Below are 123,161 nucleotides of genomic sequence, written 5' to 3'. Positions count from 1 at the left end.
TAAACTTACTCACAACCTAAGGGTATATCTACTCTTAAAACATTACAGCAGCACAGTTGCTCCGCTGTAGGCTTCAGTGTAGACACTGCCTATACTGATGGGAGAGGTTCTATCATCGGCGTAGGTAATCTCTGGCAGGTGGTAGCAAGGTTGATGAAAGAATTCTTCTCTTGACCTAGCACTGCCTACTGTGACAGTTTAACTATGCCACTCCAGGGGGTGGATTTTTCAGACCCCTGAGTGACATAGTTAAAATGACTTAATTTTCTAGTGTAGACCAAGTAGGCTGATTGGTGTCAATATATGGCAATATATGGTATAGATTGGTGTCAGTATATCACCACGAGCCCAAAAGGTGGGTTAGATTGTTTTATTCAGTACTCAATTAGTAATTTACTCTTTGTTAACTTTGTAGTGATACTGCAGGTAAAGAATATGGTCCTGATCCTTCAAAGACTTAACATGCATGGTTAATTTTACACACAGAGTAGATCCTTAACTGACAAGTAGCTGTGCACTATTGGCATTATCCCTGTTGTGCTGAGTTTTTCTTGCCTTATTATTTCCTTTTGGATGTTATGGCTCCTGATCTGTGATCTTCATTTGTTTTTCTGAATTTATTCTCTACAGGTGCAGAATATAAACAGAAGAAAATGAAATGGTGGTATCTTTTGATATAGTCTTACCATGCACAGATCTTGCAATAAAGGAAGCCTTAAAAGTAATACAGAACTACTATAAAGAATTTAGGAAACAAAGTATGTCATCATGAGAAAAGTATCCTAGTTCTGCCAAAAAGACCATTTTTATCCCCTAGTTATAAAGTGCTGAAGTAGTGGTTTAGAGAGTTAATGCTGATGGATCCTAAAATTTCAAAGTGCAACTGATCTGAAATTATGAAACTTTTTCAGTGATCCGTTAAATACAGTTTGACATCAACATAATGGCAATATAGATTGAAAAAGCTTTTTTTTTTAAAAAAATACTTTTTTTGTTCAGTATAAGTGACCCTTTTGACTCTTAGTTTTCCCACATTACAGAATAAATACAGGTAAAAGCAGGAAGTGCTTTTGTAGAATGCATACTTATTTACTTTTCCATACCCAGACTCTCCTGGAAGCCAGTGGCAAAACTTCCATTCACCTTAGTGAGAGAAAGTTTGGGTCCTTAGTTCACTGTTGCAATTATAATTATACAATTAATTTATAATTAAGGTGAATATTCCTTCAGTTTTAGGTTCTTTCATTCTGTGTTGTCAAATGGCAGAAATGTAAACTTAAGTGATTCCATTAGTTTGCCATGTTTCATGAACGCTGCATCCTTGTTCAAAAGTACATTGTACAAAAGGGATTAAAACATGAAAACAACAAATAAACATTTTAAGTAAAAAGCTAGTAATAAGTACCTCTTGTAACAGTGTAGGAACCATGTAAATAGCCAGCAAATTTGCATATATTCTATTCTCTCCAGATGGAATTGTTCCTTTAAAAGAAAATTCCCATCCTTCTGAACTGGAAAATGATTTGCAAACCTGTGTAATGCTTTATTATAAACTCTCATTGATTCAACTTTTGTCTTCCTCACATACACCTCTGCCACATGTACTTCACCTATTTATATATAATGAATAAAAGTTGAGAGTATAGCGCTGTCTGTTGTAACCAGTATGCATTATACCCTATAGAGACATTATTAATCACACTGTGAAAACCATGCATGATCATTTTACAAGGAATTTAGGAAACTGCTGAAGATACAAACTAATGAAAGGTTTACTGTCAATAATATGATTTCTGTTTAAATGAAATCTTTGAATCTATAATTGGAACCCTAGTATTGGAGTAAAGTGTTGCTGTACTTTTTATTTTGAATATTGTGGCATTATTTGAACTAGATAATTTACACATTTATGTGTGCATTGCTTATGTTAAAATAATAAAAAAATCTAAAAAAAATTGTTGAATCCAACTGTTCTTTGCAGTTATCTTTTTTTTTTTTTATTAAATATAATTTCAAGTGGAGAACCATTCGTACCTTTATCAATAAAACTTTAAAACCACATCAAATTGTGCCTGATTCCAGCAAACATACATTAAGTAGTGTTGGGTTGTCTCAGTACACGAAAAGAAAATATTCTTAGCTGATGGAGTAAGTGGTATTGGTAATTCATTAAGAAACACTGACAGGGACATTTGTACTGCTCTAGGTGCTTTCTTTTGGATACGATGTAAAACAGAGTTGTTCACCATTTGTGATTATTAAAGATTTCATAGCCGTTTTTTGTAAGAGCAGGGCTGTTACAATCTGGTTAGGACACCAGTGCTAAGTCAGGAAATTGCATTCTGCCAACAAATTTCTCCCTGCAGTTTCAATGGCTTATGGTATTCTTTGCTTTTTCCTGACTAATTTATTGTTTTCTGTTGCTGTCCGTTGTTAACATTGCCTCACCTCCAACGTGGCTGCATTTTAGCAGCTGATGAAGTCATCCCTACATAGGCCCTAGTTCTGCAACCCTTATTCATGTTAATAGGGAGGATTAACTAATAAACTCAGTACATTTATGTATTTATAGTTCATTGACTGCTTGATTGAGTACATACAAAATATAAAGAGTAGCAGAATCAAGCCTATAGTTTGCAAAGCACTTTTTGGGTTCTTTGGAATGAAATGTGCTATATACTAATAACATGCATTTACACTTTCATTTACTCTTATGTTTTCAAATTAGTCCCATAAGAGATTTTTCCCCCTGTGAATGTGTACTGATTTACAGAGCAAGCAGTGTTGTAACACACAGTTGGATATTTACTGGGGTATTTGAAGTTTTTCTTTTGAAAGTTGAATAAATGTAACCTACTGTGTAATCCTTCTTCTTTTCTTAGATTTCTTGTGGATGAACCACAAAGCAGATAACCAACCATGGAGGAATTAACTAAACACCTTGTCTCTACTTCTGAAAAGCTGCTACTTGAATATGGACAAATGACTAATCAAAGCCACGTAAAGAAGCTGAAAGATCTTGTTATAGTTCAGTTAAATGGGCTATATTTAAAGAACGTGAGACATTTGCAGTACTGTGTTTTGCTTAAAATATGCATCCTGTCTAATAATTATATTACAAATATTGATGCCCTTGAGTGCTGTACACATTTAGTTAAGCTGGATCTCCATGGAAATCAGGTAAAGAGTTGTTTTGGAGATGTGCAAAACAGGATAGTTCAATGAAGTAAATTTATTTATAAACTTGGATGTTTTCACAATATTTCTTAAAAGCAATTTAGATTTTAAATGCAGACTTTGACAGTATTGTACATAGCAATTGCTCTTCTGATTTAATATTTTAGATTTTACTATAAATTTGTCTGTTCAGGAACAGTTGGTAAAATGTTGGCTGCACTGAAAACAATAGGAGTTTTGCCATTGACTTGAATAGGGCCAGGATTTCACTCTATGTCTACCTTTTTTCTAAAACAACACCTAACAGAGGAGGGTCCCAATTCTTATTGGGGCCTCTGTATTACTGTAACATAAGTTTTAAGTGATAATAGCTCAATGCATTTACATATGAATTTATAAAGATCTGTCAATATTTATACATATAGAATTTCATTGGCTGAAGAATAATAGCATGAAATGGAATTTTTCCCAGTCAGAATTTTCTATAGCTCCTCTAATGCATAGATGTTAGCAGTGGAAAAGACCTGCTAAGATAGGTCGTTTAGCGTATATCTACACTGCAAGTAGACACTTGCGGCTGGCCCATGCCAGCTGACTCTTGATGCGGGGCTGTTTAATTGTGGTGTAGATATTCTGACACGACTGCAGCCTGAATTCTGGGTCACTCTCACCTTCCAGAGTCCTAGAGTCCGAGCTCCAACATAAGCCCAGATTTCTACCCTGAAATTAAACAGCCTCACAGCCTGAGCCCTGTGAGCCCGAGTCAGATGGCATGGGCCAGCTGTGGGTTTTTAATTGCAATGTAGATGTAACCTTAGTTTTCTCCCAGCACTGAACACTGTTGTATGTTAAAAAGTGCTTTGTCCAGTCTGATTTTAAGTGATTAAAACAGTAGGACTTCCACTATTTTCTTTGAGAGGCTGTTTCACATTATTATAGAACTTACAGTTAAGATTTTTTTCTTTATTTTTCCTTTGCCTTGTCTTCGTTTGCCTGATTCTATTCCATTACAACTCTTAAAAATATAATAGATTAGAACTGGGTTTTTGGGGAGTGTAATAGGAAAATCTGTTCTTCTTGGTTTGAAAAAGTGCCATTTACTAGGAATAAAGCCTTCCAGTGGCATTTATAATGCCACATGCCAAAATGTCTTTTCAATTCGTGGGCAAAAGTTTTCAGCTGGATTTGGCCTTCTGATCTTTGCATGCTGGAGATCTGTTGAGACAAGCCACAAAGAGAGAGATGCTGAAAAACAAAGATCAGAAGAAGCAAAGCCAAAATTTGCTGCCCAATGTGGTTTGTGGGGATTTGTGATTTGATAAATATGTGAAATTATGGCACTGTAAATAATAATTAGCTGCAAAATGTTTAACCTTTTTACATTGTTATAGCTCATAGATATGATGCCCTTGCAGGGTTATATATTTGGTAATATCCTGGTCACATCATGCAGTATCTCTAAGTCGTAATTAGGATCCAGATAGAGCCCTGGTATAGTCAATGGAGTTGCATCTACTTACACAGAGACTGAATTGGGCCACTGTGGCATTTTATAATGTAGGGTCTAATAAATTACACAATTCAAAATTTCATTTTCATCATTATTTCAGGTACAGCATCTTCCTGGCCCAGTGTTCTGGGAAGGCATGAAGGAATTAAATCTACTCTATCTTCATGACAATGGAATTGGAAAACTGGATAATGTGCATTCGTTATCTTTCTGTCCTAATCTGATAGGCCTGACCTTGTTTGATACTCCACTGAGCCTAAGAATAGCATATAGGCATATTGTTGTCAACAGCATTCTCTCACTTAAAGCACTGGATTACTATGTAATTTCTGATGAGGAAATTGTTGAGGACTGGAAACTTCCTGAAAAATATAAAGCATTTAGCCCTAGCTTTTTCCTTGATTTTTGCCCTGCTCCTAGAAAGGTAAGCAATTATGTTACATTGCATTTTATTAGATATTCATAAAAATGTTAATGTTGTTTTATTTGACTGTGTTGCACTGATTTTTATACATTTTATGATAGCTGTGTTAAAATTGTGTTCCACATTTTTAGTTAGAATAAAGCATTTATAAATATGGCTGTATTAATAAAAATGCTTAGTTTATCTATATAATACACACTCATTGGTTTGCAATTGTATTCCTATCCTTTGATCAAAAGGAAAATTCAGTAATCTGTCAGATATGAACATTTCATTATTTCAGGCTGTTTCACTCCCCACGAGTACTCAGGGTTGTGAGGCATCTCACCACTACCTGTCCTTAATGTAAAACAGTCTTGTCTGTGCCAGCGATAGATCAGCTCCCTGAAATCACCAGTCTCTGGCAGCACTAGTAATACATACCAGGCCTCTCTCTCTCTGTACAGGTAGCAACTGGTACACACCAACCCCGGAATATTCGGCGCATTCTCTGTAGTGTCCAGCCCCTTACCCACTGAACACTCACAGAATTACTAGGTCTTCCCAAAGGAACAGTACATACCAGCTTGTAAAATTCAACTCTACACCAGCACTTTATTTAATGCTACAGCACTTAGATATATTTATAGTGAAAACAAGAATAAAGAATAGAGATTTAAGTCATTTAAGTAAGCAAGAATATTGAAAAAGATATATAAATCAAAATCATAACGTGCTTTCTAGAAACTAAACTAACAAGTTACTTGTCTGTCGAAAGAAGCTTAACTTCTCTTCAGCATTTTCAGACAAGCCTGGTTGAGGCCCCTTTTGCATGATGCAAAAGCACTGTCCTTCTTCTTCCTCAGTAAAGGGTGCCAGGATGTCTTCTTCTTTCTCAAATATAATCAAGCAAACCTCTAATATACACTTTAAGATAATAAGGTTCTCTTCTCTTCCTATTAGAGCCTTTCTGAAGTTTTTCCTTACCCTCTAAATTGCATTCAGTCAAGACTGGTGATAGGGGACCCATTGCGAATGAGACAATACTTAATTTTCAAATAAACAGATATGTTCTGTCTGACAGAAAACAACTTGTTTTTCACCTTTGCTGATGACTAATACCTTGATACAAACTTTAAGAATATATTTTCAGTGTATGTGCATAACTCCCTACAATAGTACCTGTACATACATTTCACAATGACATTGATGACCAGTATGGCTCCAGCTTTGATTTGAGACCTCACATGACATTCTTTGGCAAACAAGAATGTACGTACTAGAATCAGGAGATTTTGGCAACGCTTCTGCACGCCCTTGGCAGTTGACATTAAGAGGTTCTTAGGTCACACAGGTTAAAACTTGACACATATATTTAAGAAAACCTATCGATTAGTACCAGCACATAAGACAATAAGCATTTATTTGCCATACAATACTTTTAAATATACAGTGAACTTCAATGACTATGGTTAACAACTGTACCATGTCAGAAAATCATTCATCCAAGTTAACATCTTCTAAAGTTGATGACTAATGTTTTGTAAATGATTATGTTTTACTTAATTTTATTATACCATATACTCTGGAAATATATCTGCTGCTTATGCAGATAATTTCCAGAGTCTATTTATAATCGAACACTCATTTTTCTCTCTTCAGTGTGCATCATACAGGTAGTTAGAAAAGATAATTCTTTGAAATTTTTACTTGAAAAGTCACTGAAAAATTGTGTTTATAAGAAATGCCACACTTTTATACTAGGATATCACAACATTGCTTCACAATATAAATCTGTGATGCAGAAATGCAATAATCCTATATTATATGATGCAAAAACTTCTATATCCTTTACTATTTCAATAAGACAACTGCTGTTCACAACAAAATTTGAAGATATAGTAATATAGCAGTGGCGCTCAGCCAAAACACTTAGATCTGAACAATCTTGAACTGAGGTAGACTTAAGATTCTTATCTGAATCCAAATATTATAGTTTGTCTCTTGCATTGTCTCTATGGAGCATGCACACACTTTTCCTTTTTGTGAAAATAGGTATTGAGATAGAGGATCAGACCATTAGTCAATGTAGTTCAGTATTCTCTGTCTCTGACAGCAGCCATTACTATATGGTGCATATATGTTTCTTCCTAGCCTCCATTAATCTGATGTGGATTTTTGCAGTGGAAGACAAACACGTTTAACCCAACTAAAAATATGACTATTTTCATTACAATGCACTAAAAATGAGGTGCAACTTCAAGCTGTGCTGATAAGAGATGTGTGTATAACTCATATGTACTAAAATAAAAATGGATTCTGTCTTTCTACAATATTTTTTGCCTAAAATAAAATTTATACCTTTAAATAAATTGATATATGCTATTAGTGAAAGTGGTTTTTGAAAACACAATCTTTGCTCTAAGAGGAATAACCTTCAGAGGCGATTTTTTTGGTGCTCATGAATCCTGTATTTCTGAAGTTTCAAAGGCATAAAAAGAATCCCAAGGTGACAAAATATATTTGGGTGAAAGCAATCTGGGGAACTTAAAGTATTAACTTATCTTGAGAAAAAGCATGCAATAAATGATTATAGTTTTATAATCAAACTATATTCTCATTTTTATAATTTCTTATAACCCATTCGGTTATTCAAATATTTTACTGAAGAAAGAAAATAGCATTTTTTTCATTGTCTTACAGTAACAATAATATTGTAATAACCTAGGGTTATCTTTATATTCAGAGCACTAAATGACTTTTCTGTAATTTAAAATGAATGACATTTCTACAATAAGCAGAATAGTTTCAGACAGGTGTTTATTTTACATGGGAAGGTGGGTACTGATTCTATCTTAGAAGATGGGGTTACTGATTCAGCTTTTGTTAGAAATGAGTTCTCAGCTCTGTTTCAATACAATTGACAGTTTTATTCTGCTTGTTTTAAGTTTTCTTCATTTAAAACCTTGCTCTTCCCCTTCAGTCATTAGATATGGACTGAAAATTAAAATAATAATCCTTTTAAAACACATTGCTTCAACATTATTTATTAGAACAGTACAATTTTAAGGCACAATTGTTCAACATATTTCATTTGAATTCATACAGGAAGCAACCTTTGAGGAGGATATAAATGTGGTAAAAGATATCATTTCAAAAATCAATCACACTCTAGCTCATCACTCACCGGTCGTGATTGTTCAAAGATGGATAAGGGGATATATAACTAGAAAAAGATTTGGGTATGTACGTATTTTTCATTTAATATTGTTCAGGATGCAAAGGGAGATTTTTTTTTATGCAGAAGAATACATATAAATTTAGAAAATTCTTCACCATAGTTGTAATCACTTTTTACAGCAGGTAAATATTTAAGGACAACTAAGGTATATTCAGGAATGATACGCCTATCGGTATTCCAGAAATAAAAAAGGTTCTATGTACTTACAATATACAGTATTTGAAGAATTAATTCAACAAATTCCACTTTGTTCACAAATTCCACTTTGTTGCTTGATGGCTAAAGTGCAGACTCGCTGATTGTGTATTTAGTGACAGAAAGTAGAACTGCCAAAATAGTGTTTTCACACTGCAAATAAAATTTCTAGTGAATTATTTATTTCTGTTCTATTTTCATTTTATTTTAATCTCTATATATCTTACAAGTTGATTGCATTTTCCTGTAAAAATGTAAAAGAAGTTAATTTTCATATAGAGTTGCCTATACATCACAGCTGTACAACTCAGCCAATCAATAATAATGGTAATACGAACAAGATGTTTGGTGCTTTATATTGTAGAATGTTCGCTTGGATGATTGCACCAACAATAAGTATATCAGGGGGTTTGTCATTATGCAAGTGAGCCAGGCTAATGCTGAAAGTATTCACAGCATTTATTCACAATTGTTCATTTTTGCTATCTGCAGAAATAATCTGCTTTCAAATCATACTCTCATAGTCTGATTCTACACCTGCTCTGCATCTATAATGATTGGGAATTGCAACCTAACATGGAATGTGTTTGTTTATAGAGCAAATAATACCAACCATGCACGTCTTTTTGGAAAATGGTCAAAGACAGAAACCGTATAACATGAAGCACTAAGGTGGCAGAAGTCTTTTTATTTTAAATTTGATTGTGAAATGTAGGTATTATCTGTGAAGTGAATCATATCAATATTTGCATAATGAGAGAACAAACTATTTTGATTTAAGAACTTGGTTTTTAAACATTTAGTGAATCCAGTATCTCACATCTTGGAGGACATAACTCCTTGATATGGGTCTGCTAGAGAGCCAACGCCTCCTCAGTCTTCCACAGGTATGGAAGGTTTTGACCATAAAAGAAAGAACAGGATTTGGGAATCCAACAATGCTGAATACCTGTGGACTACCACAAAGTAGAGCCCTGTGGAGGATTATTTTTTTAATTCCTTTCCCACCCGCTCCCGCATTGTTTCTTGCATTTTTTTCCACTCCCACCGGCAAAAACCTTTAGATCCCAGAAATCCCGCAAGACAGAGAGAGAGATTCCCTTATGTGTCAAAAAAACCCAAAAAGCCCCACAATGGTCGGTTAATATATATTATATATAAATGGAATTCAGACACAATTTTTACCACTAAAAGAATAAAACAATTTTTGCTTAAACCATGTAAAAAATACATTAACTCCTGTTATAATAGACATCAGATCTCTTTCTATCCCTTGCTTAAATTTAAGTATTAAAACTTTTATTTAAAAAAAAAGAAAAACTTGTTTTACATTGCTGAAATTCTATTTATGACAAACTGGTGAGAGATTTAGTGTTTTCGCGCACATTGCTGTATTCTCTTTTTACCTACTCCTACTATTATGGCTTTGGGTCATATGGGATCCTCGGGATCCCAGTTGTGCTAGAGGGTTGTATCACAGAGCTCTTTTCCATGAATTTTCCTGGGTGCAAGCATGTAGGGATTTGATAGGTGGTATGGAGTGAACTAGTTAACACTTGATAATGTGGCTCCACTGTATCCTCCACTGAAGACCAGGATCATATCAGTTTAGGAAATACTGCAGACCAGAAACTTGCATAGAAATCAAGGAGCAGCTGGGAGGGGAGGATTCTTCCTTTTGCCCTCACTCATACAGAAATCCTTAGTGCACAGTCCAGCCACTGACCTTGATTTGTAATTAGGTGTTTGGTCTATAAAGAGAACTCTCCTCCACTCCTACCTCCCTCATACCATTTTGTAATTAAATATTTATGGAAATCTGTTAAAAGTCAAATTCATAATAAAGGAAAAGTACACAGATCAAATGCAATCAGCATGACTAATCCATTACACATACTGTGCATAAGCAGAGAGGAAGAAGTATTTGAGAGAGACGAAAGATGAAGTTATGATATAAGGGAAAGAATCTACCATATAATATTTTAATTTTTTTTAAAATCAAGTGTTTTTTCAAAAGTGCTTTAATGCGTACGTGTTATGCAGACAAAGGAAACAAAATATGCACAGCTTAAAGGACTAATGGGTCCTCCTTCCCACCTTCAAACCGGATCCTAGTTCAATAATATAAAGGAACATGCCATTTTTTTTAAAAAATGAAAAGGTTCCTCACCAAACCACTGAAAAATCCTGAGCAGTTAGATGAATCTTGCAATGTTCCCTAAAGGATGACAACTTGTGTTCTGTTAGGCCATGTGAAGGAGTGACATTAAGAATCAAGAATTATTCACAGAAAATGCCCTGTTATCTGTCTGTCTCTTTTAAATCACAGTAGAGCTATTAGAGCATCCCACTGATCACAGCTTTAGTTGTATCACAGAGGGAAAGAGGCCCTCGGGCTGCTACGATCCAAACCAATTATGACTTCACATGTAAAAGCCAACACCTGAAATTCTACCAAGAAATTAATTAGAAGCCAGTACAGCTCACTTGTGTAATATATTCTCTATGTGAGGCACCTTTTAATAAATGGGCATCAATATTCTTCATGAACTTAAGTTTCCAAGCAGTGAAAAAGTTCAAGTAATTGAGATGTCGAAAACTTTTCCCCCAGTAATTTCAATTTCAGAAGAAATTGACAATGTTGTTTTTAGGCAAATGTCAATATGTATTGAGAACTTTGGGTGAGTAGTTAAAGGTTGTTAAAGACTCCCAAATTAAAACATTTTCATTAGAATTACTAGGAGCATGCAAAGTTTATAGGATGACCAGGGAGTCTTTAGTCCTGAATCAGTGAATTTACAATATCCATCGCCGTTTGCAATGGTATTTTTAAGTTCTTGAGCTAAAAATCTGCAGATGTTGTCTTTTTTTATTGTTTCCTTAAAAAAAATTGAAATAAAATGCAAAAACTATTGATAATGTATTGTTGAAGTTGGATATATCAGGTTAGGAATTTCCAAAAACTAAGCTTGCTTTTATAACGTTTACTCAGCTGCATTGCACATATGCAGTGTTCTCTAGTCCCATTTCATTTGTTAAATGTAATTTAACATTTTAGTTTGTTAATGTATACTATAATTACAGCATGTGCAACATGGCAGAGTTAATATTTTTGGAGCACTGTATATGTCGTAATTTCTAAATTTTGATATGTTCTTCAAGTTTCATGTCTTGTGGCAAAAGAAAGAAAAACAAGTTGCTAACAGAAATGTTTTAAGTCCCATTGCTTTTATTCTAACTCCACAATAATTAATAAAGGAGCTGTCTCTGGGATGCAGTATATACACAGAAGATAACAAAATATTAATGCAAAAATGTGACAAGTTTAATTTAAATACCAATAGCCCAATCTTTCGTCTGTGGATAGGGAAGGAATTTAGGAGAGCTATATCAATAGAAGTATGTGCTGTGGGAGTGGGAGGTTCTGTCTGTAAACAAAAGAAAAATAAGTTAATTTTAAAACAAAACGATTGGTACACTAAATAACCCCTTTCCCCGAACCCTTCCAATTCAAAGTGTATATACCTTACTTTAAAATGATATTCAAAGATGCCTGTTTTCTAATGGGAAAAATATTCTGTCTCACTAAAGCTTTCTGACACAAGGACATATCACCCATGATGAAGTAAACAACAGCCATCTTTGACATAGAAACGTTGATGTTTCCACAAGTATTTGTTTAACACTATTTGTTATTTTTGAATGTTACTTTTTTAGGCAGAGTCAAGTTTATTAATTTAGAATCTTAGCCTTAGGTCATAGAGCACAATAAAATACAAATGTTAAAATCAACACAACTCAATAAAATAAATAAAATCATGAGATCAACGCTTTTCTTGGAATCAGTTACATGTTTTAAGACCCCCCCATCAACATATGAAAATAAGATAACAAAAGTTAGAAATTCATTGGTTCATTTAGATTGTAAGGAAACTTTCCTTCACATATTTTGTTTTTGCCGATGATGAGGCAAATAGGATGACAGCCCATATAACCAAAACATTTTCACTATATAGTGAGTATTCTAGTTTTTGAGCTGGTGCAGTAAAAGGCTTCTAAGTCAAGTTACGGAGGCTGCAACAAAGTAGATAGTCTGGTAAATCTTCAGCTTGGCCAGACCTACATGGGCAAATACGATTTTCTCTTAGTTTCAGCATATCTCCTTTCCAAATAGGCCAACTGCATAGTTAGAAAATGGAGAATGTAAAGACCCTCCTTAACATACTGTTGTTCAAAATAGCCAAATATTTCTCATAATTATGAATATTCTTTAGATGAGGAAGCCAAAGGGACATATTTTTTATATGGAGAATTGATATACCCAGATGTTTGTATGTATCTTCTATTCAAAGCTTAATTACATATTTCATACTCTTGCACACAGTCCTAGGCCTGGTCTACACTGGCAACGGAGGTCAATGTAACGTCACTTACATTGATCTCCAAAAGCCTGCGTCTACACTGGTACGGCAGTTCTGTCGATTTAAACCGTGGCAAAAGTCGACGTAATAAAACCACCTCCACAAGTGGCGTAGAGCCTAATTCAATTTTATTGGGTCAAATTTTGCATCAGTGTAGACATAGCATAACGTAATTCGAAGTTAATGGCCTCCAGGAGGTATCCCACAATGACCCGTTGTGACCGCTCTGGACATTCGTGCTCTGCTGTTACATGGTCATGCTACCCGGAAATGACCCCTTCCCTCATGCCCTGGGAAAATTTGAATTTTCATTTTCTGATAGAGCTTTGTCACTGGACTCATCATAGCTACTGCAAGGCCCAAACGCGCTCCAGCGTGGAGTTGACCAGAGGTCTTAGATCTCATCAGTCTGTGGGGCGAGGAGTCCATTCTGGCTCAGCTCAGAGCCAGCAAAAGGAATTTGGACATTTACAGGAAGATATCCCAGGGCATGCTGGAGAAGGAACACAACAGGGACATGCAGCAGTGCCACATGAAGATTAAGTTGCTGTGGCAGTCATATCAGAAAGCCAGGGAAGTTAACTGCTGTTCTGGCTCCTCGCCAAAAACATGCCGCTTCTATGAGGAGCTGCATGCAATTCTCAGTGGCGACCCCACTATGGTGATGCCCCGCAGCATCGATACCTCCGCTAGATCACAGTCCATGGACAATGATGAGGACTCTGTGGAGGAGAAGGAGGAGGAGGCTGAGGAGAGCAGGGTGCAGAAGAGTGGAGTGTCCGTTCTCCCAGACAGTCAGGACCTATTCCTGACCCCAGAGCAGTCCAGCAGCACACAGGACAGCAATAACGATCCCGGGGAAGGCTCATCTGGTGAATTTTTTTTTCTTCTTACAAGTTCGGTCCTTTTAAAGGGGGGAGGGGGGCTGGGAAGAGGATTTCAGGCGTTTAGCTGACTTTACTGGGGGATTACCCCCGGAACAGATTATTTATGTGCAGAGATATGCTCCGAGAATCATCAATTGATATCTCAAGGAAACTTTCATGTAGGATTATCTGTTATCCTTTGCACAAGGTTTTGGGGAAGGGCAGTCTTGTTCCTTCCTCCCCAGTAGGATACTTTGCCGTGCCACGCTGCAATCAAGGGAGCCGGCATCATGGCGGAACACAGCATAGTGGCATAAGGGCCAGGCCGGTACCCTGTTGCATGCAGCAAATCTTTCCTTTCCTCATGTGTTATCCTCAGGAGACTGATGTCGCTCATGGTCACCTAGGGAAGACGGCGCATGTTTAAAATACCCGAGATGCACAGCAAATACCCTGTACCTCCGTATTCCCCATTGTAGTGTCCTAACAAGTCACTTTAATTATTTTGATTTGGTTTCAGAAGAGACTGTTAATCCCCCCTTGCTGTCTTCAGATCCCCTGTGGCCGCCTCGTGACAAAACGGTCATCCAAATTAAACCATGTTGCCCAGGCACCCCTCTAATACAGGGCATTTGAAATGAGCTTTTTAAAGATCATTAATCCTCTCTATAGCACAGTACAGTGCCTCTGGTTTACCATCTCTGTAATGGCACAGCGAGCCTACCCTTCTGGGATGTTAGGAATGGAATGAAGGTCTGGGTTTGCCTTGTGCATTGCAAGGGGAGTATTTTATACATAGTTGCAGTTGCAGTATTTTCATTTTCTGCATCTGTGCATTTCTTTTCGTTCTGTAGACACTTCGGCCTTGGCCCAACCCTCTAGAAATGCTGCAGAAAGACTATCACAGAGTAGACAGAAGGAAAAAAATCAACAGATGACATGTTTGGCAAGCTCATGAACGCCTCCGCAGCCGCAGACACAGAGCTCTGAGCGTGGCGGCTGACCTTGTCCCAGCATGTGGACATGGACAGGGAGAGTCGCAGAGCAATGCAGATGCATGATCGCAGGACCACACAGGAGATGCTGCAAATCATGCGTGACCAGGCAGACATGCTCCGGCAGCTTGTGGAGCTTCATAACGCTCCTCCGCCTATGGCTTTGCTTCCTTGCCCCACCCCCCCCCCCAAGAGGTCTTGGAGGAGAATGGCCAGGTTGCAGTGATGCACTCCACCCCGGTGGAGGCGAGCAGAAAGCAACGGCAGCCCCGCTGACAGCTGGCTTGCAAGAAACCATGCTACCCCTTGAGACTGTGAGTGAACACCACACCCTACCTCCTGCCCCCATGACTTGAATGTTCATAAATAAAAGTTTGCATCATTTCAACATGTTTCTTTATTAATTCATATCTTGTTTGGGAGGGATTTGGAGGTACTGATATCGATAGTAAGGGGGGATGTTGAGCAAAGGCAAATAACATACAGGAACAGAAATCAGTCCTGCATCTCATTGCAGAACCTGGTTTTCAATGCTTCCCTAATGCAAAGCGCTCTGCAGTTAGCTCTCAGCTTATTGCTGGCATCTGGCTGCTCAAAATTGGTGGCCAGTCTTTCTGCCTCCACAGCCCAACCCTGGGGTAACGTCTCCCCCTTCGCTTCACACACATTATGAAGAACACAACATGCAAATATCACTGACAGGAGGTTCTTTTCACTCATGTCCAGCCTAGTGAGCAGACTCCTCCATCTGGCCTTTAGACGTCCAAACACACATTCAATGACTTTTCTGCAAGTGCTTAACCTGTTATTAAAACACTCCTTGTTGCTGTCAAGGTGCCCGGTGTACAGCTTCATTAGCCAAGGCAGCAAGGGGTAAGCAGGATCCCCCAGGATCACTATTGGCATTTCCACACCCCCAATGTGAATTTTTTGGTCAGGGAAGAAAGTGCCCACCTGCATGTTAGAGAACAGCCCCGAATTTCGAAATATACATGCGTCATGCACCTTCCCAGACCGCCTCACATAGATGTTGGTGAAACGACCCCTGTGATCCACAAAGCCCTGCAGGACCATGGAAAAGTACCTCTTGCGGTTTATGTACTCGGTTGCTAGGTGGGCAGGCGCTAAGATAGGAATGTGCGTCCCATCAATGGCCCCCCCACAATTTGGAAACCCTATCGCGGCAAACCCGTCCACTATGTCCTGCACGTTTCCCGAAGCCACTAGCCTTTGTAGCAGAAGTCTGTTGATGGCCCTGCACACTTGAATCATGGCAGCACCCACTGTAGATTTACTGACTCTGAATTGATTCCCAACCGAGCAGTAACAGTCGGGGGTTGCTAGCTTCCACAGAGCAATGGCAACTCTTTTCTCCACTGTCAGAACTTGTCTCAAGCGAGTATTCACGCGCTTCAGGGATGGGGCCAGCTCCGAGCAAAGTTCAAGGAAAGTGGCCTTTCACATATGAAAGTTTTGCAGCCACTGGTCATCATCCCACAGCTGCATAACAATGCGGTCCCACCAGTCTGTGCTTGTTTCCTGGGATCAGAACCGGCGCTCCATGGACTGCAGATGATGCGTTACGGCCTGCAGCAATCGGAATTGTTCCGCTCAATGGCTGGTAGCAGGGCAGCCTCGGTGGTATCGCAGTTGCCTGTGCTTTGGCTTCTTGCTGGTCTTCGAAAATACTCAATGATAAGCCGTGATGTATTTGTGACGCTCACAATAATAGTGCAGAATTGAGCTGGCTCCATGTCTCCGCAGCAATGGTGAGTGCGCAGCATAAACAAACGGCAGGAAAATCGATTTCCTGTTTGTTTGGGGGAAGAAGGGAGGGGGAAGGAGCATTCCATCATTGGACAATGAAATTCGTCCCAACAGCCACCGCGGCTACTTGCACTGTGGGGTAGCAACCCATAGTGCACTGCTTTGAATGTCAACACAAGTGTGGTGAGTGTGGATGCACGAGCCCGGCGCAAAGAACGTGGTGTTTACACGCTCCAGCGACTTTTAAAAATCGGTGGGTGAAAGTTGACTTTAAGTAAGTTGACTTCACTCTTCAGTGTAGACATACCCCTCGTCAGGTCAAGTTCTGAGAATCCCAAGGAAAGACAGAGGAAGTCTAAGGTTTGTGTCTTGTTAAGTTGTTTCTCCAGACTATACCTTGTAAGGTGCTCTAAATTCATATGCAGAATACACAGCCTGTAAGTGCTATAAAGATGTTGAGCTCTGGTCAAAATAGCAAATTCCCTTACCTGTGCCCTAAGTAAAGCAGCTGGACTATAAGATGGGAAGCCAAGCATTTTTCTTAAAAATGGGTTTTGCCTAACTTTTAGCAATTAAGATCTCTTCAGCTCCAGATTTCCTCACCATATACTTGGGCACTGACTTCTGCCTTGAAAACTCCTAAGAGTTGTTGCAATTAAATTGCCCCCATGGACATGGATGAAACGAAGCCCTGCTTGCACAGAACTTAAGGCTCTCCTCTATATGTTTATCTCATTGATCATTCTAAGTAAAACTAATATCCAGTATTGAACTGACTTGTTCAATATAATGGCCATGAATCTTCCATTTATGCTACCAAAGAAAATTATTTTCCTTTTCTTATAATTTATGGTCAGGTGCTCTTGCTGACAAAAAGCTAAAATCCCTTAAAATATGTTTCAAGTCCAAAGGACATTGGATAGCAAAATCTTGTCATATGCATAAAGAAGTATTGGACACAAATCAGTCCAAGATTTTGAGGGGAAAATACTGCACCCCTTCTAAAATTACCACAGCCTTCTTAACATATAAATTAAAAAGGAAAGGGACCAGTAAATTTACCTGTCAGGCACCCTTTGTGTTGGAAATAGGATAAATTAGGTCACCTTTACACTGTATTTTAACTCTGGCCACTGGCTATGAAAGATTCTCAAAAGATACAGGAAGCATTCTTGTACTATTTGTATTAGTAAATAATTTTGCTATGATATGGTTTCGCCAATCAGTATTGTCCTTGCAAATTACTGCTAAGATAAAATCCTTCCCAGGAGCTTTGTTATGGCGTTTTTGGTTGATCAATATCCTAGCTTCCCTGGTGGAGACTGGGGGCCATTCCAGAAAGGAGCAACCGGTGAGGTCCAGTGAGATAGACCATAATAAAAGATTGATAGATGGAATGCCATTACAGAAGGCAGAAAAATGTGTCTCTCCCAACCATGTTTGTAGCCCATTGCCACCAGTTCCAAAATAGAGATTAGTTTTTCTCTGTTACAGCAAATTCAAATACCTTCCAAAAGGCCCTCTCATCCAACTTCTTCTTATCAAGCAATTTTTTATATTCCTCTAAGTATAACTAATTTCTTAATAGAATTGGGGGAACCATTGCTAGTAACTGCCCTTATATTCTGAACCGATGTCTCAGAACAAGCAATCAAAATCATACCATATTCTTTTATCTTTTAAAGGATGAAAATATCCCATTTTTACTGGTCAAGTCATACTGTAATGTTTTAACAGTCTTAGTAAATACTGTGTGGGCTTGTGCTAGGTCATTAAGATCCAAAAGCTGGTTCTCCAAAACTAACAAATAATTGGATTCCTCTCTGATTTTACACTTGGATTCCACTTAATTTGCCTTGAGTTTACAACTTCAGAATCAGGAGTGATACAATTTATCTGAGGAAAAAGTGGTAAAAGGGCAGAAATGCACCCACACAGCAGTTGATGATCACTGTCTGGTTTAAAAGCCAATATAAAGTTTGAGAAAAAAGACCCTTTTAAAATTGAACTGCAATATAATCAATCACACTGCTCACTCTAGAAGAGGTGTAGGTGGAACAACCTCCAGATCATTGACTTTTCTATTATTCAAAACCTCCAGGAAACATCTATTTAAAATTAAAAGAAAAATATAGTGCGGGATATTTCTCACCCTGTCCTTAGAATGTCTAGGGAAAAATAAATATAACATCCCATTTACTGAGCTGGAAAAAATTCCTTATCTCTAGAGCTTAGTTCGGCATTAAAATCTCCCCAAAGTACAAAGATTGCTGACAGAAACTTTTCCATAAGCAAGTTAATGAGAGATTCAAGCTCTGCTAGCAGACTCATTATAAAAAAGGGAGAACAAATAAATATTCAGACCTAATAGAATAGATTTATCTGGGAAAATAATACTGTAAGCCTGAAAATATGGGTTGCCAGGTGTTAACTTGCTAATTCTGACATTTAATTTACTAAAAATCAGAAGGGCTAGACTACTTACAGATCTACCACTCTTTGCATGTTTCACACCTCCTCTAAAAAGATTCAAAACCCAGTAAGTAAAATGACTTATTCTTTGAAAGCCAAGTTTCTTGCAGAAAACTGTATCAAATTGAGACAAATAATTCCTAAATTCCAAATACTGGGATTTACTTTTAAGGCCAGTAGTATTCCCTGAGACATTTTTTATAGGAGTTTTATTGGAATCCCAATTGGGCCCATCTAATCAATCCGCCTCTCTTTCTAAGGCCTCATTACAAACTTCTATATAAGGTTTGATAGAAAAATACTTGTATCTTCATGTATAGGTAATATTGATAAATGTTATGCACAACTGTTCTTATGGTTCCTGACAATGTGAGGCAATATCTAGTAACTTTTTCCCTACATAGAGCAGTTGATAATTGTGGATGCTCTCTGAAATATAACAAGCAGCTCATCTTGATTTATCGGAACTATTCAGTGACCATTGCAGTGAAGAAGCATGAATTGATTGTTGTAAGCTCTGCTTGTAGAGGAAAAGATTTCCCTGTTCTTACCAAATTTGGATTATTGTTGAAGGGTTGGGGCAGCTGTGGTGAGGCTGAGGTTCAGGAGACTTGGATTCTATTCTGAACTTTGCCACGGATTTGCTGTGTGACTTTGGGCAAGTTACTTAACCATACTATGCCCCAATTTTTTTCTCCACTTGTCAGATGGGGATAATACTTGCCTTTTTAAAGCACTATCAAATCTATTTATGAAAGCGCAGAGTATTATTATTAAAGGAAAATTCTGCCCTCAGTTACATCCATGAGACACAATGGACTTTGGTGATGAGTCTCATGGATAATTGAGGGCAGAATTTGGTTCTAAGCCATTTGACCTCTCTTCCCTGGAAAAAGAATTGTTGTTTTAAATAGTAGATTTTTTTTTGGCTTAACCACTTCTTCGTTTAAGTCTGTTATGAAAATACAGTATAATGCATCTTGGTTCTCTAAGTAATACTATATATTTTGGTTTCACTTCTTCATTGTTTGTATGTTTTATTTGTGTTTTTACAAGGCTTGTGACAATTTGTATTCTCTTGCTGTTGTTTGTATTCTTGGAACAGTCATTTTATTGAGCCTTGAACTTTTGCATAGTTGGCATTTTAACATACAGTTGTTCTTCTATCGTTGTCATGATGTAGGTTATATTCTCATCGCCTTCTAGAACAGGATTATACCTTTAAAGTTTTTATTTATCATCCGTGATGTCTGGTATAAGAATGTATTCATAGATCATCAAAGCAATATTGTACATCAAAAGGGAGCAAAACTCTTTTCCCTTGAATGTTTAGATTATATTACTGAAGAAAATACATTTATCCTGCAAGAAACATAAGGTGCTTTCAAGGGACTAGGTGCATCACATAGAATTTACTACTTGTAATTCTCACAAACTATGGGTTGCTCTTATATATTTATGCACTTTCCCCTGCCTGCTTATCTCTAGGATGAAAAAGTGTTCTCATGAGATGTTTGAATGAATGCAATGTCAAGTACAATAAACCATACGTAAGCAGTTCTTATCCAGGTCATGATTCAACAGAGAAAGACCAAAGGCAGGCCTCTATACAGTAGATACAATATTAAAATAGTGAAACACAGACAAATATGGGTTAGTTTTGAGAGTAGACAGAAAAAGTAAAACAAAACAAAACAAACAAATCCTATACACCACCTTAAATGGCTTCATTCACTAATCCTCAGCTTTGAATATCAAGACTCTGTAGAATTCCAGTTTCAAATTACAGAGGGTTCAACTTTGTTCTTCATTTTTCTGTAGTAGACAAGGTGAGTAGTGTACTCTGTGTGCAATTTTGAAATGAAACATTAAAAACTATGATTCTATTTGCTATGTATGGCCATAAAAGAGCCCATGGCATGTTTTATAAAAGTAGGGGTTTCCCACAGTAATTGTTGTTTGTTAATTATTTGTGTTACCATAGCACCTAGGAGCCATAGTCATGACAAACATGACGTAGCTAGTTTACAAACACAGAACAAATTCCTGGCCCAATTCCTTGCAATCAGTTGTACATCTGTTGGTTACTGCTGTCCACCACACAACTGTCTAGAGAAAAATGTGTAGTAATAACATTGCACTTTCTAAGACCTTGTTTAGGAATTCTGGTCTCTTTATTGCACTCTGGATGACTAAGATGATGGTATCACACATGCTATGACATAATGGAAACTAAATATATCTGTAAGATACTGCAGAGGCAGAAGGAAGTAGGATGGAGACATGAAGATATACAGGTTAAATCCAGGTCTCATGAAAGTCATTGGGAGTTTTGCTATTGACTTCCTTGGGGCCAGGATTTCACCAGTGAAGTTTATGGATTCTCTGAGTAAGACACTGAATTTGTCCTAGGCTCAGATGCTAATAAAACCCTGCATTAAAATTCAGGGTAACTTCTGCTGATATCTGGATCCAGTTAGTTCCAGCCAGAAAATAGAAGGCTTGGGAATGTCTCTTTTGGCTAAAGGATCTTAAGAGCTGGGTCAGAGAAGGTCTTGGAGGAAACCTAAGAGCAGCCAGCCTTGGGTTAGAAGTTTAGACTGTGGTATTATATGTTCTTTTACTAAGTTACCAATATAGTCATTCTCAAGGAAAAAGATGACTATGAACATGGACTCTGGTTGAGGATATGGGGGATGGACTCAGCCCATTCTAAAGGGCTTCACAGATAGTTCATTTTAAAATTTCCTTTTGTAAAACATATAATCTAGGAGATACTCATGCTTATTGTATCTGTTAAGAAATATTTTTAGGGTTTTTTTGCACATTTATTTCTTGAGAATAAATTATTTCTTTGTATCCATCAGAGTAATAACCAGGATTGATATAGGATTATGACATTATTTCTCTGGATATTGATCTTCATTCACTTATTTCAGTTTTTTTCAGTGGTATTCTAATCCAGTTTACTTGGAGATTGGAAAAACGTATTTTTGTGTTCCAAGGATAATTTTGTTGATCATCTAGCCTTATGAAGAGTGACAGGTTCTGCATTATTTGGGACATAGATCAAGTTTTTCTCTGGGAATGTGACAATTTCCCACTTTTCAACTAAGAAAAAGTCTGTGGACTAAGTATTCCCAAAACATTAACATGATGGAATTGGAGGGGTATCTATGTAAGGAGGGGGCAGGTGTGGCTAGGAGTACACTTCAGTGTCAACCATCAGGGTGATAACGAGGACTGATATAGGATTATGACATTATTTCTTTGGATATTGATCTGTATTGAGAATCTCTGAGGTGTCTTTTAGTAGGTGACTTGTATGTACGCTTAACAAATGTAATTTGTTTGACCCAACATATATCTTTAAAAATGGCCTTTTGAAAGTTTGGGGAAAAATTGTTTTAATGTGGAGAAATTTTCTCCTGTGCTGTAACAGGCCTTATTAATTTGCTTCCTGTTTTATATCATCCTATAGTTATTGGTAATCATTATATCTAGAGTAATCCAAAGTAACAATATGCATTAGCTCATTATTAGTAATATGGATGATAAAGCATATCACTATTATAAGGCCAAAAAATAACTACTACACAAGATTAGTAGTGACTTTTAATGACATTTTTATTATACTACGGCTATTAGAGCATTGTTTTAAAACAAGTTTGGGATAAATTGCACCCCATTACAATATTCTAGAAAGTAAGTTTACCAAGAAGAACCTGATACATCACCAAGGTGTTTTTATGACAGAAGAATGAATGCACATCACTGAGGACCTTATGATTAGCGAAGCATGAACAACAGAAGGCATGAGAGCTGATTTACTGGTGCTTACAGTGTGTTTGTCTAATGGGACATGTTCATCGACCCAGAACTTTTTCAGGTCCTTGGCCATCCTCTGATTCATTCTCACTTCTGTCAAATTCTATGTTAAGTCCATTTAGATTTGGGTAGTCCTGTAATAATCTTTCCCTCTTCTACCATTTAATAGATTCAAACATAACATATTGTTCTTCCTAATGTTGTCAGCTAGCATGCTGTCCTCTCAGACTTGCTTCTGCAATTATTCTTTTGTGCCCTAAACAACTCACTGATCCTTGTCTGAGTTTCTTCCTTCACTATAATTTTGGGCTCATTTATACGATGTAAGCCATTTTTAACCTTTCCTTTCTCCCCTTGGTGCCACCTGGAACTGAACCAAAAATTAGTAATATGCAAAAGCCTGTTTTCACTGATTCTGGGGTCAGGTTGTGATACCTTTGCTCAGATAAAATAATAAAATGCTCCTCAAGTAGTCCTACTGAAACCAGTGGGGCTGTTGAGATGTAAGGTACTATTCTTTTTGAGTAAAGCTGTCACAATCTCGCCTTCTGTGATGAAAAAGTTCATTACCTTAAAATAGTAACTTTTCCCCCCTCTTATATGGTCTCATTTTTAATCTAAGGCTCATTAACAACCAAGGATTCAGGGGTTATATCAGGGTCATCCAATACTTTTGACCTATCATTGGAGTCAAAGAAACTCACACAAGGCCCAGTGGCCCCCTCCCCTCTTATATTGGAGGCAACTAGTGTATCTCATGTGGACCCAGTGGACAGTGTAGACCAGGCCTCAAAAAAAAACCAAACAAACAAAAACACAGGCTCAGATCCTTAGGTGTTCCAAGCCCCACTTAACCCAACTGTGTTGGGGGGGAAGGTAGCTTAAAGCTACCTTTGTGTTCCCCCCATGACCAGGATACTTGAGGGCACCCTTATGCAAGTTGGAGCAGCCTTAAGGCTGATATTATTTGTTCTGGCTTCTGATGGCCCCTGATCAAGTGGAATTCCCAACCGCCCGTAAGACACTAATCCACAAAAAGAAAAGTGAATGATTAAGCAAATGCCCCTGTAGCCATTATGGTGTTGGAGGAATAAAGACTTTTGGCAGTCCATTAGGATCTACCAGTAAGGGAAATTCAGGGAAACTGCAATCCCAGGTACAGTACTTCAGAAAGGCTGTACCACAATCATTTCAGGAATCTCTAAGGATATTATTATTAATTATTCTGATAGCTCCTAAGAGCCCCAGTGAGGATCAGGTGCTATGCACTATATAAACATATATAATTTACTGTCACCATCCTGAAAATTCTGATGCTTCTCCTTCCTGCTGCAATGAGCTGTTGACTGTTCACTCCCTGCTGAATAACAGAGCAGCACTATGTAACCAAGGTGTCTGAACTAGCCAGCAGCATGGGGAATAGCACAGTTCAGTACCTCTTCAGACCATCAGGGGCTTGCCCTGGAATGGGGAGAAAGCAGTGGAGATACTGGAACAACAAAAGAAAAGTCAGAGGACATAATAAGAAAATTAGAGGAAAATGGGGGCAGGGAGAGACCGGAGACTTAGGGAAACTAGAAGAGAGAGAGTGATGGAGCCAAAAGTTGTGAAATAAAACTAGGGGGATCAAGGCTAGGAGACAAGAGTTCAGAAGCCAGACCTGGAACCAGCCAGAAACAGAGTGGGTTAGGATAGAAGCAGCCCACAATAGGATAATATGATAGAGATCTTGGGTTTGATTAATAGATTCTATGGCAAGAAGAGACCATTGTGATAATCTACTTTGACCTTCTGTATAATACAGGCCATAGATCTTCCCTCCCAAAATTCCTGGAGCATATCTTTTAGAAAAAGGTCTGATCTTGAGTTAAAAATTGCCAGTGATGTAGAAGCCTCTACAACCCTTAGTACAGTTTTCCAATTGTTAATTATCCTCACTGTTAAAAATGTACACCTTATTTTCAGTCTGAATTGTGTAGCTTCAATTTCCAGCCATTGGATCGTGTTATACCTTTTTCTGCTAGTTGGAAGAACCCATTATCAAATATTTGTTCCCCAGTAGCATTATAGACTAATCAAGTCATCCCTTAACTTTGTTAAGCTAAAGGGATTGAGCTTCTTGAATCTATCATTAGAACACATGTTTTCTAATCTCTTAATCATTCTCTTGGCTCTTCTGTGAACCCTCTCCAATTTATCAATGTTCTTCTTGAGTTGTGGACATCAAACCCAGACACCGTATTCAATCAGCGGTTGTACCAGCTCCAAATACAGGGGTAAAATAACTTCCCTACTTCAACTCAAGATTACCTTGTCTATGCATCCAAGGACTGCATTAGCCCTTTTGGCCATACCACCACACTGGGAGCTCACATTCAGCTGATTATTTATCACGACCTCCAAATCTTTTTCAGTCACTGCTTTCCAAGATAGAGTCCCCCATCCTGTAAATATGACCTACATTCTTTGTTCCTAGATATATACATGTACACTTAACCATTTAAAAGTGCATATTCTGTGCTTGTGCTGAGTTTGCCAAGCAATCCTGATCACTCTGTGTCAGTGACATGTCCTCTTCATTATTTACCACTCCCCCCATTTTGTGTCATTTGTAAACTTTATCAGAGATGACATTATGTTTTCCTCCAGGTCACTGACAAAAATGTTAAATAGCAAAGGGCCGAGGACCGATCCCTGTGGGGGTGCCACTAGAAACACACCCACTGGATGATGATTCCTTGTTTACAATTACATTTTGAGACTTATCAGTTAGCCAGTTTTACCCATTTAATGTGTGCCATGTTAATTTTATATTGTTCCATTTAAAAAAAAAATCAAAATGTCAGGTGGTACTACGTGAAACACATTACAAAAGTCTAACAGAGTAGCTTGTGTAACTCATGTTGACTGCTCTGCTTCCCTTCTGCGTGCTGTCTACACTGCACAGTGCCATTCCCGTTGACGCAGCGCTACGCTACTTGGGGTGGTTTACCAGCGTCGACTTCCTGATCGATTGAGCAGGTCTACACTGACCGCTCAATCGATCCAGAAAGATCGATCTGGTGGTGGCGAATTTGCCGCCGTCAGTATAGACATGGCCTAAGTATATTACATTAACACTATGACCTTGTCTCTAGGCAGGGCTTCTCCCCAGCTCCCAAACACACATTGCCACACCCAGTCTCTTATAAGGAGGTTTATTTTCTTAACAGAAGCCAACAGACAAACAGAAAAACAGTCTTTTAACTTAGTCCATACTTTCAGTTTTCAGCTCCTCCTTTCTCAGGGGCCTCTGGCAGCTTTCCAGTTTCAGCCAGCTCTGATCACACTCTGGGGCATCAGCCTTAGAGCTGTATCCCTGAGCACTTGGCCCCTGATCCAGGAGACCCACCACAAGCGTTATTTCCACGTGTCTGTGGCTTTCCTTCCCTTAGGCACTGCCTGTCTCAATCAATCCCTATTTCATTTTACATGCTAGCAGCCTTTTATAGGTCCAGGTGTAGTCCAGCCCTCTTTAATTAGCTGGATTGGACTCATTGGTCCACAGAGACTAGCTACCCTGTGACAGACCTTTACCAGCCAAACTTGTAATCTCATCAGAACATAACAATTTAGTTTGACAAGATCTATTTTTCATAAACCCATTGATTGGCATTAACTACATTATCCTCTTTTAATTATTTATTAATTGAGTGATTAATTGAGTAATTAATTGATCAGTGTTCCATTATCTTGCCTGGGACTGATGTCAGACTGACAGACCTATAATTACCTAAGTCATCTCTTTTGTCTTTTTTAGATATTGGCACAACATTAGCTTACTTCCAGTCTTCTGGAACTTCCCCAGTGTTCCAAGATTTATTGAAATCAACATTACTAGTCCAGCAAGGCCCTCAGCTAGCTCTTTTAAAACTCTTGGATGCAAGTTATTCGGACCTGCTGATTTTAAAATGTCCGACTTTAGTAGCTGCTGTTTAACATCCTCCTGAGATTTTAGTGGAATGGAATGAGTGTTATCATATGATATGATTACATCTTCTGTTTTCGTTCCCAAATACAGAACAGAAATATTCTGCCTTTTCTGGATTATTATCGATAATGACACCATTTCCATCTGGTATTGGGCCAATACTATTGTAAGGTTTCTTTTTGTTCCTAATATTCTTAAAAGACTCCTTATTGTCCTTAACTTTGCGGGCCACAGATTTCTCCTTATATCTCATGTCTTCCCTTACCAACTTTCTACAATTCCTAGCTTTTGATTTATATTCATTACTATCAACTTCCTCTTTCTTCCATTTATGTATATAGCTGCCTTTACTTCCCCTCTAAATCAGGTTGATTTCCTCAGTTGTGGGATTGTGGTTTTTTGGGTTTCTGGTAAAAATTGTTCTCTTAAAACAATTTCTAATTATCATTCATATTTTTCTGATTAAATTCTTCCTCCCAGCTGATCTGGCTCATAATTGTTTTCAGCTTTGTGAAATTGGCCCTTTAAAACACCAGCTACATAGATTACTGGTCTGGACTTCTGTTTGCACATTATAAATGTGATTGAGTAATGATCACTTGTGGCTAAACAACTATTAATTCTTAGTTCTGTGATCAGTTCTTCTTTATCTGTCAAGACAAGGTCTAATACAGAATTCCCCTGTGTTGGATGTAACACATTTTGAATTGGGAAACTGTCATCTATAATAAGAGGTGGAAAGAGAGAAGAGGCAGGGTGAGAAGGCAGCCCACTTCAGAGTTGTGCTTGAGAGACCATCCACATGTCATTATGCTCCTGAGAAAGGCCATACAATTTAGTACTCTTTTGCAGTATAATCTATCTATGCTAGTAAATACCCAACATAGATTACAGTAGCACTGCACATCACTAATGAGCTACATTGGGAGCTTAAAGCACATGCCAGGGCTGTATATTATCATTCCCATGCTCTCAAAACCTGTACATTTTTTTCAAGTCTTTGACTCAAAATGTGCTATTTTATTATTTATTATAGTTTTGTATTTTTTTAAAGTAATTTCACTCTTTATTACAAAAGGACATTGTTGTTGCTTTTGTTTACTTGCTTTTCAGCATTTTCTGCATAGGTTTTTTTACTCGTATTCTGGAAGAAAAATGATGTGAAGTGGCTGCAATGTCCTAATCATTTTCAGATAGAGACAAGCAACCCTAATGCCTAAACACATAATAGCACAGCTGTACACTTTTAAACTAATAGCTGTTCAAAGTATAGACCTTTAACATTTTTGTCCTTCATGCTTATGCATTTTACAGGTTATTAATAGTACATTACATTTATCCATAAAAACTTCAGTGTCGCCATAATGACTTGAAAACGGTTTCATTAATATGTTAATATGAAGCCCTTTGCAGATAATATTTTGTCAATCTTTTTAAAGTACTGTATGTTACGTTCAAAAAATTATATACTTATTCTTTGCACTTACTAAGTAATTACTGTGACCAGCAAGGGTTTCCTTGAAATTTGAGGATCACTTTCAAACAGTGTATCTTATCATTAAATTCTGCCCTCTACTTCTTTTTTAAAGGACTAGTGTCAAAGTTGTCAAGCCTAAAATTTCCCCAATTAGGTAAGAAACACAAGTAAAAAATTAAATCAGAATGATGGATAACCCTGCAATTACAAACCCAGTTTTTTGTTGGAACATATGAATTGCTGTACTGGATTAGACCTGAGGTCCATCTAGTCAAGTATCCTGTCTTATATGGTGGCCTGTACTAGGTACTTCAGAAGAAGATGAAAGAAATCCTGAAAGGCACAATTGTGGAATTACTTACCCACAGGAGAAGTTTCTTCCCAATTACCCATCCTTTAAAGTAGGGTTATTCCCTGAAGCACAAGGAATTATATCCCTTTCTGACTTTAAAAAAAAAAAAATTCTATAAATATAACTGGATATTCTCATTATTAATATAAATGTCCAAATCTTTTTTGAGTCTTGCTGTGCACTTGACCTCAATAACATTTTTTGAGAATGAGTTCCACAGCCTAAACAATACATTGTTGGGTTTTTTGTTTTTTTTTAAAGTTTCCTTTTATCAGTTTTGAATTTGTAGTATTTAAATTACATCATATGTTTCCTTGTTCTTGTATTAAGAGAGTGAGTAGGGGTGGTTAGTCTACCGTCTCTATAGCATTCATTATTTGAATTCTTCTCTGGTCTCTCTTATTTATCTCGTCTCTAAACAGTTCCAGTCTTTTCAGTTTCTCTTCATTTGTAAGTTTGTCCATGATTTTTATATTTTTTGTTGGCCATCAGTGAACCCCCTCTAGTTCTGCTGTCTCCTTTTTAGATAGGGTGGCCAGAATTGAGCACTATTTCAGGTGAGTGTGTACTATTGACTTTATAGTAGTATGCCTAACATTTTGTTGAATTTTGTTGTTGCTGTTGCACGTTGAGCCAGAGTGGATGAAAAAATAAACACAATTAGATATTTAATTTAAATTAAATACACTTTTCTTTTAAAAATAAATGTATTTAAAATTAAATATAAATATAAAATGTACAATTTATATAAAATTATACTATGATATAATTACCATAATATTAAAATAATTTAAATTAAGAAAAATATCAAACGGCACGTGTTTGCCGCTGAAGTTTAAAAACAAAAATAAACCACTGAGATGGTGATGGTGGTGAAACTAAATGCTAAACAGACTTTTATTTAATTTAATTAGTTCAATTCAATAAGTAGTTCATTCCGTGTTGAAAAAGCAGGAAAGCTTGTTTTCCTCTTCCAATCTATGAACAAAACTAGGTGTGAGATCTACTAGTTCTAAAATCTTGAAGGGCATTGTTTTTAGTCATCAGCAATTCAATTCACTAACTACAGGTAATGTTTCCTATCTCTCTCTCACATATAGCATCTGCAGAGCAATATTCTATAAATGCAGTTGTAGGTCCATAACCCATTTCAAGGCCGCCTCTGTGATATCGTGGATATCGCCCAATTCATCCTTGAATCCATATTTGGGGCATTACATTATGATGTATTTGGTGGCTTAGATGTTCTCACCACAGTCGCATGAAGAGGAGTCTTTGATTTTTGACTTGTTCATCAAGTAGCCGCATCTTCCATGGTTTGTTCAAATACAGTTCTGTGTGGTCCAAAGTCTGCGTGGCAGGTCGAAACCGGGAGGGCAGCTTGTTGGATCAGTAATAATGTGCTTGTTTGGAACAGTAGATAAGATCCAGACACTTTGCCATTCCCTGGCCGGATCCAAAGACATGAGGTAGTTACATGTGATCCATAGTGGTTTTTCTGATTTCAGACATTGTTGGGATATGTTATCCATACACTACTGGATGGGAAGTTCTGGGTAGTCTTTGGTATGTTTAAGTTTTTGTACTGTGACTATATCTCGATAGATAGCTGGAACTTTATTATTTGCTAATACAGAAAGCCATGGTAGAGTTGTTGATTTTAAAGTTCCCATGAAGATTCACATGGTTTGATTCAGATGCCTGTCCAGAAGTTGGGTATGGCAGTTTCTTGTCCACACTGGTGCACAGTACACTGCAATTGAGTACACCAGGGCCCAGGCCATTGTTCGTAATACTGGGGCAGTTGATCCCTAGCTTGTTCCCACTAACTTTTGAATAATGTTGATGCAAGTCTTAGCTTTAGAGGCTACTTTCTTGAGGTGGTCATGAAAGGTCAGTGTGCGATCAAGAATGACACCAAGATATGTTGGTGTTGGGTCATAATGTGCAGTTTCACCACAAAGCTCAACAGAGGTTTTTGTGTGCTTCTGTTATCAAGGTGGAAAGCAGAGACTACTGATTTGCTCGGATTTGGTCTCAGCCATTACTTTTGAAAGTACTCCATGATCTTAAGGTCAGATGTTCAGATCACTTTAAGTTCTTTAGAACTATGGGCCTGAGAATGCCTCCTGCCTCACAACTCTAAGCATAGGAAGTAGGGTGAAAATTGTGGAAAGTCTTATGCTGTGTGGACACAAAACAGTACAAGACGTAAATAAAACACACTGTGGTGAAACTACACACAAGTGTGTGAGGACTGCTTCCACAGTAAGATACAGGGGTGTGCGTCCTGTGACACTTCCTTTGTTTACCAAATCTGTTAGTTTCAAATGCAAAACATGTTTTGATAAATGTTTTTCCCCCCTTACATATTCAGCACATTCAAGGTAATTTTATTTAACTAATAAAAAAAAATTGAAAATGCTGTTTTTGTACATTTTTAATTGAATTTCTATTTCCATCCAAATGCTTGACACAAATCGTGAGGAAAGAGTAAACATCATCTAATAAATAAGAAATGCATCATACACCATTTCCTAACATAATTTTAAAAAATCTAAAAATTAAGAATCTGAATAAAGATATATTAAGCTATATAAATACTTAAATAAAGATGTGTAGATATAGCCTCTCCTCTTGGTTAGCAAAAAGAAGTATCCAAAAGAGTGTAAAGACAATATTTAGTTGCAAATCAACATGTTTTAATAGATACCAACCAATAAGAATCAGTCTTTCTTTAGGCAAATAACTAAAAAGTACAAATGCAAAACAGGATTACATTAGATTTTTTAAATCAAGGTTTATTGCTTGTTTTAAATCATAATTAAATTTAGTGATTTAAATCATTTCAGTTTAAAGCAATCAACCATACATTGAGCAGAAGTGTTCATTGACCCACTCACAGTTACACCTACTCTTTCCTAAATTGTTACAGTTAATTTAGAAACCAGTAAAGTTTATGAATAGTTCAGATTTTCCTTCAAATGTGCCTCACTTTACATTTATCAATACTGAAATTCATCTGCTTATTCATCTTTGATAGGTCCCTCAGAAGTTCCTCACAGTTGTCTGTAGCTTTTACTAACTCAAATAATTTTTTGTCATCTGCAAGTTTTGCCATCTCACTACTTCCTGCATGTTACTGATCATTAATAAGACATTGACAAAAGTTTTGTGAATATTCAAGTAAATTATGCCAGCCAGTTCTTCTTTACATAGTATTTTGTTGATGTGCTTAGAAAATTCTAATAGTAAGTAGTGAGGCTTTTTTTCCTTATCAGAAGCTATTTTACTTTATTCCTAGCATATCATGTTCATCTAGATGTATTATAACTCTGTTTTTAATTATTGTTTCGACCAGTTTACCTGGTACTGAAGTAAGTCTCACTTGTCTGTAATTCCCAAGATCACCACTTGTGCCTTAAAAATAGGTAGAATATTTGCTATCTTCTAGCCCTCCTGTCTATCCGCTGATTTTAGTAAGAGATTGTTTATTTTTGTTAGCAACTCAGCCACTTCCGTTTAAGTTCTTTCAACAATCTTGGCTAAAAACCATCTGGCCTTGTAACTTGTTCCTCCTTAATTTATCAATTTGTTCTAGTCTTTTTTTGATATTTCAGTCTGATACTGCCTCCCCTTTATTACCTGAAAAATTATGTTTAGGGGAAGTATTTTCCCAACATCAGCTATAGTGAAGATATAAATCATATAACTTATCTGCAATGTCATTATCTTCCTTGTTTGCTTCCCTTTATATGTTGGCAGTTTGACAGGCCTGCACCACACCTTTAAGTGGGGGTGAAGGGGAGGGCATTGTCCAGCTTGAGGAGGGAGAGGGTGCTTTACAGATATAAAGGGAGGGGAGGTTACCTGCACTGTACACTTTTGTCTGCTGGGTAGTCCAGACATGTAATAATAAAGTTGCAGCCTGATCAAAACCATATCAAGTGTCTCCTGTCCTTCATTCAGTTTAGCTGGACAATAGCAGAACTACCAATTCTCTTGTGGAGATCGTATATCTGATATACTGGATTTCTTCTTGATTTTTATACCTTTGGCTTTTTGCCCATCAAATTCCATCTTAACCCTTCTAATTTCCATTTTACATATTGCTTTAAGCTCCACTAGTGTTGGATTTCCATTTTTATAATTATATTTGTTTGGACTGAATAACCTCTTGAACCTTGCCATGTAGTTATACTGATTTTATTTCTTGTCTCAAATTATATGTTTATATCACCTCCATGCTGGGTCTAGGGATTTTAATCTCCTTGTGCTTATAATTACCTCTTCCTATATTACACCCTTTTCCGCATTAGCAGTAGTCATTCCTACTTGTGCTATCATTTGTATTGTATAGACATCTACTAAATGCCTCTTGGAAATGTTTTCACTGCAGAAAAGTTATGTTTTTATATTAACATAGAAAACTTGAGATAGCTATTTTGTTGTAAAGTCCTAGTGTAGACAAGGCACATATAGTTTTACCTCAGTGTAGTTGATCCTAATCCCCCATTTGGGATTTATCAACTAAATACAACCTCCAGGTAGGGGGGTTTAGGGTTAACTTTGACTAGCTACATTGACATGAAGACTATTTATTTTACTTATTTTGTCTCCACTAGAGTTTTGCATGAAGATAGCTATCTTGATGTAAAAATTTACACTTTTTTTTTCTTTTTTTTTGCAGTGAAGACATAACCTTAAAATACAAACATAGGATACAAAATCCCATTGAAGTGAGCGATACTGGATGGTGCCCCCATTTGCCCTCTGTTATAAAAAGAAAACTAGTAGCAAGCAAAAGCTTGTTCTTGCTAATCCTAAAATTCAATATTAATATTAAATTTTTCCTTTCAAATCCTCTGTTCATTCCCCACAGATATAAACTAATTTGTCTCAAGCCTACACCTCTGAAATACTTCTTTTTTTAAAAAAAAGAGTTCAAAATTTTAACCCTGCACCGTTAGCAGAGGTAAAATATATTTTTTCTTGCTTTGTTCAATGCGTTAAATGAAAAACTGACAACATACCACGTCACTGGAATTTGTACAGGTGGATTTGGAGGTCTTTTCCTTGTTAGTTAGATCGGAGTTGTAAATTGACACAGTAAATTTGGATCTTGGGCTTCCTTTCAGAGAGTGAGTTAACTGTTATCAAAATATTTATTAATAGTTTAGACGTAAGATTTAACAACACTTTGGCTCTTATGCATTAGGGCTAGTCTACACTTAAAACTTAACAGCAGCATGGTACACTGTGCTGTTGTAAGGGCACTTATGTAGCCACATTATGTCAACGGGAGAGAGCTTTCCCGCTGACATAATAAAACCACCTACAGAGTGGTGATAGCTATGTCGGCGGGAGAGCGAAGTGCTTATGCCGGCAAAACTTACGTTTATATCCCTCGGGGGTTTGGTTTTTTTCACACCCCTGTGCGACAAAAGTTTTGCCAGCGTAAATGCTAGTGTAGACAACACCTTAGAAATTATCTACTATCTTCTGAGTTGTACAATGTCATGGTTGGGCAACATGGTTGACCTTTCTATGTGACAGGTAGAAATACTAAAGGGCCTGAAACAAAGAGAACAGAGCCCAATCTTTAGGGCCCAATCCCACTTAAATCAATGTGGGACCTCTCAGTTGATCTCTGTGGGAGTTGGAGCAGCTTTGGGAAAAGGAGCTCATGTTTACAGTACACAGTGGGTCTAAGTTTTATTTACATTATAGTTCCTTCACATCACACTGACAATAAAAAATATCCTTTAAAGTGACTTTAAATATAATTAGTCTTGCAAGAGTTAGAGTTTTATTAGTAACTGTCCATAAACATCGATTTTCACGATACACACAAATAGACAAAAAATAGTTTCATTGATGATAATCAAAATTTACAGATATTCAGATTTAGAAAAATGCTGCTTGAGAATTTATTAGAGTTAGATTTAAGGACATTTATTTGTATATTTTGACAATTTGTGTTAAGATTTTAACGGTTGTAAAGCTTTAACTTTTTGAATCTCAGTGTCTGTCACTAAACTATTTCTGATCCACCCCATAATTTTCCACAGCTGTGAAAATTTAAATACATAAAAATCTAAAAAGAGTTTAAAAATAAATTTTATGTCAAAATTATTTTAAAAACTCCTAATTCTGCCAAGCCTAAATATAGTTAATTAAGTATATATACATATATATTAAATATATTTAAATATATATCTATATAAATATATATTTCTATTATATATAATTTGTGAGTTGTAGACTCATTTAAAATCAGTGTAGAGAGGAAAAGCAGAAAAAAGTCAGCAATCCATTGTGTATATCAAAATATGTATTTTTAAAAGCAATAAAGTAAAGTAATTTATTTGCTTTACAAGTTTAACTAATAAAATTCAGATAATATCTATACAGATAGACTTCACTTCTAAAGACCCAAGTTTACAATTTTAGAAAGTTCTTGTCAAAATCTTGGCCTGAATGGAATCTAACAGGGACTACTAACTTGAGTTAGGCTCTGAAGCCTTTGTTTTATAGGTCTTTCTCTCTTTTCTTTCACTTCAGTCAGTCATCCCAATGCACCTGTCTTTGCTTTTTTCCCTTTTGAAGACCCTGTTAATACAACTGCAAGACTTGCATTTAACTCAAGGGTCTTTCCAGCTTTTCTTATTTGAGTACAACTCTGAATTTTGTATATCTTTAAATTTCTTATTTTACTGTATATATCAGCATGGGGACTGAGCTAAGTTAGATGTGTGAATCTTAACTGTGAATTTTCTGTCTTTTATGCCAATAACATTTCAACCTAAATATTTAATTAACATTGCTTTTGACATATAATTTCCTTTGTTTTTCTTTCTTCTTGAGTAATTATGATGTACTGAAGGAAATTATAAATATGCAGGTTCATTTAGTTCTTTAACAACAATAAAATAATCATATGTCTGGATCATTAGTCATTCAGAAGCACCTGCATTTTTATCTACGGTGAACTGAAGTAACAGAAGTTCTGTTTTTACAGCAAAATTCCTTTGAATGAAGCTCTTCTGCAGAGACATTACATCAGAGATGGAACAAAACAAATTTACAGTCAAAGCATAGTTCCAGTATGTGATAGTAAAAGCTTTATGTATCACATCATTAAATCAGAACAGAATACTGAAGACAAAAAGCTTACATCTGGGAAACAAGTAAGTGTGCTATTAAATGTTAATTTAGTAACTACTTTCAGAAAAATCTGGACGCTGCATATAGCACCAAGGATCATCCTAAATATTCCAGAAAAATCTTTTAAGAATAAAGAGCATCTATTGAAAACCTTTGTTCTTGATATTTAAGGTTCTGTTTTACAAGTCATATTTCAATTCCTACAATCTCAAAGGCAGGGTGTTTTTTGTCTGGATTTAGAAGGGGAAAAGAAGTACTGGCTCCTTTAGGGGTTCCCCCTTCCTTGGACATTGGAAGAGAGGCAGGGAGGACATCAGCTAAACTGGGGCAGATGAGTGGGGCTCACGTAAAACATAGGCCTCGGCACACCCAGGGGAGGGTATTTACACCCAGTCCTTCCAGCAAGAGCCCCACTTCTTGCATGGTACCAGAGTTATTTAGGGAGAATGGGGTATATCTCTCTGACTGGGCAGAGGGGAATATTTTTGGCTGAAGTTAGGGACAGAAATGTTAATGAACTAGGAAACCAGCTGAGGGTGGGGTGGGAAACAGCCAACCTAATTACTGGCATATCCTTGTGGTAGGTGTCCAGTGCAGGTACTTATTCCATCAGAGGACCAGTTCCCTGAATAACTGGAATTGAAAGTAGATGTAGGGCATTATGAGAAGATAGCCCCTTAACCCATATATGAGGGGAGGGTGGTGAGGTCCCAGCAAATAGCTTGGGAACATCTGTGAAGGGATAACAGCAGCCCTCTACCAGGTGGAAATGATTAAGGAAGGAATCATGAACTGTATTGTACAGGATATTGCTGGATAGTTCCCAGATGAACTAAGTTAATATAGTTATGGCCTGATTAAACCACATCCCTCACATCTTGTCTTTCTTCCTTCATGTCCAGAACAAATAATGTAAAATGCTGATGTGTGATACAAATGGATGATAGAGAAAGGAATGCTAATGTTTAGTGTGCATCCTGTAGCTCTAAATATTACGTTACGTTAATTGTTAGTGCTGTGCAATTTTGTAAAAACTACATGCCATTCAGTGCATTTCTATTATTTAAATATTGTTTCTTATCTTTTCACACAGTTTAAAGGTACAATGCCACTACTCTGTGGTACCAAAAGTAAAAAGCATTAGAAAATCCACTTGTACAAATAAAAAAAAGCTTATTTGTTTCCTTTTTGCAAATAGAATTTTCTCTGTTTTCCTGTCTTCCCTGTGCTTTTTTACTTTTGTCAGATACTCCATAGGATGCCACTGCCTCACTTTTGCACATAACTGTAGTTTTCTTCCTCATAGAAGAGAATCAGGAGACTTCTCTTTTTGGAGCTAAAACCAAAAACTGTTTATGGTCAAATAGCTTCCTGAAGGCTTTAGAAAGAAAGTGAGGTGAAGGAAAAGGGAAATTCAAAGCAAGTTCTAATATTCAAAGAAGTGGGGTGGCTGAAATCTGTGTTTGAATTGTTTCATAACCTTCTTTGTGGTTTGTTCATCTTTATGCGCTCTCCTTTCCCTCCTAATGTTCTCTTTATTCAGTTAAATATGATTTTATATTACAACTTTAAATATAATTGCTGAATGAATTTCATGTAGAAAAATGTCTTAATGTTAATTTTAAATCACCTATCTTGTTAATTTGAACTTTTAAAAAATCATACATTACCAGAGGTGGTTCCAATCATAGCTGCAGGCACCCCAAGAGTCAATTCTCAATTGTCAACTTGTCAACTGCCAACCATCTGATACTGCCTGTAAATTTCCTTATCTGATTCTAGTTTTTTGTGTTTCTTTTATCCTGGACCTGACACAGAGCTCCTTTAATAATCAGTTTTATAATCTTAACCAATGTGTTTTCCTTGTCATCTGTTTTCCAGTGAAAGCCATAGATCTAACCATTTTCTTTCTGGTCACCGGTCTAAGAGCAGTAGTTAGAAAAGTTCACAGTATTTCCATCCCTGGTTGTTTGAGATATCCAACCTTAAAATCAGATTATTCTTATTACCGTTTTACTGTTTTCTGCTGTTAGATTTTGACATGATTTTAACAGATAATATCTGATGAACATGTAATGCGGTTAATGTTTTATTGGTGTGACCCTTCTCCCTTCAAGATGAATGGGAGTTTGACCTTTCAGTCAATGGGTCAGATTTTATAACATTTGAATGATAGGTTATAACTGCAATTTTAGCTTCTAGCTCTTGCAATATTTGGTATAGCTGGTGTTTAAATAAGGGGGTCGGAATGAAGGGAAAAGCAAACAAGGAGCCAGAATAATATGATTTCAAGTCCAGTATTCTATGACTTGCCAGCACTAGATACACATGATATATAACAATGGAAAAAAATTGCCTATGATATACAACATTAATTTCTAGCTCTGATCGTATGTGAGTTATTGAACTTTAAAACTGTCACTGATCCTTTAATTCAGAAGTGCTTTTTTGCACTGGTCTAGAATGAATATCTCAAATCTCCATAGAAATGCCCATAAATAAATACAGTTCTGAACTTTGGAAAAGGAAATTTTGGACCACAGAGGAAACTGCTGCTGAAGGTAGTGTCTTTCAGTTGAGTCATAAAATTAAGGCTCTGACAACTTGTGACCGTTAAAGAGATCATGACACTTTTTGCAAAAGGAGGGCTGGTTAGTCCTGGTGCCCTGGCCAGATTCCTATTCATGTAATTATATCCTGGTTAACAATTTAAAGACCTTCTATTTTCAACAGGATAAATTATTCTTTCTTTCACCTCCAGGAATCATTATTGCATTTATATTGCTGATGCAGAATAGTTGCTTAGTTGCATCCCAGTAGTAGATATATTTTAGTGGTGGACTATATGATCCCTGTACATAGAGCATCTGATTCTGATTTATAAAAAAGTTCTTTACATCATGTTAAAGCTCTTTTACCATGTGAGGGCCTTAGTGTAAATGAGACTCAGGCCCAGAGTCTAAAGCATTTTGTCATTTCATAAGTCTATGAAAAATACTACTCTAAATGTATATTATATTTTACATATTTTTCTGTTACATAGCATTTCTTATTTTTCTTCTCAATATTAATCATCCTCAGGTCAAAATGGAAAACTCCATAAAACAGTGTGAATGTGATGAAAAAGTGCAGTGAATTTCAAGAACCCTGAGCTAATAATTGTTTCACAAGTGTTGATGAGTCAGACTCTTGAGGCGAAATTCAACTGTACTTTAAGCAGGTGGAATTGTACTGACACCAGCAAAATTGCTTCCTATTAAACTGGAGCTTAAATTAGCCATTGGAATTTTCGCTTCTCTTACAATCCTTCTTGGTTCTGCTTATGAACCTATAAATGTTGATTTTCAGAAGTCTTATAAAAGCACTGCCCTAAGAATCTTAAGAGTTAATAAAAAGTGATTTTAAGAATTAGAAACAAGGAAACGAAAACTATACCCATTTTCCTTACCTAACATTTATATTTTTAAGAGGTAAAAACACTTTTCATCACAAATGAACTATAAATATTCTTTTCTTCACAGTTAATTAAGATTGATATTTTACAGAATAATGCTGAAGGTGGACATTTTGTTGAAGAGATGTCATTTTTGACACTAGCACTGTGGAAACCTAGTATAAGATTGTACATCATTTTTTCAATCCCCTTAGCTATTATTACAACAGATCTCAGTCGCCATTATTGCAGGTGACACTACTTTTCAGTAACATGGCTGCCTCCACCACTAGTATCAGAAATGCTGATTGTTTAAAAATATATGTATTTCAGTTTATTCAGTGAGAATTGATTCTTACCCCGTGAATTTGCATTCTACGACAGTGGGGGAGGGGAATTTTTATTTAAGAGGAAGAAGGAGACATTTCTCCAGTCAGATGGATTATAAAAACTAATGGCTGTTTGAAATTGTTCAGTGGGAGCAGGATAAATCATGTATCACATTGTTGTGCAATTTACGTGGCTATCACCTCCATATGTGTTGCATACATACAGTAAGGGAAAATATTACAAAAATAACTCAACAAGAAAAATTACTTTTTGTTAGTGTCACAGGGCCCGACCTGATGGCTATAGAAGGGTGCTGGAAGGCATATATATTAACCCCAGGCTCAATAAATCCTTATTCCCTGGGTGATTCAGCTGGGGTTACTCCAGGGCAATTAGGCCAATTAGGTTAGTGAAGATTTTTGCCCGGGTGGGGCTACTCAAGGAAATACTAACGGATCAAGGGACCCCGTTTATGTCAAAACTAATGAAGGACTTGTGCACTCCCCTATGTGTACGAGCCCTATGGACTTCCTGTACCACCCTCAGGTAGACGGCCTTGTGGAAAGGTTCAATAGGACCCTCAAGGCCATGATAAAGAAGGTGGTGAGCCGAGATGGAAAGGACTGGGATGCCTTGCTGCCGTACCTTATGTTCGCCATCCGGTTCCCCAGGCCTCCACGGGGTTCTCCCTCTTTGAACTACTATACAGACACCACCCCTGGGGCATCTTGGACATAGCCAGGGAAATTTGGGAGGAGGATCCCACCCTGGGAAAGAACGTTATCGATCATGTGCTCCAGATGAGGGACTGGATAGCCCGAGTCACTCCCATTGTATGGGAACATTTAGAAAAAGCCCAGGGGACCTAGCAGGTCCACTATAACCGCCAAACCACGGTTCGACGATTTCAGCCAGGAGACCAGGTGATGATACTGGTACCCACCATCGAAAGCAAACTGTTGGCCCAGTGTCAGGGACCCTATGAAGTGGTCGAGCCCGTGGGGGAGACCAGCTATAAGGTACGATAACCGGGGTGCCAAAAGAAAGAACAGATCTATCATATCAACTTATTAAAACCCTGGAAGGCCCGAGAAGTATGTATGACCTTAACCCAGGGAGTAGTACCACTTAAACAAGTGAAGATATCCCTCGACCTAACACCAAACCAAAAGGCCAAGGTGTCAGAGATGGTAGCCTGGAACCAAGATGTCCTCACGACTAGGCCAGGTCGAACGACAGAGGTTTCTCACCACATTATCACAAACTCCAGGGCCAGGGTTACGATAAGGCCCTACCGAGTACCCGAGGCCAAGAGAAAGGAGATTAAGGCTGAGATCAAAAAGATGTTGGAGCTGGGGGTCATAGAAGAATCCCATAGTTAATGGTGTAGCCTAGTCGTGCTAGTACCTAAGCCTGATGGCACTACGAGGTTCTGCAATGACTTTCGCCGGCTAAACGAGGTTTCTCAGTTTGACGCATACCCCATGCCCCATATAGATGAACTCGTGGACTGAGTGGGCAAGGCCCGATTCCTAACTACCCTTGATTTGACCAAGGGATATTGGCAAATCACTCTAGCTAAAGAGGCAAAGGAAAAGATGGCGTTCTCTACACCAGACGAGTTATTCCAGTATACTGTCCTCTCCTTTGGACTACATGGGGCCGCAGCCACCTTCCAGTGTCTAATGGATAAGCTGTTACGTCCCCATGCCAACTATGCCGCTGCATATCTAGACAACATGGTCATTCACACCCCAGACTGAGAAACACACCTGAGGAAGGTGGAAGGGGTATTGAACACCCTGAGGCAGGCTGGCCTCACTGCAAATCCTGCCGAGGATAGATACCTCAGATACATTGTAGGGAGGAGCGTTGTGAGACCCCAACTTAACAAGCTGGAAGCTATCCAGAATTGGCCCCAGCCTAACCGAAAAAAGCAGGTCCGAGCATTTTTAGGTGTGGTAGGGTTCTATCAGCGGTTCATCCCCCCTTTTGCCTCCAGAGCCATCCCCCTGATGGACCTGATAAAGGCCCAAGGCCCAGACATGGTATGATGGACCACTGCAGCAGAAGAAGCCTTCACAGACTTACGGACGGCCCTCTGCAGTAACCCCATACTCCTCCTATTGCAGATGGTGGGTGACGAGGAACACCCAATAATGTACCTCAGCAGGAAGCTCCTCCCAAGGGAGCAGAGATATGCAGTAGAAGAAAGGGAGTGCCTCGCTGTCAAGTGGGCTATGGAAGCACTCCGTTACTACCTGCTGGGATGCCACTTTACCCTTGTGACTGATCACGCTCCCCTCCAGTGGATGCAATGGAACAGGGAGAAAAATGCACAGGTAACCAGGTGGTTCTTGTCCCTCCAACCTTTCCGATTCACCATACAACACAGGGTGGGAAGTTGCCATGGGAATGCCGATGGCCTGTCCCGAGTTCATTGCATGACGTCCCAAGTTGCCCAACCCAGTGGGATTGAGAAGTGGGGGAGGATGTGTGACAAGGCCAGACCTGACGGCTACAGAAGGGTGCTGGAAGGCATATATATTAGCTCCAGGCTCAATAAATCCTTATTCTCTGGGTGATTCAGCTGGGGTTACTCCAGGGCAATTACGCCAATTAGGTCAGCTGAGGCCAATTAAGGAGCTTGCCCCAGCAGTTAAAAACCTCCATTTTAGGCAGACAGGGGCAGCTGGAAGAGAGTTGAGAAGAGCAGAGCAGAGTGGAGTAGAGCTGCTACAGAGCTTGGTGCTATCGTTGTTGCTGCCACAATACCAGATACGGGAGCTAGGGAGAAGCCCGTCTGGGCGGGGCCGACGGTCCCAAGCCCAGAGGCCTGAGGGAGGACCCGGTTGTTCAGGCAGTTGAGTGAAGGAGTTGAGGTGAGGGAACCTCACCCCAGACAAGGGAGGATCACAGAGACGGAGAGGCTCAAGTTGAGGAAGGCGGAACAATCCTCCCCTCCGGTTCCAGGAAGTGGACCACAAGCAGTGGGGCCATGGACGGGTGACCCAAGGAAGGGAGTAGGTCTCATGGACTAAGCAGGTTGAGGCTACTCCTCGCAGGGTCCCTGGGTCGGGGCCCAGGGTAGAGAGCGGGACCGGGCCCCTCCCTGCTTCCACCCAGCCACACTACCGATGCAGCCGAAGAAAGCACAGGACCCGCAGGGGCAGTATAGGCTTCCCTTGCCACATTAGCTATCCTACTATTAAAAAATCTTACCAACAGCTTCTTGAAAGGGACTTTCTAACAATTTAGTTGCCCTGGGAAACTCAGGAATGATATAATAAGATTCTGTCTTTGCTTAGGCTATTGAGAAGTCTCTGCTCTCTTTCCTTTACCACTTAACCGGAGAATCCAAACCAGCAACATAAACTGCCAGTACTTGATTCCCAAGCCAGGGTAAACACTCAGGGTCAAATTCAGGCTTGGGGTAAAAGACTGTAACAACTATTGACCTTCTAATGTTCAGGTTTGTTTTTAGCCTTTGAATATTTTGACATCAGTTGGATTCAAACAAAAAAATGCTTTGTGCTGTGCATCACTTAATTGCTGTAGAGATGCTGTACAGATGTCTTCAAATTCAGTGCCTATCAGCAGGACATACTTTCTTTACTTTCATACCTTGTTATTCTGCACAAGTGGCATCATTATTGGAAGTTGGAATTTGGCAGTAAATTGGCACCTTTCACAAGTAATAAAACTTAGGGTACACTGAAAAAAGAAAAAGTGTAAATTTGGCATTAGTATGACTAGTAACTATGATCCTTTAAATGAATTGTGTAAAATAAACACAGGCATATGTTTCCTTGCATCATTGTCATAAGTCCTAATTTTTGTCTTGTTTTGTGTTTTACATTTGGTTCAGTTTAGGTTTTTTGTGTGTAGAATGGAAAGAAAACTAGAATCAGCAGTTCATTTATAGAAGACAGTGGAATGCATATCACTGTTGACATGACTAAACTACATTGGGAACTACATACGAATAAATTTAAATAAAATACATTGGCTATAATATTTTTTTAAATTCTAATCCTAAGACTTGAAATCAAGTATTCATCTAAAGAGACATTGTTAACAATCTTAGTGTTGAAACATAACAAAACGTGTCATAAAGTTCTGGAGAATTTCAAATGTTGTGCACTCCTAAACAGAGACAGAAATTCTGTAATAGTACTTAAAATGACATGTTTTGACACTGAGATAAATTAGCAACAATATGTGTATTAAATCATGTGTTCAGTCTTTCAAAGATCTTATTAGCTGACCTACAGAACATCATAGACCTAGTGCACTGGATAATTTAGGTTTTGTATCTCATTATCAATCCTTTTCAACTAACTGTAGGTTATTAGTTTGGATTTGGCTCACTTGAGAAGTGAGAGAAAAGTGTGATCTGATAGAGGTTTGGCTGCGTACATGAAATGAGTTTCAGTCCAATTTCCAGTTGGTTTGTATCTACATCATAAAATGCATCACCTCAGTTAGTTTCAATTGGCATCCTTGTATGACAAGTCTCAGCAAAAAAGCCAGAATGCCAGTGGGCACAGACACAAAAACCACCTCTCCCCTTACAGTTGGAAACAGTAGGTGAAGGATTAGTCACATTTGCATGACAACATGGCATGAATTGCTACTGCATATCATGTACCAGTTCTGTGGACAAATAAAGGGTGTGAGCCTTAAAACGTGTTTTATAAGTACTGTATTCACTTAAAAAAATATGAGAATGTCATAAACTGTTGTTTAGAGCTCCTTGTTTATTCACACAGCTAAAGATTAGGTGCCCTTATCACTGGCAAACTGCAAAGGAATGCATTTTGGTATAACATGATGAGTGAAGAGTTGTTTAGACTAAAAGCTGGGATTTATTCTAGGAGTATAGAGATGTGGGGTTGGAACAAGTTTTCACCTAGCTAAGCAAATAGAGACTCTGCCTAGTGACAAATAATTTAGCAAAAAAAGGGTAGCAGCTGTTTCCAAAAAAAAACAAGAAAAGGAGGGATTTTTTTGTCAAATCAGTAAAAAAGTATATAGAATATCTAATTACTTATAGGAAAAATAGTATATGCTGTATTATTGCTACAAGTCTTCATTTTCTTGATTATAAAGGCATGTTTAATTGAAATAATTTTTGTTTTGTTAACAGGTCTTATATATGAATAATTTTAAAAAGCTTCCTGTTTTATGTCTGAGAAGAAAAAAACAACCAGTTTTCTCCATTTTACCCATATTGGGAGAAAAAGAAAAAAAGAAAAAATTAGAGGAACAAAGAATTCCACCAAGGAAGGGTTAGTTATGTAATTCTTTTGTAATACTTTATAAAATAAAAACATCTAAGTACCCATAAATGAGACAAAGCTACTAGGAAAGATTTTAGCAACCATATTAGTCATGTATTATAGGTGGGGCTGGCAGTGCCACTTTTAATTAAAGTTGATCAATACTTCACATTATCAGACCCTGTTTTTAGTTGCTTATAACTTTGACAAAGTTTAATTGGTTAGGCTAACTTTTTCCATCCACAAGTCTGGCTCAGTTTGGGTTTTTTTTTTAAATGTCAATCAAAACAGTTCAGCCATTTGCAAGAATGTGTCTAGGGAGCAATACATTACCTTGCCTATGTTAAAAAATCCTGGTGATCTTTTCTTTGAATAGCTCAAGTGTTCCCATTCTTTGGAACAGGGTCTTGAATTTTGGCAGGGGGTTGGCCTTTGTGTTAGGAATGTGCCCCAACCAAAATCTCCCAGCATTTGGCCAATTTATAAGCCTCTGGAAAATCTTAAGACATTGTACTTCATACATACTTGCTAGAGTTTAACTGCTAAAATCTCTGAAAATTCCATCCTCGCTGAGCATGCTTGAGTCTCTCACAGCTCCTAACTCTGACCAGACTGCATGCGTCATCTCTACAGAGCAAGTGAGCATGCAGACATGCAACTGAACTTGCAAAAGAAACAACATTCTGGGATGTACTAGCAGGAGTGTAATAAGAAAGACACAAGAAGTAATTCTTCTGCTCTACTATGCACTGATTAGGCCTCAACTGGAGTATCGTGTCCAGTTCTGGCTGCCATATTTCAGGAAAGATGTGGACAAATCGGAGAAAGTCCAGAGAAGAGCAACAAAAAGAATTAAAGGTCTAGGAACAATACCTAAGAGGGAAGATTGAAAAAATGGGTTTATTTAGTTTGGAGAAAAGAAGACTGAAGGGGGACATGATAATAGTTTTCAAGTACATAAAGGATAGTTACAAAGAGGAGGGAGGTAAATTGTTCTTGTTAACCTCTGAGGATAGGACAAGAAGCAGTGGGTTTAATTTGCAGCAAGGGCAGTTTAGGTTGGATATTAGGAAAAACTTCCTAACTGTCAGGGTAGTTAAGCACTGGAATAAATTGCTTAAGGAGGTTGTGGACTCTCTGTCATTGGAGCTTTTTAAGAGCAGGTTGGACAGACACTTGTCAGGGATGGATAGATAATGCTTAGTCCTGCCTTGAGTGCAGGGGTCTAGACTAGAAGACCTCTCAGGGTCCCTTCTAGTCCTACAATTCTTTGCACAGACTCAATTATCAAGTTACTTCATTTGTGTACCTATCTATTGTAAACTCCTGACTAAACATTTTAATGCATAAATCACATTAACTAATCTAAACCAATATATTTTTGCTTATCCTACTAAAACTTAATTCTGTCGTCTATTCTTTGCTGTCAACCCCACTGGCCCCATCCAATTGGTGTTATCTCATTGGTGTGGCACTGGGTTCTTGCTTGTAAGCTTATCTTGGATGGCACCTGAAGTTAGCAATTCCCTTATGAATTCTGTTTCACCTTGGTATTTGCACAGGCCAAGGTTTTACAAAATAAGACATACAAAGTAGGTTTCTTGGGTTACACAATCTTGAAGCTTTTTCAGCTAAATTCTGAAATGCTGCATCAGCCGAGATAAACATAAATAGCAAAATTTCTTTATATTTTCTTATAGCACTGTATATAATATTCATTTTTCTAACATTATTTGGTATATATATTTAACTAACACAATTCATTACACAGGGTTCCAAAAGGTGACTAACCCCCAAGAAGTGGTAGAAAGATGGAAAAAATATTTCCGAAGGTTGTTAGATGAGTAGTGCAAGCAGTGCTGGCAGTTATGGGGAAGCCTCAAAAGATATCAATCAGTAGAGGAAGTAGAAGAAGCAGTTAATAAGATGAAGAATTGTAAAGCAGCTGGGAAAGAGGAGGTAACTGTTGCTATGGTCAAGGCCCTGGAAATACTGGAGTAAAGTGGCTTCACAGATTACTGTGTATTACTGGGATAAAGCTAGGATACCAGAGGACTGGAGAACGGGATGTATTGTGCCTCCTTGAAAGGGAATGGCGATGCAAATGATCCAAAAACCTGTCAAAGAATCACCTTGTTAAAACAGCCTCTTAAAGTCCGTGAGGGTTTTAGAGGCAAGGTTGAGGTGCCAGATGGATCTCAATATAGGAGCAACATGGCTTTAAGAAGGGAAAGAGTACAATAGACACAATATTTGCATTGACAGAAGTTTGAAAGAATGATAAATGGAGGGCATAACTGCTGTGTATCATTTATTGATTTTGAGAAAGCATATGACTTGGTTCCACAGGAGCTGGTGTTTGGACTATTGAGATGGAAGGGAGAGGAACATCAAGAAGTGGAGATGATAAAAGAACTGTATTTAGGGTCAGGAGTTAAGGCGGTAACAATACTTGGAATTTTGGAGGGTTTTGAGGTGATAGTGGGATTGAGACGAGGCAGTGTGCTGAGTCCACTTCTCTTTATCCTTGTTATGGAGCTGATTAGTAGAAGAAGCCTGTGGAGACACAGAGAAAACTAATGTATGTGGACAATTTGGCCCTTTTGGCTGACTGCAAAGAGGAATTGATAAATATGGTCTTTGGGCATCTGGGTTTGAAGACCATGGTTTGATGGCAAACACAAAGAAAACTGGATTTATGCAAGTAGGGAAGGTGGAAGAAGAGCTGTTGATTTGAGTTTCAGCAAAAAAGGTGAATCAGAAGAAAGAATTTCTGTATACTTAGTGCCATCAGAGAGAGATTTGGATAATTGAAAAGAACAATCCAGTGTGCATGGGTGGCAATGAATAAGGTGGAAGGAGTACTGTGGGACTAGCAGTTAAGTAACAAAATGAAAGGAAAACTGCATGATTGCTTTATGGTTTGGAAATGGTGGATGTTACAGAGATGGAAGAAGAGAAGATACAGATAGTAGAAAATAATATACTGAGGATAATGGTAGGCAATGGAGGGTAGACAGAGTATACATGGAAGAACTTAGTGGGAGGATGGACTTGGGACTCTCCATGTTGGATAGGCTGGAGAGTGCATGTTTGAGGTGAGTGGGACGCGATAAGAATGGGAGAGGAGCAGCCAGCAAAGAAAGAATGGGAGGAAGAAGACAGCAAGAAAGGACATGGCAGACTAAGGGTACAGTGGAAGGACTCTGTTTAGATAAGTAAAGAAGTCAAGAAAATGACTGGAACTCCAAAGTCCATTCTCAGGAGTGGTGAAGAATCACTTTTGATCCCTGAAAATGGAAAAAGATGTTGAGAAGTGAAGTGAGCATATGCACAAAGGGACCAATTTAACATGCATGGGCAACCTTAATTCTGGCATTTCTTAACTTTTGAGTGTTTGACTTTGCAACCATATTAATGTTCTTTTAACATAGTTTTTTATGTGTAGCATAATGCATACACAGTACATTACATACAATATACAAAACATTTAAATATCCTGATGCTTTGATTCATGAAAATATATACACTATGTTCAGTGCTGTTTGATAATCATTTCCCCCCTTTCCTCACTGTAAATCTCATTTCTTCTTAGAACACTACAGCTATTTATACGTAAATATTTGTAGGTTACATATTTCTCTGATAGCCTTTTTGATACACCATTTCCTAGTTTGCTTTTCGTTAGTACAACATTTAGGCAAATTTAGATTTTTTTGCAATAGCTGCCATTCTCAATATTTAGTTCTGTAATTAGGAATAAGTAAAACAAAGGAAAAACCCCAAAGGAACCTGAAACATTGGTTTATATGCTCAGTTGATCCATTTGGCTGAGATTTCCAAAGAAATACCATTTTTTAATAAAGGATTTTATTGCCCTCTATGCCACAAAACAGACATACAGTGTTTGGCAAACAGATATACAACTTAGTTAGATTGTAAATTCTTTGGGGACGGAGATTGTCTTTTTGTTCATTGTTTATACAGCATCTAGCATGATGGGGCCCTGGTCCATGACTGGCACTTCTAGGTACTATTGCAATTGGATTTCATTAAAAACAAAAATTGCATTTTTATTGCACAAAAAAATCTGCTGTTGATTCTCAAAGATAAGCTGTTCTAAAAAGTCTGTGTAACACAGCATGATGCTGGTGAAGTTAAGGTCAATTCATTGATCAAAAAGGAAAGCAAGGTCTACACTTATTTCACTATATAAAGATGGAAGATATTTTTGTAATATATATTACAATATATAATTACAATTACAAATATATATTACAAGCCTAGTACTGTAATGCTGGCAAATAGAGACGGTATATGGTTAGTATTCAGTAGCATTGCTGCATTATGGATGTGTCAGTATAGTTCTGTAGTCGAGGCTGTGTTCAGCTTTGGCACTTAAGGCAGGAATAAAATTCCTCTTTCTTCCTTCTGTAACTGAGTTTATTCTACAAAGATAAAACTATAGCTTTCAGCATGGCCTAGCAGTCCCTATCATAAACGGGGTAATGAGAGGAGGAAAGTTGCCACCAAAAGTGTCTGAGAAATGGATATTGGGGATATTCCACAGACCCAGTTTTTCAGTCTAAAAAGGTTTTTGGTGGTTTACCAGAGTGTATTCCCAGACTGATGAATCTCACTAGGTATGCCAGATGTCTGCAGATATGGGTGACAAGCATCTTTCGTGGGTGGCATCAAGACAGCTAGTGTGAGGGGTGTCCCATAAGCTGGAACCTGACAAGAAGGGAGGCAGAAAAGGCAGTGGATGTAGGGAGCCAGGGAGGCAAGATGTGCAGAGGCTAGGGAAGTCCAACCAATTTTAAGGCAGATTTGTGCCAGAATGGCATAAATCAGCCTCAGATGGGGACACAATTTAACTTGTAAACTTTACCAATACCTGTGTGTCTATAGGGAATATATCTTAAAATACCTGGGACCAGAGCCCAGGTTGTGGGCAAGAGCCTCACCCCTACTCTGGCCCCTTCATGCAGCATAAAAGGGTCAGAGGAGTGTAAAGGTGCTGGAAGTCTCAATTCTGACGAGGGGAAGATTCCCTAGGCTAATATTGTGGAAGGCAACCATGAGATTGTCTTCCAAGGATCCCCAAAGCCCCAGAATAGGGGGTATGTCAGGATTGGGAGATGCTTGTTGGGGATCAGGCCATTTTACACAATGCTGCAGAGATTCTGGCAGTGTTGCAGCCTCTAGAGCTGTCTAAATTATATGAGAAGTTGTTTCGGCCCCTGGAACAGCCCAGGATCAGGAGGGTTCAAAGGTGGCTTAAAACTATGATAGCTCCCTTCACCTAGGGCTGTGACTTCTGTGCCATGTCTCTTGGAGGGGAAGCACAAAATCTCACTCTGTGTATTTGAGTATGCCTTTATCTATCTCACAACCTGATTTCTGGATGCTACTGCTCCCAACACCCCTAACTTTGATAATCCCAGGTGGAATAGTTACCAGAGATACAATGTTTTCCTTATCTGCAACACTGCATCCATGCTGGCATGGTCCTGATCATTGTTCAAATTTAGCACATTGTGGCCTTTCCTTTTGAGGATAGCTGTAGCGCACATGGTGTGCATGGTTTCAAAAGAACGATTCTGAGTGTAGTGCAGAAATAGAGCTACACACACTGACAGTGACAGATATCCACAGAATCACAAAAAGCAAGGAGATCTTTGTTGTGGAAGCTTTTAGAGCATCAAAACAGGTAGAAAGGGACCCTGAAGCCTCAAGTAAGGTGTATTGAGGCATCTGAGTTGGCTGAGGAGCATGTGGGAACCAATGCAAAACCTTAAAATCCAAGTATAAAGACCTATGGCCATTGCTTTTCATGTTATTTGTCTGTCTCATAAATGGTTACCTGACAAATCACCCTAATTTCACCACAATCCCAATTTAGCCATATGGATTTTGCTAGAAACTGTACCAAGGATTTTTTTTTTAAGGAAGCATCTAGGAAATTGTGAAGTAAATAACTGAAAAACAAGTGCAGTATAATCAATAAATAGTTACACCTAATAGTCTCTCCAATATTTCCAGAGGGGTAGCCGTGTAGTCTGTATACAGCAAAAACAACGAGAGTCCTGTAGCACCTTAAAGACTAACAAATTTCTGCAGGCATAAGCTTTCTTGGGCTGCAACCCACTTCGTCAGATGCACCTGACGATGCATCCTGACCTGACCTGACCTGATGCATTTGACGAAATGAGTTGCAGCCCACGAAAGCTTATGCCCGCAGAAATTTGTTAGTCTTTAAGGTGCTACAGGACTCTTGGTTTTTTTTCTCTCCAATATTTATTACTCGCAGATATCACAAGAAGCTCTCTCCAATAAAACTGAGATCTGGAAATACAGAGGGCATCCGGATCACATTTATGCAAGTCATTTCCACTAAGTTCCTTTGAATTAGAACAAAGCAATGGCTTCAGCTTTTTTAGTTTTAAGTTACAATTGGTTGCATGCACTTTAGACCAAAAGCTTTCATAAGAGACTTGTGCAGCCACAGCAGTGTGATCATTCCAGGAAATCAAAATAATGTCTCTAATAACATCTTGTTACTGAACAAAGTCTTTAAAGCATTGTAGACATTTATAAATCTGGTATACATCAGGAAACGTTGACTCAGTAATGTGCTAAATAAACACAGGGGGCCACTCTGTCTGCCTTACATGTATGTTGGGAGTCCCTTTTAAGAATGAATAGGATGATTTTAAGAAAAAGCATTTTTGAATTCCCACATACCTCAAAGAGTAAGAGAAAATCCTAGTAAACATACTGAACTACTCCAGTTGACATAGTCAAAGGATTATTGTATTGAGGATAACAGGGAAAATATTTGAAATATGACACATGAGCTTGATCTACATTATTTGTAACAAATCTTAGATAAAACTGGTGTATTCTATCACTAACAAGTAGCTATATACTCTTTTCAAAAAGAAACAATGTAAACCTTTCACTAGTTTTCGCTCATGAAAACCCTTTTCAGCTTGAAAAGAGAGAATATTTATGCTCACTTCTTATATGATTATCATTAGAAAAATGATTTTGTAAAATGACATTTTGGTGTTTGATATTTATTCCCCTTAAGTCACTCTAACAAAATTGCTCAGTTTTCAAATCAAAACAAGATTTATTTAACTGACAGCACTTCGAGTTTCTGGAAATCAAGCCATTTTATTTTTACTCTCAGATATTGTCAACAATATATATTCTGTAGTCAGCATATGGCTTGTTTTGCATGACGATGCATAGGGCAGAACAAAATATAGCATGTTCTTGTGCAACTACTGCATATTGGCTCTGCAGTTCTTACAGTACGTTTCCAGTAAATGAAGCAGATGTGACTGGAATTCACGTAAGAAGTGGATTTGATCAAAAACAGGTAAAACAAAAAATCCTTTTGTGACCATAGCTATATTGCATAAAAATGACATTAAGTCCTTCACTCAAAGCCACAAAGGCCAAAAAATTCACTTTATGCATCTTACTATGTTGCCTGGCACTGTAAGGCTCTGAGAGAAGTGCATGAGCTGAACATCACAAAATAAATTGAGACAATGTCATATTTAAGCCTTTCTTCTGGTTTCTAATTTACTTTTATTGGTAGCATAAAAAGGTCCATGAAAAATTAAGAAATAGCTTCCCTATTACTTCACCATATCCCAACAAACCCCACCTTTCATAAGAGCCATCAAAATATATTTTAAATCTTTAATATGAAGACAGTTCATGTCACAGTTCAATATTGCTAATCGGAAGTACAGAGTCACTATGTTGTTAATGAGAATACTATCCATAATGCCTATTTAAATGCCTACAGAAAAAAGTGAACTGCACGCACTGTACCAATTTAGTTAATTGTTGCTGGAGTAGCACACCTTTTCCCCAGCTCATTATGCTGAAATATTTTAGAACTTGTTTTATCATATTAAAAAAAGCTACACTCTGAGTTACTGCAGTTAAGTCTTTGCTGGTATCCTAAAACAGTGCATTTTTGGGTAGTGATTTTAAAAAAATTCAAAATCATCTAAAGAATTTGGAAAAATACCTTTTAAATTTCAGTTCTCTTTCAGAAATGTAATATTTTATGCATATTGCATAGTTATTTGGGGTTCATTTGTGGCATCTAGCTACTAAACCACACTGGCAATGGTGTGAAATCATTCTGCCCTGTGGGGAGGGTTGGGTAGGATTGAGGTTGGGCTTTTTGCACAACAGTTGGATAAAATGCACTCTGCAATCTCCAGTTGAGAGCCAGGACTTTAACCCAGCCACCCTTGCAAAGGGTGAAGGTTGGCCAATCCTGGAATAAGCAAACTAGCCCTGCGAAAGATGCTGCAGATCCTGACTAGACATGCAACTTTCAAGCAGCTTGCTAACCAGATTGGCAACTGGCTGTGCCTGGAGTCTGTGTTATCTGTGCTAGTTTATATAAAAGACCCTCCCATATGTAGCAGGTGTCATCCCTGTGTTTTGTATTATGGGCCCTCTTTGTTTTTCTTACATGCCTTCCCAACTGTTTGTTTGTCTGTTCACTGCATTCTTTACTCTATTCCTCTTGTTTACAATTCTGTATTTTGCACTTCTTTGCTGTCTTTCTATCTCATTATGTTGCTCTACATTGTATTCATCCCAGGGGCATGTGAAATTAGATCTGACTACCACTGAGATCACAGAAATTCCTTGAAGAATTTTCTGCCTTATTGAGTATATTTTCATCATATACGTGTTTTTTTGTGTTTTACGGGAACACATGTTTCTGGCACAACTTGTTTGCTATTTATTTAGTTACTCTGAATTAGTCAATTGGTGGTGTTTCAGATACAGCATGTTCCAGGGGAGTAGCTGGATTAAGTGATCTGGCCCTGTGTTCATAGACTAGGGGGAGAGGCACACTAATTTAAACCTATTGGTATGTGAAGTATAGAGTCTTGCCATTTACAACAGATGGGGGAAGAGAGCAAAAATGTACAAAAGCCAATGGAGTGGGTTGTTGAGCCACCTCTAGGACTTACATAGCCTGTTCCAAAATGGAACCTCATTGGTCGTTGCTTGCTCTGGTGAACCAGTGGATAGGGGGCTGTACAGCCGAATAAGCCACAGGTCAAGGGAGTGTCATGATTTTTGCTGAAACCTGTGATGGCATGGCTCACCAAGGTTAGGCTGCAGTTCAATAAGGATCAGCCTGTCTAATTTAGTTCAGTTGATTTGATTCAATTAGTTATTAAATCAAAGTTTATGCAAATTTGATACCCTGTCACATATCTTTTTTCATTTACCATTTGCCCCAAATATATCCCATCCCATCCCATCACTTCTTTCTACCCAGGCCATTCCCTTGAATACTTAATTGTTTTTTAATCTGCTCTTGAGCAATAGTTCCCACTACCTCCAAGTTATGTCACTGGAACATCCAAAAAAGTAGCAGCACAAAACTATAGAATACTCACAAGGCAAGAGAATCATTTATTTTATTTTTACTTGAATTTTCTTATTTCTTACCACACAAGTAAAAGAATATGCATGGCTATGGAACCACTTGAAATGGAAGGCATTTATGGTACTCAGACAAGCTTTAGCTTCATTTTGTACTTTATTCTCTGCAGAAATAGTTAATCACCTTATATACTCCTCTCTGGTAAACGTTTTTCCATATATAAAACCATGACAGAATTTGAATATGTATTATACTCAGAGTATAAAAGGGAGGAAGAATTTGTTGTGGCCATGAATATAGAAGATGGAGTAGCCAATTGAACATGATTGATATTTAATTTCAAGAGACACAGTGAAATACAGGTAGAGCAAAGGATATATTTTTAAAATGGGAATAAGAATGGATATTATTCCTAATAGTATTCTTCAATGGTTACATTATTTTATGCTGTTATTTTGTTAATGTCAGTAAGTTAAAACACTCTGCCTTTAAAAAAGTAGCAGGTATAGGAACATGTGAAACTTTAAAAATATCATAATTTTCTTTGGATGAGTAATAGAGCAGGGTACTGATCTAAAACCTGTTAATGTGAATTGAAAGATTCCTGACTGACTTCATTGAGGGGGGGTTAGGCTCCAACAAGTATAGTAGCTGATTTTTAAGTTGGCACTTACTAATATTAAATATTTTAAAACTTTTACACAGACATTTTGACATAATAAAAAGCTGTCTGTTAGACTTAACTCTGGGCCTTTGCTTATCATCATTATTTTGGCAGAGGATAATACTGTACTGATATGTAAGATAATTTCAAGTCTTATTTCAAAGTAATCTAATATTTAATTCAAACTCACAAGAGGATAGATTGACTTAAATAGGACATCTATCATCGGTGAATATTAAAGTCTTTATTAGACTCTGAAATATTAAGAAATAGTACATTTTTATAATCAGATACACATAACAGATTAAATATTGTGTTCTTTGTATTGTAGGTTTTTTGGATGTGGAGGAACCTTATATGAAGGAGCAGCCAGAAACTAAATTTAGGCTTTCAGTTTGTAAAGCAACTTTTCATTCAGTGAAGGATAAGCTGCTGATATTTCAAAAGAAAGAGGAAGAAATTTGGCATGCTGTGCACCGGTTTCATTCTCTTGTTCATCCTGCTCCACAACTTAAAGCTGTGAATCACCCAGTAAACATAGAGAAGAGGATTTTTGCTAGAATGTATGGATCTGTAAGACTTGGACCATTTTATGTTATTGATAAAGCCTACAGGGAGAGTAAGAGGTGTGAGATCCAAACGAAAAAGATATGTAGGGTTATGCAGATGCAAATTGCCAAAGGTGAAGCTGACTACTATATTAAGGGTTTTCTTGAGGAGAAAAAGAATGGTGTTCAGAAAAGATGCAAAGAAGAAGGCATTAGAATTCAAGAAGCTTTACAACAACATCAATTGAGAAAATCAAGATTTATTGAAAAAGTAAGGAAAAGGCATGCTCAGTTTTTGGAAAACAAGAAACAAAAAGCATACGAGTATTCATTAGTTCAAGACTTCAGCATTCAGCATGCTTCTTTGACACAGAGTTTGTTTGGACTTGACAAATGGAGGAAAAATGAGGAAACCATAAAGGAAAGACAAAGCTTTGTTAAGGAAAACAAAGAAGATACGGAAAAATGGAAGGAGCTGATTACAAATTTTCAGGAACAGAGGTATATTTTTCTTAATATTCAGTGTTGTAAATATGAATGCTGCACACAAATATGGATAATTTTTCTAGATTGAAATACATCCATATATTACAATGTTTGGGTTCTTTTTTGTAGAACAAACAAACACAAATAAATCACATTCTTACTTGGTCCCACAAACTGATCGAATATCAGAGTTACAGTATTGTAAGCAAAAGTGTTCCTCTAGAAGTGGAACCACAAAATCAAGGGGAGCTTTAACTACATCCTTAATTCCTCTCTGAGCCAATCTTGTTCCTTGCACCAAATCTGGGTACATGTTCTGGGTACTTGAGGAGTTGGAGGGGCGGAACCTCAGGCCTGAAGTAGCCTGAATAGTGATTTTTTTGCCTCCCATAGGGAAAATCCAACAGATCCACAAAGTAGTAGAATTCAGAGCCCATCTCCTTCAGCTCAACCCACTCTCCAGCAGTGTGGAAGTTCCCTGTATGCCCCACTTTCTATGGCTAAAACGGTTAGGGCAGGATTTGCCTCTTTACATAAAGTGAGAACAGTGACCCATAACCACATTTCAACACAAATGTGATTTTTTTTAAAGGGAAAATTCCACAAATAAAACATTGGGGGGTTTTTTGCCTGCAAAAATAAAGCAAGCAGTGTATTATTCTTATTATGCAGCATCACCTATGTGCTGGAGTATACTGCCAAAAATCCACAGAAAACAAGAAACAAAAAGTATCAAAGTATTTATTGGCTAAAGACTTCACCATTGTGGTTAAGATTTCTCATTGTTTCCCTTGAGACTTTGCACAGTAGAAAATATATAGCAAATATATATAATAATCAATGCCAAAGCAGCTTGCTTAATGATGCCCTGTTTAGATAAGACACAACAGAAACCATTTTTGTCTTAATATGTATGCAATATCTTTATGTGCAGCACAATGCAATAATATTTTTATTAAGCAGAGTTAGAATGAAATCAGTAGTGCAAATAAATCTTTAACAGTTTTATCACCCAAAGCAATTTTGGAGCAAAAATTGAATCAAGGATGTCAGTGCATTCATTACAATTCAGCTTGATACAATTTGGAATAGTTGAGCCTCGAACCAAGAAAACTAGGATTTTGTAGATGTATGGCAAAAGTAAATTCTGTTATGCAATGTAACTATTCTGCACACATACTAACTGCATTTTTAGGCAATTATGTTATATATTTTAAAATATTTTTTCCAAAAACTTAAAGGCACCCATTCACATTAAGGTATAGCTATGCTCTAAAAGATGACTTGTAAGGTTCCATATTTGTTGGCTTTCAATGGTATGCATATGAAATATGCTTAATTTACAAGTAAAACAATGTTTTTCTCTAACTATAAACTCAATCTCCATTCTGAAAGGTGAGCAAGCCAATTTCCATCTTGTGTATCTTCACCACTAACAAAGGTTCTGCAAGCTATATTAAGCTTCCAGTTGCACCTGTGCACCTTTATTGTCTCAAATTATGCCATTAGTGACAGCTGAGCAATTCCATTGTATTCAGTGGGTTTGCACTTGTGTAACTGACAGGAAATTTAGTAAATGATTCTGTTGATGATGTACAAGATGGAATAGAATCCAGTTCTCTCCCTCTTAGTTATTGGCTTTGCCATGCTAAGGGGAATAAAAAGCAATAATAGAATGAAAAGACCAGAACTGTTCTACAGAACGATCTGAACTGCTTGGTAAAATGGGCTCATTTGAACAACATGCATTTTAATCTAGCCACTGCATACATCTAAGAACAAAGTGGTTTAGGTTACACTTACACAATAGGGGACTGGATTCTGAAAAGTGACTTCAGGGTTGTGATGGATAGCCAACTGGTCACGAGCTCTCAATGTGATGTGGTGGAAATGGTTAGGAAATGAGCTACAAGGATGATTCAAGGTTTGGAAAACCAGCCTTATAGTGAGAGGATAAACAAGCTCAATCTATTTAGTTTATCCAAGAGAAGGTTAAGTGGTGTCTTGATCGTGTCTATATGTACATATATGTGGAGAAGATTTCTGATCAGGCTGTTTAATCTAGCAGACAAAGGCATAACTATATCAAGTATATAGATGCTGAAGCTAGACAAATTCAGACTAGAAATAAGATACAGCTTTTTACAGTGAGGTTAATTTGCCATTGGAACAACTTACTTAGGGATGTAGTGGATTCTCCATCACATGAAGTCTAAACCAAGACTGGATGTCTGTGCTCTAGATCAGACAGAAATTATGGGTTTGATACAGGAATTACTGGATGAAAATTTGTTGTGTAATGCAGGAGATCAGATTAGATGATCATAATAGTCCTTTCTGGCTGTCAAATCTGTGAATCAGTAAATGCTTATTTTTGTCACTAAAGTTAGCAGATGTGATTCTAATTACACACAAGAAGTAGTTCTGGTGTTTCGGTGGTGTCAGTGAAAGGAGTAATTTGTGGCCCAGATTTGGTCCCTCTGATACCCTGGCAAAACCCAGTCACTGAGCACATACAGTACCTTCTCAGGTAGTAGTCTGTCCTTCACCCAAGACTGACCTCTTGGTACCAACATTTGTACACAACATGACTTCGGCACCTGTGACTCCAGTGCTAACCTCTAACGTACAGATTCTTCCACCAATGCTATTTTTGGTACTGAGTGATATTGCAGTGACAGTGCAACCTGAGTAACCATAACTGTCCTCAGGTATGATACTGTCCTGTGCTTAAGTATTAACTACCAGTACTGTTATAGTATCAGTGAACTCTTCAGTTCCAGTGGTAGAAGGCAGAGGAGAGTTAAGCTCACACTAGAATTCTGAATAGGGTAACCCCACCGTAAGAGGGGGACTACTTATTTTCTTCCTACCAGTCTCAGTACAGTAAGGAGGTATCCTCCACCTGCTCATCTTGTTCCCATTCACATGACTCTTACTGTTCGGACAGGGAATCTAAGAGCTGACACTATAGCCATAGTCCTGTGAGATCTTGGAGAGAGCACACATCTTGGTATCTTGGTCCTAGCCTTTTACCCTGAACTAGCGATAAATCTGCTTCATTAATGAAACTTCGTAGAGTTGCTCAAGAGGGGAGACTGCCATAGACTCTCACCATACCACAGGAAGAACAGGAAAGTGATGAACACCTGCAGATGGAAGAGTGCTAGATCCCAACAAATATTTCCTCTTCCTCATTTGAGCTGCCCTCTCCCTCTTCCTCCTCTACTGCACACTGTATCCACCTTATAGCAGCAAATTTCATGCCATCATCAAAGCCATAAATAGCCTTTGAACAATATATACCCTTTACCATCTCCACCCGTCCCCTTATTTGGCAACCATTGATATATTTTTGAGAGGCCTGGAGTGGAATCAAACCACTGGGTTTTAGAGATTGTTAGTGTGGGGTATTCCATTCATTCTTAGTCCCTACGCTCAACCCTTCCTTGTCCCTCTCATGAGATGTTGTTAAAGCAAGTAGTGGACTGCCTGCTAAATCTTGGAGTAGTGGAAGATGTGCCCATGGAGTTCAGAGGGATAGAGTTATATTTCCATTATTTTTTAATCTTGAAGAAGAGAGAGACCTGGAATCTAGTCCTAGAGCTGAGAAATCTCTACAAGTCAAAGTAGAAGAAAATTAAAATTAAAAAATTAAATTAAATTAAAATTTAAAAATTTAAAACAATTAAAAATCAGGTTTTTTTCTTTAAATTGGATTTTTTACTGAAAATAAATAGTTTTTTTTTAAATAAAATAAATGTATTTAAATGTAACTGAAATTATGACAATCTATGATAAGGATTACATTTACTATAATCTGTTACAATAATTTAAATTGATTTACAAGTAATATCAAGCAGTACACATTTGTTGTCAAATTTCAAAGAAATTCAAACCTCCAAACTAGTGGAAGTCACTAGCACCTGAAACCAGAGTTTGTTAAAGTGTCAAACCAGCTTTTGACAGCAGAAGCTTCTACCATAGGTGCAGAGAGAATATTTTCTTTGTTTCAGTTTTTTTAGTTAGCTCAGTTCAATGACTAGTGCATTCAGAGTTAAAAAACCAATTTGGAATTGAAAAAGCAGGAAAGCTTACTTTCCTGTTTTAATATCTGAATAAAAATCTAAGTCTGAAAGGATGAGATCTACTAGTTTTAAACTCTTGAACGACATGGAAACCAGAAACAATCAGTTCAATTCACTAACTACATATATTACTTCCTTTGTTTAATAAATTATCTAGTTTTGTTTGGTAATCTTTTTGTTAAACTTTTTTTTCTTACATATCCAGCATAGTTAAATAAAACAACCTAAATAATAAAAATATCATTTTAAAATTCTGTTTTGGTTTATTTTTAACCAAATTCTAATTTCCATCCAAAGAGAGCTTGACACAAATCACAAGAAAACTTGATCATCATCTAGTAAATGACAAATGCATCACTCACAATTTGTAAATGTAAAAATTAAGGAAGTGAATAAATGTTAATTAAGCCATATAATTGCTAAAATAAATATGTATAAATATTATGTATGCTTCTATATGTATAGATATAATGTATGCGTTAGCAAAAAGAAGTACCAAAGTTGTTATAAACCCTATCTTGAATTGCAAATCAACATGTTTTAATGGTTAACAACCAGTGAGAAACAAACTTTCTTTAGGAACTAACTAAAAAGTCCAAATGTAAAAAAAGATTAAAATTGATTATTTAAATCAAGATTTCCGTCTTGCTGATTTAAGCCATAAGTAAAATTGGAGATTTAAATCACTTTGATTTAAACCAATCCACTCTGCAACAGGTTCATCTGCCTTTTCAAATGAAGGATGGTAAGGCTGGCCTCTATAATCCCATCATTAGATCCCCAAATCCACAGGACTGCTTCATGGCTCTCTATTTTACAAGACACTTACTTTTACCTACCATTTCAACTGGCACAAAGAAAATACCGGAGATTCCAAGTGGGAACATCTTCCAGTACTGAGTCGTGCTCTTTGTCTTTCATCAGCACCAAAGCTATTCACCAAGTGCTTGGTAGTAGTGGTGGCTCACATAAGGAGACAAAGGATCCAGATCTATCTGTACATTAACAATTGGCTCATTTGAGGACAATCACCACAGGATTTGCTTAGCTTCACATCTTTCCACTATTCTGTTGCCAATCTAGAGAGCAGTTCATAGGGGTAGTGCTAGATTCCACAGCTCCAAGGGCTTATCTACCACATGAAAGATTTAAGACCATGGTAGGCTTCATCAGCAACTAATATGCTCATCTAGAAATATCTGGAAGAGTATGCCTCAGGTTTTTGGGTAAGGCCTCATATAGTAACTTCAAGAAGTGTTGTCCAAATGGAGTCCATGACTCTTTCCTTGCTATTCTGGAGTCCTGTAACATCTGGATTCTGCACTGGTGAAGGAACTGAGGGACGACTGAACATGCTTTCCCCTTTATGCCCTTCTTATAAATTCTCCGTTCAAGATTTGTATAGGCAAAACCCCATTGCTTTCAAGAAGAATTTTGCCTATGTAAGAATTTCAGGATTGGACCCTAAATTAAAACCAGCATTGTTCACTTCCTCTAAGATAAGTAATTATGTTGTTTTTTTAATTGGATTTGGGTTTTTGCTTTGTTTTTGTTTATTTTGTGGGGATGGTCTTTCTGTACAGCAGTGAAAAAAGAGATCTAAATTGCGTGTGAGCTGGGGAGCTCTACTTTATGCACTATCCCATGAGGCTTGATTGATCTGTATCTTTCCTTAAAAACATACTTGCATCTTTTGGAAGTGAAGTTGTCTAGTGACTTTCAGTTTGAATAAATGTACATAGTCAAATTATAAAGCACATAAATTGAGTTGATAACAGAGATACTTGCAGATTTTTAACCACAGCTAAACTGGTTAATCAAGTTTAAAAACTAGACCACAATGCAACATTGTAAATAAGAGCAAGTTTTAATAGCTTGAGCATGAGGATTCCTCATAAGCAGGACAATACCTACTCCTTTTGAGTGTCTTTTTAAACTCACTGAGGGTGGAATCCTTTCACTAGCATGGAAACCAAGGGGCTTTATGGAAATCAAGGTTTAAACAGATGAAATCCATAATTTGCAGCTTGTGAATGATGCTATTGCAGTCTTCATGATTACTTTTCCTATGGTCTGGAATAGTTAGTTGTAGTCACTTTGTGTTGATTGTGTTCAATGCTGGGTCTGTTTGTAAATGTGAATCCTGTGGCACTATCCCTGGCCTATCAATGTCATCACATTCTTCACCGGTCAATGGAATTGGTGCAGAGACCCTCTCCATGTCTGTCAGCCCTGTGTGTAGTCCACTTGCTGGTGCCTTTGTTCCTGTGCAGAATTTAAGTAGTTCAGGCTTTGTGTTGGTCTTCTGCACTGTAGGTGAACTTCAGCCTAAAGGAGTAAAAATGATTCCTATGGCCTGTCTAAATTGTATATAAATTAATTACTATGGGAAAAGAGGTGAAAGAAGAAGAGCATGGGTGTAGTGTGTCAAATGCCAAGTCTAGCAGAGCTTTTCATTATAGTGAATTTAATTAATCTAGCTTAATTGGAGAAAAAAGAAGCTAGATACAGTTGTAAAATAAAAAGAAGAAGCCAAGAGCATATTCATCTGAAAGAGTCTTAACTCTTAGAGACAAGACTTCTATCAGGAAATTTACCCAGATGATCTATGAATGGTAAACCATGGCTGCAAGTTGTGTGAATAAGACTGAAGTCTCTTCCTTTATTCTTCTCCAGGCAATTGATGTTACTAAAAGAAAACTTGGCAGAAAAAATGGTTCTGGGTTCCATTGTTTCTCAAAAGACCAATGAGAGATTACAGCAAGCCAAGGCAAAAGTTACAGCTGTAAAGGATCATCAAGCCAAAATTAAAATTATGAGAAGGGTGCCATTGAACTGCAGTGCAATAAAGCATGTATAATGAACTCCAGTGTTTAAGATGCTAACTTGCAGCATTGTAAGTGAATATAAACTAAACTGTCTATTTATTTTAATGCTAAATGTGGAAGTCTATACTCATAATTTAAACTGAATTTACAGGCCTTCATTTAGGGGGGGAAAAAAATGAAGAGAAACAGTTATGTGTGTTTACTTCTAGAATGTATAAAACAGTTATGCTAAGTTTATTTTCAACTCTGGTCTTATTTAAAAAAATCAGTATTTACTATTAGATATCACACTCTAGTGTCTGAGATGGTTCAGTACTTTCCTAACCTTAGAAGTGACTGGTATTTTAGATTGCATTGTGTGATAATTGGTGGTAAATGTTTATTTTTAAATGGCAAGCACTACAAGTGTGTATACAGTTATCCTCTGTACTTACTCTTAAAAATTAATTAATCAGTGCAACAAAAATAATAGGGGAAAAATTCACAGGTTGCTAATGTAGCCAAATAGCAACAGTGCAATTAAAATTTTGACTACAGTTATTGCAGACAGTTCTGCTGAAGCTTTGCCTCAGTGTTGCCTAAGTAACTGTACATACAACCATGCCATAAGACATTAGTTCTAGATAGAATGTATTTTCCATTTCTCTCTGGCATCCCCTGATGCATTAATTTTGTCCTAGCTGCTAACTTTCATTAACACGCTGTGTACTTTGATTAGTCTCATTAGCTGCTTTCATATGTGTTGTTAATTATGTTTCTGGTTTATTCTGCTTACATGCTTTTTTACATACTTCTGATTGTGTATGTGTACGTGCATGTGCATGTCTATATAAAATATGAGAGACAAGGTGGGTGAGGTAATATCTTTTATTGGACCAACAGACAAACTCTGCCACCAAAAGAAGATATTACCTCACCCACCTTATCTCTCTAATATCCTGGGACTGACACAGCTACAACAACACTACATATATAAAATATAGTCTTTTTTATTATTATTCTTATATCCTTCCTGTGCCAGTGTTGGCAAACAGGACAGAAACTAGTCTCTTCCATTCCTCTTCATCGTCTGTGCTGCTTCTGCACTTCGATGTGGCTGTTGGTCCCAAGCCCAGATAAAATAGGGAGGATTGAGAATGCATCTAACCACCTTGCCTCATTTAAAAAAAAATCAACAGTTATAGAAACAGAATCAGGCTACCATTCTAGGAAAAATGAACACTCCTGATTGGCCGCCCTCGGCTGACAGTAGGGGCTTCTGCTCTTGTTGACCGCCTGATGCTGAGAATGGGGGCTCCCACTGTCAGCTGCCTGGGGCTCCCACTGTCAGCCCTGTGCATAGCGGGGCTCCCGCTCTCAAAATTGCAGTGGAACCCTAATATTGCGGAATCCACAATTTCCGCAATATCGAGAATTTAGTAGGGCCTTAGTTATTCCTTATATAATATAGAAATATTCTGTAAGGCTTCTTAATAAAAGGTCAGATTTCAAATAGTCTTAAATTTTGTACAACCATTTCCTGAGGCTACTTGAAAATTTGTTCTTGAATAACATTTTTTCTAAAATCATGATGTTCAGTAGCATCAATTAATTAGCAGAACATAGAAATCATCCAGAATAGGCAGTTATAGAAAACTGAGATTCAAATAATTTATAAAAGTCATGTTTTAAGCAATTTTTAAATAATTTTGCAAGCATTTCAACTGTGCTTGAAACTTCTAAACTCTGCTTATTAACTGGTGGAAGGTAATACCTGTAATTATTGAAGAAGAAAGCAAGTGAAATACCCAAGCTAAGAAAAATGGTCATTTTAGCAGGAATGTAGAATTCATAATTGCAGTATAAACTGATTAGAATAAAAACATTCCATCATATGTGCTGTTCTGCTTTTACAGTCATTCTAGACATTTGTTTAATATTTAAGTAGCCTGTCTCCAATAGTGTTTTCACTGTGTGATGCGGTGTAACAGTTTTTGTACATCTTTCTTCATTCATCTAGATTATTTTCTTAGGCAGACAATATTTCTAATTTCTGTCTTCTTATCAGCTGATTGTGCACACCCATGTGTTGAGTTAAACTGCTCATGAATCCCATAGGGATATATTAACTCACAAGTAAATTAAAATCTTATTATAAATAAAAACAAGAGAAGGTCTGTCTCCAAAAGCTAAAAATACTCTGTTAAATAATAGAATTTACTATAAAACAACTGTGACTATGTCTACACTGAGGGCGACAAAGTCGTGCCATCAGATCGACTTATCTGGATTGACCAAGCGGTCAGTGAAGACCCAGTCGATCCAGAAGTTGACAATATTAATCCACTGCTGCAAGTGGTGTAGCGCTGCGTCGACGGGAACGTGCTTTCCGTCGGTACAGTGCAGTGAAGACGGTGCACAGAAGAGAAGCATAGCAGTCGACGGGAGTTATGCAAGTTCTTTGCATACTTTGCGTAACTCCTGTCGACTGCCACCAAATCACGGAGGTAAGTGTAGACCAAGCCTTTGAAAGCCTATTGCATTTCTTATGCATTCATTATTTGATCATCAATTCCTTTGACATATGTTATGGATGATATTTTACCTTTCTGAAGTAAAACTTGTGATATGGAACAAAAGGCCAGGCTGCTTCCTTGGAGATGGAGTAGTTTGGGAAGCCATAGAGAATGCAAGGAGTATGGCCTTCTAATTCTGTGGATGATTCAGATCAGTGGGAAATGGAAGCACCCACTCTGTGGAAAGCTTTTCCTCTCTACTACTCTCAATGTGCATGTTCCACTCTAGAATAGTTCTATAAGCAATTGGGTTGTTCTTCATCACTCACCCCTATGCCGCTGCTGTACTCTCTCTCCATGAGGAAGGGACATTAGCATATAAGATGGTTTAGTGTATGTCTGTCTATCATATATCAGACTACTGCCTCCACTTCATTTGGAGAGTACCATTTTGATTGTGCAATTATACTGTGCCTTCCTTTTTTCCTCCATCTTGGACTGAGGTATCTTGACAGAAGGTAAGCAGTGCAGAGCAATTAAGGGTCATTAACTTGGACAGTCTCCAATTCAAATGGAAGCATTCTTGGACAGTGAATTAAGTACCGCGCAGAGAAATTCTTTCTGCCAGGTGGCCTTGTACCAAACTGTGGATCTTCTAATGAGAGACTACAAGCAGCTCATATTAGTCACCTGACAAAGGGGAAAGCAACTTTATAAAAGGAGGACTCTCTCAACAATCATTTTAGAGAGAAGAGAGCAGAAGCAGGTAAGAGAAGAAGCAAGAGAGGTGGGTCTTGAGACCCTGAAAACACATTGTCCAAATCCAAAAGGGCTCTGGGAGGGGAAACCGAGGCAGGGATTTGTGGGTAGGTTCTGTTGGTTTTCCTTAGCGCTGTATATATCTAATGCTGCCTAAGAGTTAAGTGTGGGTACTATAAATTCCTTTGCAGAAACTGTTATTCACTTATGCTGCCATCTAATCCTTGAAGAGGAAAACAGTAAATCAGAGAGGTTCCAGAGCTATGGTGGAACTCTAGGAGCATGACATTGAGGAAGCTTGGGAGAAACAGCACTGGTTGCAGAGCCAACACAATTGTACTATGGGATTTCCACTGCTAAGAGGCGTGTCAGACACAAAGGCTGCACCTAGACGTGTTTCTAGAGCTTTTGAAAATTCAGAACGTATGTGTGTCTGCATGAAACATTTTATACTTTGACATATACAAAATAAGTTAAAAGAATATCAATGTTGCAAATCCAAGCACTCTAAAATTAGGAAACAACATAATAAAAGTTGCCTGTATAACTTTATCTGATCATCTTTGTGTGTATGTATTATGATAATTTTGCCTAACATCATAGGAAGTTTATGTCAGAGTCAAAGATAAAATTCAGCTCTATCGAGTTCAGTGACTTAAATGCAAGATGACATCCTTTCTCTTGTTGCAAACCTCTGTCTCATCCTGTGTGCTGAATGAGATCGGAATCTTGGAGAACAAATAATACATGCTAATGTAATTAAAGACTGTATCATAATGCATATGCACATAGGGCAAATTAAAGTTGAATGTTCACCCTTAATTCTGGCATTTCCAAACTTTTGAAGGCTTGACTTTGCAACATTAATAATGTTCTTTTAATTTACTAATTTGTATTTAATTTCCTAGCTTTAAAAAAACCACACACAACAAAAACCACCAGAAATTCCTTTATGAGGAACCATATTGGCACCCCACAAGCTTCATCTCTAAGGTTAGACACCAGGTCCTTTAGAGCCACAACACAGGCCTTTGTCACATAAGATAAAGGGGTAACTAGTAGCAATAGTAAGGTGTTATTACATATGCAGACCACCCACAAGAGGGGGAGAAAAACACCCATTTGCTCCTAACTACTAGTAGCTGAAAGCCTGTGCCATTGCATATTTGTAATTCATAAAGTCAAAATGGCTTTGCTGCTCAAGCTTATGGTTTTATGGGAAGAATGAGAGAGGGTGTGTGTGTTGTGCTGTTAAACTTTTGTTGTTATGTGTGTGGCAAATGAAAGCTGTGCGCTGCAGTGAATGATGGTGTGTTTGTGTTTGTTGTGTGGGTGGTTGTGTTGATTTGTGTGATTGGTTGTGTTGTGCAGGAAGATTTGTGTGGGTGGCAAATGAGGGGTGAATGTTGCAGTCAGGTAGTATATGTGTTTGTGTTATTGTGCTGGCTGCTTGTTTTGTGTGAGTGACTGTGTTGATTTGTGTCTAGAGGGGATTGTGCTGTAGGATTCTGTGTAGATTTGTATGGGTGGAGGGGTGTGTGCTGCATTGAGGAGTTTTGTGTGCTGAGGATTATTGTGTATGCTGCTTGTGGTGTGTTCTGTGGTTTTGAAGAGCTATCAGTTGATCCAAATACTCCACCATCTGTTCAGTCTCCTTCATACAACCAATGAAATGTTGCATGAAAATTAACTGTAGAACAGGAATGGTGATTGGCCGAGTTAGCTCTGGTGTCACAGTAGTTTAGGTCTGTTGGCATGGTGTAGATACATGCCTTGCTGTTGGCTTGATATAACTCATAAAGTCAGAAGGCTGAGAATTCAAAAATTGGATGATAACAGATCACAAAACCCAGTGATGGTTGATCCTGGCAATATTCTAACTAAAAAAAGTTCTCAGCCATGCTTGTAGCTTTTCCCATGACTGCACACTTACTCAATAGACATAGTAGGCTTCAGAGCCACACACAGAGTGACAATCGAGATATATATATATAAATTTGCTAGATAAGCAAAAAAAGTTAGGAATCCTGGATTTTATGCCTTACTCTGGAAGTGAGTATTGTCTAATGGTGAGTCACAATAGCCATCACATATATTTGACATATTCATTCAAAAACTAAGTGGATGAGTCTTTGGTCTACTATTGTAGAGACCCAGTTAGTATTCTCAACTCTGCCAGAAGTAATTTTGTGTAATCTCTCAGTTGGCTAATTTCTAAAATGGGTGAATGATAGTGCCCTGCCACCAAAGGTCTGGGTAGGAAACAGTGTTCAATAATAAGGGCTGTGAAATTCATAAGATTATTACAACTAATTATCAAGAGAGAGAAATTTATAATTCATGGTCTCATCTTGACTCCTAGTCCAGTTCACATTTCTATGGGCCAAAGTGGATGATGGCTTCTGAAGAAGCAGCATTTGCTACTCCCCCTTCCTCTGGGGCTTAATTGGTATGTGCCTACCAATTAAGAGGATCTGTGGGGGAGGCGTACTCAGTGCAGTCGGTATGTAGGGAGCTGAAGCATGCTAAAGGCTGCTTTAAAGGTTGGAGATTTTAGCAACCAGCTTTACAGATTCTGTGCAAATGATGACATTCAGAGGCTTATAACACAGTCAAATCTAAATAGGTTTTCACATGGATAGTCCTGGGGTCACATACATTATGCTCTCTTCTTTCAAAACATCAAATTCTTGCTTAAAAACATGTAGGTGTTAGAACTCTTTTAAAAACAAACAAAAACCATTTGGATTTTTTTTTTAACATTAGCAAAACATTTTCCTACAACCTCTTTCTCAGATTTCTCAGACAGGCTGAACCATTTTCACTGAAAGTTTGAAGAAATAGAGCAAACATGGACATTTTCAGCTTCATCAGCTGAAGTTTGACAACATTTCAAGCAACTGATTTTCTACTAGCCATTCCTGTAAGTATGTGTGTGTAGAGAAGGTGCAAAAAACCTGAAGGTTCATATCTGGGGAGCAATTAGAAGACCAGACATTCAGCTGGATTTTCTAATCAGATCTTTAGTGCCACTTAGGTGGTATAAAGAGGATGGAAAGTGGCCTATAATGCCCAGGAAAGAATTCCCCAGTCCTAGGGATATTACCACTCTCCCCTCTCCTACTTTTGGCCTAAAGGATGATGGGGTCTGGGGAAGCTGTACTTTAGTATGCTTATTTTTCATTGGGGAAGGGAAGATTCTGTTTAGGATCCAAAGTCAGTAGTAGAATTTAGAGCTGCATGTCAGGATCAACATGTTGTTGAAGCCAAAACTTGTTCCCTGACAGGTCCTGTACCACTCCCATGCTCAGCTGAGCAAAGTTTTGTAACACAAGGAAATCTACACAAGTATCTGTTTCTTTTAATGATATTCTCTTTCAGTAAATTGGGATTGTGTTAGTAACATTAGGTATACATGCTATACAAATGTCACTTTGGGGGAAGACCACTTCAAGAAGACTTTCATTTTCTTGTTTTGTTTAGTCTGTGGTTTAATCACTTGATTCATTAATTTCCCTGCTTTCCCTATATCTATCAGGTGCTAACAGGGTGGGGCAGTGCTAATATCAAGGGAGTAAAACATCATGAGGAAAATGTAGCAGTAAATCATAATGACCATGAACAAATGTATTTGGGTTCCTTAGATGCAATGTGCAATAGAAAGTCACTTTTCCTTATTTTATTTTTTATTATATTATTTATTAAAAATTGCAGTTTGCTCTTGGGCTTTTTAATAGGTAGGCTTGTGACTTGGTGATTTCAGCCACATATGTTTGACAGACTGTTGTATTCAATGTCATTTTATAGTTAATTTTATATTTTATTTAAACATAAGCAAACAGTCAAGATTTTTAGCCTTAAACTTGACCTCGCTCTAATTTAAACAAAAGCAACCATGGACATTTCCATTCCACTCAAAATGCAAAAATTCCTTGATTTTTCCCAACTGAAAAAAGAAAATTGATAGGAAAAAATCAGCATTAAAAACGATAAAGATTAGAAAAACAAAAGCCAGAACGATTGATTTTTTTTTCCTTTGGGCAGATCTCTTTTTAAGGCTGTGTAACCCTTGGTCCTTCAAGAGTTCTGCACGCCCCATTCTCACGGATTTAATTCTGCCCAGGGGAGACAACCTTTGCAAAGTCCACCACACCATTTTGGCCCAACATTAAGGGATTTCATAGTGCGAAGAGCCTTGATCAAGTTCTCTGCACTAGACCCCTAAATACACAATACATGTTTAAAAGTTACTCATATGAGGAGTCCCATTGATTTCAGTGGGATACTTGTTTGAGTAAAGACATCTCATGTGCATGAACGTTTATGTGGAATTGGGCTATGGTACTATTTTTATAAGTAATTATTACTAATTTTTGTAAGAAACTGGAGAATACATGGGGTGAGATTTTCACCCCACTGCATTTCCTGTCTTGCCGTAAAAAACCTAGGTCAGTCTGGGGGAGAATTCCCCAGTGTTGGCACTGGATGAGATAGCCATAGATCACTGTTACACAGGCCTCCTCACAAATCCTGGCATAAAGGTGTTCCAGAGGTGACACCAGAGGCTGGAGGGCATGTGCTGTGCGTGGAAGGGCAAAAGATGTGGCACTATGGGGATTCTGAGCAGCATCAAGAGCATTCATAGGCAGCCTGAAGAAGGACTATTGGGGGCTACAAGAATTGAAAGTGCCTAGATTAAAGCCCTTTGAAGGCAGAGTAAAAAATCTTATCTTGTTCTTAATGTGACTTTCTGAAAACATCTCCCATAAGTGCCTTTAAAAGACACTATTCCAAGTATCTTTTAAAGTCATACTGACTGCTTACTATAATTCCTTGGAAGTGTAACAATGAAATTAGTTGGGATATTTTTTTAAACCAAAATTGTTTTTTTTGCACATCATGTACAAGACCAATTTGGTACGTTCAGTTCTCTCACTAACACTGCTCTTCTAGCATTGATAGAATGTCTGCTGTTGAAGAGCAAGGCAGGACTATTCTATTGACACAGGCTGGCAGCCGGTCCAGATGGATCTCATTAGTTCTAATCTAGTGTATAAAAGGGTTTGCATGCTCTTCTATAGGGAATGAGAGTCTAGGCAGTGAAATAGGTCTTTTAGGGAAGCTCTTTAGAAACACCAACTCATGAGGAAGCTCAGGCTACAATTTATGTTTTGTTATTCTTCAGTGGGAAGAAAATAAAGCCCAAGCAAGAGAACTGGGCATTTGGATGTTAATTCAACATATATGTTCTTTGTAGAGGGTGGCCTGGGAACTCTGCCTGTTCACACTAGTATTATTGGTTTGAGTTTATTAACAGAAAATGAACACTGAGCTCTTTGTTTTGGAGCAGAAGGATGGATTATGTTTAATTTGCAATCAGATATAAGGTAGATTAAGTTTGGTTCCTGCTAACTTTGGCAGTGTCACTTCAATATTCTATCTGAAGATCCCTTTCCAAATAAAAATAAATGTGACTGACAATGTAAAATATGTTTCTTATTCTAAAATATATGATAGGACATTACTCCAGAGTAGATTCAAAGCTGTAATTCACTTGAGAGGCTCTATAACAAAACCTCAGGAGTGCAGCTCAGAAAGTTGACCTGTCTTATATCTCATCCCATATATATTTGTACATCTCTCTGAAATTGCTAGATTGTTCTGTAATTTTGATCAATACTCTCTGTAGTGCTTGCTATCCCTTCTAGTTTAGTATCCTCATATGATTTTATTTAGTGTGAAATTTACATTGTCCTTCAGATCAAAACCCTGCAAAAACCCCACTTGATACCTTCCTATATTTAGAGATGACCCCCATTAGTAATTACTTGATTCTTGGCCAATTTATTTCCACAAATATGTGTTCAAACCATACACTCTGTTTCCAACTTTTCAATAAGCTTGTGTTGTTGTATTCATGCTAAGTTGTTATTTCTACTTCTTTATTGCTTCCCAATGTTACATAGAACAAAACACTTTTAAAGGCATCAGTTGAAATTTGTTTGACAAAACCTGCTTGATATGCTTCCCTCTAAGTGCCAGCATCTCCTTTCAGTTGCAAAAGGATTTGGTTCTAAATGTTTAAATTTAGATTTCCTTATTATTAGTTCTAATATCTTACATAGAGCAGAGTTAAACTAACTGGTCAATACTTCCCCAGTTCTCCCTTCTTAAGATTGGAATCATGTTGACTTTTCTCCTGTCAGGTGCCTAATCTATTTTCCAACATTTACCAGAAGTGATTGCTAGTAGTTCTATTTAGTCCACTCTTGGGTATATCTTGCTCTATCCTGCTGATTTGTATGTTTAATTTTAATAGCTGTTCCTGTACCATCTCTTTATTGCTATTTGCTCTGGATCATCTCAGTACTCATTTAAATTTGATTATTCAATAATTAACACTTTCATTTTTGTTATAAACTGAAGAGAAGTATTATTTACTACTTCAACTTCCTTTGTACTACTTCATCTATAATTCCACCCTCAAATGTATTTAATATACCCTATTTATTTATCTAATTCTATCTTTTTTGTGAATATATTGTATTTGTAGAAATTTTCTTATGTCTTTCAGCCCTCTTCACTAGCATGACTCTACTATGCTTTTTTAGCTCTATATTTCTTGTTTTTACTGCCATGTCTTTTTTTCTCCTTGTTTTCTATATCTTCCATAGTTCTATTTCTGTTTCATTTGTATTATTAGCCTTCTTAGCCACAGTTGTATCTTACTGTTCTTTTCTTTTCTTTTACACTGGAATGCTTGCCTTTCTCTTTTTATGCTATTCCTCAACATATTTATGCTAAATTTGCCCATTTTTTCTCTGATAACTGTACTACTATCCCAGGACCCTTCTACTAACTAACTAAAAATGTCCAGTTAATTTTACTGAGGCAACTGTGCTTATGTCACTATATGCAACAATTCTGTCGGGTGTCTGTATTTTATACCCTTTGCCAGCCCCTTTGGCCTGTATCAGTTCCAGACCATGATGTTTGACTTACCTGGGGTTTCAGCAACATTTTGACAGCTAATGGACCAACTCCTCCAGTCCCATAGTAGTTATGTCACCTCATTCCATGACAATGTCATGATTTACAGCCAGAGCTGGGATAACTACCTGAATCAGGTAGCTGCAGTATTCTGGACCCTCAAAGAGGACAGACTGATAGCAAACTCCAACAAATGTCACATAGGCAAAGACAAGACAACCTACATGGTGAAGGGCCAGGTATGACCTCTGGTGGATAAGTTCCAGACCTGAAGGACCTGCCACACTCTGACTTCAAAGAAGCAGGTGGAAGAGCAAATGGGTATCAACTGGCTTCCCACAAGTTTAGGCTTGACATAACATGAAGGTTTCTAACCATCAGAGGAATGAAGTTTTGGAACTGCCTTGCAAAGAGAGTAGAGGGGGAGCAAAAAACCTAAATGGTTTCAAGACTGACTGTGATAAGTTTATGGAGGGGATGGTACGATGAGGTTGCTTACAGTGGCATATGGTCCACCTGCAACTGCTATTAGCAAATATTTCCAGTTGCTAAAGATGGGACACTAGATAAGGTGGCCTTGGAGTTATCACAGAGAATTCTTTCCCAGATGTCAGGCTGGTGGGTCTCACCAACATGCCCAGGGTCTAATTGATCACCATGTTTGATGTTGGGAAGGAATTTTCCCCCATCTCAGCTTGGCAGAGTCCCTGGCATTTTTTGCCTTCCTCTTCAGTGTGGGGCATGAGTCACTTGCAAGTTTGAACTGAAATACATGGTGCATTCTCTGTACCTGTAAGTCATTAAATCAAGATTTGAGGACTCCAGTAACTCAGCCCGGGGTTATGGGCCTATTACATGAGTAGGAAGGTGAGGTTCTGTGGCCTGTGATGTGCAGGAGCTCAGACTAGGTGATCATGGTGGTCCCTTCTGGTCTTAAAATCTATGAGTCTTTGAGGTACTCAGGTTTCTGGGACTGGTGGGATACTAGGCTGGTTTGTACTGGGATTCTCATCTATTGTGGCCCCTCTCTCACCAGTCAGCTCCAAGACTGTAGCTCAAAAAGATTCACTGGATGAAGGCCTGTGAGAGAATCTTTTAGACCCTAAAGGCTCACCTCTGGAGAGATCTCATTTTATACAACCTACATTTCACCAAGGAATGTCTGCAAGACTGATGCCTCTGATGTTGGGTTAGGAGCATTCTTGTCCCTGGTGGCCAACAGGGAACATCCTGTCCTCAACCTAAGCTGGAAATTGTTCCCAATAGAAAAAGCCTATACTCTGAGAGAAAAAGAAGGTTTAACTGTGATGTAAGCCCTGGAGGCACTCAGATGTTACCTCCTAGGCAATAACTTCACCCTAGTCACGTGCCGCTATGATGGCTCCCTGCCATGAAAGACACCAATCCCTGACTCATGATTTAAGCCATGCCTCCAGTGCAGTTGCCCATGTAACTGCAGCAACACTACTATTTATCCCCATATAACACAATATGTGTACACGAGTAGGGGAATCACACCCCTCACTTGTAGTGTAGACATAGCTGTAGCTCTTCTTTGACCACCAGTAGTCTATGGACCGCAATTTGAGGACCACTGAATTAGGGCACTAGTAGACAGAAGCGTCCTCTTAAATAGGACAAGAGGGACCTGTTATGTGCCCCATCCAGGACAGCAGTAAAAGTAAAGACATCTTTATTCTCCAATGGGCTCAAGTTATTATCCTACAGAGCTATCAGCTTTACACAAAGCAGCATTTAGTCTACAGCATGTGGCACTGGAGCGTGATCGGTAAATATCACACTAATGAAGTTGCCTCCATGACCTCTGAAACTCCTGTAGCTACATGTTTGGCAGCACTATCTAAGTCTTGGTTTGCATGTCTCTTTTACTTGCCTCGCATGTCTGCATCTCTTGGGAGATTACTAAGCAGTACATGAAAATGATTTGATTGTTAAAATACAGAGAGTGATTCTTCATTATTTGCTCATGCAAAACTTCAACAGAATTCACATCGTTTTGCACATGCCAAGAATGAAGCCTTGGGTCCATAGCTGGAAGGGATATTCTGTTACAATTATTATTCTTATTATTTACTTAAACTGTTTTAGCAGGCCATATTTGTTGCACAGGGTGCAGAACCTGAAAAACCAATAATGAAGAAAACCTCTCAGGAAAGTGGGGTAAAAATCATGATTTTTGTTTTGTATCCAGTGGGCTTTTTCCCTTTTCTTTTTTTCTTTCTGGTGGTGGTTTTGGTTTGTTTTAGATTTTTTTTTTTGGTGGCAGGGTTGTATAAATCTCTGGGGGTTGGCAGCACAGTGAGTAGGCAGGCTGAAAAGCATGAATCCCAGGTAGTATTCCTTTAACTGAAATCTTGTGTAAATATTCTATGAAATAACGTCATTTACTTATTTTTCCTAATGGGAGAGTAGATGATATATTGGTTGTCTAATTAGACTATTTTTTATTACTATTTGTATTGTGGTAGTTCCTAGAGGATGCAATCAGGACCAACCCCCCTTTGTGCTTGGTGCTGTATCTGTGCATAGAAAGAGATGATCTGCACCTCAGGGAATTTACAAGATTCCATGTACATGCAGTAGATTTTTAATTGTGTTTTTTCCAATATAATTTGCACTAATTTAGGCCCCAATTCATACATGTGCTTCTGGATGTGCTTATCTTTAAGCACCTGAGTAGTCTGATTGATTCAAAATAGCTACTCATGAGAGTAAAGTTAGGCTTGTGTTAAGTTTTCTAGTGAAAGCAATTTCAACTTTGCTTGATTAAATAGTACTTTCCAGTAGATGGCAGCATACATTCAATTTTTTTTTAAAGAAAATCCTCTGAATTTAATAACTGAAAAAATAAATGAGGAAAATCTTACTGAAGTCCACAAAACAATATTTAAGATACTGTTTGCTAAGTGTCTGTGTTTGATGTAGTCCCCAAATATTTGATATCTATTCAGTTTTAGAGATAAAAAATACTCTGAGAAATTGGTGTAGAGGACCACACTCAAATTCAGTGTGGTTTGCAGTAAATGGAAATAAATATCCATTTGTCCGACTCTAGATTTTTGGTTTTTTCAGGCCTGAAGCTGTGTAAAATAGTTGAACCACAAGAGAGGAAAAAGTGATCTTCAATTTCATAGATTTAATTTACTTTTAAAAAATTGACCTATGAACCACAATGTAATCTAAAAGTTACTATTCAGGAAGGATTTAATTGAAAGAGAAGCATGTAATTTGTAAACTGCTTTGATTTTTTTTTTTTTTTTTTGGTACCCTCGGTTGCAGTGTTTTTCAGAAATGTCTAAAGATTCTATTTCTACCAATCCAAGAGTGAATTATTATAATGACCTACATAGTCACCTAATGCTACTGATTAAAAACATGATTGCCTGCACTGGAAAGATAAAAATATCCTTTCTTCCCAGACAGAATGGCATGAAAAAAATTATTTTTCTGACAATAAAGTTCACCTTGGAGCAAATCCTGTGTGGTGCTGAGCACCCTCAACTCCTGACTCCACTGAGAGGTCAACACCTCACTGTATCTGGTCTCTTAATCCTTGCAATAAGTGTTAATATTTTATGTCAAAACTTTATCTTATGTGACTAATATTCTATAGTTACAGTATATGAAGAAATGTGCTAATGCAGAGAGACTCAAACCATTTTTGTGTTGCTATTAGGCAATACTTAATGGTTGATTATTTAATTAATTATTAATTACTTATTGATTCAATTAAAATGAGTGTAAAAATAAGTGAACTCTGATACCTTTTCTTTAATCTTTTAAATAATTTTAAGTTATTAATTTTTTAATTAATCCAAAGGCTCACAAACGAAGTAAGCAGCCCTGGGATAAGAGGGAACATCCTTTCACGGATCAGTAACTGATTAAAAGATCGGAAACAAAGGGTAGGAATAAATGGTCAGTTTTTACACTGGAGAGAGGTACATAGCGGGTCCCCCAAAGATCTGTATTGGGACCAGTGCTGTTAGATAAAGGGATAAACAGTGAGGTAGCAAAGTTTGCAGACAATTCAAAATTACTCAAGATAGTTAAGTCCGAAGCTGACTGCAAAAAGTTAAAAAAGGGATCTCACAAAACTGGGTGACTGGGCAACAAAATGGCAGATGAGATTCAATGATGCTAAATGCAAAGTAATGCACATTAGAAAACATAATCCCAACTATACACACAAAATGAAGGGGTCTAAATTAGCTGTTACTACTCAAGAAAGAGATGCTGGAGTCATTGTGGATAGTTCTCAAAAACATCTGCTCAATGTGCAATGGCAGTCAAAAAGCTAACAGAATATTAGAAACCATTAGGAAAGGGATAGAAAATATCATAAAGCCACAATATAAATCCATGGTAGAACCACATCTTGAATATTGCATGCAGTTCTGGTCACCCAATCTCAAAAAAGAATTGGAAAAAGTACAGAGAAGGGCAGCAAAAATGATTAAGGGTATGGAATAGCTTCCATATGAGGATAAATTAAAAAGATTGGGACTGTTTAGCTTAGACAAGAGACAACTAAGGCGGTGGTGTGGGGAAATGATAGAGGGCTATAAAATCATGAATTGTGTGGAGAAAGTGAAAAGGGAAGTGTTATTTACCCCTTTATGTTACACAAGAATCACAGATTACCCAATTACATTAATCAATAGCAGGTTTAAAAAAAACCAAAAGGAAGTACTTCTTCACACAGTCAATCTGTGGAACTCAGTTTCAGGGGGTGTTGTGAAGGCCAAAAAGGATAACTGGGTTCAAAAAAGAATTAGATAAGTTTCTGGAGGTTATGTACATCAGTTGCTACTAGCCAAGATGGTCAGGGACTCAACCCCATGCTCTGGGTGTCCCTAAACCTCTGCATGCCAGAGACTGGGACTGGACAACAGGATGGCTCACTCAGTAATTGCTATGTTGTTTACATTCCCTCTGGAACATCTAGTACCAGCCATTGTTGGAAGACAGGATACTGGGCTAGGTGAACCATTGCTCTCACCCAGTATGGCCGTTCTTATGTTCTTAATCATATAATTCCCAGTTCTACCACCATTCATCACAGTGCGTACCTTACTTTGCAACAAAAACAAAGAGAGTCCTGTAGCACTTTAAAGACTAACACATTTCTAGAGGCATAAGCTTTCATGGGCTGCATGGAAGTGCACCCACTTTGTCAGCCCACGAAAGCTTGTGCCTGCAGAAATTTGTTAGTCTTTAAAGTGCTACAGGACTCTCGTTGTTTTTGCTGTATACAGATTAACACAGCTACCCCTCTGGAATTTTACTTTGCAACTAATCCCACTGATATCATTCCACAACCTATTCTTTGGACCCATGTCTTGCCTGGCTGGTGAAGGAAAGCAGGGAAGGACAGAGTACGTTGCTTGTGGAGGTAGTCAGTGCAGCCCTCAGGATAAGTTGTCAGCTTCTCTTATACAACTTGCTATGCAGTCTTTGCCCAAGAAACTAACACTGCTGTTGCTAATCCAGCTAGCTATCATTCATTGTCTACAATTTTTATTAAGAATATAGAAAAGACTGGCAAGACAACTCAGTATTTACATGCCTTTAGTTGTCTTGACCTATGTCAATCCTAATACAGACCTGGATAGACACCAAAGACTGCATTGATGGTGTTAGTAGCTGGTGACCGCATTGCATTGCATACTGCTAATCATGAGCTGCTGTCTTACCTATGGATGGAGCTGCTCTCAGTGGTTCCATTGCATCCTTCTGAGTCTTTCCAGAGAAGGGTCTTGGGCAGTTTTTTTGATCTATATAGTTGCTGTCATGTAGTTCTAGAAGGATCTGTCCTGTCCCTCTCTTGTTCAGCATGTATAGGGTGCCATTGTGAAGGTTAGTGAGGAAGCAGGGGGTTCGGTCATCTCAGTATACTGGTAACACCCAGGTCTATATTTCAGTCTCATGTGATCCAGCCAGTGCTATTGATCAGTTTGCCCAATGTCTGGGTGCGATTGGGCATAGGTGAGAACTAGCTGGTTGCAGCTCAATCTGAATAAGTCATGATGCTCATAGGTTTGCAGCTGAAACTAGAAGACACAATTCTTTAACATACTGAGGGTTACAGATCCCCAGAGGCTGTGAGATGCCCATATAGCAGCAGTGTTGAGGAAGGCTTTTCTCCATCTTTGTCTGTCTTTAAGAATGCATTCATTTCTTTCACAGGCTTTGTTACTGTGATTTATCCCTCTGTCACTGTGAGATTACGCTACTGTAATGCACTTGACATAGGACTACACCTTAAAGCAGTGTATAAACTAAAGTTGGCATAAAATACAGCATCTCACTCAATAAGCTCTTTTTCTTGCCAAGAGCATGTGACATCAATGTTCCATGATTTACATTGCCTGTTGCATTTAACACAATGTCCTTTGTGGCTTGAGTCTGTCTATTTGAGAAGTTACACCTGTGATTAGTGGAGGTGCTCAAGCTGGACTTCCCACAGTATAAATGAAAGGAAGCTGTTGCATGGCGTTCTCTGTGTGGGCCCTCAATTTTGGTTCCTATTCCACCTCTTGCTCCATTATACCCTGAATTTGTTGACCATCAGGGCACACTGCAAGGCCTGTGGGTATACTCAGGTTTGAGGAGATGGAGGAACAAGATATGATCTGATGTTTGTGAGGGAGGGAATCAATTATTTGGTTTGTTATACTGTGATTGGTTATTTTCTGGCCTGGGGTATTAGGAGCAGTTACTGGTTTTATAACTGATTTTACTTATTTCATTTTAGAGTTTTCAACAAAGGCCTAGAGATCTGGATAAACCCATTCTGTATATATTATAAACAAACTATACTCTGTACCATAGAGGACACAAATATAATAATAGTCCCTGCCACAAGGAATTTATTTTATTTCTAAAAGATCCTCATGTAAATTACCTAATTTATCTCCACTGGGTCTCTTTGAGGTTGGGAAGTATTATTATACCCATTTTACAAATAGAGAATCATAACACCAAAATGAAATTTTGGCCCGATTGAAGTCAACAGGAGTTTTGTCAGGGAGTTTAATCCAAGAGATTAAATCATGTGTCCAGTAGCATGTATGAAGTCTGTGGCAGAACTAGGAATTAAACCCAGATCTCCTGCATCTCAAGTCAGCACATTATCCACATAACCATGGTGAAAAGTTCCAGTATGGTAGCCGTGTTAGTCTGCATACAGAAAGAACAATGAGAGTCCTGTAGCACCTTAAAGACTAACAAGTTTCTGCGGGCGTAAGCATTCGTGGGTTGAAATCCATAACCACATAACCATAACCACATGACCATGCTTTCTCTCTACAGTCTTACAGTCAAAGAGGGCCTGATCATCAGAGGCTATGTCTTCACTGACGGCAGCAAATTCGCCGCTGTCAGATCGATTTCTCTGGATCAACTGAGCAGTCAATGAAGACCCACTCAGTCGATCCAGAAATCAATGTATTAAGACCACTTTCTCAAGTGGCGTAGCGCCGCATCAACGGGAACGCGGTTCCTGTCGGTGCAGTGCAGTGAAGACGGCGCGCAGAAGAGAAGCAGAGAAGTCGACGGGAGTTACGCAATTTTTTTGCGTAGCTTGCGTAACTCCGGTCGACTGCCGCCAAATCTCGGAGGTAAGTGTAGACAAGCCCAGAGATTCAATGACAGTTTTTGTAGATACAGGCAAGACCAGACACACTGGTGAACCCAGTGGACAATGCAAGGGTGAGGGCTTTTGATTGATTAGAGTTTTTGTGTGTAGTTTTCATGAACTGACTGTCTTCTCATCTAAGACGATGTTTGGTAGCTTTGTGAGTATGGTGGCCTAAGTGAATCTTTAAGCTTTCTATTACACAAATGGTTCCCACCTTCGAAAAGCATCCCATTTCCAAAACAAACTTAAGCACATTGATTTGTCCATGGGATTTAAGACTACTAGGGTACAGATTTTTAAAGGTATTTGGGCATTGCAGTGCTCAGAGTTGCAACACCTAAATCATTTTTGGAGCCTAATTCTCATTTTCAAAAGGGTTTTAGGCAATTAGGAGCCAAAATCATATTGGCTGCTGAGCACAGCAACATCTAAATATATTTAAAAATCTGGATCTAAGGGTCAGATTTTTAAATGTATTCAGGTGCCTAACTCCTACTTCTGAAAATGAGACTTAGGGTCCTAAGTCACATAAGTGGTTCTGAACATTTCACCTGGAATCTAGTGCTGCAAGTTTCCTGTAATCCTCCTCTTCATACGAAGAACAAGTCCTGCTCTCTTCCCTCTCTAGTTTGGTTCTTTTAGACTAAAATTGGAAGGCATTTTATTTTGCGTAATTTTCCATGGGGAATATTGTCGTCTTGCCACTTAGATTTCCTGCTAACAGACAATTGGAGTCTGCTCTGTGCCCAGTGGGCTCCTTTAACTGGTGGAACCAGCATGTACTGTACTGTGTGTGACAGATAAGCCAGGTTCTTGCTGAACTGTTCTTGAACAATTTCTCTAATGTATTAAGCATAACTATTTTTGTTTCAGTGTCAGGCAGGCGTGTCCTATTCTAATTATTTTTTCCCTCTAACATTTTTGTTCAAATTGCTGCCACAAATAATAGTTATAATGTTGTCTTTCCATTGTTACTATAGAGAGGAGATCTTCTATAATTATTGCTTAATCTGAGTTTTTCTTCATTGAAAATGTTAAAATATGTATGGATGTATAATAATATATTAACCACCCAGATATTCTATTTGCAGTTCAGGTGATGTCAGGATGCTATTTGTCATCTCTTAGGCCATGTCTACGCAACAAAACTAAGCTGACCTAACTTACGTCGGCCTACAGCTGCCTCAGTAATTACATTGCTTGTGTGTGTCTACACTTTGCTCCTTTTGTCAGCGGTGCACTTCCTCACCAAGAGCACTTGTATTGATTTTACCGTCAGTGTGGGGCATTGTGGAATGGCTCCTAAAAGCCAGGAACAGTCAATGTAAGCAACACAGTGTCTGCGCTGACACTGTGTCAACCTAACTACATCGATCTTGACTCAATGCCACTCGTGGAGGTGAAGTTATTAAGTCGGTGTAGCAGGGCAGTTACGTTGGTGGGAGTGAAAGTAAGCATAAACACATCCATAGTTAAGTCAACATAAGCTGACTTGCGTTGACCTAACTCTGTAGTGTAGACCAGACCTTCGTTCTCTTGCTGTCACCTGAGCTGCTCATGTGCTCACAACACTAATAATAAAAGAGACATCACTGGATACTCAGTGACATAGCACAGACAGATGCAGGTGTACTAGGTGCTGCATTTCCCCTTCCACCCACAAAGAGTTGTGAGTACCCCGTTATCCTACATGAAGAGGCAGATGTTCTTGTTTCTTATTCTTTGGGAGATAGCTAATCAGCATCAGCCTTGCCTCTTTCTTCAACTACTCTTCAGTGGTATTTGTGTTTACACTCCTTCAAGGGACCTAATAAGACAATTTTCATTAGCACCTTCTTTTTACTCCAGGAGTGAACCATCTGCTGGCATCTGTTGCTGTGTCTCACTACTATAGTAACTAATATAACAATTTAAAACTGTACAGCATTTTATATCTACACTATGCAATTTTTAAATTTTGTTTCATGCATGTTAGAGAACTATATTTGAGCTCTGTTAGGAATGAGGGTTAATCTCAAACACAATCTGACTAATGCAGTTCACTACCCCTTTGGAAACTATATCGGACTCACTAAACCAGTTTTGAAAGCTATTTCAAAGCAAATTATATTTAAGATTGGGTTAGCTTACTGCCAACGTGGACAGGGCTTGTGTCAGACTCTGCATGGACTTGTAATGCTGTAAGCAGTTATGAGCCAGTGCCAAAGTCACAAACTGAGCAAACAAAGCCAAAAATGTACTGCAGCATCAGAAAGTGATGTCAATAACTCTATTGGATTGCTTTTCAGAAGACACTACAAAATGATGCCTTTAGAAAAGGGAGGCAGAACAGCAATGGACCAAACTGTCACACAATTGACTTTGCTATGGTTGTTTGCAGCAGTGATTGCACTGAGCTACTTCAGCCTTTGTGTGCATTTTCCCCTCGGGTTTCTGTTAAAACTTTGAAAATTCTCTTGTTTTTTCTTCACTCTACATCTCTCACAGTCACCTTCCTTCTTAAGGAAAACTTAATGGGACTCATCTTGGAGCCTGAAGCCTTGCTCATTAATTGGTACCACGGTCACCACTGAATTGTGCCAGCTACTTTAGTCTAGAAAGTAAAAGTGTGAGAACACGAATTAAACCCAAGTGTTCTGCGTAGCTCTGCAGTGCACTACCACCAGATCACAGGACTGGTCCGAATTTTTATCTTTAGAAAAGTGGTTTCCAACCTGTGGTCTGTGGACCCCTGGGGGGAGTCTGTAGACTATGACTAAGATTTCCAAAAGGGTCTGCACCTCCATTTGAAAATTTTTAGGGGTCCTCAAATGAAAAAAGGTTGAAAATCCTGTCTTAGAGTAATGGCTGTACATATGCAGTTTTCTGAACATGTCAGTAATGATGGCACTGGTGTTCTAAAACCTGTAGCTATTTTTCATCCTACTTATTCATCTGTATTAAGTCGCTTTATTAGTAAGCCAGATGAATAGATAGTTTTCCCGCACTTCGTCTATATTTTTCCCTTTTAAAGTGGATTCAACTCTGCTCCAGTGTAAATGAGAAAGATATACCTAAAATGGCTGCATGCCTTTCAATACAGACTGGACTGAACACAATGGTAGCTGCTGGATCTCCAGCATTTTTTCAATATGAAATCACTTATTTAGGTGCCTAAATATGGATGTAGGAGCCTAACTCAGATTAGATATTCTGAACAAGTCAGTAGTAATAATTCAGGTTTTCGGATATAAAAAAAAAATGGTCTTGGAATTTCTGCATCCCCATTTAGATTAGTGACTAAGACAAATGTCATGTAACTTCTGCTTTCTGGGTTTGACCCACCCGTTGCCATTCTGCCTATGAACCACAAGGGTTCTATTCTAAATTTGTTCGGTGGTCATAAATAGGACACAATCAGCAAGATCAGGCACTGGCTGGGGGAAACAGATTGCTTACTAGTTAGGTTTCCTTTGGTGTCTGATCATATCATGCTGTTTTGCATGAACTTTTTTGAAAACTAGGTCTTGCCAGATAACTAGAAGAAGGCTACTCCTAAAAAGTAAATAAGTAATGGAGAAACAATCAAAGCCAATGGCCTTGTTGTCTCACTAATCCAGTGGAAGTTACACTTTTTGCTCTTAAATTGAACATATGCTGAAGTTTCAAATGCTCGTCACTTTGTTGCTTGTATCAGAAAATTACAAAGAGGATTAATTCCTCCACAAAGGTTCAGTTGAGGAATGTATATATTAGATGTCTGAGGCATCTAGAATTACTATAAATGGAGGAGATGAGGGAGAAAGTCTTTTTTAACTCTAATTTGTTTATTCTGATTGACAGTACTTTGTCTGGGACCCACAGGGCTACAACAATACTGCATAATGCTTTGTGTAGTCAGTTTCATTGTTTCCCCTGGAGAGATATGGTGCCCTATAGTTTGACTGGGTCTTTCAAGACTGCAACTGTGGATAGAGAAACTTCTTAAAAAGTAGGGAAATGGGACTGTAAAACCAGTGGTGGCCCTGAAACTATTTTAACTCATTTTATAGAAATGGACTAGATTTCAAGTGCTGGAGTCTCTTAAACCATTTTGTTGCCATATTTTGTAAGAAAAAAGAAAAAAGTAAGTATAGTGTTTGAGGAACGAAAGCAGTGAGTGTACGTGCTCTTTGTGATTCTGATCCTTAACTGAGCTGTATAAAGGGGATTGATTGAATATAGTGATTTTCCTTTTCCTGCTGCTTCAAAATAAACATTTAAGTGACTCTCTCCCTTTTTAAAGAATGTCCTTCTAACCAACCTGAGCATCCTTTAAGTCCCAGTCCTACAAACACACCTGCATCTTGAATAACTTTGCTCAGATGAGTAATTGCACTGAAGGAACTGAGACAAGTCGCATGAATGAAATAATGTATGTGCCTCGATATTTTACAAGATTGAGCCTCCAGTTACTAGCTGCAGCAACTGCCTTTTGTTTACAATTTTATTAGTCATGCAAGAGAAATAAAAGTTACTAATACTAGAATAGAGTATGCAGACTCCTTCCTTTGATATAGTGACCAGCTCGTGTGTAATGAAAATATGCTCTTTAAAAATAGACATTTTATTGGAAATCCAAAATAAAACATACTAAGAACCCTGCTGGTAGGACAGAGCAGAGGAATTTTTTTCTTTGGCTAGGCCTGTGAAGCATTTTGATATCAACTGCTTCTTACTCAGGGTCCCACCTCCACCACCACAACTGCCCACACTAAATAAAAGTAGAGCAAATGTGTGTGGCCCAAAGTCACCAGTGACTTAGGACCCAGTTTTGCAAACGTATTGAGGCCAGTGCGACTACTTGTGTAAGCAACATTACTCAACTCAACATTGGTCAGCGTGTTTCAGGATTTGGGCCCTTGTAGTGACAATTTTAATGAGTTTTATTGACCTATTATATTTTGATGATTAACCATGAAAATCATGTTGCTGCCATAAAACACCATATTTCCATACAACAAACAGAAAATCTCTCTAATCAAAGTCATGTAATTAATATGAATGGTTCTTCAGTGTCAAGATCACATGGAGTTGGATTTTTATTTTACCTGCACTGTAACAAAGAAGATATTCCTGATTTACTCTGGTGAAAGTTAGACCAGACTTGAACACCATGGTGTCTGAACTACTTGTTACATCTACAAATTTTGGTCTAGCCCCAGGTCAAGATTGAGGTCATTGGAGAGGCAGCATGAAAGAGCTTGCATTGCAACTGCCTAACTGTACTTTCAGTGAGGATTTAAAATAAAGGTGAAAAAAATTAAAAATAAAGGTATTTGTATCTTAAGCCATATGTTTAATAAAAATGTAATGAAACTATGTCAAAATGGGTGAGTAGGCGTTAGATGTATAATTAAACCTTCTGTAATATAGGACACTGGAAGATGAAATTAATAATATGAAATTTCCTTTCCAAATATCAGATATATTGCCTTACTGAAATCTGTCAATAATTTTAGACTATGAAAACGTAAAAGAAATGGGGTTTTCAAAAATGAGAAAAAGTTATAATTCATTTAGCAATCTAATATTAATGCAGAAAAAGTGAAAAAAATCAATAAAGAAATATTATAAATTATTTTGAGGACAAGAAGTTATATCTTTGGCAGTCTCAAGACCATATTTCTTAAATGTTTTTTAGTTCTGGTGCCTACAAGGTGTTTCTAAGTTTATTTCCAAGATTTAGTCCAGTAATGATTTAAGATATTAAAAAAAAAAAAGTGAAGGGTAGAGTCACGTGATGATTGGCATTTTATATGAAACACGGGATGTTTGAGTTTGCCCTTTTTATGACATCTTTAAGTAAAAGAAAATAGGCAGGAGGAAGTCTTCACAGCTAGGATAAAGGAAATAAAAATCCAGCAAGACTTTTAAATACCATTCAATACAGATAGTTCCTACGTAGTGCAAAGAGCAAAGCAACATTTCAATTACAGGGAAAAATAAATATTTTCTGAAAGGGTTCAGCATATATCACATGAAACATGTTAATTTATAAGATTATAATTATGCCAATAATTAGAATACTGGATATTATTAAAAAGCTATTATCAAAACTGAAGTGCTAAAAATAAGTGAGGTCATACATATTTTACAGAACATATACTGCAAAGTAACTTGTCATGTAGTCATGGCAATGACTTTTAAGCTGTGCGGCTTTATGTACAAGTTCATGTTTTTGATGTAATATTTTTGAATGTGCTCAGCACTCAGCAGCTCCCATTGAGAAGGAATATGTAAATGGGCAGTCTTGCATCCAGCTGGCCACTTGCATATATAAATACCCAATTTGCTTGCACGTTGTAATTACATGTGCAAATTAGGTGTACAGTTGCATGCATCTTTGCATGTGCAATGGGACTTGTTAGGTGCTGAGCAGTTTTGAAAAGCTGTATTTTGGTATTTAAATGGGAGCTGAACTCTCCTGAAAATCTGTCCATTTATTTGGCATCTGTGGGGTACTGAGTTTTTTGTGTTTTGTTTTTTTCTTTAAATCTGGCCATTTATCTTTCTAATTGCCTCTTCTGAGTCATATAAAGTCTGCCATCCCAGGGCAAGGATTAAGCAGTCATGCAGATGTTATACAGCTGCTCACAACTTGTATCCAAGGGGGTAATGCCCCTCAGAAGCAGGGGTAGAGCACAGGCTCTGCCTTACCTGAGCACAGGAAAAGAAATGACATTGGGGAACCTGAGCATGCCTTGTCCTTTCAATGTCCCAGGCGTTCATCCTGTGAAAAGCTGTCATTGCTGCCGAGGGCTGGGGAAGGCAGGATTCCTTCCCCTTTGAATGATAGCCGGGGATCATTAAGGTAGTTGTACAGGCTCCACAGAAATCACTGAGACACCAGCTCTGAAACAGAGCTGTCAGCCACCGAGGCAGCAGAAGCTCACTTTGAATGGGGGGTGGGCATAAGTGGGCAGTGAAACCTAAATTTACTGAGCATGGGGAGCAGCGAGAGTCAGAGTAGATGGGGGACTTGGAGTGTCAGATAGGAAAGGAAGTTGGGGTGCTATGCATGGGAAGTGAGGGACAGTTGGGACATCAGAGAGATAGGAGGGCGAGCAGGATGGGTGCTTTGCCAGGGGAACAAGGGGATCTACTGAGCCACAGCAGGGAGGAGTGGGGGGCAGCCATCCCCAGGCTGGAAAGGGGGATAGTCTCAGTGGTTTGCATCTTTCTTGCTGGGGGCAGCTGTTCCCAGCCTGATCACCCTGGTTTCTACCTGCACCCTGGCTGATCCTAGGCTCCATGGTGGCTGCTTCACCCCTTCAAAGTTCTGCTGTCTCCTCCACCCCAACAGTCATGGAGCCCCATCCAGCCTGAGGGTGTGAAACAACTTGCTTAAAACCTACACACAGGAGTGGAGACCTAGTTCAACCCCCACAATATTTCCATTGCAGCAGCGCTAGCCCCCTGCCTCTTCTGGTTCCAGCACCTCTGGTCAGCCAGCATGAGTCCAGATCTCCCCTCTCCAAGGCGATTGGAGGGGTGGGCGAAGTTACAAATCATCATTTCCTTCTCCTCAGCACAAATTACAATTGTTTTTGTGCATGTTCTGTTCATTAGTGTCCCTAATGTGAACAAGGGTTAAGGAGCAGAATGTAGAGAGGGTTGGCGGGCATGTGCGAGGGGTTCATTTGCACGAGCTCCTATCTGACACATGCACACCTCAGTCAATCCCATGCCTAGCTCTTACGGATTGTATCCGTGAACCTGGCCTGACTGTCCCTAAACTAATTTCTGTGGCTGGGGTACATGTGCCATGTATGGCTGTTTCAAACAGGATTTCACCCGTTCTCTGTTCATGCTACATAAAGCTCTGTTGTGATACACAACAGTATCATTGCTTGAAGTTCAATACAGGTACCAAGTACTTAATACCCTACTCAGTTGACATTGTGAAATTGGTGTTGGCACAATGTTTAGAGTTCAACTTCTGACACAGTTGCAAAAAAGTTAATTCCTTTTGACTTCTGCCAGTTAGTATTAAACTTATGAGGCATGAAATCATCTAATTCTCGATAATAGGTTTTCTATAGAGCTCCCAGTAGAAAACATTTAAGCTTCAAACATATGTGCCTGGATCTCACAAACCACAGGCACATTTATTTACTAACATCTAGACTGTCTGCACTTCTAAGTACTCAATAACTAAATACATTTTAAAGATACCATGAAAAACCAGATTCTAATGTCACACCAAATTCAGGCCTGGTGTAAGGGACTATAGCTCTTCTGAAGTAAATGGAGGCACACTTGCTAACTTTGGGTCTGAATTGGGCCTGTACCTTTAATGATGTCTTTGATAATAAAGCCAATATAGGGTTCTGATCTATGGTTATAAGTATAAAATTCCTATTTTATATCTGTTCTTTGCCTTTTTAATTTTTGATGCCTCTTTTCTACTTTTATATTTTGAGTGTTGTCTTTGATTTCTGTGTCAAAGAGCTGATAGGTACTGGATGGCAGATAAGATCCAACTGAGATTAAAAAGTATTCTGATTTGCATTACAAAAGGGTTCAGTTTTTACATATCAGGTTTCATAAAAAGACAAGGTGGGTTAGGTAATATATTTTGTTGCTCTGATTTCTATCGGTGAGAAAGACACAGAGCTCTTTTTCAGGTCTTCAGTGCCCTGTATAAGCTTGTCTGTCTCACCAACAGAAATTGGTTCCATACAAGATATTACCTCGCTCACCTTGTCTCTCTAGTATCCTGGGACCAACACAGCTACAACAACACTGCATAGGTCTCATAAAAGGCAGGAGGGATGGATATGTTATGGATACTGAACTCTCATTAATCCTCTGTCATATATTGCAGTGAATAAATATGGCTTGATGATGGTGCTTTAAGTAGAGGTTTGGAACCCTTCCCTGTTTCAGGGTTTACCCATGTATCTTTGTTCCCTTTTCCACTTAACTAACTAACTAACAAACAAAACTCTTAGCCCTTCATCAGCTTAATTTGCAGGACATAGTTGGATCATATTGTTTTCTTACTGCAAAGTGGAATTGTTTGTCACCAAAAATAGTTTTCCATCCTTAAAAAGATGTGTTTTGCTGCTTACAGTCTACTGAGCCTCTCAGCCATTTACCTTTCAACAAAGGACAAGATCCTCAGTTTATGTAAATCCATGTAGCTCCATTGACGTCAACTGAAATATACCATTTACATAAGCTTATGATCCAGGCCATCACCTGGAATTTTGGGAGGAGCATCCCAAATGAAAGGTATTTCCAGGCAAAAGTAAACAATGGAAAGAAGCCAGGGTTCTGTCTGAGAGATAAGTCTAAGGAGAACAAGAGCTGGGAACAAAATAGACATAAGCTTCCTTTGGAGATGATGATATCCTTCATAGAGTTGCTTAGATAAGAAAAAGAACAGTTTCTATATTTGTGTTTCCGTCTTACTATTTTTAATTATATGTAGCAGAAAGAGTGCATGTTATTGGTACATAATGTTCTATTTATGTTTGCTATAATGTTTATTTAATAAATCTGTATTGCTTTATTGTTAATAAATTGCTTATTAATTTAATTAAGGGCTTTTTTTTGCCTCCTCACCTGTGCATACATTAAACTATGCCTACCAAGTTATTGCAGTGCCAAGTTTAATGACATACCGTAATGTTCATCTGATGCGCTGTGTCAGAGAGAAAGGAATGAAAGCTAGTTCTAACACTTGGAAGAGGGAAGGTGGGGATAGGGAGAGACTAAAGTATATAATTAGCTTCTGGTGGCAGCAAAAGAAAAAAAGAGAAGAATTGAGAGGTGTTTTTTGAATATTTCAGCAACTTACTACAAATATACAAGTAGTGTTACTATAGTCCATTTCATGAATGTTATTTTTCCAACGTAGTGGAGTAATTTGCTGTAAATGTTTTTTCTGCAATAGGACAGAATTAGGAATCCTATAGACTCAAAGTATTCCTAACGGTGGATACTTAAGTCACAACTTTTTCAGGGCCAGACCTTGTTACCCTGCACAAAGTTATAAGTACTTTACTACACAGGGAACCTCACTGAAATCAGTGGGGTCTTTGCAGAGTATGGTACTTTTCAATGTAAGAGTGGCAGAGTCTATCCTAAATTAAAATGCATTTATACTGAAACTGATTAAATCAATGGTAAAGAGCTAAACTGAATATATAAAATTGGTACTTTCTAACTCATCATGTGTATATTCTGTGCAGCATTTATATCCCATTTAATCCTTATTTTGAGGACTAAAATGGTGCATAGGCCTCTCTACACAGGAAAGAATTTCACCCTATATCTTCATGAGTGTCATCGAATCCCAGCTGCATGTTTTATTAACAAAAGCAAGAGTTTTTGAGATTCTATCCTGCCTTGTGCATCAACATCAGAGTTGTCATGTAAGTCATGATTGTAAATTTTTATTTCTGGTGATAAGGAACATGGAAGTTACTTGGAGAGGATACATAGGGGAAACCCACAGTATCTTTTTTTTTTTTAAGTGTCAACAGCCAGTGGGATAAATTCCCTCCCTGTGCCTGCGTGACAGTGGTGTACTGAGAGGAAAGTGATTGGGGAGTGAATCAGTTTTGTATTAAACTGGAATAAAAATGTTAGCATGGGGAAATGAACACAACAAAATAATGGAGTTGTTGCTTCTGGGTTTTGTTGTACAGTAACTGTAAAACAAAGCAAGAAACAACTTACTAATTATGGGGGGGGCAGGGGACAGATTTAGGGTCAGATTCTAATTCTGATAACTCACATTGGATGGTTGACTTTAATGGGACTACTTGTGGGTTAATATACTAGTCAGTGTGAGTAAGTGTTTCACAAACTGGTCTTTATTTGAACTAGCTGTGCAGTATATTCACATGTATGGCAATGGTTTATTGCAATGGTTCACATATTGGTTAATTTCCAAATACAAAGAATGTGGCAACAAATAGTTTCTTACAGTAGGGAATATATGTGGGAGAAACTTATTTTCACACTCAAAATGAAAAAGGCTAATTCAGGTTCACAGTTTGTTGCTAGTTATGCTTTGGTTGAAAAATGTTAAATAGTTCTAGCTAAAATGGCACGTTACTCTACTCAATGTTTCTAAAATATTAGCAATCTAAGTGTCTGTCTATACCTAAATAGCACATACCCACTTCTGGGGTAACATTACAATCATATCATTATCATAATCATAATGCCTCAAACAAGCTTCAAGGTGACATTGTAGTCACTCAGAAATTACACAGAAGTGTTATGAAGTGACATTTCATCCTGACACAATGGTGACATTAGCATCTAATTAACTTGTAGTCAATTTAACATCAGTCACATACTGTATTTCATGTACAGTACAACTTTGATTATCTGAATGTCCTGGGGGACACTACAGAAGTTTGGTTAATCAAGGTTTCAGATGATCAAGAGACTATTCAATAAAATTAATAGGCACTGAGGGACATAACTCTGTTTTGGATACCAGGAAGTTTTAATTATTTGAGGTTTGGATACTCAAGGCTGATCATAACCACAACAGCAGACCTGTGACTAGTAAATCATATGGATGTCATGTTATAATTATTTTATTTTCACATCACTGCATGGCGCACCAAAACCTAGTTCCTATATAAAATAAGGACTTAGATAAATTCCCGGATATGACCTCTCTCCCTTTCTTCTGCTTTTTTACACACACACACACACACACACACACACACACACACACACACACACACACACACACACACACACACACACACACACACACACACACACCCCCCCCCCCCCCCTTAGGCTGTATCCTTTTTTTGACTGTCCAGTTAAGTTAAAATGTCACACTTAAAATCTAGGATGCATCTTTTCATCTCTATATATTGGATGTATTCTTATTACCTCACACATTTATTACAATGGGTCATATTCTTTAGTCCTTAATTGAACAAAACTCTCATTGACGCTACCTCCTTCAGGATAAAATATAATGCATACTTCTTCAAGCTAGGTTTCCTGCTTATAAACAGACACTCAAAAACTCCTCTTTCACTTGAGTTCCAAACAGAGAAACTGAGATTGTATATGCATCTTTTAAAATCTGGAAGGTTCTCAGTCCTAACTGTGGCATAAAAACTGAGATCATTTAACTATGAATGAAATAGGAGTTTTACTTGATTAAGGACTCCAGTATTTACCTTATAATATCCAGTACTTAGGTTATAATTGGATCACAGAAAACCATATCATTCTGCTCTCCCTATTCTTCAGGGCCATCACTAATTTTTCATCAACAATTGCCTATTTGTCATTAGTGTGTCTGATGCTGACTTGTTACTGTGAGAGATAAAGAGAAACAAAAATAATCAGATTTTGTATTAATAGATGAATAACCGTGATCGCAACCCCTGCCTGGAATCTGAGACACTAGAGCTGGTTCTTCTTATTTTCCTGTGCTTCTGCCACAATCCTAGGTTTTTCCAGTGTTGGACGCAAGATATAGCCCAGTTTATAGCCCTAGTGAGATCTTCCATGGTGCACAGTTCCTCCAAGAGCTGGCAGACCAGTATATGTTCCATAGTTTGTGTTTCCCTGCAGTCACGTGTCTGAGTCATTGGAATAGCCCCATATCCATATGTTGACTTTTGACCTGCCGTCTCTTTTTCGGAGGTAATTTAAACTTCTCCACATTGACCAATCTTCCTTTGCACCTCTGGGAAAGTGTTTGGCAATGTCAATGTGCATTTTGACGTCCTTGTTCAGTATTTTGAGCTGTGTGCACACCACATTTCCAATCATATAGCCATCGGTCATTTTTTAAGCAGTTCTGTTGCAGCTGGAAAGCTTTTCTGCAATTTCAGGCCATTAACTGCTGTGGCCACATAGCGGATGTCTGGTATCTTTGACCTGCGTAATCATTCCATTTTCCTTGTGACCACTCTCTTAAGAGCTGGTGGAGCTATTCCGGCAAGCACATAAAGGCTGTTCATGTTTCTTGGTTTTAGATATCCTGTTACGTAGCAACAGCTGTCACTCAGTGCAGACTGCAGCTTCTTTGGGTGAGTTGACCTTTCCCACTCTGGACAGGTGTATTAGGCCAATGGATAGCAAAGTGTGAGTGCAGTGGCTCTTAGTGTTGCTGGGTTGGTGCCCCATTTTGAATTTGCAGGCTCTTCGTGTGTATGTTGTTCTGCGAACTAACTTTGCCTTTTGTCTTCTCTATGTGTGATGAGTGCAGTCTAGCATCACTCCAAGGTAGATATATATTGTGGGCAAGTAATACTCCATTCCAGATGATGTTGAGTTGTCTATTGGCTTCATGATCCCCAAAATGAAGGCTGCTCACTTGCGTTTTGGCTGGATTGGCATGCAATTGGGTCTTGGTGTAATAGACTGAGAGCCCAGAGAGCACTGATATTAATGTAGTTTTGAGCTGGGTGAGATCTTTGGATTAAGCAGCAATATGTAGGTCGTTAGCATAGATAAAACTTCATGTGCCAAGATGGATTAGCTGATCATTTGTGTAGATGCTGAAGAGTATTTTTGAGAGTACACTCCTTTAGGGTAGACGGTTTTTCTGTTGCTGCCATTGGCTACACTTCCCACATAGTTTGACGTAACACAATCTCTACTAGCGAACTGGTTTATATCAGTCATATGAGGTGGTGAACTTCTATGATGTTATATATTTTAGTGAGGAGCCTTAAGAGATTCTCTGTGTCAGATGCTGCTGATAGGTCAACAAACATGGTGCCTGTTACCATATCCAGTTGAAAGCCACCTTTGATGTATTGAGTGATAGTCAGGACTTGACTAGTGCATGATTTGCCTAGATGGAATCCAGCTTGCTCTGGGATTAGTTGTTTTTTTTCAACAAGTGGTGATAGACGGTTTAAGATAAGAGGTTAGTACAGTTTGTAGAAGTGACATAGTAGTGACATAGGCTTTTAGGTCTTCTACTCCATTGCATCCCTCTCCGGCTTCAGGAGTGCCACAACACATGCTCATTACCAGATCTTGGGTACTTTGTATGTGACCGAGCATTTGCATAAATAACTTGATTAACCAGTTCTTTGTTGCCTGTTTGCAGTATTTGATTTGTTCAGTATGAATGTTGTCCAGACCAGTGGCTTGGCCATTCTTGTGGACATTACTTCTGAAGGTTCATTCAGTCATTGTGTACTGTGCCCTAAAATTATAAGTTTACTGGGTTTTTTGGTGCTTAAGCCGTATCTTGGGTTGTTCAGTGCCCTACCATTTTCTAGAAGATAGTGTGGAACCTGGTCTGCAGCAATGTTGTAGTATTGCTCTGCCTTCATTAGGTCCTTGTTAAACTTCTGGATGATTATCCATGCTTTCTTGCTGCTATGGGTCTTGTCCATGCTCCCAAGTGAAATTGTGCCATAACTTCTGTTTTTCTTCCTTTAGTCCAGAGTCCTGTTCTTTGCTGGCTACAATGGTATCCTCAGCGAATGGGTCTGCTTCAAACTTCTGCAAGTATTTTGTATACCGATCCAATAACTTGGATGTTAGATCTTGCAGAGCATTTGTTCTGCAACCTAGTGTAATATGCTTGTTTGAGACAAATTTGTGGTAATTTTGTGGGATTAGTTTGATCTTCCTTACAACAGCATCAAGCTTATTGGTGAAGCATTTACATTCTGATTTCTTAAAATTAAACCATTACCGGCGTAGTACTGCTTTTGGTGTTATAGCTGCATTGATCTGGATGGCGGTGGGCCAGTGGTGCAAATATGAAACAGGATCCAAACTAAGTTTGTTACCCGAACCGATTACATAGTTGCTGACAAATGCCAGATCAGGGTTATAGCCTCGTTTCTGTCAGCTGCTGTTGAAAGAACTGGGGAGCTTGGATTGTGAATTAAGCTCAAGAGGTGTTCATCTGCCCATTGTTCACCGTTTTTATGTTAAACTATAGCCTCTTTTGACTCTGTGACTGTTAAAGTCACTAATGATCACCCACATTTTGTCATGTTCCAGGTTATGTGGGCTGGCAAACTTGAATTGTTTGCATGGTGGTTTGTAGATAGGTGTGATGGAAATGCCACCAATGTCTATAGTCAGGACTTCAATGTCATTATTATTGATCATAGATGTGTTGATGACAAGATCAGGTTTGATGAAAATGGTGCTGCTGTTTTGCTTGTGTGGTCTTTCATGGGTCAAGTTCATCTTGAGTATCTGGGAGCACTTGTTGTTAATCCCTCTGTATGTCTTCTGAAGGCATAACTCCTGGCAGTTGTAGTTAACACATTTGTCTATAAGGTCCTGTTTAGCACCTGAAAGCCCTTTGACATTTGCTTATATTATTGTCAATGTCAGCCCTGATGAGGACCCTTTGGAATGACACTGAAGACTAAGTCGGGCTTCAGCTGGGGGTTGGTTATCCTGACGACTGTGTCTGCAGGCATTTTTGGTTATATTGTATTTTTTGGTTATATTGTACTGGTAGGTGTTCAGCAGGATTCACAGAACACTTCATGGGGCTGCAACATGACTGCTCCTGTAATGGCCCCCACTAGAGCTGGTCAAATAATGAGATGAAAATAATGAAAAATGTATACAATAAAAAAAACCCAAGTGCTTTGGATAAATAATTTTCATTGAATAATTCAACTAACTATACAGTCCTGGAGCCTTCAAATTCCAACTTTCCTGTAGGAGATTTCTTGCCCAAAAGGATGAATTCTTTTGAATAAAATTGAATTCCTCTAAAAAATATAACGCTATGCAGAGCAGCTGAGATTTTAGGGCTCTGGGATCTTACATACCACAATATTTCCCTATACTTTAAAATAGAAAATAATAACCATATCTTAGAGATAACTCAGTGTGTGGGAACTGTGGGTAAGGGACTAACGTATAATGGCAACCACTGCCTCTCATATTATAAGGCTTTCATGTGCTACCAAAAGCGAAGGGAAGCAGATTAACATACTTAGGTTAAGTGGCATTATACCTGAAACTACTGGGAGGAGGGGGAAGAAGTAAAGTTTTGTAATGTGTGCTGCACCTTCACAATGTTGAGAGAAGCAGTTTGTTTCAGTATATTTTAGATGTGTGTTAAGTATTATTATGTATAATATATATTATGTTAATAAAGCCAAGAAAAATTCAATAATCTATGGCTCTTCCTCTTAACATTCTGACTTGCCATTATCCAGAATGTGCATGGAAAATGAAAATCTCAATAATTCATAAATAATGGGTTGCACTCTGCAGAATTCAGAAAGAATAAGGGTAATGCTGCCACATAATGTGAGTTTCCTCTCTGAAGTAAATCCTTTTAGGAAGAACAAACCTTAATAAACAAGAAATGTCTGGAGCCACCAAACTCTTCTGTTACAGACAGACAACTCCCCTGTTATTTCTTTCCAGACTCATTTAATTGTTATGGTTTCTCTCTCTCTCTCTCTCTCCAAAAGCTCCTGTATCCTCCTAAAATATCTCATGCTCTTGTTGATGCACTTATTTTTGTTTTACATGCTTTGTGTCATTTTGCATGAGCTATGATATCCATTCTCTAACCTTAAATAGTGCCCCTCAGATTCCATTTCTCTAAATAAATCTGTTTACTTGTGTAGTCCTTTCACCCCTTAGTCCAAGATGCCACAATGCATTCGGAGAAACAATTTGTTGTTTCGCATGACTGCATAAAATCTGCTTTAGCGTGACACAGAAGAGTTCCTTGTAAGAAGAGTAATGAATCCCAGTAATTCTTTCTTCTAAAATACTCTCAACCATTCTTCATCAACCATCATTACAAGTTAATAGATTCCCTCTGTTGTTTGATTATGATGCGGTGATCCAATGTGATTCTGAGCTCTCTTCATGAAAAACAGTTTAAAATCAGAAACATGCTAATTATACTAGACTGCAGCTGTGTATTTTATTTCTAAATCTCATCTGTTTCTGTGCATTACCTAGAAGTACATATTGTATCTAGGTATCTGCATTAATATTTTGGTTTTCTTATTCAATCCTCTGTATTATATGCTGAATAGCACAAACAACTTAGTAAAAATTGGTCCCTTAATTTATGATCCAATGTGTTTCTGTCATTTTTAATACAGTGCCTAATTTACAATCTTCAGCATACTTACAAAGCAATAAAACTATAACAAATGACCAACTTACTTTGTTTTGCTGCATAGTTTGTTTTGTAATTATAGAATGATGGTAATTACTGAATGGTAACTTGGGTTTCACTTTATGTGTTTCTGTTTTGGGAAAGGTAAGAGCTTCTGACTCGAAATTTACTATTCAGTGAGTCACAAAAAAAAATGTTTGGCTTGGTGAAATTGTCTGCAGTCATTTGAACTGTGCAGAAGCAGAGAAGGAGTGTTGTTTTTGCTAAATTGTTTGGTTTTTCATGTGTTAAACTAATAATTCATTATTTATAAAGATGCTATTTATTTAGAGGTATGTAAGCTTAATATTTCTGACATGAGGAAACAATTTTAATAAAAGTATTTTTCTAAACATATCTGACACTTTTTGTCATCCTTAAAACTAAAATGGCCTCCAGTGTGATCAAACTGCCTTGACTGCACATCAGGGATTTGTGTGAAAGGTGGTTTACCGTTCACCCTTGCAGTCCCCTGGTCCAAGTGCTACTCTGCGCCATGTTAAAGCAGCCTGCTGGCTCTCTAACTTCTGCAATGGTCTAACAGACTGCAATGGTCAGAAGGGACTGAAGATTCAGGCAGTGGTGAGAAAGGGCTGAAGAGTGGTGGAGCACATGACTATCCAAGTCACACCTCCTTTCCTTCAGTTACCCCTGGTTTTCCACTGTTAACAGGGAGGATGAATGGCACAAATACCCCTGTGCGGGCTGTACACCATCAAAGATCCCTTGAACACTGAGATGATCCTTTCTGGATTGGTTAAGAAATTTTACAACCAGATTGTGCCAACAATAGTGCAACACAAAGTGGCTGCACTGCGCGAGAGGGGCTGAGCCCAAATGGATGGGTCGTTTGTGAAAAATATGCATTACTAAGGGCAGACATATTTGATGTTAAAATGATATATAAAGCCACAACTTTATTATCAAAACATGATCAAAACAATCCCAAAGGCAGAAGGTCTTGGCAGCTGTCAAAAACACAGGCAGCAACAGTAGTATCCCTGAAGGCCTTTTCTCTCTACTGACTCCCTTTCTCATTTCTTTCTTCAGTTAATAGACCGTTTTGATGGCAATATGCATTAACTGTTCTACTTCATACTGTGCAGCTTTTTCCATGCTCACAGGGAATGAGAGATTAGCCAATGGCATCCCAGTCATTTGAAAGGCAAGTTCCATTATTTGGGTGGAGATAAAAATGCAGGCCATGGGTCAGTGGATTCCCAGCATACACACTGCAAAGCTCCTATGTCCCAGACTGCTTGAATACAGGCTAGCAATAGATAAACCTAAAAATGGCCAACAATCAGCAAATTTCAAGATTGGCATTGCTGAGATACAGTTTCAAGTGTTCTAGGGGGAGGCAGTGGGGCCAAGTGAACAGAGCACTGGACTGGGAATCAGGAGACCAGGATGCTAGTCTCAGTGCTGCCACTGGTTTGCTATGTGATGTTGGGCAAGTTACTTTGCGGCTCTCTGCCTCAGTTTCCCCAACTGTAAAATGGAGGAGATGATGATGATAATACTGGCCTTCTTTATGAAGTACTTAGAAAGCTATGGATAAAAGTACTATACAGGAATCTCATCATTTTATTTGGGCTGTTATTTGGAGCACATGACTTATGAGGAGAGGCTGAGGGAACTAGGCTTGATGAGTCTGCAGAAGAGAAGAATGAGGGGGGGATTTGATAGCAGCCTTTAACTACCTGAAAGGGGGTTCCAGGGAGGATGGGGCTAGGCTGTTCTCAATGGTAGTAGATGACAGAACAAGGAGCAATGGTCTCAAGTTGCAGTGGGGAGGTGTAGGTTGGATATTAGGAAAATGTTTTTCACTAGGAGGGTGGTGAAGTACTGGAATGGGTTACCTAGGGAGGTGGTTGAATCCGTAGAGGATTTGAAGGTGTGGCTTGACAAAGCCCTGGCTGGGATGATTTAGTTGGGGTTGGTCCTGCTTTGAGCAGGGGATGGGACTGGATGACCTTCTGAGGTCCCTTCCCACACTAATCTTCTATGATTCTTCTGAGTCTAGTTACATCTGAAGCCAGGGTGCACAAAAATGGAGAAAAGCTATGTGCAAGAGGCAAACCAACTTCCGTGAAACGGCTTTGCCACTGATAGGGCCCTGGGCTGGGACGCAGTGAAGTCGGGAGGGCCTGCATCCCCCTCCCCCACTTCCCAAACCACCCCAGGAGGGAGTGCTATCCTCTGCATTTGGGAGACAGAGGATCCCAAGCTCTACTGGCCCCACCTGCCTGCAAGGCCAGGGGCCCCAGACTATTTTACTAGCCCTGCCTGTGGTAAGGCTGGGGGCTTCTGACTGCACAACCAGCCCTGCTCGGCTTGCGGGCCAGGGACTGCAAACTGCTTGCCTGCCCCGCCCTGCCTAAGGGCCGGGGGCACCAGACCGCTTGCTAGCCAGCCCACCCTGCTGGGGGCCGGGGCTAAAGACTTGTAAACGGGCACTGTTTATTCCCCTAAAGGAAGGCGCTGTGGTCTTCCTCGGAGCCTGGGCCCGAAGAAGGGTCACGACACCCCGGCTGGACCGTGCCACTGGCTTACAGTGCTTAATTTGCAATGAAAGAGATGCCAGGGCTCAGGCATTTTTCTTTCTTTCATAACTGACGTAGCGAGCACAGAGGTGCTGGGGCTATGAACTGCCATGACTAGAGATGCCAGGGCTCAGCCCTGGCACAAATTAAGCACTGAAGATGCAAAAAATGTAAAAAATGCGAAGACATGTGGGTGAAGCAAACAAATGAGTGTGCAAGGATGATTTAATTGGCAGAGTGGCAGGATTGGTGGATGACAGTATGGGCAGCAAACTAGGGAGGTGCAGAGCTGTGAAGGTTCTTGAGAACAAGGGGTTGGATTTGATGTGGTAAAAATGATGAGTCAATGGAGAGGCTTGAAAGGTGATTTGAACAGCTACCTTTCTGAACAGCTTCTACCTGATCCTGAATGAATCTTCTGCCATAAAATAGCAGGGCTCTGTTATGGTGTAAGACGGGTCAAAGTTAATAAATTACATACATGACTAAACTGAGCCTAGCTCTTCATGACAACTCAAGGGTGATGGTGGGAGGCCCCAAAAACTTTTGTCACTCTTCAATGCCATTGTAATAAAGGCATGCAAAAATAATTCTTGTGCTTACCTGACCGCAAGGACTATTCCAGTGTTATTCTTCTACCAATACCAACTTCCCTAGAGGTAATAGGAGGAGCTGGGGCATGGGCCCTTACTATAGGTTATTGCTCAATGCCACAGTTGAATCCCAAATTAGTAGTCATCAATGTGAATTGCTTGAGCAGTGTTAGCATATCCAACTGGCAGTTATGCACAGATAACCATTACAACAGTAAGTCTGACAGCATTAAAAGGGAATTGTTTCAAAAGAATGAGATCTTTGTTGTCTATTGTATTATATACAAACATCCCTGCAGAGCTGTAGGTACTCAGGATGTCCAAAAATCAGGCCAATGTAATATCCCTTATCTATTTTCTTATAGGATTTTGTGAGTCTTACTGTTTCTAAAGCACACAAAAGATGCTGTCAAAACAGAATGAACATGGTTTTGCATCCCTGCCCATCCTGGCTAATAGCCATTGATGCACCTATCCTCCATGAAATTATCTATTTCTTCTTTGAATCCTGTTATAGTCTTGGTCTTTATAACCTCCTCTGGCAAAGAGTTCCACTGGTTGACTGTGTGAAGGAATAGTTCCTTTTGTTCATTTTATTGCTGTTGCTTATTCATTTCATTTGGTGACTCCTAGTTCTTGTGTTATGAGAAGGAGTAAATAACACTTCCTTATTTACTTTCTCCACACCAGTCATGATTTTATAGATCTCTATCATATCCCTCCTTAATCTTCTCTTTTCCTAGCTGAAAAGTCCCAGTCTTATTAATCCCTTCTTATATGGAAGCTGTTCCATACCTCTAATTTTTGTTGCCCTTTTTCTGTACCTTTTCCAATTCCAATGTATCTTTTTTAGATGGGCGACCAGATCTGCATGCACTATTCACGATGTGGGCATGCCATAGATTTATAAAGAGGCAATACGATATTTTCTGTCTTATCTATCCCTTTCCTAATGATTCCCAACATTCTGTTAGCTTTTTTGACTGCTGCTGCACAATGAATGGATGTTTTCAGAGAACTATCTACAATGACTCCAAGATCTCTTTCTTGAGTGGTATTAGCTAATTTAGGCCCCATCATTTTCTATATATAGTTGGGATTATGTTTTCCAATGTTCATTACTTTGCACTTATCAACATTGAATTTCATCTGCCATTTTGTTGCCCAGTCATGCAGTTTTGTGAGAAGCATCTGTTAAAAATACCATTCAAGACGAGTTCATCAGTGTGAAATAATGACCTAGATGCTACCAAGGTCAGGTACAGTTCAGGTCACCTGTCATGTAAACTGAATTTGCCCAGCAATTACTGTGTATCATCAGTCTCAATGGTGCCAGTTTTCATTGGCATAACCTGTCTTTATAGAAAATGAGTTTTCTAGTGCACATGGAAAAACCTGTATTATGTTCCAGCGGCATGTAATTGCAGGAGGACAAGCATGCTCCCTGGAGCTTGTCTAAAAATGATATTCCAAAGTACTGAAAGTAGGTTGTGAATACCAGCCGTTATATCTGTCTACACACATAGTACACATGGGAGATGAAACTGTATGGTGACACTACAGACATGGGACCGTGAAATCCCTGTCAAAGTGGATCATGATCATTTTACAATAGTAAAGTTATTACACATTAGCTACACCTAATATTTTTTTAACTGTGTGCACGTTCATGCAGAAAGGGCCCAATCTGGCACTCCTCAGTATTCATATTAATGGCTGGGGAAAAACAGCTGCACAAGAAAGAACAAACATAAAGCATCTATGAGAGAACAGAGAGTGAATATCTTCTGTAATGTGTTGCATCTCATTTGAACCCAAATGACAGCTGCCTTCTTCACATAGCAGTCTCCTTCACATTTAGAGGTGCAGAGAAAATAAAATAATGTACTAGTTACATAGCTACATATATTATATGCATCATAGCACAACTAAAATTAATATGTACTAAAAATAGCTTTATTGTAGCAAGCCCAGTTTCTTTGTGAATGATTTAAGTCTCCTCTCTCTGTGTCTGCATAATATTTGCTCAGGTTATGTATTCATGAGCTCTTGGCGCAAGTGAATTATGAAAGTTAATTCTCACGAGTGGGGTTAATATCCTATTTTATCTCTATATGATCATCCAGTATTCTTTGTATTCCATGATTCATTTAACTTCAGGAATTGAAATTGTTTTAAAATATGTCAGTGAAAGAATGGCAATTATAGCAGCACAGACTGTGCTTGTTTTTCCTACTACATGTGCTATTTTGGACATTAGGCAGAATAATTTTATCAGTACGATAACTGATTTATTGAATTTTAATATACAGGGCTTACAAAATGTAGATACTAATTACACAGAAGATTTAAGAATCAGGAAATTAAACTTTGCATCTATAAGTCTTTTTTTATAACAAAACTTAGAGGTCAGAGCTTTGTTAAATCTTGCCTTCAAAGTTTCTGGTCAGCACTGTTGAAATATTTGGCTATTGGCCAGTCTGTTCCTTAGCCAATGTCAACCAGCCTATCAGTACTAGGATGTGAATGTATGGATCTCATTCTTGTTTTGTTTAAGTATTTGCTGTCATGAAGAAATTACCACTGCTTAATGTGGCTCACATAAATAGTTTTGTATGAGTAATTAAAATGCAAATATTACTTTCTTTTTATGGTGCTACCTAAGCTGTGTAATTCTCTATGGATTCAGTCTCCCAAACAGGTTATATAATATATTGCATATAAAGAATTCCTATTAAACATGTGCACAGCAGAAGAGAATTGATTAAATTCTGTAGGTTCCCAATTCAGCAAAGTCCTCTTTAACTATGTGAATCACCTGATTTTATAATTTCATATTTATAAACCGAGGTATCCAAGTGAAAATGGAATGCCACACAAAAAATACTAGAGGACAAGAGAAATGGAAGAATGAGCTCCAGCTGCTAGTCAAAAGTGAAATACTTCAGAAACTTCATTGGATACATATTCATTGTGAAATGTCACTTGGGTTTATCAGTGTTTATACATTTCATATTATTTAGTGAAAGTTACTATCCGATTATTCAAGGGATTGATTACTCTATCCAATTAAATCAAATTTAGAACCAAGAAACAATTTCAAACAGATTTACAAGTTACCCTATCTGCGTAAAGATTTCATAAGCAAATAATTATCAGCTACTTTATACTACACATTAGAGCTGGGAGAACAGTGTAAAAGCAATTTCCACTAATATTCATTTGAATTTTTAAATGACTTTGCTTTGACAAATCTCCTTTTGTGTTCACTTTGTGCAAATACTAGGAAACAAATTTATTGGCAAGAACGTTTATCGAAAAGGAAATGTTAAGCAAATGATGCAGAATATTCATGGAAATGAAATTAGAATTTAAGAATATGCTCACTAGAATCCTGATTGTAAGGCCCACACTCATTCAATCATTTACAGAATTCATTCAGTGAATAATTTCCTATTAAGAATACATTTGAGACAATCACATGGGCAGACAGAACAAGGCAAAATTAATCAAATACATTATTTATTATAAATTATTCACCTTGCTCCATTGCACATCATGACTTCTTAAAACTTCACTGGTGAACATAACTCAAGCTGTTCTGCTCCTAATATATATTCCCTTATAATTTGAGCTAAGGGAAACTCTCCGTGATTTATAATAGTATTAAAGCTTATATCCTCGGTGGTAAAGTGACTAGTCAAAAGACAACATGGTCAATGCATATCCAGTAGAGAGCAGAGTTACAAATATATGCCAACCAGTAAACCAGCCATTTCCTCCCTCCTACAAACAGATATTGGCAATATTCATTATGCTCCTTCCCCCTTCATTACCTAGAAGTAGGCAACAAAGATTACAGCTAATGACAGTCATATTCTAGACATGAGTGAGCCTCCATTTTGCTTAATGTTATCAAAGTTATTTTAATTGTAAACGAATTTTTTACAATGTCAGACTCAATATCATCATTGTCACCACCACACCTTTCCACAGTAGGGCTGCTGCTGCTGTTGAGTAACACAGTGGTCATGTGTGTCACGTCCGATAATTTAAGTCTGACATTAGAAAGATTAATTTACAATAAAAATGACCCTCAGGAGACCAGTCCAGATACAGAATGATTCATAGCTGAAAAATTGGATGGCTCATTGTTTCAGAAGTTCTAATTAACTTTTCCAGCCATCAAAGGTAGTGGAGCTAGATACATCTTGGCCATCACATGCATTTCAGTGGGATGCCCACAGGAAACCAGGAAGTCCCTCTTTCTGTTCTGTGGTAGTATAACATAACATTTGGGACCATGACTAGCAGGATGCAAACCAGACCCAGAGCTAAGCCTGGGCAGAGCTTACAAAATGTACATTTGCAGCTGGTTCACTTCCTGTATAGTTATAGCAGTGAAGGGCAAAGGATGTAGGTGATCACTATTTTTCTAATACAGATTTAAGACCGCAGACCTTAAGCTGGTGTAAATTATCATAGCTCCCTTGACTTGCTGACCTTTACATCAGCTGAGGATCTGTCCAAAGCTCTTTTCTAAACTTCTTTTTATACAGGAAACTAAGGTGTGACTCAAGCATCAGGTCCAGAATCCACCACAGTAGCCTTATTGGTGCTGCTACAGTAGATTTTCTAGTAAGTTCCTGGGAGAGTTTTGAAATTTAGGGTGTGATTTTTTTTCAAACGAGCCTATGGCTAGGTCTACTCTAGAAACCTTTGTGTAAGCTCATCTATAGATGTCTGATCCAGCAGATGAGGTCTGAACATGCATATCAGATCAGGCTCTGAGGGTGACTTTGGTGGAGGAATGCCTATGTTCTCCCATTTTTTGCATATCACTGGGGCCTAGGGGTCTGGATGCCTGGCCTGGGGCTGAAGTCAGCATACTCAGAAGCAGAAACATAGGCATCTAGGGAGGTTTTACTGCAAAAATGTAGACACCAAGTGATTTTAGGTGCCTACAGCATTCGGGGGCAACTGAGCAGGGATTTTGTGACTCCCAGTGGGACTTGATTCTGGCAATTAGTTAGTAAAGTGTCAATTAGGTGCCTAAGTCCTTTTGTGAATCCAGTCACTAGGTGCTCAAATCCAATTGCCCCTTTGAAAATGTTCCTTAGGTTTTCTTGAAAATCCCAGCCAAGGTAGTTGTTTACTATTTGCCAACAATGAATCTGTCACTGTACAAAAATATAAGATGATGTGGTGCTTACTCCGAAAGAACTTGTATCCAATTGTTCACTTTGAACAAATATAAATGACTGCACAAGGTACAAAGCAGTGGAGAATGAGAACCAGTGTAACTTGTGGATGCATATGCCTCATCAGTGCAACAGCATTGTTTGCAACAAGAGGTTTGAAACTTTTCGGAGTGTAGGCCACATGTTAATAGATGGTCCATGAGACAATCACATAATATCTCTGGGTGGCCTGATGCTGCAATTGCTTACGAGGACATGTAATGTTATGGTCTTGTAGTAACTAGAGCATAGTTAAGGTTGCAACAGAATTTTCTGTTCTGTGGGGTTTGTATCTCATTTTCCACATTTGCTGCCCCCTGCTGCTGCCTGAAGAATTCCTATATGAAGCATATTATAACATAATTATATAATGTGTTTGGGAAACTAAATCCATAGAGAATTACACAGCCACTCATCACTCCCTCTCTCCAGTTCATTTACATATTTGGGGTTGTCATGGCAACAACTGCCTTTTCTAACTGATTTAGAATCATAGAGTTGGAAGGGACCTCAGGAGGTCATCTAGTCCAACCCCCTGCTCAGAGCAGGACTAACCTCAGCTAAATAATCCCAGCGAGGGTTTTGTCAAGCCGCATCTTAAAAACCGCTAAAGTTGGAGATTCCACCACCTCCCTAGGTAACCCATTCCAGTGCTTCACCACCCTCCTAGTGAAAAACTTTTTCCTAGTGTCCAACCTACACCTCCCCACTGCAACTTGAGACCATTGCTCCTTGTTCTGTCATCTACTACCATTGAGAACAGCCTAGCTCCATCTTCCCTGGAACCCCCTTTCAGGTAGTTAAAGGCTGCTATCAAATCCCCCCTCATTCTTCTCTTCTGTAGACTGAACAAGCCTAGTTCCCTCAGCCTCTCCTCATAAGTCTTGTGCTCCAGCCCCCTAATCATTTTTGTTGCCCTCCGCTGGACTCTCTCTAACTTCTCCACATCCTTGTTGTGGGGTGGGCCCAAAACTGGACACAATGCTCCAAATGTGGCCTCACCAATGCTGAATAGAGGGGAATGATTACTTCCTGTGATCTGCTGGCAATGCTCCTACTAATGCAGCCCAATATGCTATTAGCCTTTTTGGCAACCAGGGCACACTGCTGACTCATATCCAGCTTCTTATCCACTGTTACCCCCAGGTCCTTTTCTGCAGAACTGCTGCGTAGCTCATCGGTCCCCAGTCTGTAGCTGTGCATGGGATTCTTCTGTCCTAAGTGCAGGACTCTGCACTTGTCCTTGTTGAACCTCATCAGATTTATTTTGGCCCAGTCCTCCAGTTTGTTTAGGTCCTTCTGTATCCTATCCCTATCTTCCAGGGTATCTACCGCTCCCCCCCAGCTTAGTGTCATCTGCAAACTTGCTGAGGGTGCAATCTGCCCCATCCTCCAGATCATTGATGAAGATGTTGAACAAAACCAGTCCCAGGACCGACCCTTGGGGCGCTCCGCTTGTGACTGGCTGCCAGCTAGACATGAAGCCATTGATCACTACTCATTGAGCCCTATGCTCTAGCCAATTCTCTATCCATTTTATAGTCTATTCATCCAACCCATACTTCCTTAACTTGCTGATAAGAATACTGTGAGAGACCGTATCAAAAGCTTTGCTAAAGTCAAGGTATATCACGTCCACTGCTTTCCCCACATCCACAGAGCCAGTCACCTCTTCGTAGAAAGCAATCGGGTTGGTCAGGCATGACTTTCCCTTGGTTAATCCGTGTTGACTGTTCCTGATCACCTTCCTCTCTTCCACGTGCCTTAAAATGGATTCCTTGAGGACCTGCTCCATGATTTTTCCAGGGATTGAGGTGAGGCTGACCGGTCTGTAGTTCCCCGGATCCTCTTTCCTCCCTTTCTTGAAGATGGGCACTATATTTGCTTTTTTCCAGTCATCAGGGACCTCCCCCAATTGCCACGAGCTTTCAAAGATAATAGCCAATGATTCTGAAATCTCATCAGTCAACTCCCTCAGCATCCTTGGGTGCATTGCATCCAGCCCCATGGACTTGTGTATGTCCAATCTTTCTAAATAGTCTTGGACCTGTTCCTTTAGCACTGCGGGATGTTCACCTGCTTCCCATTCTGTGCCGCCCAGTGCAGCAGTCTGGGAGCTGACCTTGTCTGTAAGGACTGAGGCAAAAAAGGCATTGAGTACCTCAGCTTTCTCCACATCCTCTGTCACTAGGTTGCCTCCCCCATTCTGTATGGGGCTCACACTTTCCCTAATCTTCCTCTTGTTGGTAAAATACCTGTAGAAACCCTTACCTCAGACTACCCTTACCCTTACCTCAGACTACCATCATATTATTTCAGAGCAGGGTCACAGGAGGAATTGCTATGAAAGCAGATAGGGTTTGGATAATTCCTGTTCTGCTCCTGGGGGTTTGTACTATGGTAAGTTATACTGTTTCTTTTCAAAAGGTCATTGTTTGTAGCTTTCCTCAAAAAGGATTACAACAAAATAAGATATAAAATTCCATCTTCTGTATAGGTTTATTGGGTACCTTTTTCTTACAAATTGGAAGTGATGGCTTTCGGAATACTTACCTGTTTAAAAAAGTGGGAAGTGAATCCCTATGCAGCTTCCTATTACACCATTTAAAATGTCGTTTAGCAGTTGCAATAAAATTGAAGTTGCATAAAAAATATCTTTAGTCTGACTACAGTTGAATGTAATTACTTTCCATATATTGTTCAACAGGGCACTGAGTGGTGAAATATGGAGCTGCACAATGCTAACAATGGCAATAAAATACACAGAAGACGACAAATGTGTAAGTAAGTGTTTTATTATTTAAACAATACACATATGTAACAAAATTTCCTTTCTACTAAAAAAACATGGAAATTCACAACAAAAAGCCTTAATTTTAATGTTAATTAAGGTTGGTCCCATATTATTTTTTACACACGGCCCCTGGGTCACTCAGTACACAGGATGGAATTGCACTGGAGATGAATTGAGGTTGTGTAGGGTAGAATCTGTTGCCTGTAGGACCAACTGCCTTATTTGTTGCAGAAGTTGGAAGATTTGTAGTGAATGAGGCAGTGGGTGGAATGAGGCAAACCCACAGCCAAATTAGGGCTGCTCGCTCAGCTGCCCCTCCAACAGATAGCCAAGGTGGCCATCCACCACAGCAAGAGTAGGATGTTGGACGCAGAGGTGCATTGCGACTGTGGGGCCTAATTCAGTTCCTCCCTTAGGTCACGTGTCTGAGCAGAGTTCCTCTGGGCCACATCCACTGGCTCACCAGATGCCTTTGAGGAGCAGTGGGCACTCTGGGGTTCTCTGCTCTGTGTCTCCCTCTGGCTCCTTGCTTTTATCCCTGTGACTTTCATGCCCGACCCTGTTTTCTCATTTGCTGTCCCCCCCATAATTAGTTGATGCCTGAGTCTGGTGCCCCTGCTAGCCCTTATGCTGCAGGGGAGGGCTTTGAGTAATGGGCAGGTGTGATCCCCAAACCCTCAATAGCTGCCCCTCCAACTGAGGTGTGGTGAGTCACCACTCAGTCATCTGGCAACAACTTAGCTGAATTAATTTACCCTTGCCACAACGCTTGCAGTGACTCTGCTTTCAGGCATGCAGCAGCAGCTTGTCCAGTAGAGCCTGGGTCAGACGACTCCCAGGACCAGGTATTTCCCCAATCCCACCATAGTGATAGGTCAGTCTGTGCAACACCACTACCCTGGCCAGGAACCTTCCTGCTGTCTCGCAGTGTATCAGATACTTGAGTTTCACAGACTGTTCTTGATCCTGTTCCTTCCCAAGCCTTGCTCAAGCCTTGTTTCAGTCTTGTCCTTGCCCTGCCCTGAGCTTGCTCCAGCCCTGTTGCTGACCCTTTCCAGCCCTGCCTTCACTCCTGACCCTCCCTTTGACTACTTGGCTTTGACTTTTGGACCCTGGCTGTGATATTGACTTGGCTTGTCCCTGGATTCTGACCACATGGCCTTGACCTCAGCTAGCATCTAGACTGTGGCTACAGTACTGATTCTGGCTTGACTGCAGACCCTGGGTTCTGACCCAGGACTGTCAACCTCTGCTTCTCCCAGTAGGCCTGATTACTGGAAGGCAGCACCTGACAGGCAGAGGATTGCAGGAAGGGAGAGGATGGCCTCTTGGTTAGTGTAGCTGAATGTGCCCTGGCAACTTGGATATCATCGCTATCTCTGCCACTGAGTTCTTTTGTCATACCAGGCAAGTCACTTACACCACACATTTTACATGCAGTCATTTCTTCATATAATTAAAGGCTGCATCATAATGCATATACACAAGGGAGCTGAATTAAGGTTGCATGGATAACATTCATTTTTGCGTGTTCTAACTTGAGAGATCTTGACTTTGCAACCTTTTATTCCTTCTTAATCCTTAACTTTGTATTTTCTATTTTATTATGGTTTTAGTTTACTGATGAGAACAATGTTAACTAACGTTAAACAAAGATTTTTGTTTATGAATTAGAAACATATTAAATGTATTTTAATAGCAATTTAGCAGCTGAAAACAAGATGAAGAGTGAACAATGACTTGCAAACTTTCTACATTTCATTAGCAAGTGCTTTGCAGACCACTGGTGTGCCCACTTGGAAACTGTGGGTTTGGAGTGCCAGACTAAAAGAATTAGGCCCAGATGACTTTCATACATGAAAGTTAGTAATCTACAAATGTCCTCTCTTCCCTTCTTTTAGATCATCCCAATTTCCTTGCCTTTTCCCTGATGATCTCCTTCATCCACTCACCCATCAAAATAGGAAAACATAAAACTCTCCTTTTAAAACCTCAAAACCATATAAGAAGACTGAAATGTAACTCTAATGCAGTGTTTCTCAATTGGGGTTCCGTGAGAACACTGTTAGGGTTCCGCGAGAAAGTGACATCGCACCGCCGAGAGCAGCTGTTCTCCGCGCCGCCGGAAAAGGGAAGATGTCCCGGATTTTTCGGCGGAGGGTATCGAGTATGAGTGTAATTTCCCCACAGAGCCTAAAAGGTTCCGCAGGGAAATTTAATTGAGAAACGCTGCTCTAATGAATCAATCTCTTCTGCTTAGCAATCTTTCTTTTTTAACTATTTCTCTACAGGTACTTCTACACTTACGGTGTAATGTACAGACACTGTATGCTCTGCTACCAGTATAAATCGTAGTGTAGAGAATGAGCAATGCAGATGGCAGCTGTCTGCTGCTGGATCCTTTTTATCCCACTGCCTCCCCACTGATGGAGCCTTTTATCACTGTATGTAGCCCCACACCACAGCGGCTAGCGTGGATACGGTCTGTCTTTTGCTCTGGAGTATAGCTACAGGTGTAGTTCCTGTACTGTACATGCTGCCATAAGTGTAGACAATGCGTAACATTTTGCTCCTGATGTCCAAGCCATTTTCCTCCTGAGGTCACCCTGCTGCATGTCTGGAGTGTTCCAGGAATATATTCTGTGCCATGTAATATGCTTGGTTTGCACACACAAACTGCAGAAAGAGGAGGGGGTAATGCCCAGCACTGTCAGAACAGCCTTTCAGCGATATACCTTAGCAGTGGGTGAAAAGCATGGTGTGAAATGTGGGTGAAGAAATTTGACCAATGCATTTCCTTCCAAGTTAAACATGTTATTGATTTGAGATGGCAGGGATAGTTCAAGAGTTAGGTTTGCTGACAATTCCTCTTCTGCAGTGTATCACCTGTTCTTTAAAATTTATTTAGCATTCGTTCCTCTTCAAATGACTGATCGCTGGCTCAGTCTTGGATCACCACTGTTAATTTCTCAAATATCATCAGTTCAAATGGGCACGGGATTACAAATAAACTGGCTGAACGTATTATTCTTCCTAGAATGTTTGTATTTATCTTTCTAATCTTCTAGAAGTCAAAAACATAAGTTAAGTTCAAATAAGTATGGATTTCCACACTGAGATGGTATTTGTACATGACTGGCTAGGATTTTTCTAATTTTGACTGTTGACCGGGCTATAAAACTCTAAATGGTGTTTAACTACCTTTCTTTCTCTGCAGTCTGCCATGGATGTTGAAGTCAGCTAGGGCACTCAGGGTAACAATCCCTAGATTCAAACGTCCAGGGGTTGGTAGCAGAGCATTTTCAGTAGAGGACCTTTTAACACTGGAATTTATTCTCTGAGATCTACCAACAGAGTCATGCTGTCTCTGTCTATCTGGTGTTTTACTAAGTGCCTATTATTGAGTTCTCTAAGTGCCACACAATTAAAGATAGTGCTGAATATGCGTTATACACTAATGGTCCCATAGACTACCTTGCTCCTGCTGTGTAAGTTTGGTTCATTATTCTTCCTGCTCCTTCTTTTCATCTTGCTGGTAGGAGCTGTAGTGCAGGGTTAATCAGTAAGGTGCTCAGAATGGATTCCAGAGATGGGGAGCTATCCCCACTGAGGCTTCTACAGCTGTTAACATCTGTGTGGCTTACCTGGTGGGATTTTTTCCTTTGAGGTAGACAGTAAATCTCTGCTTGTAATATTCATGATTGCAAGTTTCCTGTTGGCTCTTGATTGTAAACTTGGCACTGCTGAAATTGGAGGACAGACTACTCTTGTGTGCCATACTTCAAAAAGCCACAGAACAGCTTCTCTGGAAAAGGAATTCAGTAACGTGTGTCAAATCCATCTGCACATGTAAAATGTAAAATCTCTCTGACTGAAATGTAAATACCAAAATGTTATCACAAAGGGAAACACAGACTGGTTTTCTTTACACTATCTTTTTTTGAGAAATCCACAGAATTCAACTATAGCTCCCCTCACTTTACCAGTCCATGTCTATAATAAATCCCTCAGTGATCTTGGTCAGTGAAGAGGAGCTATGGCAAGATTTTTAAGGGTGACTCAAAATATATCGATTGGGCTATTTGTGCCCACCAGTCCAGACCTACCCTTGTGGGGTGTCACTAGAACTGGAGAGACCTTTGTGAGTCTTCTACAGGTGAGTGAAGAAGAAGGGATTCTTTGCACATCCGGTCAGGGCCGAGGATGGGATGCAGGCTGCATATTCTTACCTGTACTAGTCTGTATCTTAAGCTGCCATGGCTCTGCTCCTTCTGCCTGTCTGGCTTCTGCCTGCCTCTCTAGATCCCCTCACTGAGCCCCAGAATTGGGCCTCCATTCTTGTTTGCTCTTAGAGCCCTTATTAATACAAATAACAAAATTGTCCAGGCAAATGTGTTCTCTAATTGCCTTTCTCTGCAGAATCTTCCTAAGGTTGTCAGTTGTGTGTTCTCTATGGGGGTACCAACAGTCACTTAGGGCCAGATTTTCAAAAGTATTCAAAGGTATTAAGGCACCCAAAGATGCAGGCAAGTGCCTAGTGGGATTTTCAAAAGCACTTAGCTGCCTAACTCATACTAGAGTTGCTGCAGGAGACTTTGGTTTTGGTGCCTTTTTAATTTTCCCACTGTCAAAGTAGATACTATCCATAGGGAGAGTGGAAAACAGAAACCCAACAGCAAGAGAAATGCAGTTAGTTGGAGCAAAGATATGAATGGACAATGTAATAAGCAATAGAGCAAATGAATACCTGGGGACATTTGTAATCCACCAGATACACAGTCAAAATTCTTGGCAACTGTATTAAAGGAAACAATAGCTCCATGACAACATGTCTATCAATGTCGAGGAGACTCCCTAATTTACTGACAAGTCTTCTGATAGCTTCTCTGGGGGAAAAAAATTATTGTTATCTACTAGAGCACCGTCCAGTAAGCAGTGTGTGCTATGCACTGTATCGGGTGATGCTGGTGGCATTGTGACAGACAGGAGTTCCTTGCATAGCACATGCAGTGCTGAGCATCTCACTTGCTTAAAATGAATCTGGAAATCTTCCTAGATGATACAGCACATCTATTCCTTTAATTTACCCATCAGAGTTTGAGCTGGTTGAGAGGAGGCAATGAGGTGGGATACAGTACTGCCATTTCCTCTGTGTTCTAGTGTAAGGATTTTATGCCTTTCTCTTGGGACACTGAGGGGAAATTTGGCTGCTACTGGCTAGCTGGCAAGTGCAAAATCCAGCACCTGTGCTGCTAGATACTGACTGAACAGCAAGCAGCATGTATGCCTCTGTGACTGGTGAGCCATCTGCAGCATGTCATATGTCATTTGCACTACTTGGGGTGGAGTGGGAAGGGATCCATTTGAAAAAAGGTCCAGAGCAACAGTGCAATTAAGAGAGCTTTTTTTTCGCCTCTGCATTTTTACAGTTCCATTTTTTTGTATTACTTCTTCCTGCCAGGGAAGCAGAGGATGAATCTTGATGTAATATTCCATAGGCTAAACCCAGGCAGTAATTTTCTGATGAATAATTTAGGAATGATTTACAATTTTGTTAAGTAGTCCAGCAGAAATGAATAATATTTCGCTATCTGCAAAGTACAACACAAGTGGGGAGTGAGTGTTTCAGCTTATATTCACCTCTGATTAAAAGATTGTTGAAGAGTTATTGTTGATGGGATAGGGATTTCACTCTGAAGTTGTTTTTGGGTTGACAAATAATGAATAGTTTTCTTTGATAGCATTTTTATAGGTGCAAATGAGTGAAAAATCAACCAAAAAAAGAACTCAATTTTATTTATCATTAATTTCACTTGCTTCAGCAAATGTTTTCTGGGAACCATTTTAACCTGCTTAATTTATCTCTGAATAATGGGAAGCAGATACTGATCAGTCTGTTAATTCAGGATAAGTTCTTTAATGAGTTTCAATAGTTCAAATCATTACTGCTTATACAGTACACTGAATGCTAGAAGTTAGGATTTGAACATTATTAGTACATACAACCTGAACAATTGCACAGTTTCTGTACGGTGAATTTACTAGTTGTTTACCACTTTCTGCCTTTGTGTACATAGAAAGATGCAAAATATTCGCTACACATGATGTTAAATTAAGTAATACACAGAAGGGGACTATTTTTTGTGAATCATGTAATGACACCTTCTAAATATGACATAATGATAATGAATGGTCATGTAATGACTCTGCTGCTGTAATTCACTTACTCTGTTGACACTGAACCACAGGAAATAAATGGTAGCAGATCCCAGAATGTGAATTAAAGCAATGTGTTAATTTAGAGCCAACTTGTGTCTTTAATTTATTTGTTTTATTATAAATGCTGGTTAAACAACAAAAGCTTATCATGTAACCAATATGATGCACAGAACAAGATCTATAATAGGTACAACTCATCATGTAGGATATGCGTATAACCTTTCTTTTTTATGATTGGTGTTGTTGATATATGGTATAGTACCATATGTATATAGTGCACATGACATATGATATTTTTAGGACCAGTTGTAGAATCGTGGTATATGGCATTTATTTTGCAATTGTAACATTTCCCCCCCTAATAGTCACAGCTGAAATGAATTCATGTGCAAAAATTCATGTGTATATGTCTGATCAACTTTCAAACAGGCACCACTTATTTGTTTATTTACTTACATACTTTATTTATTTATTTATTGAAGAAACAACTTGCCACAGAAATGAGCCCTGCTTTTAAATCAGTGGTGGAATTTCCCTCCCCAAATTGTATTGATTCGAAGTTCAGGGTTACATTTCCTTTCCTTGACCTTGATTCTTCACAGCCTGATATTTCATGAAGCATACTGGCCAAAAACTCCTGCTTTATAATATTTGGCAGCTGTGAATCCATCCTTACCATCCTAGCCAACGAGACATCAGACCTTAACATCATAACTCTTGACTCACTGGAAAAAAAAGCAAAAAAACCTTTTTTTCTCTCATTGAGGGTTTTTTTTGTTTTGTTTTTTAAATTAACTAGTCCTAACGTTTCTCCTTTCTGTACAGTTCTGTCTGTACAATTGGGTTCATTCTTCAGGTACTAAGGCAGTTCAGCTTTATAGGCAGAGGGATACAAAAATTTAGTTCTGATGAAATGTTTCAAAGCTCTATAATTTTTAAAATGGTATATAGTGCTGTAAACATTACAGCCACATTCTGTTCAAATGTATACCCATTGACTTTTAGTCCCACTGACTGTAATAGAGTTATGGTGGCTATCAGTCAAGGCAAAATGCATCATGTTGGCAAAAGTTTGAGATGGTGAGTCACTGACACCAAATCATGTATAATATACACTCCATCTGTCTCTCTCAAACATGTATAATATACACTCCATCTCTCTCCCTCTGCTCCTTTGTAGTTTTATTTTCATGATGTTTATTGTCAGATTTGGGGGACATAATATTAGAAGCGTGTGAGAAGTGAATTTTACATTTCGTGGGAAATGCTGTGATTTTGATGGGTTTTTTCCCCACTTCAAAATGGAATGAAAACACAACTTAGCAATTTCCCAGAAAACTGAAGTTTTTAAAAACTTTTGTTTCAATAAAATGGAAACATTTTGTTCTTATTCTGACCTTTACATTTTTTAAAAAAAAAGTTCTTATATTAAAAATAATTAAATTAATTTCAAAACAGCTTTTCTAAATGAAAATTGAAATATTCCCTTCCAATGCTATACCAAGACACTGACATTATTTAAATGCTTACTTTCATTTTTTTAATAAAAATGTTGTCATTTTCTAACATACAGATTTTGATAAAAATGACATTTTTCATTGAAAAACCATTAAGTTTTTTGACCACCTCCACAGAACATCCTTAGAGTACAGGGCATGTAGACAAACCCTGCTCTGATACAATTCCATGCACTAATCTTTCAGTATTTTGAATTGTTATTTTTCATTATTTTGCTGAGTGCTGACAATATTCAGGGCAATATGGTAGTCTGGACCCCAGGGCCCAGGTCATTCTCTTCAGTATATCATTAACCCCCATTAAAGTTAATTGTATTTAGGTACAATGGAGCTGTAGGAATTATTCATATCTTGCAGGAAGAGAAATACACCAATGAGTTCTACTACTAACTTTGTCACAAATCTGCCTCAGTTTCCCTACCTGCAGAATAATCATAATAATATTTACATTTTCCTCACAGGCTGAATTAATTAATGTCCGTCAACCTAGGATGAAAGCTGTGATAGAAATGCAAATTGTTACTACAAAAGTCCATGCCCCAAGGTTTTTATAATCTAAAGCTGTGATTTGAGAGCACCATCACACAAAGACATGTTGGTAAACCTCAATTATCAGGTTCCTTTCTGGAGACCTTTACAGCCTTGTTCTCCTTCTTGGTATATTTCTATGTGCTTATTTTTGAGTTTCAGTGAACAAGCCCTAGCAAGCAACAAAAGATCTTTTGCCCTTTGCAATGAAACAATGGAATTTTTTTTCCATTAGACTATTTATGACAACATAAAGCTTCATGATATTTATAGAAGTTTGTGTCAGGAAGCAGATGGCTTGTTAGCTTCTATTTTAGTAGACTCATTCATACACATGTAATATTATATCTGTCATATGTTGGTGAATTATGCAAAGATGTTATATGATATTGCCATCCTAGGAGCCTGAAGTACCTTTGATTGAGAAACCAGGCACACTTTTGTGATTTGGAGTTGAGTACAGTATTTAAATGTCCTCGATCACAAATGGACGCAGAAGCATGTGACAGGCTATACCAGGCATTCTGTACCCCCTGCTGGAGACCCCACAATCTTGGCACAGCCTGCTTTAAGAAGGTGCACTAGTGGAAGGAAAGAGCAGCAAGTTCAAACTTTGAGAGTTTGCGTAAAGAGGCCTCCCATCATCAACTGCAGGCAGAACCAGAGAGAGTTGTTCCACTGGCACCTAGAAAGGCCAGGAGCAAATGGAGGCAAATCAGGGCCCAGCAAGCTAGATAAAAAGGGCTGGCTGCTTTTTCTAGCGGCCAGTCCTAGCTGAAGCCAGGGAAGAAGGCTTTTCCTGCCCTCTCCCAAGTCAGAGCTGGCCTGGCCAGGGGCCTACCTTGACTATATTTGCTTTGGATCGCCATGAAGGACTAGCATTGGTATTATGGACCTTAACGCCCAGGTGGCTATTTTGAGTTGAGACTTAATTTGTTTTCTGTTAAACCCAGAAGGGGGGACTAGGCCGAGAGCTGGAGGACTAGGTAATGGAGGCAGCAGAGCATGGTGGAACCAGGACTCAAGTATGGGGCTCTAGAAAGGGAGAGTCCCTGCAATGCTGCATCCTGACATGCTGGGATGCTGTGGTGGTGAGTGCACACTCTAACAGGGCTTGAGGAGGGAGAACAGTTTAGTGGCTAGAGCAGTGGGCAGTCTGTGTATATTTGAGCAAATCACTTAAGTTCTTTGCTCCTCAGTGTAAGCATCTGAAAAAATGAGTCCAGCAATTCTTACTGTACCTAAGTTGCAGGGATGCTGTGAGACTTACAGTAATTCCTAATGTGCTGTGTGATCCACCGGTGAGAGATGCTATAGAAAAGTATTACTAAATATTTAATGACTGTAAGCATCTGAACTTGTTGTTTATTGAAATGCTGAGACTTTTGAGATTCACCCATCTCTATTAATGACCACGGTTAGATTTTGGCCAAGACAGGAAGCATGCAAAGGCAAAGACATTTAAATACTATAGTGATGGGCACCCTTACTTATAACTGGATATGTGTCTGACATGGGGCAGGGTGACAAAGGTCAATACTCCTGTCATATAAAAGAGGCATATTGCTAGCCATTGGCTCTAGTGGCTAGTGTAACAGATGGACTGGTAGGTACACAGAGATAAGCAAAAAGAGGATGTTCACATGATCCCCAGCACTCAAAAGCTGGAATTTTCCTCTCATTTGAAAGACTGCACAGCCAGACACACAATGCTTCCTAGCATCACTCTGGGGCACTGGTTCAGTACCAGTAAAATTGCCTTTGTTCCTGCAGGCTGCTTTCTGCTCTGCAGGGTGTATTGCACAAGTAACACTGAGGACCTGTTGAAAGATACTCCCTTCTTGTAGAACTGTAGAAATTTTAAGGCTCAGGACTAAAGGAAGAGGATTCAGTTTCTTTTGTCAGAAGATAGCTATTAAGTAGTTGTTTGGCATGATTAGATGGTTAATCATGAGTGCTCTGCATTATAGTGAAACCTGTACTTATGGCCACCTGCTATCTGCAGTCACCAGTGTTAATAACTGGTGAAATCTCAGTCCCTATGAAATTTCCTATGTTTTACATAACACTTCACTCTCTAATAGGCAGCCACCTGCCTAACACACTTCTGGCCACCTGTAGACCTGTCCAGCTGTGTAAATTGCATTGCAATCAACCTGCTAAGGCAGCTGGAAAGGGAAGCCACTTTGAGATTGTGAATTATTTTGTAACACATTTTAAATTCTTTGACTTTGAAATTGCAAACAGTCATTTTATTTGACCTTTTAAATATTTTGTTAGAAAACTTACAGAAATGCGTTATTAATACACATGTGGAAAGTCTGCATGGTATATTTGTATTATGTGGACACCTGTTACAATGGCCAAAATATGTGGAGTCCCTATGGTGTCCATTATTAACATGTTTCACTGTAATCCATTAATGGTGTTTCTGGACAAATTCCCAGCAGTTGTATCTCTGGGGGGTAAGCACAATGACAAGCTTATGATTTCAAAAATGTATGTTCCAAGCATTCTGCAGGCATTCTATACTTTGGTGCAAAACCAGCATTTGTGCTAGTATGAACTTTTCTCTTGACAGCTTATCCAACACAATTGGTCACTACATGAATTGGTCACTATATATTCAGCTTCACTGGTGTGTACAATCTGAACACTATTTCCTTCAGCCATTCTTGAGCTCTGAATGAGGGCTGTATTTTAGCTGCATATTTCCTGATTCATTTGCATAAGGTCTCAAGGAGTTCGTGCTGTAAGTTCCTGATCCAGCAGACCATTTGAGCATGTGCTTAACTTTAAGCATTTGAGTAGCTGCACTGAAACTAACAGAACTAAATATTTTGCTGGGTGAGGGCCCCACTTCCCCTTCACAGTCTTGAAACAGCACAGGGACAAAGGTTTGGTTTGATTAGATCTGAAAGTTCACGTTGTCTCCCTATTTCATTTGGTTGCATCTTGTATTTCACTGGGCTCTTCAGTATGGATCTTGGTATAGTCATCCCATTTCTACTGTCTTCATGACACTAAAACCAAGAAAATTGCATTTGGTGTCTGCAAACTTATGTGCAGTAGTTGGACCCAGCACTTGGAAAATACTCAGCTGACCAATTAACTTTACTCATTGCATATCTGGATTAAAATATGCAGTTTTATGGCTAATTTTATTGAACAGTATTTCTGAGAATACACACAATAGTTAACTGATGACTATTTATTTGCAAAACCAGGACTCTTAAGACATTTTAAAATGCAAGCTCAGTCATAGTTTTCTCTGTAATTGCTTCATCCATTTCCTAAGGCTAACATGACCTTGATTGAACTGCAAAAATCAGAACAAAACAAAACAAATTTTCAAGGCATCATATGACACAGGTTCCAAGATGTTGGTGTCTCTGATACTGCAGAAACTAAGCATAAGATGCAAGCAACGTTTATGCAAAACAGATGTTGTGCTTACTGACCTTCACTCATTGAAAGCTTATTACTGGACTGCTGTTCCAGGCGTTGGAGGTTCACATACCATACAACTGAGTGACAGTTGCTGCCAGGAAATCTGGCTCCTTTGGAAGAAATCTGAACTCATTTTGAAAAGGAAAATCTTGCTTAAGGTGGCTTTAAATATTTGATACCTGTAGAATTACACTGTGCTCTGCACGGCTTGTTGATCAGTTGCTAGGTGAAATTCAAGGTACTGGTCACAGAGTACCACTCACAGAGATCATAACGAGCCACAGCCCACCGCACCATATTCACCTAGATCCTATGGGCCAGCCTGTGATCTCAGTTAGATTGATGTAAATCTGGAGTAACTCCACTTAACAGAGTTAAACTGGGGTAGGTGAAATTAGACTCAGGTCCCCTTGAAATTAGTATTCCAACCATGATGCTTTTGAGTACTGGTTGTAGGGTGATCTCAGTGGCAGGTCCACATTTCTAGAATCTCTTCCCAGCATGAACCTTGACAAGGGCAGCAAAATGCTCCCTTTTACCCAGATCTTCCCAGCAGATTTAGTCCTGGTTTCTCAGCTGACTGGTAAAGCTGTGGGCAGCAGAGGAACATGGTGTTTGGTGTCTCTAACTGGATCTTGAATGTCTCAATTTCTGATATATAAAGTGTTCAGAAACCGGTAAATTAGGATAAAGCCTTTTGATGCCAACAGATGTTAACTTGAAGCGCTAAGCTAAATCTCTGCTCTAAATGTTATGAAACTATAGGAACTGTGTCAGACATGAATATTGCTCATTAGGACTCAAGCATTTTCAATGAATAATATTAATAAATAATAATCATTTGAAGTTAATATATACAAATAGCCTGGAACCCGTTTATTAGGGACCAGATCATGAAGTTTTTATTCAGTTTTACAACTTCACTGTAAATGGTATTTTAATATGTACAGTTTTGCATTAAAACCAGATAAGGCTTTTGTTCTGGTTCATTAAAACCAGAGTTAAACTTCAATGGCAGCGTCATTTGAGTAAGGATGGAATGGAAGACTGTGGTCAAGATTTTAAAAAATGACTAGTTATTTTGAATGCCTCAAGTTTTGGTTGCCCAACTTGACACTCTCTGAAGGGACCAGATTTCCAGAAACTGTTCAGCAATCCAGGTTTTGAAAATTGGGTCCATTTACAGTGTCTCAAATTGGGCACTCAAAACCACTAGTCATTTTTAAAACTTTGGCCTTATAAGATCGATCCTTTAAGTAGATCTCAGTTTACATCTGTATCAACACTCCATCCACAAGCCAACACAATGTTAGATTGCAATACTTTGTCAGTACACATAGACACATGTAGAAAATGCACACAAGGAGGAGAAAAAGGGGATGGTTCTCCTTTATCTACCATAAAACCCCACCCAAAGAGCTTCACTACAATCAAACTGATTGTATAAACCTATAGGTACTGTCATTGAAAAATAATGTCCTAGACATTTCAAGCAACTTTTTCCTTAATAAAAGAAGCTTTCAGTAAAATACTGAAAATAAAGGAGTTGGCAGAGAAACTGTGGCAGACAGTATCACAATAAAGTAGTAAATTTGCAAAGAAAAGAAAAAAAAAACTGCTCAAAGCAAAACATAAACAGATTCCACTGCCCAAAGGACTCTAAGGATGGAGATCCCTAGTAACCCATTCCAGCTTATTGATATATATATATATAGACAGCCACTGTATAGCCTAATCTCCAGATGACTTTAGTTGTAGTTGATGCTCAGCACACTGCAGGATGGGGCTCTCAATGACCTAAGCAGATAGAGCTATATTTAAAAAGAAAAAATCACTGCCATAATCAATCCTCAAGTTGTCATGGGTCTGAAAGACTGAAAGGGGATCTTTGCAATTGTCTCATGATGAAACAGGGAGCCAGTGAAGACGCTGCATGACTGATGTAATATATGTTCATTTTGAAAGGTGCCAGAGATCACTCATTCTGCTGCTGCATTCTGAACCAAATGCGTTTTCTGTAATGATGATGCTGGCAGAACTGCAAGCAACGAATTATGATAATCCAGTCTAAATGTTGTTAAATCATGTACAACTGTTTTCAGATCAGCAAGGGGCCCGGCAAGATTTAATCCAGGCAATGTGTGTAAGATAGTAAAAAGCTGTTTCAATAGCATTTTAATATGTTAGGCTTTCAGATCTCTTTTGACAAGCATAACTCCCTGATTTTTCACAGATTTATAATATGGGAATAATAGATTATCTATGGAACTGTGTTTTAA

General features: G+C 38.6%; 1 protein-coding gene across 1 annotated transcript; it reads left to right on the top strand.

Annotated features, from left to right (window-relative positions):
* Positions 1-2,893: 2,893 nt before the first annotated feature.
* Positions 2,894-63,408, top strand: LRRIQ3 (leucine rich repeats and IQ motif containing 3). Its single transcript, XM_067563382.1, has 7 exons — positions 2,894-3,180; positions 4,788-5,111; positions 8,199-8,332; positions 35,696-35,864; positions 44,754-44,895; positions 55,327-56,044; positions 62,794-63,408. The coding sequence occupies exons 1-7, from the start codon at positions 2,920-2,922 to the stop codon at positions 62,975-62,977; spliced, it is 1,932 nt and encodes a 643-aa protein (XP_067419483.1). The 5' UTR covers positions 2,894-2,919; the 3' UTR covers positions 62,978-63,408.
* Positions 63,409-123,161: the final 59,753 nt, after the last annotated feature.

This window comes from Emydura macquarii, unplaced genomic scaffold (assembly GCF_026122565.2).
Source record: "Emydura macquarii macquarii isolate MOO-44397 ecotype Brisbane River unplaced genomic scaffold, CSIRO-AGI_Emac_v2 contig_2481, whole genome shotgun sequence".
NCBI lineage: Eukaryota > Metazoa > Chordata > Testudines > Chelidae > Emydura > Emydura macquarii.
Note: the sequence above shows the minus strand (reverse complement) of the source record. Positions and strands in the feature narration are given on the sequence as shown.

Coding starts and splice junctions, on each gene's coding strand:
- LRRIQ3 (XM_067563382.1), top strand. CDS start 2,920: ATGGAGGAATTAACTAAACACCTTGTCTCTACTTCTGAAAAGCTGCTA. Junction 8,333..35,695: donor ATAACTAGAAAAAGATTTGG/GTATGTACGTAT, acceptor CTGTTTTTACAG/CAAAATTCCTTTGAATGAAG. Junction 44,896..55,326: donor AAGAATTCCACCAAGGAAGG/GTTAGTTATGTA, acceptor TTTGTATTGTAG/GTTTTTTGGATGTGGAGGAA.